We start from the raw sequence: 144,179 nt of genomic DNA on the forward strand, positions 1-144,179 counted from the left end.
CACACCTTTCTGAGTGAATTCAGCAATCTGCTTGTGGATACTTGTTTTAGTCCAAAACCTGTGGCTCAGGCAGTAGGCACAGACTTCTTGTTCATAGCAGTGGCAAGTGTTCCCAGGCCTATCTCCTAGGAGGATGACAAGGATCCAGGAGGAGTGCTGTGCCCTTCTTTCCACACAGGAATAGTGCACTCAGGACACTGCTAATTTTCAAAAGGCCATACATATGCAGCAACTGCTGCCCAGGTGACTGAGGTGTTGGAGAAGTAAAGTCCAAGGTTGAATGAAGGCTGACGTGCATCCAGACTTAAAGAAGAAAATATCTTTTTATGAGTGGGAGAAGGCAAACTTTCCAGGAGATGAGGTATTCTGGGACGTCCTTTGTAGGGAGGCCAGAAGGCTGACTGTGCCTGTGGGAAATGCCATTTTTTGAAAAATGAGGCACTGTTGGGTGGCACTTCTCATGGAGATATCAGTAAGATGTCTGTCCCCAGGGGGTATGCATCAGCCCCACTGTCGTGGTTTAACCCCAGCTGGCAACTAAGCACCACGCAGCCGCTCACTCACTCCCCCCCCATCCAGTGGGATGGGGGAGAAAATCGGGAAAAAGAAGCAAAACCCACAGGTTGAGATAAGAACAGTTTAATAGAACAGATAAGAAGAAACGAATAATGATAATGATAACACTAATAAAATGACAACAGCAATAATGAAAGGATTGGAATGTACAAATGATGCGCAGTGCAATCGCTCACCACCCGCTGACCGGCACCCAGCTAGTCCCCGAGCGGCGATTCCCCGCCCCCACTTCCCAGTTCCTATACTAGATGGGACGTCACACGGTATGGAATACCCTGTTGGCCAGTTCGGGTCAGGTGCCCTGGCTGTGTCCTGTGCCAACTTCTTGTGCCCCTCCAGCTTTCTCGCTGGCTGGGCATGAGAAGCTGAAAAATCCTTGACATTAGTCTAAACACTACTAGCAACAACTGAAAACATCAGTGTTATCAACATTCTTCACATACTGAACTCAAAACATAGCACTGTACCAGCTACTAGGAAGACAGTTAACTCTTCCAGCTGAAACTAGGACACCCACTTTGACAGGGACTAGGACCTCCCATTGTGTCTGCACCTGCAGTAGCACCCAAAAGACCATTCCCAGCCCTTCCTGTAGGTGCCAGATCTCCAGCACCAAGAAGAAACTAGGGCTTTTCTCAGTACCATGCCTCAAGTCCCCACATGGCTGGGTCTCATCAAGCCTTCCCCCCACTGGATATGGAGAAGAGCTATCATCCCAAGGAGACTCACTCCCAAACCTTGTTCCATACTTTCTCCACAAAATTTGTGCAGGGGCAGGGAATCAGTGGCAAACCAGCCCCCATGGACACCATTTCCACATGGTGTCTCCACCATGGTCAGTGTCTGTCTGATACAATCATTCCTTGACTTCTATCAGCTGTAGGGCAAAACTACCTGTCCGCTCTTCTACAGACAACAGTAATGAGTCCTTTCTAACAACTGCATGTAGCACGCACTTCCCCTCACCATACTTCTCCAAGCTGTGGGTCCACCTGGTGCCCTTAGTGGCTAAGACAGAAAACAGCCTGGTTTTGTCCCCTCTGTTTTGCTGGTAATATTATCCCCCAAGGTTCTATACCTATAAGGGCTGCTACGTGCATTTGGCTTGTATCCGTGAACTACTTCCCAGGTCAGTAATAAAGACCAGTCTCTCTTGATCTTTGTTCTTGAAGAAAAATTCCTCAACTGATCCTGCCCCTGAAGCAGGACGGTCTGTGCAACACCATGCTGTAGCTGGCAGCTCCGAGCCCCAGATGCCAGACCCAGCAAGATGTGCCAGCCTTGCCTTCATGCTCTCCTGCGCCTTGAGCGACATGCACTGCCTTGCTTGAGAAAACTGCCCTGCCGCTGCCACCCCGGGGGCAGCTGACACACCGCTGCAGGGGTATTACAGAAAACGCTGCTGCAGCATCTGCTAATGCTCTGCTTTCCACCCCGAACTGTACAGCAAGCTGTGTGATAAAAGGTGTTTATCACCTCTAGACCGGTACAGTCAATTTAGGACCCATCAACCCTGACTCACCCACCCCGGCTGCACCGCAGCCATCCTTGCCTGCAGGGACTCGCTATGTCGGCTGTGATGACAGCTGAAACTGGCCTCATCTTTTATGAAAACCTTCCTCCCCCTCCCAAAATGAAGTGGCACATGTCTCATAAACCTTCCTCTTTTGGCTCTGGTGGGAGATGTCTGTCAGGGCACAAAGACAAGAGGAACACATTCAGGCACAGATGTACACCAAAGCAGATACGACTGCAGGAAAAAAGGGGAAAAAAATGTTGGCTAGGGAACAAGTATTTTTAATAGTGTTCCCTTTAACAGAGCCTAAAGAGAAGTAACACTTCATTTTACCTTTTCTATTAAAGAAAAGAGCTCACCAGTGTCAGTTGTGTGCAGGTGCTATGCACAGTGGGAAACAAACCAAACCAGCATGTGTTCTTTGAAATATTTCTTTTAAACAGACACTAAGTATTTTCAGCTTTTGGAGAATGTGGCTCGAAATAACAAGTAGATGAAATATCACCATGCTGTGCAAGGGAGGATGTGTGCAGTTATCTTCTGTGATTTCATACTAATATTTAGCTATCATATAGCACTCTCTCTGCTGACCCCACTGTATAAACAATCAGTAATTAACCAGCACACTCCCTGCTATGCAACAGGTAGGTAATATTGCTCTTACCGTCCCCAGGCTATAGATAAGGAATTTAGACAGCAAGATGACAAAGCTTATCCAGACCAGCTCAGGAAACCTATGGCAAAGTGGAGAGCAGGATCAGCTCCTGCAAGACGTGTTCACTTTCCCCGGCTCTGCCTTTAATGTTACAGTCCGGAGACATGTAAGACTTCAGTGCAGCCCTGAGCAGAGAGGAGTCCACCTGCAAAAACTCCTAAAGCTGTTTCACACCACTGACAGTTTCTGGAGCAGACAAGGCTCAGAGGGGAGCCGCGGGAGTGCTGTAAATCAGGACCGAGGCGTATTGGCAGAGCTTTGTGGGAAAGCTTGCCTGGGGTCCTCCTGTTACTGCTTGTTTTTCTCAGCGCTTTTGGTGCTTCTTGTTCTTTACGGCAAAGCACTACCTCCAGTCACCCTATGCTCATCGTTTATTAACTGTCCAGTTTAATTATCATGTGTGGTTCGGTTATGGAGGGGGGGCGAAAACAAACAGAATATGAACATTGCGCTAATTTACTGCAGAGGGCAGCTGCAGATACAGTGCTGCAGGAATGGCTTGTGAGCTTTCTAGGGTCTGTTGTGCCCCAGCAGGGATGTTGTCCCTCGCCTGCACTTCACGAAGGAGCTGCCCATCTCTCTCATTTCATCCTGCATGCCTTTACTGCCATCAGAAGCAGCAAACGGAATAAGGCAGAATGGTTCTAAACAAAAAAAAAATCCAAACCCAACAATATTACGCGTGTAAGGATTAACTTCTCATATTTTGCACTTGATTTTGCTTTAAGCTTTGAGTGATGAGGAAGCAGAGGTCATGGACCACTGAGATTATTTTCACCACAGGAAATGATATGAAGCAAAAGGCAATCTTCATGAGGAAATCAGTCAAATCTTGTTAAAACTTCAATTCACTGTAAGGACTGCATTTTTTTCTGCAGTGATGTCAGCAAACTTGGGAAGGTACTAAAAAGTACTGTCCCACTCTTCCCATTTTTGTCCTGAAGGAATCAATAGATGCAACTGCAGGGACAGTCAGTCAAAAAACAGGCTTAGGAAAAGCAACAGCATTTTGCTGGCACAATATTCAGAAAGTTTTGGGTTGGCTATTGAAAGAGACTGCTAGTTTCTTCACTTTGTTGTATGAAAACTGTATATGGCCAATGTTTTTCATAGCCCAACATGTTCTTATTCCCTTGCATAAAAGACATCCACTTAAACTGCAGCAACATTGCCACCACTTCTAAAGCAGGCAGTGCAGTGCAGTCCTGACTATCAGAGCTCACATCTATTACAAAAATCAAACTGCATGTTTTTCCAGGTGCTACCATCTTGGAAACAAGGCACATGGGGACCAAAAAATGTGTTTCAGGACTTAACATGAGGCCTACAATTAGAATTTTTTACTGAATCTAGTTATTGCAAACTGCTTTCAACTGAAGTGTACATTTGTTTAAACACTTTCAAACCCATATTTGCTCTGGCTGTTGAAGTAATGTATATTCTCAGAGTCAGTAGAAGAAAATAGTGTAGTTTAACTGGCAGTATAATTTCTTTAATTGAAATGCTTTATTTAAATCAGTACCATTTTGCAGAGATGAGCATGTGAAGAGATACTGCAAATGTTTTAATCACGCAGGCTAAAGTTTCTCTGTGGAAGCATGCTGTGTTGTATACAAGCAATGCAACACACACATGCCAGCTCAAGTGCATACGGATACATATGCATGGTGTGATTCAGAGTTCCTGTGTAACTCAGGCAAATTACCACAGGCCTGTTTTCCAGAGTTACCTAGCACTTGTATCTTCAGCTGACTTCAGATGGAGTTAACTGAAAGCTAAAACATCTCTTCAGCTGGAATTTTAAAGGAGTCTGAAGAAACCACGCAGACCATATGCAAAACTCTGCTGGCTTCCTTGAAAATGAGCTTTTGGTTCCTAGTTTTCCCCTCCAAATGGGACCAATGATATCTCTTTTTTCCTAATGTTTGCCTGTCTGTTTTACTTGTTCATATAATGCTTGACTCAGCTTGTCCAGGTGTTATTCTGGTTTGAATAGGGTAATATATAGCAATCCAAACAGGACAATGCCAAGCTCCTAGCTGTTGTCTCATGGACCTCAGGGTTATAGAAGAACAGTCACTGACACTGCAGAACAACTCCTGAAACATCTGTCAGTGTCAGATCAGAGCCTCAGCATGTCACTGTGAGCTGGAAAAAGACTTTTGGCCTGTCCAAGGACGTTAGTGAGACTCAGTCCAGCCCAAATATTCATGTGGGGACTCCTTTTCCATTAGATCATGACAGTTTAAACATTAAGTGCAGAAAGAGAATTAGGTATTAGGAAATTCTGAATGCTGTCTAGTTCTGGGTTTGACCAGAGCATACAACACATATATGCACACACATATATTACATTAGTAATTTTCTGTATTACAACACTTCTCAGATTAACACCAGGAAAATCCTTAAAATAGCCCAGATTGGGACTCCTTAAAATGACCGTGTTGGGTCCTTATCAATTTTCTTGGATTTTTATCTTAATCACTCGGATTTTTCAACAGTCAAATCTTCACACATGAACTTCAATGTGTCCTTGACAGTGTCTACTTTTTTTTCAGTCCTTGTCATTTCTACTTACAGACTGGTTTGGAAATGCACAATGATATTAATATTAGAGATAAACCTTAGCAACGCAATGTGCATTTGATCTAAACCCTCTAGTTCTAGGCTGGAATGTGTGGAAAATTGCTAACTCAATACCTGTGTTGAAAGAACATGAAACTGTTGGTGTATTTACAGTTGTGTATACTGCACCTACCATTTTAGCAGTATATGTTATAAACGTAATAGTGACACATTAGGGAGTACAGTAAACAGTAGAAAGTCCATGTGAAAGGCAGCGTACAAAGGAAGGAAAAGATGACCTTCGCACACACCCCCCACACCAAGGCAGACTCCTAAAAAATGGCAGAAATGGAGAAAATGGGGAATGTGGGTTAGCAAAGAGAAGAGGCCACAGCCAAGGCTGCTGGGGCATGTTTTATTTCAGCATATCCTCAACACATCCCTCCATCCACCCTCATACTGACACCTGGCAGAGTACAAGGTAGATATTTCTGGTGTCTCCTTTCTCTTAGGTAGGATGGGTTAGATAAAAACTACCTTCCTCTGTGATACCTCCAAGGGTGTCATCATTTTCACAATTTACCAAATGATAAAGCTGATGGCATGTCCTCAGGCATCATTCCAGGAGACCTCACCACTAGGACATTTCTCTTTTTACTCCACCTGTCACTGATTTTCCAAAGGTTTCATTGTGATCCTAGGTAGCATCCGCTTGACTCTCTTGAGCAATGATAAAGGGCTCCATTCCTCCATGTGTTCAGCATGGGTCCAGGGCCAGTTCAAATATCGCTGCTAATCCTGTGGTTTTAGGAGATCCTAAGTAGCACTTGTGCAACATTTGCTATTTCCAACCCAGCCGCATGGGCTAGAGCACAAGCTTCATAACGATTTTGGCAGGAAGAATAAAAAGACACAGATTTTTTCTGTGATGGTGTCAGTGTGTCTGTATTTGTTACTCTCCTCCTGTTACAGTAAGGAATTTCCCACCCTTTATTCAAGGTTCTTGGCCAACACTGACCAGATTGATCAATGAGTAGAAATCCCATTCCAGTGTAAGCCAGGTATAAACTCGTGTAATGTCTTAAGTCCCCGTCTCTATTCCAGCCCTTTAAGCTGAATACTTCTGCAATCACTTTCACCATAAAGAAACAAAGCACGGGAGGTCAGGACAGGTATGAGAGGAGAGAGAAACATCCTAAGTATTGAGATTGGCAGTCAGGGTGAAAAAGTGAGTGACTTTGTAGTAAGGCCTGCAGTTGCTTAAAGTGGCTTCACATATCCTTCTCCGCCTCTCCCCCCCCTTCATCATGTAGTCTTTGCTTTGCTGAAACATATGTATTTAGTTCTCTGAATCTTTACAGTTTCTTTCTATATCCTCAACTATGTCTGTGGCTCATCAGTGAGGTAGGGACTTCACTCTCAAACCAAGGAGCCCAGAACTGTGCTGAGCATCTAATCCCAGAGGAAAGCCTCTTGCAGCACCTTGAGAGGGAAAATTACCTCCCTGAGAACTGACAAGATGCCTCTGTGGGCACAATTCACAAACACGACTGCATCTTTGCTGTGACTAGCTATTGCTAGGTCACATCTGATTTGTTACCTATTATCTTCCCCAAATCTTTATAATCTCAATGGCTTCCAAGTATTTCCCTCCTGCTGATTATGTGGTTAGGATGATTTTTCCTGAGATATATTAGTTTGTGTTGTTTTCTCAGTTGAATCTAATTGTGCTATTTCCTGCACATATTTCCAACCCTGAAAGTCCCTTCGGAGAAAGGATTTCTGAGTCCTCACCGGTGTACATGTGAGGAAGACTAAGAAATTGCCCAGGGCAGAAAAACAGGAAGGAGAAAAGTAATAAAGGTTCTCAGTTCCCAGGTTCCATTGATTTCATATGCACAGTGCAGCTTGCAGTGGGAAATCAGCACCACGCAGGCATGTGAAACACAACTGATCCCTGAGACAGAGGGACAGGAGAGCTGGTAACACAGTACCAACCTCCAGTAATTTAAGAATCATTTTGTTAACTACTTCAACATGCTGGGCTTTTATATATATAAAAAAAAATATTCCTTTTTATAGTGTAAATAAAGTCATTAAATAAAATCAGGATCAGTTATAATCCCTGTAGACTTCCCTCCAACTCAGTATATTGCTGTTTACTGTTAGCATTTGTTTCCAATCTTTTATTCAGTCTTCACTCCACACAATAAAGTTCATGTCCAAGTATACACTCCAAAGTCTAATAACAAAGAATTTACAGAGTGCTCTAATCAGTGGAATATTACAGTGAAACTATCCAGATATTGCAGTGATCTGCTTTAAAATTTCTATCACATACACACTCACACACACACACTTCTTTTTTTTTGCACAATTCATAGGTCACTTTGGTTGCTCTGAAATTGCGTTGTTGGCAAAGTAGTGATTTGCCATTAAAAATTAAAAAATTACTCTGCTGCTATACCCAATAGTAGTGATTCGAAGAGTATTTTCTCTGGTAGTCAGGATCAGTGCATCTTCTAATCTCCAAGAGAAATCTCAATAAAAAGTACATAATTCCTGTAATTTATCAAATTTTAAAAAATTTAATGGCATGTATCTGAGACAGTGAAAAAGAATTGCCCAAGTGTTCCTCATCACACAGGAGGTGTTTAGTGTGGGAGTTTTATTCAAGCAATGAGTAATTATTCCCTTTTTAGTTTGCCAAAACACTTCAGAAGACCATTGCTGAGAAACCCAGTTACCTTATGCAGTTAAGAAATTGTTTCAGGGAACCTTAAAACTAGTGCGCTTTAGGCCACAACTTTCGTTAAACATGCACAAAAATTTGGTCACAATGATCACGATGTTCTCCTGGACTCCAGAGGCTTTGAGAAAAGCCTGGGTTAATTTCTAGGTCTGCACCAACATATGTATGACATTTCCAGCTTGGGTCAGCTTCAGTTTGGAAAATGAGTGGAGTTCAAGAGCTCTGAATAAGTTTCGTTCTGTGATTTTTGCAGTATTCAGAAGTTTACTGGGTCGAAACCCACACAGATCAAAACCAAAGAAATAGTTCCCATGAACTCCTGTGAAGACTGAATTTTTGGCAGCTCTGCTGAAACCTAAAACAAGCGTGAGAGAGCTGCAATTGACAAAAATTATTCATCAACATTTTCACTATATATGGATCTGTTTTATTTATATGAATATTTTCTATGTGTTAGGATGTATGAGCTGTTTGCCTGTTATTCATCATCAAGGAATCTCTGGGCAAGCACCAGGATTTGAATGTCTGTCTTCTTGTGGCCCTATTGCAGAGGTGATGAGTTCCTACTGATCTCACTGAACTGAGAGCTGTAAGCACTCCCCACCACCAACTGTGAGACCACTGGTCATGAAAAATGTGGAAATATTGGCTTGTTTACTGTTTGTGTCAAAACCGCCAAATTTGTAGTTCTTTTAGAATTTCTTGAAAGAAATTGTCTGCTGATCTGTGTAATCTGAATTACAAAACCCTGAGATGATCCTAATGCGTCCATCCCAGCCCAAATCAAACCGAATTAGGTTATACTAAGCCACCTGAATTTAGTTTGATTATGAAATGGAGGAGAAATTCCCCAATAAAATAGCAATACAAGATGTTTTTCTTTAGAAAAATGGTTACAGAGGATCTTCATTCACAGCACAATGAGCAACAAGAAAGAAAGAGATTTAAAGTAATCTGGTAATCATAAATACATTTGCCCCCATTACACTGATCTCTATTTCCACCATTCTGTCAAGGTAAAAAAGTCTCACAATAGAAGCAAGCATGTGCCAAGGTGGCACGAAGGAGCTCAGCATGAGGGATGGGCAAACCTTTATTCATCTCAGTCCTCTTCGCCGTGTCTGCCTCCAAGCTTCCCTTCAGCTCCTCACATCTAAGTTTCTTCCCCCTCACCCAAAGATAGAAAAACGTGCAGATGGTATCATAACTCTGTGCAAATGGTGCCTTTGTGACTATTTGGAGTTCAGGAATGAGAAACAAAGCTGAATGTGTCCAGCTCCCAAAGTCCTCAAGAGGCACCTCTCTGACAGAGTTATAGTTGCCCCAAACGAACCTTCCAAAGGTTGTATTAATCAGAGGTTTCCATATTTTAACCAAGAGGGTAAAAGTAAAGGAACAGCAAAATCTCTTCAGAGCATTTTGCATGTAAGTGATGATCCTGTTAGCAAGCTGGAGAACTGTTCTCAGAGCTACCCCTGGAGCATTCCTGACCTGGAACGCAAACCAGGGTAATTGTTTGCAATAACAGTCAGGAGGAAAAAACAAGTGATTCCCGCAAGAGACCATCTATAGCCACAGGAAAACGATATAACATTGTGAGTAAATAACTAACTGGATGGGGTTGACAGTTTTGCTTTGTGTAACAGAAGGGGATGAACATTTAGATACGAATTGACAGCTGCTTCTGCGACGGAAGGGCTTTCATTCACAGTGCTGAGTATGATGGATCAGTACCAGCCTGAGAATTGCAAATCCATGTTTCCATGCACAAAGAGTTGCTTCTGGGAGGTTTTTAAAAATTCAAAAGAGAAGGAAAAATGTTGTCGTGTGGGCTGCCCTTCTGCAGTTTTCATGTGCACGGAAATTCTGAGAGTGTATGTCATCTGGCTTGTCGGTAAACTAAGAAGCCTGGAGAAAGGAAAGAGACTGCTACCATGTGAGGTACAGAAAAGCCTCTTAACTGTAGAGTGTCAAAGCAATATTATCTTGGATGTTTCCCTCTCTGTTCCATGTTTAGGTTTCTTATTCAACCCACAGCCTGTTTGCCCAGTGTTGTTCCAGTGCAACGCATAATGCAGAAATGTTTGAAATGAGGAGCAATTAGGGTTGCTGTAACAGTAAGGCTCAAGTATTTAGAAAGCAGGACTTTTTTTAAGTCAGGGTATGCTGAAACCAGCAGTTTCTATTTTTCAGTTTTAATGTCTCAGAGCTGGCTGACCACACTACTGGCACATGGCATGGTAATAACAGCTACAAGGAGTGGTATTGCCATCTGGGTCCAATGCAGCTAGGCTGATTTCCCCCACCTGAGAATGTGATCCATAATCTTTCACAGGTGGATTTGGCCAGAACTAGGAAGTAGCAAGATGAGCACAAATAAAAAGCAATGGTAGCAAGGTTACCACAGCCTCTTCTGCATGTAATGAAAAATTGCTTTCAGACTTTTGCAGTTTCTTTTCATCTCCTTTTATATTTTTTTCCTTTTTTTTTCCATTGTTACTATTTTTTACTCTGCTTGTCTTTGTTCATTGGGTACATTGTTCATTCCTGCTCGCATGGTATCAATGCAACATTTTTGTGAATGTTAAGCCTCCTGGTGGACCTGGGTCCCTGCTGCAGAGCCTGATCCTTGGGCCACTTTGCCCCTTATTCTGCTGAAGGAAAACCATTCCCTACAGTTATTTTCCCCACATATGAAGACCAGACGTGGTGCACTGCTACCCCCAGACTATCATGCTTAGCTAGTTGAAAGTGGGGGAATTTTCCAGCGGTCCAGCCAAGTGAATGCTTATGAGGACATAGAGCATACACAGCGCCTGGATGTATGCACAGAGGAGATGATCTAAAAGTTTCCTGTTACTGTAGTAGAGCTACTAAATGTAAATTGACAGAATGTGAAGAATATTATCATGGAAACATCAGCAAGTAGAGTAGCCTGTGGGAAAACATCACAAGAAAAGGAAAAAAGAATTCCCCTCCACATTTGGAAATTTGGATGAAGTGCTAAGCTGCAGGGGTTGGATCTTGAACTAAATGTCAGTGCTTCGGGGTCAGTGACCTTACCTCTACAGTACTTTATTGGTAGTGTGATAGATAATTTATAGCTTTAAAAAATGCTGGAAGGACATACTCTTTCACAGAACATATGGTTTGGATTTGTACTATGTCCATTATTCTTGTTTCTGACAATCTGTAATAAGTCTATATAAATTTGTTACTAAATTGCTATTCTCTAATAGATATACAATATTTCCATTATTTGATGATATTATTGTCACAGGGGTACATATGTCAAGTCCAAAAGCTCTTATGAAATGTATGAGTACGTGCCAGGATTTCACTTTGACATACAACCTTTAATTTTAAATACAATCATATAAGCAATAAAGCTTCAACATTTCAGCTTGAATTCCTTGTAATAATAGCCTTTTGTTTATTTCCTTCTTTTAAATAAAATTGACACTGACAGCTTATTGGCAAGGTTAAAACAATCCTGTTATTACAAGCATTTAATCACAATAAAAAGGAAATAATGTATTTTAAAAAAATAGTCCTTTGAAGCATTACTGCCTGATTACCTCATAATATCTTTATCTCTTAGCTATTCCCTGCCAAGCCTGTGTTTCATTCCTGTATCTGTGAAGAATGTAATTTTTTTTCCCCAAGTAGAAGCAGAATTTCTTTCAGTGGCTGCACAATTCTTTCCTATTTCTGATACTCTTGCAAGGATCTCCAACAGTGATTTATCATGGGACATGGGTTTTAATTATTACCATAATTTGCTTTGACATTAAAACAATTTGTAAGCTTGTGTTTGTTGTTTGGCCGAATGTGACTGTTTGCATAAGCAATAACTGGCCATTTCCTTCATGTTGGCAACACTGAGTTCCTGTGGCCTGGAGAAATTAGTGCCTCATCTGCTCCCATATAAGTCAACGGGGTTTTGCCATCAACTTGCATGGGAGAAGAAACAGGTTCCAGGTAAGAAATAGCTTAAAGGGCTGCTTTTGACACATTTTTCTTTACTGAAAGCTAATTCTTTCATGAGATTCAGGAAAAATCATGCAAAAGCTTTTGGTTTTTTCATTATACTGTCCTAGCAGCAAAGGGTCACTGCTGAAATGTTCTGTCTGCTAGAAACTGCCAAGGTTTGTCATTAAGCACGATTACTTGGGAATGTTCCAAACACTAATACTTTTATATTCGAGATAATGATATTTTCAGTCAAACGATATGCAATTTTTGCCAAACCCAAGCAATGCAAATACAACTTCTCTTTGGTCATATTGGCAGGACCTGTATCGCGTGGCAGGTGTCCTCCACAGCTTTGGTCCCCTGAGAGGTTGCTCTGGGGCCCTCCTGGAGCATTTTGAGGCTCCCTCTTGACTTTGAGCCTGGGTTTCCTCTGCAGAACTAGCCAGGATTGCCTGGAAATGGTGCACATCTGAGTCTCGTCCCAGCAGGAGAAACACTCCTGGATCCCACATCGCAGAGGAAGAATTTATCATTGCCTATTCCCATTATTCTGTCTCTCTGTTCATTTTATGACAAACCATAACAAAACAACTAGCAAATGTTCAGTCTTGCCATTGTTTGTAGTGTATCTTTCAAACATAATTTGTTATTTTCATTTTTCAGAAATCGAGGTCTGTGACAGGGCTGTTCTCATATTTCCAAGCCAAGCATTAACTCTAACTTTACCTGTGCAACAAACACATTGAAAACATAATCACTCATCCTATTGCCATCGGAGATCAGCAATTCCCCGTCAGCACAGAAGGAAAACAAGAATGGTCCGCTCCAATGTTTGACAGAACTGTATCTTCTATTAGTAATAAAAATACTTTGCACATATAAATTGCATTTCATACAAAGATCCCTGTGTGCATTACAAAGGTTGAATTATCATTATCCTTGTTTTACAAATGGCCTGCCAGTGTCACAATGAAAACCATTATATCATTGTTCCTTCAGCTAGATCTTTTTAATCACTAGTGGCCAGGGCTGAGCTCGAAATTCAACTCCCACGCAAGTATCAAACTAGTATTTAGCCCTCCTCGTTGTCCCCTGGTGACACTTTCATGGAAGTAATAGTGATGAGCTTGAACACGTTGCTGAGTGCTGCATATTTGTAAGAGAACAGTTCTAAGAGCATTGAACACTCCACTCTGCCATCAATTTGAGCTGTTCCTGGGGTAAAACATGACTTATCTAGTAGGGCACCTCTCAGGAAGTTGTAAAACCAAACAGGGAAGAAGTACATCTATCAAAATAATTTGGCATCAAGAGAGGACAGGTGGGTCCACGGCATTTATGATTACAGGTCAGACAACCCCTCCTTTAGGAAATAAAGTGTTGGGGGAGAACCTGTAAGTCTTTTCCTTCTGCATGTGCATTGAAAGCTTTTGTGATCCTTGCGAGGTCACAAGACCAAGCAGTTGGTAAGAAACTCACCCTTCCAGCCAGGTCACAGGAGGCTAATCCATGGCAAGAGAGCAAAGCAGTGCAATTTGCAACCTGGAAGGCAGTGGAGGGGTAGAAGAGGAGAGCAAGGGTAAGTCCAGAGCAGAGCAGGATGTCCTTGTTGCCTCCCCAGTCCTCCAGAAAGTGAGGGTGGGGTTAGCGCTGAAAAGGAAATAATGCCATGGCAGAGGTGCTGGCTCAGCCCGCTCCTTCTCTCCAGGGTACACCTGCATGTGGAGCCCCTTCTCCATGCCCACGGGGACCATCTAGCCCTATGTAACTCCCTGCTCCACACAGCCAACAGCAACACTGTATTCCACACCTTGGACTGTATTTTTCAGTGACTCTGACTTTACACTGGAGGGCAACTGAAATGTCTGACATAGATCTTACCGGAATTTTGGACCAAAAGAAATTATTAGATTGGCAAGTCTGACTTCTGCTTGTTCATAAGCTGTAGGATGTCACAAATACTCTTCTATTCTTTAGGATCAAAGACTGATTAAACTAGGTAATTTCAGTCTTCAGGTAGCTTAACAGGCAAAGCTACAAGCAAAGAACAGGAGAGGCTGAGATGCCCAGTATCTAGAAACCCAAGAGATGAGATAAGCCAAAAGAGCTCCAGCATGAGAAATTTGAGGCAACCTCTCACCCCCCCAGAGTACCTCTGCCAAGCTGAGGAGTGGGAATCCCATCCTTACCCCAATTTGTGCATCAGTATTAATCCAATGAGCAAGAAGTTAAGGTTCAGGCTGAGAAACTTCAATACCACCTTAAAGCACGTGTGCCCTTTCTGCCTTCCCACTGCTGGCTGCAGTTGATCTCTCGTGCTTCAGGGGAAGGCAAAACATCTCCATGAGCTCTGAAGAGCGTACATTTGCCAGTTAGGCTCTGAGAGCAAAAAATCTCCCTGTGTGCTTGCAGAGGTTGTGAGGTGTCTTACACTCAGCTAGGAGTGGTTTGAAAGAAATACAAGTAAGCCTGAGATGTCCCACAGCCAATGCAAAGAGAGGGTGAATGTGGTTTCACACACCCATAGCTGAAAAAAAGCCCCCGTGATTAGCCTGTCAGTCATAGGCTCACTAGTCTCCAAGAAGCTGTGACAAAACACATATTTTTCAAAGTCTATAGTCCTATGTTGATAGTGCAGCAATAACTTTGCCTGGACTCCTTGTTGGCAATGATGGTGATTTCTTAATGTTACAGGGACAGTCACATCAAAAGATAATGGGCACAACAAAGATAATGGGTTGCCTATTATAAAAACAATTATTCTCTAACTTTGCATCTTCCCACCTGGCTGCCTGTGCTTGCCTTGTCCCATGAAGCTCCTTGTGAAACAGAACAGGCCTCCTGCTCACTTCAGCAAAGACTTGGCAGTGTTAGTACCAGCTTTGTCAGAGCACACCAAAGCTCTGACAAAAAAAAAAAACCAAAACACCAACATGTGGATGTTTATGGTAATAGCAGTGGTATCGAGTACAAAAGAAAGTTGCAGAAAAGACAGAATTTTCTCTTCTGGACCTTGCTAAACTCTTTTGCCAACACCCTGGTTGGGCAAGTTGTCTGCTGTTTGTACATGCTGAGGTACTCCTTGGCACAGGTTATATGTTTTTTAACTTTTCCTAATGATGCTACAGGTCTCTGAATAGATGTGTTCTCAGTATTACCCGAGTTTTCCAGTTCACTAGGAATATAGAAGTAACCTCATAAAAAATGGGCAGACTCTTGCAGTACTGATAGAGACCATATTCCCCATCTTTCTTCCTCAAAATCCATAGGCATTTTTTCATATGCACTTATATTACAGCACTAAAAATACGACTTGGATATCAATACATTTCATCAGCATGCCTGGTGGATGCCTCCTGACTGGGGCAGTGCATGTAATAGTTTCGTCTCCTATGGAATTTGTTCACTTCAGCTGAGTTTGAGGACTCACACACACGAATTCTAATAGAAATATACAATATATGTTCCTAAAAATTTTAATCTCAGGAGAAGCAGCCAATAAGTAAACACTGGAAATAAAAAAATCCTGTATTTTCGAAATTCAACAAGATAAGAGGTATAAAGAACATGTATGAAAGTTGTCACCTTTGGCTGTAAAATATACATTGCAGTGTCTTGTGTGTGGTGATCATTTCAGGCTACATGGCCATTAGTCTGCTTTTTCACAGCTGTATGAAACTGTCTAATAGGAGGTTTATCCCCTTATAAACCCTGACTCCAATCATCTTAAATTGTAACACTTTATTTATTGTAGCTCAACCTAGCAGTTCACTGCTTTTGCCTCAGAGGAGTCAGAGAACAGCCCTCAGGGAAGGGTGCAAAACCCAAAACTAAATTCCTGCATCTGTATGCAGCCCATGTCATTTTGTTAACTAGCTGCCTTTGCAGTGGTAACCACCATCATTCTGTGGGCACCTCAGTACAGACCACTGCCGTAGTGACACCACGCTCATCTGTGGTATGGTCAGTCCTCAAAAGACTGAACTGCATCCAGATGCTGTAAGCCATACCCAGCGGCTGGCAGGTGGGAAGCACAGAGTCTCTACAGATGAGTGGAATAAATGCTGCGAAGTGAAAAAGAAGAAACTCTTTCCTTAAACTTAGACAGCAAGTGGCTGCTAGGGCAGGGAGCAGAGCTAGGTCTTCCCTTGGTCTGCCTTCCCACAAGCATCTCCCTGCAAGTGTGTGTGCATTTGTCACTGTGCAGAACTGATGTGTCTCTGCTTGATTTGCTAAAGCTTTTCAGCCTATTCCTCCTTTGAATTCACCTAGCATCAGCTTCCAGCCTTTATACTGCGCTATGTCTTCATCTGCAAGACATTCTGCTGCCAGCTTTACTGGCGTTCTCCTGGGAATTCTATATTTTCACCTCCTCTGGGTCCCCAGCAGCTGTTGGACAAGTGATAAAAGGGAAGTAAAATATTGGCCAACAATGTAAGTATATAAAAGAATAATCAAAACACCTTGGAAATCTGGGTGGAATTATTCATACACATAGAAGATCTTATTTTGGTATTTCTGTTTTAAACACATTTATTTTTTAAGCACACCTGTGATTTCCACATCTGGACTTTAGCAGGATGAGAGGTCTGAGTCCTTCTCTGCAAAATCAAGTGAAGTTGCAAAACAGATCCAGATACCAGTGGCTGCATGACTCAAGGACTGATTGCTAGGTGCATTGAATTTACATTGAAGTCCTTCCTTGAAGCCTGTTTCTGTCCAGAAATGAGCTAATGCTGTTATTGTCTGATGGCTCACAGGCATACTGTCTCTGGAGTGCAGGAAATAAACCCTGGTGATGTTTGTTCAGGTTTTGGAGAACTGCTCACAGTTGCTATCTGACACCTTTTCAATAACTTCATTGGAGAGAACTAGTATGGAATGAAAATGCTCTCATTCCTCCAGACCAGAGTTGATTATAGCACTAAGTCAGCACTAGGATAACTGTTCTGTGTTGCCTGGACAAAAAAATGTAGCGTAATATTTGTTTTCTCTTCATAGACAAGTTTGCTTAATTACTGACTACAACTGTAGATGTGGAACACGAGGATCAACCAGGTTCAGACCAATAGACTATGGCAAAGACAGTAGTCTGATTTACCTGCTACCTCAAATCAAATAACAAAATGCATCTCCCTGGGAATCCTTGTTCAGGTTAGGGTTATTAAGAGAATATGAATGGATACAGTTTCCATGGGAAAAATGAAGGTCTGTCAAAACTGGATGATTTCATGGAACTGTTTGACCTTTCTTAAAACCTTTGTTAGGAAATAGAGGAGGAAATTGTTCTAAGAATGCTGAAAGTGGCTGGTTTGATATTTTATGAGGGAATCCTTTCTGATTTTTCATTTTAAAATATTTTTTTCAAATTAAAAATAAAACAAAACTTTTAATTTTATTAAAAATAACATGTTTCAATTTCCCAGAAATTTCCTCTCCTCATAGATTTTTTCCATTTCAAAATGAAACCAAATTTCAAAATCCTAAGAAACTGGGAAAGGAGTTTATACTCTCTTCATAATTCCATCACATGTGGTTAAATTGCTTTATTTTGGTTACATTCACTCCTTTCTGTCTGTGTATTGCAGAAAGTGTAGTGCTCAAGTCTTAATAGAAAAATATTTTAGGAAACAAAAGTTCAAAGTCACATCACAAGTGTTTCTGGAGTGAACAACCCTGATGTGATGAATGACAAATAACAAACAAGGAATCTGATTTAACACTTGAATTCATGTTCAATCTATGGAGTAAAACAAACTATTTAAACAAATTAATGGGAAAAAATGAATTCACAAGAAGTACGAGGTAATGGAATTTCCTTTTCTGTGTTCTTTGAGTATGTTTTTCTTTGTGACTTATTTGCTTGGATCCATTCATGACATAATATTCCATACACAAATAAGTGGTGCGGTCTTTTTCTTACTTTTTCTAAGGCACTTAGTATATCTAACATCGCTTCATTGCAAAGATGCCAAGAATTTAACAGGATTAAAAGATGCAATCAGATAATTACACAGATATTAAGAACCTTTACAGTTGTGCTACATATATTTTTCTTAATCCTACCAGGTGTAGAAATCCTCACATTTGAAACCAGAAAATTACTTGAGGGGGGAAGCTCATATTTCACTGAATATTTAATACCATAACTAGTGACTTTTCAGTTGTCTGAAACATCTGTGGTGGTAGACTGGTCTATGCAAAGACTTAATTGAGGAATGGGACTGAATGAGATGCCATATTTATTCACCAGTTTTCTTCATTCATGTAACGTACTAAGCATCAGGTAACAGAGAAGAAATGCATCACGTTATTTTCCCCCAAAACAAATTTCTTTGAATTTAAGTAATAAGAGTAACTTGGTCTTAGCTTCTCACAGAAAGACCCAGACTGCCGAAGACACATGTGTAAGTTGGTACAACCTCTAGAAACCGAGCACCTATCCTGCCTCGATACCCCAGCCCCTTTCCAGCCCAGTCTAGGTAAGCAGATGACTCGCGCAGTTGGCAGAGGAAGCAGAAAGCTCTTCAAGAGCACCAAGAGCTGCAAAAAACATGGGGATGAGTCCAAGTTTCAGGATCCTGAGAAATGACTCCCTCTCTGAGAAAAGCCATGTGATGGCGGAGATATTTGAATAACTGAGCACAGTCAGTCATACATTCATGTCTCTGCAAATTACTTAGTACCTTGTAGTTTGTCACCTGTCAGTGCAATCCCATCACCCCACATACACCAGTGCTCTGACCCCCACAACTCGCTCTTCTTCTGCTTGCACATTTTACCAAAATTCTCCCTCCTTTCAAAGAGATCCAGAGTGCCAGCAAGCACCTTGGCAGTATCAGATAACCCAAAGCCAGGAGTCACTCAGTGTCCAACAGCTGTGTCACGTGTGGATACTAATTACCTTGACGCTGCTTTGCTGCTTCAACCAAAGCAGGTCAACATGTCAGGATGAGAGGAAACAACCTGAAGTTGCACCACGGGAAGTTTAGATTGGATATTAGGAAAAATTTCTTCACTGAAAGGGTTGTCAAGCACTGGAACAGGCTGCCCAGGGAAGTGGTTGAGTCATCATCCCTGGAGGTATTTAAAAGACATGCAGACATGGCATTTAGGGACATGGTTTAGTGGTGGACTTGGCATTATTAGGTTTATGGTTGGACTTGGCGATCACAAGGGTCTTTTCCAACCTAAATGACTCTATGATTCTGTGATTCTAATTACCTTGAAGCTGCTTTGTTGCTTCAACCAAAGCAGGTCAGCATGCCAGTTCACTGTTTCGGGTGAAGCTGATAAATGCATAGCAGAAGCACTCTTCCAAATGCCTGCAGGAGATCCTGGTTAGACAGTGCCCAGCTAGAGTGACAATGGCCACAAAACATTCCTACACAGCTCTGCCTGGCTGGGCTTCATATGCTGTCCTCAAACTCACCCTTTTCTTTTTGAGATGTTCCTATATCTATCTCTAAGGGAATCATTTGTGCAGGGGATTTCAAAACAGTGCGAACCATTCCAAGTTATACGTCTAAAACTTTGCATGCCATACCTGTGTTTTGAAAAATAGCCATTGATACTGCTCAGCTTGCTGTGTAGGTGCTGAGTTTCAGGTACCAAGGGTTCAGTTTGGAGACAAAGTGGTTTAACATATTTTCCACAGAGAGCATCCAGAATTGGAGGAGGTTGATAAAACTGATGCTGAGACCAAAGCTCTCCTAGACAGCGCTGGCCCATCAGCCTGCACAGGCACAGCTTCCCCAGCAAGCCTGAGTCCCAGCAGCACGCATGTGGCCTCTGCCAACAAAAGTGAGGTTTTGCTAAGCTGTGTGCTTCGATCTGCTGATCAACCAGGTGGGAGGAAAACCCAGCAGAGCCCAGAGGAAAGGGAGTAAGAATCGGCTGGGGCTGTTATGTCTTTGCTCATGCAGTTGGATCACGCAGAGTTTGCCTATGAAAGCCCTCAGCCATGCTGATTCCTGCCCAGGGAGACGGCCGGCCGCTGCCTGTGCCTGCCTGCCTGTGCATGAAGGGGGACAGGATACGTTCTGTCTGCGTAAGCAGCGTCCCCGCCAAGCCGTGGGTAGCTGTGTCCCTCCTTCTGTGGAGGCACACACAGTAGTCCCAACTGGGCCACAAGAGACGCAGCCAACCTGAGATACCCCAGGGCTTGACTCGGAGTCTGTGAAAGCCACAGGAGAAATCCTAGCAGGGTTTTCTGTCAGTCTCATCAAATGCATTCAATTGTGGAGGTGTCCTGAAAACATCCAAATAAATATTCAGTGCCTTTCTGCTTCTCTTCAGACTCAAAGCAGGAACAACAGCTTTTGCACTTTCTCAATTGTTTTCTTTTTTCCTTTCAGACTAAGGCTTGCTCGATACAGACAGAGGAGAGAGATGGAAAAGGCGGCACTCAGGCCCCACTCCTGTTATTAAACAAACCAGACTGGTGAGGTTTCTGTGTTTGATGGGCAAGCACCTGTGTGATCTTCCCTCACATCCATGTGGCTGGTCCGTCTCACCCCCTGAGCAGAACGGCCATGCCCAGAGCACCACTCAGCAGCGGTCGCTGGTGTGTGTTAGCCTTGAACCATGCCCCAGCGATGCCCAGGACAGGACTGGACAGAACAGGTCAAAAGCCACTCCAGGGTGCGTGTAAAGAATTAAATTATTCATGCAATTGTGAGTCTGTACCCTGGTCCTGCTTTATTTACTACAATAGATGTAGCTGCCTGCTCCTGCTGCACTGTGCTGTGCTTAAGCTGCCCTCACACCCTGAAGTAGGTCATTTAAAGTCATGAGGGTATCTCCACGGGTGCTGTGGCTCTGGTGCAGGATGCACAAGTGAGACCCAGAGACCACCCCACGGGCAGGACACCCTTTTCCACCCCCAGCCGTCTCCATGCCCCCTGCGGCAGACGGTAAAATCCAGCCCTCGCTGCGTGGGTCTCCACTGCATCCCATGCCCATCCATGCCATTCTCCTGCCGGGATTGCTAGTGGCATTATTTTACTTCTCTTAGCCTTTGTGGGCCTGTTGTGGAAAAAAAGTCAAGCTGAGACACCATCTGAAGGAATTTGGACTATTTTTGCCTTGTATTTGGGCACAGAGATTTTATTTGCCTGTAATAAGAAACATTACCTTCTCCTCCCCCCCAATAAAATGATTCCTCTAATATTTAAGTTTCAAGACCATACACTGTGTTTATAAGCCTCAGGCCCTGAAGTAAAATAAGATTGAGTTTCCCTCAGGTAAGTACTTCCAGACACTTTATCTGCTATATCATTACAACTATACTCTATTTGTTACTGTACTGTGTAACACAATACTTGCATTATATTCCACATGAAAAGCTGTTTCTGCAGCATCTTGTCATCATTTCACGAACGCGGCTTTGAAGCCGTTTTGAATTCTGAATTCAGTGCATAACAGCGAAGGCTCAAGTGCACAACACCGTATTATTTACTCAGATGGGGTTAATTGCTGAATAAAAGAATGGTTCCTTTCAGTTTACCTTTTTACAATCTCACTCACACTGGATATGGAAGACAGGAAAGTCTGTGATAGATATCAAACTTTCTAATCAGAAATGAGCCCAGTCGTATTTGAAATCTTGAACTTAATCCAGAATCAGGAAATGCAGCCACTTGTGTTACTGTTGCTGAAAGAAGAAAATGACCTTTTTATTGTAGCTTACATTCACTATTGTACTTGTGAACCATGGGGAATGGAGCAGGAGAAATGCAAGGGCTTAAGGAGACCTTCTTTTAACAAGAAAACTGAAATTGGGTGCAATAAAAGTATATAGCTGATATAAAGGCTCTTTCTCCAGGGGAAATCTGTGACTTTTTGACACAGATTCACTCCAAACAAATTATTCCTGCTTCCTAGCTACTGTTAATATTTGCTGTCAGGCACCTATTGCCTTAAATTTTACCAGCTTTTGCCTCAGCAGAGATCCATTTGAATGTAGAAAAATTAATAATCTACACCTTTAACAGAAATATAAAAAAGTGAAATGATACTATAAATTTTTTAGTGGAGATTGACTTTCAGCAAACACTTTTGTTTCCCACTGATGTTACAGGGTGAATGTCTGCAAGATTATTTCAATATAATGACTGTGCTGATGACTAATTTATAGCTGAACTGGAATCTTGGACCAACATCAGTAACAGAGTGCCATAACTCAACGATGCACTCTTGGACAGTACACAGTGGTAGGTAACATTGGACCAGAAGAGATTAGAATCATAAAATTATACACAATTTTTTTTGTGACATGGAACCTGGATAGAATGTATATCTCACCTAAACCAAGTTTTTTTATATGAGTAGTTTATTGTGGTACCCTCTGATGCTATGAAGAATCAGATGCAAAGGGTGTTAATAGCACAGCTGGAGCTAGATTTGCCAAGCAGTCATAATACTGCATGGACACTTAAATTAAGTGGACAGATTTTAAAATAGCTGGTTTTATTATTTTTTTTAAAGTTTTAGAAATACTGAGAGCCTTACACATTCCCTAGGGCTGATCTTTTTTGGGGAATCGGTTAACTTAATTATCTGGAGAAATCAGAGCCCAGCTATGAGTGAAAGTTTAAGTTGATGGGTCAGAGAGTGGAAAGTTGTGAGAGCTTTCTGTGCATTTTCACAAAGTCTTCAGTATCTTGTAAAAGAGAATCACCCGTGTTTTCTGATCCCTATATCTCATTTTTCACTCTCCCTGATTCTGAGGATAAGAATTTTTTTTCTTTTCACTGTTTATACTATAAAATTCTCCAGAAGACATTTAAAATGAGATCAAAACAAAATCACACATCAACAAAAAAGAAAAACTCATAGGAAGTTCCTTAAGCTTGCATGTTATTGAATGAGACACTGGTATTAACTGAAAGGATAAACTCATACTTTTCTGGAATAAGGCCTTACAGATTTTCCTCATCAGGTCACCAGCTGTTATAGGTCACTGTGAAAATTTTATCATGAGCTTCAGCTGGAACAAATTCAGGCCTTACCTAGGTGGTTCACTGGCTGTGATGTGCAAGGATCATCCAAGGCCAGCACCAGCCGTGCTAGTAGCAAAGGATAGGAGAGCTGGATAAATCCCACCAACAGCATCTGCCAGCAGTGCTGTGTGTGATTCCCCAGTGTCCCACCTCAGCAATGGTGGTTACGCGGTGCTCCCCAAGTAATTAAACTGTGTTCCCATATACCATTAACAGGTGGAGTTGAAGCACTCTGAGTCCAGCAGTAATTCTCAGGGTAGGAAGCAGTTTTATAGTCCCACTTTGCTGCTGTGGAGGTTTTAATTTTTTTCTATTCTTTCACAAGAAGAGGGAAAATAAGACCTTTTGAATTGAAAAGGGAGAGCAATGGAAAACAACAAAATACCTACAACTGCAGCAGCCAGTCCTGTAGTTAAGTCATTGACTTGAAATCTGGGAGAATAACCTCCATGTCACTGCTCTAAATGATTTAGAATAAGAGGGGACAGAAAGGGACATAACTGGTCAGAAAGGCTGCTATAATAAGCATCCACCACACACAATTATTTCTGTAAACTCATTAATCTGTGTATGTCCCTAGCCTGAGCACATAGCATTGATTGAAAAGCACATTTATTGAAATATAAAACTAGACCAGCCATCTGCCTGTTACTCTATTTGGATGTCTGTTCCAAAATACCCCTGTCACAGAGAAATTTCTTCTCACTTCCACCCAATATTTATATATGTGCAGTGTATTCCCCCTTGCTCTTGCTTAAACAGTGTCCTCCAACACAGTGTTTCCCTCTGATGTTCCTGTGATGTACTTCTACAGATTAGTTATATCCCTACTCAATCTTCATTCTGCTGAGCTAAGGAGGTTGAACTGCCCAAATCTCATCTCACACAACAAGCACTCTCTCCTCCAGCCATCCCAGCCCTTCTGGGTGGAGAGGACTCACACAAAGTCTTTGCAGGAAGCTTTGCCAGCAGCATTGACCCTTCTCTCCCACTACTGAAAATACCTGGCACCTCCTAAGGTTAAATAAACCTTTTTCATATGTATCACACTGACGGCTCACAGATACCCTATAGCAGACCAGTACCCCCGATCTTCCTTCTCTTCTGTCGTTTCATAGTAATGAAGTCCTAACACACAAGAAAAATCTTGTACTTTGTACATAAAAGCATGGCTTTGCCACAAGAACTTTGTTATTTTAATCTCTTGCTGTTATTGCAGAGCTCCTCTGAGCTGATGATGCTTCCCAGTTTGATATCAACGGCAAGTGCCATTAACATACTTATTTCTCTGTGTGTTAAAGCAATTCACGAAAACATTTTGTAAGATCAGTTGAAAAATATCCTTCATGTACTCTGTCAATAACCTCTTCCCAGCCAGCTTTAATACCACTGGCAATTACCTTCTCTGCTTAAAGAGTTTTTACAGTTTTAGCACAAATATTGTACACAACATGTTTGTACAAAAAAGAATCTCCATCCTAGTGGTTTTGGAGCAGATAACAAGCATATTGCATGCATTTTCCTTGCTCTAGATATGCATTATGTCACAGAAGAAGGTATCACTTAGGTCTGGTTTGATCCACTTTTGTTGTATCTATTTTGTACTTTATTCTACTTTTTGTTTACCCCCGTCTTTTCGTATTGTTCTTTTCAAGTTTTTCTCTAAAGCCTTGCACACTATTGAGACACACCTAAGAAACCTGGGTTTTCAAAATCTCTTTTCCCTCCTTTTTCAAACTTCTTTCATCTCCACGTGTTAGACCTTTGCTGCTGGACACCAGTCCCCCTAGAACTCCAGGATGAGGGTGTTCAACAACCTGGTTTAAATCAGGAAACTCCTAACCTCAGCCTCCATCTGAGCTTGGAGTGCTCAGGGATCATTTGTCCCTGCTTCACTGATGATGTTGAATTCACTGTCAATATAACTCTTCAGCAAACAAGCAGGGAAGACTGGGCATTAGCATGCTGGTGTGACGTTTGGAAACACAACATGCTGAATTTCTTTAGTCTATCTCCAGTTGTGCTTTAACAATTGCTTTGTGATGGCACAAGAAAGAGTTAACAGAACATAAAAACAAGTCCTGCTTCAAGTATTTTTATAACTTTCTTTATGCCACAGAGCTGTGGAGCAAAACAACATTTTAAGGGTTGCTCTTTTTTTCCATTAGGTTGTCTGCTTTTACAGGTGGTGAGTTGCTATGAGATCTGAAAATCTCCATACATGAAAATGAGGTGGCGAGATGGTCTGGAACTGAAACACTCAACCTGCCTGACCCACTGCTTCTGGGTTTATAACAGAGTCACTTGCTAAACTAACAGTAATAGTCTGGTGTATGAACACTTAATACTATGAAAGCCAGAGATACAGTTTTCTCCCTGGTAGCTGGTTCACCTTGTCCTGGAGCAGTGTATATAAACTCCCTTCCACAGCTCTTGGGAGAAGAGTCTAGTGGTCACAGTATCTACCCATCAATCAAGTGCTGAATTTCACTTGTAATCTCTGTAATAGAAGACAGATCCAACCAATTATTTCCTACCACTTTCTTTGTTTTTAAGATTTGCGAGACATCTTTAAAAGGGAATTATTTGTGTACCACTATTCTTCCAGAAAACTGGATCAAGATGAATAATTTGGAGTCAGGGTGAACAGAGCTGACATTTTTGGTGTTAGGTCTTCTCACAGCCAACTGACTCCACCAGATTGCCACCATGTTCATAGCATTATGGGATAATTCAGGTGTGAAGGGACCTCATGGGGTTTTTAACCCAGCCTGTTGCTCCAAGCATGGTCAGCTCTCAGGTCAGCCCAGGTTGCTCAGGGCTTTAGTCAGTCAGGTCATGAAAACCTCCAAAGATGAAGATTATACAACCTCTCTGAGCAACTTGTTCCACTGCCCCATTGTCCTCATGGGAAAAAGTTTCTTCTTATACCCCATTGGAAACTCATTTATTTCAATTTCATTGAAAACAAGATTGTCTGTTGTCTCATCCCTGCCAGGGTTTCCCAAGCTCTTTCCCTTCAGAGCTCCTCCCATGGGATCCCATCTGTCCATTTCCTGAATGAACCAAAGCCTGGTTGCCTGCAGCCCAAGGTCTGTACCCAGCTATTCTCCCTCCTCACTCCCCTCAGGATCTTCAACTCCACTATTTCATGGGTACTAAAATAGCAGTTGCCACTGATTGTCACATTCCCAATCACTTCTTCCTTGTTTATAATAGCAGATCTAAATTTGCATCATCCCTGGCTGGCCCATCAAGTACCTCTGCCAAGCAGCTATCCCTGATCCCGCCAGAAACCTCTTTGACTGTTTGCATCCCATATCATTGCTCTTCCAGAAAATGTCAGGAGGTTGAAATACCCCATAAAAAACAGGGTCTCTGATCCAAGGACTTTCTTGGGTTGTTTAAAGAAGGCTTCCGCCACTTCGTCACCCTGTTCAGGTGGTCTGTAACACAATCCTACCACAATGCCATCCTCACTGACACACAAACTCTCACCCAGCCCATCATCCATCCCATACAAGAGCTCCATACATTAAGACTGCTCCTTCACGTAGAGGACAAGCCACCCTCATCTTCCCTGTCTCTCCTGAAGAGCCTGTATCTATTGTAGCACTGCAGTCCTGCGAGCCTTTCCCACCACATCCGAGTTATTCCAATGATGCTGTAGCTTTGTAAATACATGCAGAGCTCTACGTCTTCCTGCTTGTTTCCCAGGCTCTGTGCTTTGGTGTACCTACACGTGAGGCAGGCTCCCCTTCACTCTCTTTTACCATTCCTGAGGCCTTTCTTGTTTTGATTACTCTGCACTATTTTCTTTCTACCTACAACCACTGTTTCCTCACTTAAATGTGTGTTGTAATCTCCTTCCCCCATGGTTCAAGTTTAAGTAACTTTCAATACTTGAAACACTGAATGTCTTTCAATACTCAATACTTTTCAATATTCAACACTTTTCAATTCTGAACACTTAACAACATTCAAAACTGCTTTTCATTCTCTCCACTGTGGGTGTTTTGTGGCTTTGAAACAAGGTAAATCTATTTTCAAAAAACTTTCCATGTTGTGTCACCATGACATGTTTCCTTAAAACACCGTGAGACGTTTCCTTGAAAGGTGGACAATGCGGAATTTCTACTGTCCTTAATGATCAAAAGTAACTGCCTGCTCTAGCTGAAATCGGTGGGAATCACCACACAGCAAGATACTTCATAGTGAAGATTCCAAGGGCAGTGACAGTAGGAGATTCTGGTGCCCTTATGTATCATTTGTTGTTTTTATGCAAAGACACCCCTTTCTAGGGAGTGCACAGAACTAATTGCGTTACTGTCTTAAAGTGCCTGCTACACAGAATAAGGGCATGTGCCACCACAGAGGAAGCACAAGGGAAAGGAAGGTGGACAAAGATAAATATAATCAACCCACATGATTCTGTGAAATATTAGTTCATTTCATTTTTTCTGATCTCAAAGAAGACGTGAATCTGTGAGGAGGAACCTGAATTACCTAGGGGGAAGAAGATAATATATGTCCTTCAAAGAACTAACAAAAATTGAGTCTGTTGCCTATTTTGTACCTACCAACGTGTTATTTCTGGTATTAGAATGTAGAACCTGTGCATATTTGTAATATGGCTGAAGCTGACCACAACATGAAGCAGCCACTGGAGGATGTCCACAGATGACCAAGGGGATTTTGGTAGTAGAGTGACTGATTTATATTGCCAGACAACACAACATGGTTAGGTCGATGGAATAAGACTTTCAACATTGTAAATATGTTTGAGGCATAAGTACAATTATTCCAAATCTCAAACCGGAAACTTTGGGTCAATTGGACCTGATTTCTTCTAATGGGTGGGATTGATCAGGTGTGACTTGTTCCTTTATCAGACTGCGCTATAAATTAGAAAAAAAGTTTATCTGTTTATTTGTCTTATTTTTCCTTATTGATGCTAAATCTTTCTGTACGAAGAAACACTAAGAAGTCAAAGGCCACTCAAGACTCTCTACGCTCTTTCTGAGACAGAGTCCTCAGACAGCCAGAACTGCTTTTCATGCAATTTATTGGCAGCGAAAAGGAATGGAAGAGAGGTGAAGAGATGGCCTATAAAAAAGGTTGTTCTAGGTTGGTGTCTGATCTGGAATTTCACATCTGGAAAGGTGGAAAGTCAAAAGGTTCAGTTTTGCCCTTTAGGTGTGGAAAAGTGAGCATGTTTTATAAATAACATGTCCTTTCACTTGAACAAAAAATAATAGCACGCTGTACCTGACATTCCTTCTCTGAATAGGTGAGAGTGAGATGGGGGCAGTAACATCTGAACTGAAGAGGGAGGTGAACTAAATTCTATCACTTCTTACCTATCACAAAAATTGCAACTAGAGAGGAACAAATCAATCTGGACATAATAACAGCCCTATTACAAAATGTAAGCATGTCCATACTAGTGAATTAAAGATGAAAAAAGGAACTTCTGTTCATTTCTTGTTTCTTTCCAATGTATTTCTAGGGTCTTAAGATTTTGGGTTAGTTTCGTTCAGATTTTTAAATAAATTCTTTTTACATTTTTTTTTAACATTAGATGTTCACTTTCCAACCAGGCTAGAAGATGCAGTGACTGTGGGATTAGTAAAGTAGTGTTGTCATTGCAGAGTTTCTGGCGAGACAAAATTTTTAAGCTAATTAAAATGGGTTTTATAGTGCTTTAACTCCCATTTAGCTTCAATATTAACATCTTGAAGAGAAGAAGACTTCACTGAAAACCTAAATGCCAAACCATTTTAATTATTACAAGTCACAGTAAACACTCCTTGCACTTTCCAGTGGTTCTCCAAAGAGCCAGACAGTGCCAGAGTTTTAATCATTAGAAGAACATGTAGAAGAAGAAAACCCCTTAACATACAACTTGCAGGTTGTTTTGCTGGATGAATTCAAAAAAGGGTAAACATAATTTTAAAAAGGCACGTAGCTTTAAAGTAAATAAGTTTCTAGCATGAAGTCCTCTGGAAAGTAATAGCGATGACTCCAGGCAAGTTCTATGTGAATGACTCTTAACCTCTAGGGTAGAAATCCAGACCATTTCAGTGGTTTATTGAATATGCCTACAAAATAAATTTTCTTTTCAATTTTTTGTTACTTACCAGATGCAGAAATTTGACCTGACTGTTTTATGCTTTTCAAAGGTGGTTTTGTTTTGTGTAAATTGCTTTTCTATATCAAGAAAATACATTCTGTTCTTCAGGGATTTCTGGTCCTACTATCTAAGTCAGAAAAGGCCTGTTGGTGGCCATCAGACAGAGTCTGGCATACCAGGAAGCTCTGCCCAGCCCGCTGTCTTTTTTGCTGACCCTTTCTGGGGCTGGCAGTAACAGAGAGTAAAATCAATGCACCACACAGATCCAAGAACAAAACAGCTCCTCACATACTTGCTACCACCTGGTATCTAAAGCACAGACTGCCATGAATGAAACCTGGCACCTAATGTCCCAGCCTTTGAAAGGTTGGACAGCCTTGTGGCAAACCCATTAGATTTTGAAGGTCTCCCATAGTGGCATATTTAATGAACGAAAATCTCAGATTTTCTTGAGTGTTCATCATTATTCTGTACTTTTTCCCAGCCTGAGAGAACAGCATAAGTAGATTTCCCGATGGTGTTATTGATGTGACAATCATAAGAATTAACTGATTGCATCTGGGATGACAACAATTAGCAATATTATTTATGGGTTATTTTTAGCTGTACATATTGTGTAGATAAATGAAATGCCCAATAAGGGACACTTCCTGCATCTTTCATAGCTCACATGGGAAAAAGGAAGGCACATCTTGTCTACTCTGGTTGTGTCAGACAAGCTGAGCTCTGATCTTAAGGATGATCATGCCTGGGAAAATGTGAGTGTTGATTTCTCATTGCACATGGCAGTTTGGCTACCTGCATGGATGTTTCAGCATCCATGGTGGTGCAGAACTAGAGAAATGACTCACCTGTGATTTCTGTGGCCTTTTTCCAGCAGATATTTACAGTATCTGATGCTGAGGCATATTTTAGCTATTCCTAATGGATATAAAAAGCCCAAGTTTGAGTCATTACATGTTCTTTTGGATGCATCAGCCTCAGATATGTCTTAGCCATTATGACAATTCAAAGTTTTGCAGGTTTTTAGAGTCTACAATGTAAAGAAGAATTGTACATTGATTTATTTAAGGCTCTTGCCTCAATCCACATGGGTAAGTCTCTGCATGTTGTGAATGCGTATCAGAGTGTCTGTTCAATAGGGTGAAAAAACGTGTGCATCTCAGAAGTGAGGAAGAATGGAGAAACTTCCTTACAGTTAGGATTTTTAAAGGATATTCTTTTAGATCCATATGAAGAAACTTTCTAAAATACCACCAGCAGCATATTTTCTGCCTTTTTATTTCTTACATGCAATACAGTGATGTAGGTGAGAGAAGAAATATTCATGTTTTCTTCTTGATTCTGTCTATTGAAATGAGGTCTTGCTAAGGCAACAACATGAGTTTTAACGATCCGAGGTTAAAATCCAGCCTCTTAAACCCTTATGCGTGTCCCCTTCTCTGGAGAGCAGGAGCTAAGAAATCTGCCAATGAGGAAGATGTGGAATTCATTAGGTTATCCTCAGAACTGGAAAAAAAAAAAAGTCCAAGACTAAGCTTGTTGCTTCCACAGTGACCGCTTCTCTCCTTCTCCAGGAGTGCAGAAGAGATTGCTGAGGACACCAGGACATCTTCCGACATGGCCTGCACAGCAAGGACACAGAGGTGCCTCGAGCACTGTGTGCTGCAGACCCAGAGAAGGTATTGCCATCTCTCTATCTGACAGACAAACAGATTTCAGCTCAGAATGTTACTTCAGGCTGGGCTAGTTTGGTCTCCAAACTCCACTGCTTAGAAACCTCCAGTTTGATGGGGAGCGTTGGCACAAAGCTGGGACTGCTCCTTTCCTATACTTATTGCCATGCAGGTCTGGGGCAGGCAGAGCACAAGGCAAGGAAGGATGATGGTGCTGAGCTCTTCAGGGGCTGTGCTGCCAAGCGGGGATCCTTACAATGTGCAGCTCTTCCTCAACAGCTTGCTGTGGCAGCTGTTATCAAGCATGACATACAAGAAATCAGGAATCACAGCTTTATCTCATGGAAGGTGGAGAGACACCATGGCACTGTGCTGCAAATGGGACAGGCATGGACTGACCACCAGGGAAAGGGATGATAGCCAGAGGGGTGAGTCTTGCTCTGCCCAGAAAGTCAGCTCCAAGACCTGCCTGCCAGCAGAGCAAGTATGCTGAGCAGCCCAAGCACTGCGCTGCAGATCATAGGTCTCACCTACCATGTAATTCTTGCACCTTAAAATTGAGGTTAAGGCTGTAGAAGGGCTAAGCAAACACCAAAGGAGCTCACTGTCAACTTCTGACCAGGGACCAGACTAAACTTTCCTTCCACCACTTTATGATCACAGCTCTATGCGGCACACATGGCAGGACCCAGAGCGGTCGTGGTCTCCTCCACGGAGCTGGCTTGGGTGGCGCTGAATTCCTCCACACAAGCCCCTCCACCTTGAACCACAGTCAGCTGCTGGCACCACACAGAAATCGGAGCCAGTTCGATATCTCTGCTCAGCAACTTATTGCAGGAATCTGAATTCTGGTGCCATCCCCGGGTTCCTATTCACACTGGGGCCGTCATTGCCCCCAGTGAGGGGGAAGGAGCGGGCTCTGCAGCTAAGCCCGCAGCCTCCACACAGCATGGGCTTGCATTCTTCCAGCACAGCTGTATCATGTTGCGTGGTGCTTCGCATTGCTTGAGGACAGTGCCACTGGCAGGCCTGAGCGCTCCTATTTGCTTCATCAGAAAAACAACATTTAGGGCCAGCTTCCCTCCCAAATTCGTAGTTCCTCCACCTGCACTAAGTTGCACAGGGGAAGCAGGGGTGTCTCAGGACAGGAACGCAGTCCCCGCAGTCAGCTCTACTGCTGAAGTAACGCTGTGAGATACAGCATAGCCTTGTCTGCAGGGGAACAAACCTGGAATTTGAATTAGCTTTAAACGGATTAGTTACACCCCATCAAACTCTTGTGGGCATGTTATTATTCAGAATTAAAGTGACCTGATTTCAGCATAGCTTAATTCCACTTGTAATGGAGTTAAGCTAAATCTGAAGATGAATGCTTTATTACAACTGGTAAATCCGCTTTGCACCTCTGGTTAATTTGGATTAACTTTCTCGAGGGACCCTCCGTGCTCGAGCCCTGCTGGCGGCCAACTCAGTTATAGCATCTGCCGCTGCCTCTCTTCTAACAGTGCTAGGAGAAAAACATGTGCCAAGGTGGAGTGCTCCCCACTGCAGGCTGAAGGAGCAGGAGAGGGTCAGCCGCTGGAGACTACTCCTGACGAAAGTCAACACTCAAAACACTTCTCTCCAGAGCTTTATCACCAGCTGCCTCCTTAGGCGGGTACCACAGCACCTCGGTGCCAGGGCAGCAACACAGGAGGAGACGCTGCCTCCCTGGGACAGGAGATCCTGTCACTGCCACTGCTGTGGAGAAACAAGAAGGTCCCCCCACCCCAAGGGGAGCAAAGCTGCCCCGGCAGCATCTGATTTTCTCAGCCGAGGGAGGAAGGGAAGGAGGTGCACCCAAGGGTCCTCCTCTTTAGCCTTTTTAAGGTGGATGGCTTCAAGGTGCTCTCTGCGCTGGGCTTCCCCACTCACACGGCTTCTTCTGCAGACTGCTACTTCCCAAATCCTTGCACAGGAGAGTCAGTATTTCCTAAAGACGGTGAGTCTGACAGTCGAGATGACAATGTAGTGTAGCCTGTGCTCAGCAGCTGCGGGGTCACTGCTAGCTCAGGAATAACATTGCAGGCTTCAATCCCAGAGATCTGCTCCAGCCACTGGGCTTTTCTGCCCCGCTGGTGTCCATGCATGGCTGTGCTCCCCAGCATGACCAGCAAGGCTCTGATTCCGCCTGAATCTGAACATTATTCACTTCATGAATATTTGTCTAAGTTGTCTGATTGTTAAGGCCAAATGAAGCCTTCACTTCCTCTACAAATATTTGTGCAATGACCTATAACTACCGGCCAACATGCCTGCCAGCACTCCATTAGATGACATCCCATTTTACAATTAACTATTATCATTTGATAACCTCTTGAGGTTAAGAATACAGATGTAAGATCTCCAAGATTCCTAATGGGAATACTTCATATCAGAAGTATGTTTCCCTTGAGGATGACATCACCACAGGGACACATATTTCAAATATTTTGGCCATCATATTTTGAAAGCTTCTTTAGAAATATGAAAATGCTTTTTGAGACCTGAAAGAACATTTCTGTCGGTCTCAAGTAAACATACTACCATTTAACTCTTTGGAAAGCCTTGCACAATAACAACAAAAAGTGTCATGGGAAACAAAGCAAAGAATTGCAATGTAGCCAAAGAAAGAAGCATGTTTGGTATATAGTGTTGGTATTACCTGAAAACAGTTCTTTGCTGAATGCTCTGTTAGCATTTTTGTGATGAAGAAGTTCAAGTAGAGCCTAAGCCAGAATTTCAGATCAGGACCCTGATTATTTGGGGAGTTGGACTCTAGGTTCAAATCTAACAAATGGTCTCTGTGCACAGTATGGCATTAGCTAAACTAAAACCCTAAGCCTGAATCCCTCTCACCTGTTAAGCTCTGGTAAAAGTTGGAAGTAGATGTAGTCTTACCTTTAATTATAGGCAGGACTTTCACCAGTGACTGGGTACTGAAGCTAAATCACTGGCTATTAACTTTAGTAGAAAAAGGTTAGATATATATGTGTGTGTATGCATATATGTATATACATACATACAAACATACGTGTGTGTGTATATATTACCGGGATATGCAGCTATATGAATAATTTATTAGTGTTTGTTTTCTTTTAATGACTCCTCCACTTCCATTTCTGCCCTTTTCTTTGTGTCTCAGATTATACAGTTTAGGAAAACAGACTGAAATGAGCAGCATTTACTATATTTTGAACTGCTGAAGGTTCCTTTCACTACATAAATATAAATGCAGAGTAACTTCAGTGGAATTAAAGATGTTATCCTACTGAGGAAGCAGTACAATGCGTGGAGACAATGCAGTCTAAATAGTCACCTTTCTTATTTGAGGGAATAAAATTTCTTTAAATTATGTACTTAGGGAGAGAAAAAGGGAAATTCAGATTCCTGCCCCTCCTTGTTGGCAGAAGAGGCAGGACCCAATTCAATTTGGGCCTTCTTACAGTGACTGTTGCAAGGGCCAACAATGTTCCACCACCAAGGCCATGACCTATGGGGTCTTCACTGTAGGACGGCACTTATTAAATGCACTTTAATTACCTCAGGTTTTTCTCGTAGCTGATGAACAGGACAATAACTGCTCTAAGGTGTTTTCTTACTTTCTGTTTTCATGCTAGATTAATTAGCAATAAAAGCTCATTAAACATTAGGCCATCATTCAAAAAGTAGTAATGAACTAATTAGTATTATCTTTAATAGTATCTTTAAAGATAATTAGTATTATATTTATAAAGCCTCATTTACTTATAACATTAATTTGATAATACAATATGCAAAATCATCTAAATGAGGTTTTAAATGTAGCTCAATGACAATATTCAAACTAAAAATAAATACTTAAATCTTCATTAAATAAGACCAGTTTAAGCGTCCAACCCCATTAAAGTTTTTTGAAGGCAGCATTCTAGAGTTGCTTCCATTCTCAAAGACTTCATAGAACTCCTAATAATTTAATAGACAATCCCTAAAGATTTGTTAAACAAGAATGGTGATAATAGCAAGTCATAATTTAAACAATTAATGATAACTGAAATCTTAGTGTAGAATTAACACTATGTACCTTAGTGTCATAGTTTGAAAGCGCATTGTTATATTTGAAACTGTGGATAATTTATCTGAAGCTTTAAGAAGGAAAATAAATTTAGTTCTGCTTTGAGTAAGCTGTATTAATACCTATGTATCTTGACATGTTTATTTATATTGCAAGACATTTTAATTAAATTAATTTTTAAAACAATGGTACTTTAAGGTAAGCTGCAGTTCACTTCCACCAGTTCAGAGAGCCAACAGTTTGGATGCTTTGATAATACAAGCAGCCAATGACTCCTGTTGGCAAGGGCACCCGCTCCTCTGTCCACACGTGTCCAGAATCACAGACTCTGCACAACTGGAAGGCAGACTCTGAAAAAACAAACTGCATCATGTTCACATGAAAACAAAATACCTGTTGTTTTAACAAATTACAGTGAGAAAGTATTAGACTACCACTGAAAAATGGTCCATCCGTTCCCAGATATTGGGAAATCTGGACATAGGCTTCAGCTTAGTCTTTTTAGAATGGGTACAAAAAAACAGATGTGCTTTCTGGACTGAAAAGCTGAGATAGATAGAGAAAAATATACATCTATTATATGGGATTTATGTTTTATATTACAGTAGAACTGTCCCCCTGGCTGTCTTTCTTGTCCTGCAAAAGATCATTTTCTGTAGGGGTGACAGCTTGCAACTCTGCTTTCAGCGAAACACCTCCCAAAATAAATTAAGCATATAGAGTGGGACAAACATTCCCACTGTTTTTCTTTCTCTCCCGCTCCAGTCTTGTTCTACTTAGGCTTTTATACCACACTTACCAATCACTTGAATTTTCCAGTACATCAGCCTGTTTGCAGAGTGGGACAAAGTAGAAGACAACCTGATCCTGTTAGGTAATATAGCTCTTGCCTGTACCTTTTTACCAAATTAAAAGTGATCACACCACCATTTTAGGATTTCACCAGATCTATTGCTCAGAAAAATACCAGTGCTACCCATAAACTAAACACACAAGCAATGTGATGCAGAAATATTGTAACATAAAATCTCCCTAATATGTAGAGACTGGATTAGCATGGCTACCACAAATCAATCTTTTTAATAAGAACACCAGTGTTAGAAAAGAAAAAGAGATTCAGAGGAATTGTGCTTTAAGTTGATATACACATGAAAGTGCATGAAGTATGCATTTGCTGGTCTAACAGCCCATAAGAGATTGTCACCCCAAGAAGAAATGAAGAAATATTTGGAAAGCACAATGAAGCTCACAGAGTGATACCGAATTAAACAGATTTCATTTTCAGTTTTTGACATCACTAGACAATAGACTTCACAAATCAGTAACACAGACTGATTCTAACATGACCTAAAACTACAGAAACATAGGAGAAGGAATAAAAAACCTTTCAAATTTAGTTAAAAAGTACAGATGTCTTTGTTTTTTCATTGGCAACTTCAACACTATTGCCTTTGGACATTTTATTTTTAAGAAACATCTGTCCAATTTGGATCTGTCATACTGCAACTGTGATTAGTTAGAGATGTTACAAAAAGCAAAATTACTTATGCAAGTCAAGTCTACAGAGTTCGTATATCATGAACACAAAGTAATAAACTTCCTGAGAACAACAATTTTAATTTCTCTGTTGTCTTTTACCCATGGACCCCAAACCACCTGAAAAGCATTATTTAATTACATATTGCACAACCTAGAGACAGGATGTATAACAAAAATTCAGTAAGTCTCCTCTGAGATGGAAAACAGCACAAATTCAGAAGTGCAATGCCACAGCTTAGGAGGACGTGAGGATAGAAGTCAGTGAAAATTCAAGAGCACATAAGTAGGGAGCCTGTAATTATTTATGTTGTGTTTGACTGAGGTATCACCTTTAACATCAAAGCTTTGGGGGTCCCTGCTCCATGATGCTTATGACCACAGATAGAATGCCATTTTTTACCCCCAAATATGGAAGTGGCAACTGTTCTGTTTTAAATCTCATTTATGAGAACTTTGAGATAAATTTTAGAGCTGGACAAAAATTTTTAGACAAATAGGTTACTCGCCAAAAAATGCAGGATGACTGAAGCTATTTGGGAGTTTGGATTTAATTCAGCAAATTGTTTCAGCCAAACAATGCGGGGGAGGAAAGTGGAATTCTGAAAATGTGAAACATTTTGTTCCGACATTATCAAAATTACAAAATTTCTCCTTTATTTTCTTCTTTTTAGTTAAAGCAGTAGAAAAAGTGGGCAGTACAATCACAGAGGAAGAAAAGAGAGTGACACACCACAAGAAAAACCTGGAGTGTGTCACACTTGGAAGCTTTTCAGTCTGACCATTCCCAGTTTGTGCAAGAAAGCCTCCAAACAAGAATGAGCTGTACCACAGAGGATAAGGATATGTGCACATTCCAGCTGAGAACATACTTCTCCTGTGAGTTAAAGCAAAGATGCACCAACTGAAAGCTGGAGAATGCTGTTATTAAAGTCTACTGGTTTGATCTATTTGCTTATCTTACATAATGTATCTGATGAAAAGCAATTTAGATGGCTTCTCATCTGCCTTGACTGAACTATTTTTGCATGGGTCATCTTCTGCCTTTTAGTGGTTGCAAATATCGATCAGATAAAACCATCAGTACTCCTGAATTGACCACTCATCTTAGCCAAATGCTTCTCTTCAGCAGACTACAGTCGCCTAGAGCTGACAAGCACAGAATAAAGTTAAAGCTGCCTTACCTGCTCACAGGAGGACTGTCTCACAGTAGAAGAGACACCATCTGGTGACCACGAAACCAACTTAAAGCAATTAATTTCCCACTTGTCGAAGGAGTGGGATACAGCTTCCTTGAACTCTGGAAAATCCCTTGAATATGGTAAACATTACTTAAAATGATGGCCCTATGGCACACGTTGGACTAGTATTCACTCAAACTTGTACAAAGAGCCACCAGCCAACCAGCTCAAGATCAAGGAATCCAAGAAGAATGAAGCAACCTTTGCATATTCTGTTGTCCTATGCTCCACTGCAAGATCTTCAGATGCAGCTAAAGGTCAAGACCAATGACTGTATCAGTTTCTGAACCCTACAGACAGAGCAAAAATACAGACATAAAGAAATAAAAGAAAGATTAAAAAACTTGTATCTAAATCTTCACGATAGAAAACAGTTCTAACCACGGTTCTCATCTAAGAGCAGTTAGAAAAGACCAGTTCTCATGGCACTGCTGCATGCACTCAGAGCATGTCTGACTGACATGGCACTCTGATAGGACCAAACTGCTGTTCAAGCAGACTGGGCTGCTCAGGTTGCCGGTTTGGAACTGGTTATTTAAATGGATTGGGAGGAACTGGAGTCCCTAAGACTCAAGCCCTAGTATGGAACTCCTGCTTGATAACAGGCAGGGGGAGAGTGCTTACTCATAAGCGTGAGTGATGCTCAAATGCCTGACACATCATTCCTTCCACTGTAGAAAGCTGGCAGAGATGCAAAAGATTAGAGGACCTACAAAGATGCATAACTCAGGGACATGTGGGAGGCTCTGACCCATTTCTTGCTGGATGTGTGAGCCTGCTCTCAGGAGTGCATTGACCAATCATCCACAATACAAACAGTCAAGCCCCAGCAATTCACCTTGGGCTTCAGAGTGTCTGGAGTCTGACCCCAACCTGTTGTTCCTCATGAAGTCTGGACAGATTGGGCAGCCTTCAACTAACTACAGCTTCCACTGCTGGCAGAAATCCCAGACTCAGCTGTACTGGGGCTCTGTGGCTTTGCTTACCCTTTAATAGCTCATTAAGCTCTCTTGCAAGGGAAGAACCTGGCATCCAGAGCTGCAGCTACCAAACTCCATTTACTGTCATCTGCATACAATTTGCTGTATGGAGCTGAGGCACCACGTTGCTGTGAAGGGAGAAAAGTGATGTGGGGGAGTGAAAAACACTCTCTCATACAGGATCCAAATCTTGTTTCTGTATTTTCACAGGTTTGTTCACTTTTGCATGAGCAGAAAATGGGAACAGAGAAACCTTTGAGTAATGCATATGGCAGAATCCCACCTGATACACCAGGCCATTGATGTGAATTTGGTTCAGGCTTGCGGTGACTATATATTGACTTGTGTCAGTAAGCAACTCGTCTCAGGTGTGTTTGTTTTGATGTTGATTTCTGATTAGGGGTATTCTCAGGGCCTAGAAGTTGTTTTCTACCATAAGTGTGTGGGGAAATGCAGTCCACTTCCATAGGGAAAACCTTCACCTACCAAGATAATAGAGAAGAGGAGATGAAATGACCAAGAACGCTACGCTGCTAACCAGCTAGAGCCAGAACATGATATGAAATAGATTAACTTGTTCTGGTCTTGCCTTTGGCAGTTTTGGATGTAAATGATCTCTTGCCTACAGACTACGACTGCCCATTTTCTTGCCCGCTTCTGCAGAAGCTACCCAATCACCACTTGTTTCAGTGTGCTTTTCTTTCCCCAGTTCCCATTTGTTAAAAAGAAAATCAACAAAATCTATAGCAGAATCTGCGGCGGGGTGTAAAAGGATTCCCATCTACTCTCCCTTGTCCCACTTAGGTTTGCCAGCTGATCTACTCACAAGAGCACTGCCTCTTCTGAATTATGCAGGTTAGAAAACACTACTCCTTAAAGTATTTTAGGTAGTCTGGCTGATTTGGACTGACACAGGTTAGAAAACACACCAAAGCAGCCCCACCAGCAAACCCAATGGGGCTGCAATAGCTGTAGGAAGGCGGCAGTGAGAAGGCAGAGTTGGAAAGGGAAGAGAGCAGGAGGTGGCAGTCCTTTCTGCCCACCCAGCTGAGTTTCACTGGTAGAGTCCATCCTCAGGAACAGTAAAACATCTCAGACCAGGAAAGGTTTAGGGCTGCGAGTAGGAACAGTGCAATCTGAGCTTGGTGGCAGGGACAAAGCTCTGTAGGGAAGCAGCTCTGCACCCAAGTTTAAAAAGCCTACTTTGGGCGAATGTCACTGAACACAATATTAACAACTCATTTCTTCCTCACCTGTGAACAGCATTCCTCCACCTTAGAGAAGAAGGATACATCAGCCTATGATAGTTGTATACTCTGGTCTTCACAGCTTTCCATGGAGCTTCACAGAGATGAATGAAACAAATATCAGTTGAGTAGTCCAAGTCCGGTACTCTGCGCAGCCTTTGTACAAAGGGAATTGAAGCATGGGAAGTTTAAATGACTTGTCACAGCCCACAAAGCTGGGCAGAATGTGTACCTTATTTCCATGTTGGTCTAAATGTCAGATTAATCCATCCTCTGACATTTAAAAGCAGCAGAGAAAGGTAAAACTGTTGGTCCTTTCTTTGTTTTCAGAGTAGGTCCTCCTTTTCTATATAACTAAAAGAGAGAAGAATATGGGGAGAAGGAATAAAAAAGAATCAGAAGTGAAAAAGCAATAGCTGAGCTATGAATTTCACCATTTTTTTATTCAAAGTCAAAAAAGCAGGCCTGCTGTTTGCTAAGGGAAAGTGTGTTTTTCCTTGATCTTTCGTGGAGATAGTAATTAGAGCAAGAAATAAAAGAGAGAATTCATTGTCTTTGCCATTTCCAGAGCCCTGTTCTAACTCAATCGTTAAGTCACAGCAGTAGTGTAATCACATCTAAACATGATCAGTTATCTTTCCTCTTTCTCTCTTCACATATGTTTGATTTTATAAAGTGCTGAGGAAAAGGAAATTGAGATTACACTACTTACAGATGTCCCGAGAATGCTGGAAATCGTTGATGGAATAAACTATGCTGAGAGATCACCTTTCCTTCATTTCAAAGCATGTGTTTTCTAATTTGGCTGATGCTGAGAGATGTTTTCTTCATGGGGCCTTCTGTCTCTTCCACTTTGGCAAGCAATGGAAGAAGATGATATAAGAGAAACTGGTCCAAATTCAAGCACATACAACCTTGACTTTAATTCATGTTTGGAAGAAGTTGTTTCTACTATATAAATAAAGCACACCCTTTACAAAATCTTTTCTATGGCTCTCTGACAGTAATACCCAATGAAAAATGATACTTTTATCATGCATAACCTGTGAAAACTGTCCCTTTGTCACGAGGAAGGATTAAGGCTATGTTATTTTCTTTCCTGGCACATTTCCTTAACTGAAGTATAATGGCTTCATTTCCTTTTCTTTTCAATGTGAATTTAGTGCTGATGAAAAGTACCAGCTTAGCAGCTCAGGAAACTGAAGCATGTTATTCATCCAGAGAGTGAGAACACCACAGGTAATTGTAGTGTAGAGTACCACCAAAGCCAATCAAATTTGATGTGGATGGGAAACTATTTCAGGCAAATAACTTGTTCCTCCCCACAAGAGATGTACAATTCTTAGTCTTCCCTAAGGACTTTGTCAACATTGTGCCTACTAGTGTTCCTGAAAAATGGTTGCCTAAAAAATTAAGATCTTTTCCATCAAAATATTTAACTCAAAATGTGAACAAAGCAAATGTGACCATAGCTATTTTGCTGACAATTTCGATGGCAAAGCTTTCCAAGTAGCTTTTTTTTAATGTCAAATATCCCCAAAAGAGGTTATTCTTAAGATGTTGTCCAGCCTTCTTTTTTCAGACATTACTCTCATGCTGCCACAGTTATGCTCTGCAAAATGGCCATTCAAAGCTGGCTCAGGTACAGCTTATGAGCATCTAGTATGCTTCACACTTCTGATTTCAATGTAAGTGTGCCTCCGTGCTAGAGTCAGACAGCAAAGTCACCATAGAGGATCCGTGTTCAGGCTCACCAGCCTTGCTTCTGAATTGACAAAAAGAACATTTCCTTTCTGGTGGTGAATTTATTTCTAGGTTTGGGTGCCCCTTAAATCTGAACAACTGAAAAATGCAGAACTTCCCAATGTGCTAACCTACATGTTTGGTAAGTCAATGAGACAGGTCCTGCAGTGACATTACATGCTGGAAAAGACCAGCCTTGGTACGTGCTAGCTACAATGCAAGTGTTTGAAACTGGATATGCCATTTCTCAAATAAAGTGCAAGCGCAGCCTTTGCAGGATGCTTCCTTCAAATGTTAACATCAGCAAACAGCTCTAACTTTTGCAGTAAAACTTTAATACCAAAGCCGTTGTTATTTCAAAGTTATAAAGAGCAGTTTCTGTCATCCATGCTGTAAAGCCTCTGTCTGTCAAGAGGTACATAGACCCAAACTCTTCTCTCCATTCACAACAATGTTATTGCACAACTGTGAAGACAGAGCAAATATGACTCAGTGTATATGATAATAGTCATTAGGTGATTTAAATCAAAATATCCAAGGTGCCTCAAAGTTTAGTCACTGTTGGATAGGAACTGAGATATATTCTTGATGACATATGCTAAGTTTTTAGCTGTAAATGTGCTCTTCAACAGACCTCTCTTTTCTTCTGAAGTAGTAAATAGCTGTCTTCAGGATATCAATAGCATATAAGTTGATAATTAAATTTATGATAATACCATCGATAATGAGAAAAGTATTGATAATTACATTGTTGATAATGAGATGCATGTTAACATACATCCATTAGTATGGCACGCATAATTGCTTGATCTTTGACTAAGCTGTGGGCCCATGTGTAACCCATGCCCATCCTGGCTCGGATGGTGGGAGGGCATCACACGTTGAACTTTCCTCTGCAGCTCTGGATCGGCTGGGGTCTTTGGTGCTTGTCAGCACAGGACCGGGGTCCCAAAAATACATCAGAAAGCTCCCCTGCTCCATATTTTAAACATAAACTTAGAATACTTTTAGAAGTATCTTAAGTTAATATCTTAGGCCAGCTAATAATATTCACTCACCAGTGGTCAGGAGCAACTGAGCCAGGAGGCAAAGAAGACGGGAAGCCCAGCGTTAACTAATTTAAGACTTCCTTAAATTCCTTACACACAGCTTTGGATGGCCAGGTTCAGAGCCCATGTAAAAAGCTGGGGGATTTATACTGTGGGTGGTGGATGTGAGCCTGAGTGCATCTCAGTGAACATAAATGAAAACTAATTCTGAGGGAAGCTAGGTCAGTGTAATGCACTCCTGGGATGAGGGGAGGCGGAAGAAGGTGTAAAATACACCAACTCAGACTCCCTCCAGAATTGGAGAACTCAGATTCACATCTGAATTTGGCTCCCATCGCCTGACTCAGAAAAGCGAACTCTTTCCAAGTCTGGAGACACCGGTACATTCTGTGCAAAACCCGTAACAGGGATACTGTTAAGCTTGTCTAGCCCACAAATTAACTTAGCTTGACATATCTTAGGGTGTAGTCTGGAGGCACAGGCTGCGTTCAAAGAACTTCTGCACAGCAGAAATGAGGAAAATAGAACGTGCTACTCTGCAACCTGCCACCGCATGCCAAGGATGGTGTGTGGGCAGCACCCCTGCATGGTGCCACGGGTATTTATGCTGGGGCTGCATGGACCTTCTCCTTTTTTAGAAGGAAGAAAAGGAAAGATAATAGTCTGTTGTAGGGCAAATACATTGCAGAGAAGCCTCTGGGTTCCTTACAGCAAGACGTACTGTGAAAAGTACATGACAATGTAGGGTCTGCTTGGCTTTTAGATGTGTTGCAGCTATATAAGCTGCAAGGAGAAAACATCTATGGGTCAGGATTTGTCAAGTGAAAGACAACACAGAAGTATTAGTGCTGGCAGCTGGCATGGAATTTTAAACCCAGGCTCAGATTTAAGAGAAGATGTTTTGTAGCAAAGCCTACTGACTCCACAGAACGTTTAATAGTGTCCAGCCTCCATGAAGGACACCGCCACTTAGTGACTTAGACTGGGGACAAGCAGGGTGGCACACACAAGCCTTGGCTGAAGGAAACCTGCCACCTCTCTCTTGAGCTGCCCTGGAAAGCAGTGGAGACCTTCACAGACTGCCATCTCCTTCTCTTCTATAAGCTCTGTGGAAAGCAGTAGCATAAAATTGTGTTTGGTGTAATTCACATGCAAATATAGAGTGGTGACTAACCCTCACTGCTTGGGGAGGATCACAAGCCACAGTTTGGTCAAAAGGGTGTTATTGTGGCTGTTCAGGACTAAATTCCAGGTATTTACATGTCTGAAGAATCTGGGGAAAACACTGTAATCTCTCTTCTACCACCAAAATTTGGCTTTATGATGGAAAAGTTACAAAAGTAAAAGAAGATAAAATTGGGGACTTACAAATTTTAAAAAAATTGGCAAGAACTTTTGGTTACGCTAATGTAAACCCCCAGACCAAGGAAACTTAGGACTCATTTCATTTTAATTCCCTTCTATCCCCAGTTCTGAGTGCAGAGTCAATGTCTGTAGTGCCATACCTTTCCCTCATCATCCCCTTCTTTCTCCCGCAGTGGAAAATAGGTAGAATCTGGAAGGGTATTTATTTCTCAAAGAATTACTGGGTTTTACTATAGCAGTAAACATTTTTATGTTGGGGGTTTGGGTGTTTTTAAAAACAATCTAATCTAGAACTGCCAGCACTGGGAATAAATTGCTGAAATTCTGGCTTATTTCTAGTCATAACCATCAGATCTTTCTTTTAGCTGGATTACCAGATAAAAATTAATTCTATTAGAAAAGGAGTGCCTCAGAAATTGGACACGTGAAACCAGAACGCTGATCTCCCTCATATATTAGCACTGTCAAAGAAAGACCTGAGACCCTAGAAGTATTAGTCAGGCACACAATGCTGCTTTGAACTCCACCATCTGCTTTATAAGAAGCAACCTCCAGGATCTCCCCAGATGGAAGCCACATATGACACAGCAGAAAGAATGACCGTCGGCAGCCACCTGCACATGGGGCACAAGGGTGGCTGGGCGCAGGAGCCCAGCAATCCATGCTGATGATGCCGAAGAAGGGCAGGGAGAAAAGCAGAGCAATAACTGTGTTTTGGCCCAGCGAGGGAAGGCAAGGTGGAAACACAGAGAGGAGGGAGCAGCGTCAGCAGCCTGAGGCTGCATGAAGTGTCTGTGAGAGAGAGCAGCAGCCCCAGCACAGCTGTGTCCCAGAGACCGAATTTGTAATGACTCGGCATAGCACATGCCAGAAAGCCTGCCTACCCCCGCAGCCATAGAAGTTGTGAGTGGATGCTTTGGGCCAAATTAATCCCTGGTGGAAGCTCAGGAAAAGCCAGGGGAGCTAGAGGCACAAAAAAATGTGGCCCTTTATTAGCATCATAGCTTGGAAGCCAATTTTTGTACATCAAGAAGTGATAAGCAACCAAAATAATGTCGAAGAAGAAGAGGACTTCTCTTTCTAAGAACTTCTGACTCCAGTGTTACTCATCCTTGTTTCCTGTTGTCCCGTCCATTCACTCAAATGGTTGGTGTGAATCCAAAGCCTATTAATTATCCCTCACTAAAGAAACAGAATAAATACCTCTCTGAGAAAGGGCTCCGCAATTTGGTCGGCTTCGTGGACATGGGCCGAGAGATTAGCACTAGATCGTGAGAGCAAAGGATCAGCCTGCTGCAAGCCCACACTTTGTGCATGGAAAAGTTTTCCAGACGCAGGAATTACACCTGAAAACTCTGCACTGTAACATGATAGAGCAGGTAACATCTGCCAGGTTTTGAGAGATGTTAAATACACAAACATATGTTTGGGCAACCTCATGCAGACTTTTGTAGCTCATAAAGAAGACACCTAAGGGGGTACGCTTTCAAGAGCTGAGGTTGGTATTTTTTGTTGGGGTGATTAATATTGGTTGGAAAGTGAGTAGTAATGGTGGTGAAAACTGGGAAAAATAAACTTCAATAAAAGTCTCTGCAAAAAGCAGACGTTCCCAGAAAACGTTTAGACCAAAGCCAATTTTCCTTCAAGAAAAAGCACTAAAAGAAAGCCATCAGCCCAAGCACTGACTAACTCATTTTTCTGCTTGGTGCCAGGCACTTTGAGGTGCAAATACAGAGGTTTCCAGCTAGAACAAGACTGCAGGTGCAGATCTGATGGCAATTCAGCAAGAGTAATATGCAAAGCAAGTATCAGTGTGCAAACTGAAACCACATAAAGACAATTGTTCATGCACTTTTCAAATGTTATACACAACTCAGTTTAAACTATGTCATGCCTGACCACATAGAGTTAAACCAAAACAGGCTGTTAGGGGAAACAAAGAGGAAATGAAACAATGGCAAAGATAAGTTCTGGCTGAAAATACCAAGTGGTCTTTGAGGAAACAATAGGGATGCTATTAATTGTAAAATACCCTGTAGGCTCCAAGCAGGTTGGCAGCATTCACTTTTCCAAGCCTGGGGCCAGAATCAAAAAGGACACTAAATCATCAAAGCATCTAGGGCCTAGAAAAGCAGAAGAGCTGAATGTGTTGCTGAGGGTTATGAAGAGAGTGTCAGTGAGTGCTGCCAGCTACACAAGACATACAGACCTAGACCTGCAGACCATGCTGCAGCTCAGCAGTCTGCTCCTGAGCCCGGTGATGGAGGTAACGGGGCTGAAGAAGAGCTCATGCTTGCAGAAGAAGATTAAATTCCTGCCTCACATTACCCCAGATCAGGGAGAGCTGATGGTACTGATAGTTGCTCAGTATTAGACCTATTATCTGTGATTTACTAGGTAAAACCCAATATGGATTTCAATGGGAAAGCTTTGGTCTCCATGAAGAATGCATTTACCCAACCAGGCTGAAATTGCTCCAAATATTGCTCAGCACAAGATGATGTCTCCTTATGAATAACATGCACGGGAAACAGGAGCGTGGCATAAGGAAAGGAGGAAGAGCCAGGGCACATCATCATCCTGTGTCAGAGCGTGGTTCTGGTGTGGCAGCCCTGGTGCTGACCCAGCCCAGCACGCCAGGCAGTGCCATTCAAGCCCTGTTACCATCAGGTCACTCCTGGGTGCCTCAGCCCCAGTGCTTGCAAAGCATCACCTTAAACACCTCTGCAGCGGGTGTCTGTCCCAGGTGACTTTGTGTTGTCCCCCAGGAACCTGCTCCTGGGACAGGACTCAGCTTCTGCAAAGCACACAGGCAGCCCTGAGTGGGGCCATGGTCCAGGAGCATCCCCACACTTGGCACAAGGTAGATCCTGCCCCTAATTTGGGACTGGTGCAGTGATCTTGGGAAAAGCCTCACCCTCCCCACTGCTCAGAGAGTGCTGACAACTGACTCCACAGCATTTTTAGATGTTGCAAAACCTAAGCTGGGGGCAAAGAGGGCTTCAGGGTCTTGTCTTAGGTAAGGATTCAGGTACTTGTATGCAATGGGCTTGGTGTGTGCTCCTTCATTGACTAGGGTTCTTTCAGCCACTTGGGTCTAAGTGCAGAATATCATCATTTGGGGCTATAACAAATAATTACATAGCTAGATATAATAGCTACTATTAACTCTTAAATGATTACTGCTAGAAGTAGCCAATTTAAAATAACAACTATAACTCAGTTGTGTGTAGTTTTCCATTCTTATTTGGTGATTGACAACAATATATAAAAATATCTGTATAGAGGTATTTAGACAAGAAGAGTACAAAAGAGAAACAAAATGAAGGAAGTTAATGTTTAAATCAATGCCTATTCACATTCTAGTCAGTCTTGCATAAAGTATTCAAGGTTACTTTTTAAAAAACTATAACAAATGTTTTAGATCAAACCTACTTGAAAACAAATTCTGTTCTAACATGAATTGTTTTGACTGCACTTCAGTTTTGAATACATTTTGAAATAAAAGAAAACAAAACAGCAAAATATTGCACTCGGAATGATTAACAGAACCCTTGACTTTTTTAGCTAAAACATTTTATCAAATCTAAATGCAATATGTTATGTTTTGGTGAAACTTTCATTGGCTTAAAAATAAGCCAAATTCTTGGTCTCACCAAGAGACTGAGCGACAAAATACTTAGGAAATCAAGGAAAACTTCTAGGACATAATGTCATAAAATAAGGATGAAAAAGCATCACAAGGCAGTCCCTAAGAAAGTTCCCCTAGCTATAAATATGTACAAGGGCTAATGTAAGAGTTGAATATGCTCATTGCCCAGATTGTCTATGTCCTATATTGTCCCTGGTGCCACTATGCAGACCTGATGGTACCTACTGCCTAACTCTTTGATGACCCCCCCTGGGTTTCATCAGGGAGGCCTACTGGGAACAGCCAACAGAGCCAGGAGCACCCAGCCCTCTCCGAGGTCACCGCAACCCCAAAGTCCCAGGCAGTGCTGCGGTCAGTGGTGGTCACCCCATGCGGCATCCCTCTGTGGGTCAGACAAGGCACTGCCGTGGCAGGCACCCGCAGAAACCCTTCACCCACCTCCACCCTGCCCTCGCTCCAGCACTGCCAACCCAGTATCACTCCCAGCCAGGGAACAAAACTCTGCCCAGCATCTACTCACGGATGCGTCTGGGAGGCTGATCAGTGCCAGCACCCGCTAGCCTGCAGCCGGTCTGCAAATGCTGGCCTGCCTCCTTTGGCAGCTACTGTGTAAGGTCCCTGCAACAGCCTGTTTGATCCTGTTTCCTTCTTCCCCCTACCCCAAACCACCAGCCCAGCCTGCTTCACGTTACTGAACAGGCAACGGTGCAGACCCAGGCAACACACAGCCTCATGGGGCAAGCAAGAACGGACGGAAGTGGCCTTTTTTTGCGTGCAAAATATCCCCTCTGTGCCACCAGCTCCTGCCTCAGGACGCCTGTCCCCCTCCACAGGCCTTTGCGCTCTGCTCTGCGGTGTTGCAGGCCAACACGGTGAAGAGCAGAGTTGAGTGTTCACTTAGCAGAGCTGGCCAGCCCTCCAAGAGCGTGCAGCAGAAGCATGCTCAGGGCGATCTGGGCTGCCCTGGATTGCCTCCACCCTCAGGGAGGACAGGATGCCACTTACATGAACATCTTTCTTACTATCCTCTTTCTCCTCCTGCCACCACATACCCACTTCTTGCCCTTGCTGCCTCCCTCTTTCTGTAAGGTGGCTAGATAGTGCCAGATCTGACTTCTGATTTAGTCCTTTCAAATTACGTTTCTATAAGTAGATTAAATCATTCCTACTAACTTGTCACTGTTTTGAGGGACAGCAAATTTACTAGCATGGACTCGGGTCATATCCATTCCAGCTGGCCTCGGTAGTAGAGAACATGCCGTGGTATGTTTACTTTTCCAGTATAGATGTGGCCATGAGGACCAGGAAATATCATGCAGAATTAAATAAATACATAGAAGAGAATATTTTCCAATATCTACAAGGAAATTTTGGAGGGGATGACTGATGCCAAATATTCTTTTACACTTGATGTGTCAGCAGGGTTCTGGCAGGTGCCCTTAGTAAAAAACAAGCACATATTTGTGCACATTCAACACCCTCTTTGGGAGATGCTGTTTCCTCAAACTGCCATATGGGTTGTATTCAGTATCCAAGGTGTTTTACAGGAAAATAAAACAATTTTTTATCATATACAGAGTGCTTAAGCCTAAACAGATGAGGAAAAATAGTAAAATAGCATGACAAAAGGCTCCAAGCAGCTTTGGAAATAACTAGATCTGCTACGAAGATGTTAAACAAACAGTAACACTAATCTAAAAGCTATATAATGAAAATAACACACCTGGAGGAGAAGTTTCAACAGTACAGCATACAGACAGATTTCAGTATATGTGGACTATCACTAACATGCCTGCCGCGACTAGCAGAGGATAGACAGGTTTCTCATAATGGTGAACTCTGGAAAGAAATGTATCACTTAAAAACCTTATCAAGCAGCCTGGAAAACTGATATTGTTAAAGGGGACTCAGTTCTGAGACAGCCTCGCACCAAATGCCCAGCAGACTTACCAGTGCCTCTAAACGTGGTGCCAGCACAGTGCCCTCAGGGCAGGTGGGTCCAAACTGGAGAGCAGTCAGCTCTGCCTAGTAACCACCATAAAAAACTGCCATCGGATGTCCGAGGGCCATCGTCCCTCCTCCAAAGCTCTGGGGTGTCAGATAGTTGCTTGAGGAAGTGCAGCGCTAATATTTAAAGCCAAGCAAGAACAATATACTGCTGTTACAAATCATGCCCTGCCAAGCCCTTCACCAAGAACATACAAAGCTTGGGTTCCTTCAGCTTCCAAGCACAGTTTTGCAGTTGAACACAAACCCAGTGAGCCTGGGAATAGTCTGGAGCATGTGACAAAAATGTGAAGATCCTCAGTCTGAAACAGCTTATGTATAATCCAACTGGATGAGTCAATGCCTTGTCTGGTTTCAGAGGGACCGTGACGGCCAGAACTGCTGGGTGGGAGAAATACAGCAGAAGGCAGCCCTGGTTACTGGTACACAGGGGTGAAAGGGCACGTCCTGGGCCCTGCTGTTGGTATCAGCATGATCTTGCTTCTCTGGCAGATAGCACTGATCACAGACAACAATCCTATCCTCGGATACCTGAAATTCAGGAGCAGGTGAGATCTTCTGAGAAAGAAGAGCTGCAATTGAGGTACAGGGAACAGAGTCAGCAGTCTCACCTGAGAAAGTCTTTTAGGTGTAATAGCAAAATTGAATTGAGACAGCTGTGTCCCGTGACACAGCACAGTGCTCTCCATCCGAAAGCACAGTCACCAAGGTTAGCTACATTGTGCCACTGGGTAGGCTCCCTGACATTTTGTGTTATCTACATTTTTCTCATTGTTATTTTTACAGTAGCTGGAGAAAGCAAATGTCTACCTTTATCTACCTTTATTAATCTCTTGCAGAAGTCAACTGGAACCAATTTTCATCTCGGGCAGGAGCTCATGTCACACAGTGCTATCAGTTAGCACCAAGGCTCTTCATGAAGGGAGTGACCCGCTGGACTTCTCAACCTGGAATGATTTCCAACCAAGACACTATATGTCTGGCCACGGACATCTGCACCCAGACATGCCTCAGACACCAACTAGCCCCTGAGTCCTCTCCGTATGCCAAACAGGACAAGGGTCACTTGTCAAGCACAGTGGCATAACAAGTATAGAGGTTCTTACAGTGGAAAAAAGGTGAGGTTCATTTTGATAGAGAAAAGGCCAAAGCAAAAGGAGTTGACTGGTTAAAATATGAGATAATCACAATGACCCACTGTTTAAATCAAGACTGGTAATGCAGAGGGAGAAGAAATTAATCAAATAGTGACCCAACTATTCCATTTTAAAGTCAGACATTTCCTTTTATAAATAACTGGTATAAAACAATAGATGGTGGAGTGAAGGGACTGGAGAATATATTGTTTTCATCAAACAATGTTGTATTTGGGGATTAGAGGAACCAGTAATTATGATATTTTAGCAAAGCCTGGTTTTGGCAGCTTTTTCAGCATCCACATGCCGAATGAAATGTCACTTCCAAATACCAAATTAACAGTAAATCTAGTCCTCTCTTTTCTCCTGAGCTTCATTCCATTGACTTTCAAATCACTGAGTGATTTAGAATACCAGGGTGTTTCAGAAATGAAATATACTTGGTGGCATTTCAAGTCTAACATTTTGCTCAGATGTGCATTGTACAATTCAGCAGATTGTTTAAGAGAAAGCAGGTACAGGGGTCAACAAACCTGACTCAGCTATGAAGTTACTGGAAAAATCCAAGTTGGTAGATTTAAAAAAACTCTAAAATAAACCACACGATTGGGTTTCAAGCTTTAAATTAATTTAACAAAGTGATCTGATAAAAAAACAGTATCAGGAGGAAAGGTAGCAGAGGAATCAAAATCCCTTGGTAGTAACTTCAGTACTTGTCTGATTGTGGGGATAAATTAGAGTGTCAATACTGTCAGTGAAATTCCTCCAATTTCCTATGGAAAGCATACTGCTTTAAAGAGACTCTAATCGAGAGATCCCTTGATCATTAAAACTCTCCATAATCAAAATAGGGTCAAAAGGCAAACAAATGAAATAAAATCCAGTGATTACAAAAATAAACAACTGAGCAGTAGATGGTAATTTCATGAAGCATATGCAGTAGTTCATATCACAACAGTGGGAGGACTGGGAAAAAATACTGTATTTGAAAATAAAAGATATTTGTCTAAAAATGATCGCTTAATTTTTTGGCTACTCTTTCATCCACCACAATTGTGTGGTCTATTTTTCAGTGAAAGAAGAAGCCAACTGAACTTCCTTTGGCCAGAGTTATATTGTCTCGGGAGTGGAGTCAGGTTTCTCTTAAATAACTGAAGGCAAGATTGTTGTCTTATATTATGTGTGTTGTTACCAAAGCTATTGTGGATGAAGACCATACCCAAACCATTGCAGACTATACCAAGTCCAGAGAAATATGTTGTTTCCTTCAGAAGAAGAAAAAAATGTTTTCCATTGTACAACTGAGAAAACATCTGTTGCTAATCCATAGAGTTTTAGAAGACTGACTAGTAGCTGTGTCCCTCTGGAGATGGATTGACTTAGCAAGCAATAGATCAGTTTTAAGAAAAGAAATCTTCACCCGTGCCTCAGTGCCCTCTCTGCACCCTGAACATAGGAAACCCAGGAGAGAGGGCGTACCAGACTCCAGAAGAAGATGACTCAAGATGAGCTGGAGGCATCCCTAATTGTCCAAGAACACAACCTTGAGTTTACCTGCAAGGCTTTGGGTTTCTTTCTTATTTTCTCATGCTATTTTAAACATTCCAAATGCAAAATGCACATACAAGCTGTTGGTAAGAAAATTAAATTCAAGGATGTCTGAGGACTATCCATAGACCATGAGCACAGGGGAACACACAAAGTGTGCAGCCCTCAGATCTCAAACCTGTGATGACTGCCAGCTCTCTCCACATTGCCTAAGAAGCTGTTGTCTTTGGCATTTGAGCACCACTTCGGAGATCCTGTGTGTTTTCAGCTCGGTGTCTGCCTCCAGGAGAGCACAGGATGAATTCTACAAGGGGAAGCAGGGGCAGGAGCAGTGTGTGTTGAGGCAGCCAGACCTCTGCACTCCTGGACCAGGAGTCTATTCACACAGTATTTTGTAGAGAGAAACAAAATGGCAGGTAATGCTTTTTGCTGTTATCTAATGGGTAGCTGGGAATGTATCTCTCCACGACATTTGATTTGAATCTTACACCAGATCATTACTGGGTTTTGCTGTCTCCCCCATCCTGTTTTCCTTATGTCCACATCTACGTCTCTCTTTTGCTGTCTTCCACAACAGCATTGCACTCTGCAGTATCAAAATACTTTATTTCCTGGAATAGTATTGCTATCTGCATTTCTCTCATTTCTCTGGGTTTTTTTCCCCTTTTCAATTCCACCATTTTATTCCAGCAGTCCCATAGTGCAGCATGGGATGAGGCATCTCCCCTTCCCATTACATCACAGCCTTGATACCACATTTGGCGTATATTCTCAGTCTCTCTGCCATATATGATACACAACAACAATCTTTATTTCAGGTTTTCAAGAGGAGGCATCAGTAAGCTCTGATGTTCCTTATACAAAGGTTAAACTGTCTTTCCTTCCCCCTCCCATAAGACAGCACCACCCATATTAGCTTTTACAAGTAAATGCCTGGTTAAGAAGGTAAGACAACAGTGCCTCAGCTCTTCATTGCCCTCCAGTGCAGTATTTCATACCCAGATACCTGTAAAGAATGGTAGGGTGTCAGATTAAGTAAAGCTGTGTATGCTGGGATCTGAAGAACTGTGGTAGGTAAACTGAAGGCAAATCAGTTAGTCCTGAATGCTTGCTTTCACTCAGGACTTAAATGAAATAATGTATCCTGTAGGTCTTTGAACAAGGAAGCTCAGAAACTACAGTAAATTAAATGAAACATCATAAGTGCCATTTTAAGTTGTTCCCTATGAAGGTCAGTGCTCAAATCAAAAACATCCTGGAAGAGACGTGATAGGAGGTCACCATCTGTCTAAAGAGGTGGGGGGTGCCTTTTTTTACTCCTACAGAAAGCTGGTGCTCAAGAGATGTGGATTTTGGTCTTGAAAATGGAAAGGCTTTATTTTTTCCACTTGAGTAATTTTTTTATCTGTGAAAAGTGAATGATAGCAGTTCTACATCTTGGGCACCTTGTAGAGTTTAGGTTGTGATGGAGAGATGGAGATTCAAGACCTTGGAAAGTCACTCTAAGGTGTAAAATACTTGTTTCAGTTTCAGGTTCGCCCTGTCTCAGCACGTATGTTATGGGGGTGTTTGGAACTGGTGAGTGTTTCTGAGCAGGTGCAGATTTGGGACAGAAGGAGCTGACAGAAAGATGACAGTGCAATAAACAGTGAGGCTTGAGAGAAAGGTAAAGAGAGAATTTAATTAATGGCTTACATGACTTCAAGAGGAGTGGGAGAGCAGAAGCTGGGATAGAAAGGGAGTCTTGCTTCACTGTTGACTCTGAAGTCTCCCAAATTTTAATTCTAAAAGGAAAGTGTAAGAATTTACCCCTTTACATGCTACTTCCTCTTGGACCTCCATTAATTCTTTAATAATTTTCTGTGGTACCTCAGTCAACAGCACACCACTCTTTAACCTTGTAAATGCAGAAGAAAGGAAGCAGAGTTGTTTCGGGGGGGCACTATGTGTACTTGCTCTGAGTCTGTTGCTAGTGTCTACTCCTCTAGTAATTTTAGAAGAATTGTTGGCAAATACTATCTAAGACACTCCCCATTGTATTCTTATGAGATTTGCTGTCCTGTTGTCCAGAAAAAGAAAGAGCTCTTGACATTGTTGAGTGGAGCATCATATTGGCAGCACCACTACAGAAAGACAACCCTGTTGTTTTATACACATGACTCCTAGCTAATGAAGGTAATTTCAGCACATGCTTCCTCAAGCATTGTACTGCATGTTGAAGACAGTAGGCTGAAAAATGTGAATGGCAATATCTCACTTTCTTTAAGCTTGAATTTGGAAAGGTTTTTTTGCAAAATATATGAACATATTTTAAAATCAAAGTATCTGATTCCTCTTCTAATACCTGTGGCTTAAGGAAATTCATTTTGGATAGAATTCACTGTGTGCAAGGACCAGAAGGAGGTTTGTACACTATTTCAACTCCAGCTCTAGTCAGCCCTTCACACCTCCAGACTATTACCAAACAGAGCTGGAAAAAACCTTGTATGAAACTTGAATTACCCAAAATTTCTCATGCCAAGGCAGATGATTCCTTACTTACACTTTCTTCAGAAAAATGGTACTGTGTAGAAAGCTTAGTTTACTCCATGGCCACAATAAAAATAAGAAAACTTGATGGGATAGTGATGTGCTGGAGTTTAGCTGAAATGTCAAGGGGCAGGATAATTACAGTTCCAAAACAGAAATAGAACATTGCTAGAAATTTCTTTCAGATTCCATCACAATAAAATAAAAATCTGGTTTTCAGTAAAAATCGCCCGCTTCTATTGCTTTTTGTTTGTTATTTTTATTTATGTTTATTTATTATTGTTACTTCTTCTGATATTAATTTATTATTATTAAGAATTAATACTAAATATTATTAATAATAGAATTATTATCATCATTATTAAAAAAGGTTTAAGTGATATTAGTACTTTCCCTGTAATTTCATTATCTGGGAAAGGAAAACTCAGATAAATGCAAACATTTAAGTATGGCTTTATTTAAGCATGCAGATAGTTTCAGAGAAGTCTGTTATTTAGGGTATTGCTAAGTCCTGCCTTATCTTTTATATCAAGTGTTGTTTAATGGTAACTTTAGGCTGACCATTTACTCAGAACAAGGAAAACACTATTCCATGATCTTCTACAGAACAGTATCTTCTACAAAAAGTTCTCTTCAGGTTTCATAGGAGCCTGAGAAATTCACTACAGAAGTTGTTAAAAATTCTTTTGCCTGAAATATTGTAAAAAAAACAATTACAGTCAATGCTTCAGAGGAGACGAACCTGCTCATTCCATCTGCTTTTGCACGTTAACCCGGGAATGCACTTTGACCAATAGTCATCAGCATGCTACCTTACATGACTATTTCTTTTATTTGGCAATGGAAGTGTCACAGAAAATTTTTGTTTGTGGTCCTGCTTTTTCATGGTTAAACATGGTTAAAACAGAGGGGTTTGTTCACCCTTACAGGAATGTAAAAACTGCATCCAAGAGGTGAACTTTTGCTGCTAGCAATATCAGTGGGAGTTTTGCTATCGACTTCCATGGAAACAGGATTCAGACTTAATGACTTTCCTGGAAAGTGCTGTGGTCTGGTGGATTACATATGAGCCTACTATATCGTCTGCTGTATAATCCAAGGCAACCTGTTTTTAAGTAGGGATGGTTATTCTGATTCTGTCTAAATTATCTTTAAAAGGATTTTTATGTCATGAAACACTTCAGTTCTCCATCAGTGAAACTAAAAAAAAAAAAAAAAAATAGCCATTTTAAACTGCTTCAGCATTTCTAGTGCATTCTGGTCTATTGAACTGACCAAACTGACTTTTTTTTTTTGAGTCAGCCCAGCTTTATTCTGCTTTCCCAGAAGCAGCACTTGCCATTATGAAAGTTTTTAACTCAGGTGGCCCATGCTCTCTTCCCTCCAAACTACAGGTCTCCCTTGGCCAGACGACATTCCCTGCAATGGGAAAGTTCCCCTTATAAGCAGGTCTTGTGGTGACCCACAGGAGCCAATGGACCCCAGAGCCAAGCACAATGGACCACAAGGAAACTTGGTCAGGTACCCATAAGCACAGTGGTGAACATCGGCCTGCAACACCCACACTACAGTGGTCTCCACATCATCCAGAGATGTCCATGAATGTTAACTGAGATGGTTTGGGCACTTCAACAAAGCAGAATGTTTTCATTTGGGAACAGGAAAAGTGAAATGTGCTGACTGAAAACATCAAAATGAAGCATTTTCTTGTTTCAAGCAATACATCTGTATAAGCCATGAACTTTCAATGTCATGAAGGACTGTCCACATGAATGGAGGATGCAGTTTCCAGCCCTGCACCCTTGGTCCTATCTTGGATGGTGTTTATAGGATGAATTGCTCTTCTGCCCAATATTCTGGTCCCTCAGAGGGCACCTCATCTCTCCCTGAGAGGAAGGCTCCAATTTTCCTGGCCTTAGACTAGATCCTGGATTGCAGTAACCTGTGCACTTGTCAGCCTGATCCTGCAAGTTCCTTTTAGGCTCAATAGTTACTTCTCTGGAAGCTTTTATGGGGTGGCCACAACACAGCTTAATCCTTTAGAAAAAAAAAAGATTAAAAGGGTTTGAAAGCAGCAGGTTTAATACACCTATTTTACCTAGAATTTTGTCACCCTTCATCAGAGAATTTCAGTGGTATTTCTTCGTTAGTTTTCTCTGCAAGTCTGTTTCTTTTAATCCTGTTCCTTGCCTCCTTCAGAAGTTGTTTAACTCAGTGTCCTGTAGTTTTGGTTCTCATCTGCATCCTGCTTTGGACACATTGTCCCCAGGTGGGCAGAGTTTGGTCAGCTGCAGGGAGGTACGACATCAAAGCAGATGGCATTTGCAGCATGTTCTAAATGCAATTATATTCCTCCTTGCCCATGGACAGTCAGCACCTCCTAGGACCAAACACATTTTCATACTGTAAATCCCTCACGGCATTTAAAGACACTTATAAACATATGGAATTCATAAATTACTCGAGAGCAGCCCAACATCCTTCAAGTTTTTTCCTGAAGCTAAATATTCTACAGAAATGCAAGCTATTATTATTATCATGTCATGTGGCCAATAGCAGCTGGGAGTAGTGAAGAGATCACTGCCACTTTCTCTTTGCATTGTACTAGCCTAAAGTGTGTTTAAAGTTTGCTGGACATCTACAATTTAAAATAACCCATTGTGTAACAACATTTTTCTGTGAGCAAAGAGATGGAATTCAAAACATATTGAGCAGAAGTACAAAAGCCCAGTGTTAATAATCTTAAAATTACTGAGCTAATTAACTTAGGACAAGCAAATCACATTCTCTAGATTTCCATTAGATTTAAAATAAAGGGAGTTCGAAGAAAATGGATTCAGCTGTTACTGACTTATATATGCATACAATTTTCCATTGGAATGTCTGGGGCAAATTGTACTGATAGAAGCACAGGAACAGCTGGATGTATTTTGATGAAGCAATAAAAAAAAGGCAGTTTCAGAGGGCAGTTTGATATAAAAAGGAATTTGTCTGAGATAGTTATGGTGCATTAGATTAATGCCTGACTGAAAGACAGTTGAAGCCAAAGACTCCCTCCCAGCTTTGATGGGCCTTGGATGAAACCATACAGGAGGTCATAATACAAACTGCACTCCATCCTTAGCTGTTGCAGGTGTTTCTGTTCCGGCTAAAAATTGCTGACAAATAACAAACACTGAGGGACCTTAAGTATTTCTACCAGATGATGCTGGTCTGGTCATCAAAGGCTCCATGCTTCTGATTAATGAGCATTCGGTGAGTTTTCAATACATTGTGATTACCCTGACCTGCAGCTTTCTGCAACCACTGAATGTTTGTTCTACTGCTGTACTTGGACCATTGGGTCAAAGGTCTCTCTCATGGTGAAATCTGTAATATTAGAGGGGGTTTCTATCTGGGCTTTCTGCATAAGCCTGTACACTAACCCACTCTTTGTTGCACAGGTTAAGGGCCTGAAGAACAGTATGCTGAAAACATGTGAGAGAAGAGGTGAAGTAGGAACAGCAGAGGCTGGTGGAGCAGAGTGCATGTTTCTGCAAGATGCAGAGCTCTTCCAGCACTCTCCGTTCCAGAAGGTGGAGTGGTCCCAAGGTAGCATAACGTTGGCTTTTCTCCTTTCCCTCTCTCAGCAGCCACTTCCTCCACAGACCTTGTCCAGCCAGAGTAGAGAATAAGAACATTGTTTTGATCGAGGATAATCTTATCTTCTTTCTGGAATGTTGTTTCAGCTAGAGACTGACTTACAAATGGGAGTAGTTGAGGGAGTCCAGGGATTCCTATTTAGGTGAAAGATGAGATGTTGATCTATTCCAGCCAACTAGAAACACTGTGGAACAGAAGCTTTTTTTTTTTTTTTTTTTTTTTTTTTTTACTTCTTATCAACAAGCTCCTTTGAATAACAATTATAATAACTCACCCAACACTGTCTGGCAGCATGGAATTTCAACCCACCTTTACTTTGCAAGGCACTGATTAAATGCAATTAGACACAGCCTGCAAACAACCTTGGATTTTCATCATTAGCATCATTAGCAGTGCTGGCCACTCCAAAGTGGGCAAGGAGATCATGGCCCCAATGCCAGAAAAGTCAGTAGAGCTGGTCTGCTTCATGCAACACATGGTAGCACTCAGTTTCTGTCCGGGCATCATGCTTCCAGCAGCTCTCTCATTCCCTAAAAGGCTGATGCATATCCCAGATGACAGTACCTAAGCTGCGTGGATGAAGAACTTGGTCTATACGTGGTTCTGAACATACCATCAAGACCAATTATTATCAATACCATAATATTGCTGCCATTGTATCATGGCGGCCCTTTCCTCTTTATTCTGTGGGATTGCTCTCAAAAGGTACTAGCATAAGATAGATCAGCCAATTTGTAGACACTGTGGCTCCCTAGGACACCCCCAAACTGTTCCAGTCACATCTAGACCAAAACTAAATTATTTTCTGTGGACTCAGCATTATTCCTGAGTGATTGCTGCCACCCCAAAAGGTCCATTTGTACATTCAGCCTGCCCCACTCATCTGCATCATGCAGAGCACTATCCCAGTGCCTGCCACAAGGAGCTTGACTGAACTCATGCCATCAGCATCTCTCAGGGTAAAGCAGGTAGGTATTAGTCAGGGGTGCTACTGATGCAGAGTCTGGATAGGGATTTCTGGCTTTCAACCTTTCTTATCGGTTCAAGTTTAGCCCAAAAGCTCACCAACCCTCTGGAGTCCTTGCAAAGCCCAATGTGTAGGGAAGAAAAGGTCCCTTCCTTGGCTTGTGTGTATACTTTGAGTGAATTTGGGAAGAAAAAGTATTCCCTGGGGCAACAAGTTCACAAGGCTTTTCATAAGATACCATATGCTTCATTCTTGACTGTTGTCCAATACAAAATTCCTTATGTCTTTCCACTACCATATGCCATGGGCTTGAAGGGGAGAGGACAGATCCTGTGGGTCAATAACTGGTTACACAGCCGGTGTTGACAAGAGGGATTTTTTTACAACCATGGGACAATCAAGGAACCCTAGAATCGCACATGGGTTCTGACAAAGCTTAATCAAAAAAACAGGGCTGAAGGGAAGCCACCTCAATAAATATACCACCAGCCACATAAATTAGAAAGTGCCTTCAGGACAGCATTATGGGGAAAGTTCTCACTTCTCTTCTGGGGAATCAGCATGACTGGCTGCCCCTCTGAAGCGCACTAATTCATTGCACTAATGCAAGCAGCATAGGGAACAAACAGGAGGAATTAGAGGTCTGCGTGCAGTTGCAGGGCTACAATCTCATTGGGGTTACAGAGCCATGGTAGAATAGCTCCCACCAGTGCTGCACTGCTGTGGATGGGTACAGGCTCTCTAGGAAGGGCAGGCTGGGAAGAAAAGGAGGGGAAGTTGCCCTTTGTGTGAGAACAGCGGGATATCCTGGAGCTCTGCCTGGGGCTGGACGATGAGCCAGCTGGGAGCTTGTGTGTCACGATTACAAGGCAGACCAACACAGGCTACATTGTAGTGGGTGTCTGCTACAGATTTCCCGATCAGGAAGAAGTAGATAAAGCCTTCTTCAGGTAACTGGAATAAACCTTGCATTTGCATGTCTTGGTCCTCATGGGGTACTTCAACCACTCCAATATCTGCTGCAGGGACAATACATCAAGGCACAAGCAGTCCGGGTTTCTGGAGTACACAGATGACAACTTCCTGACACAGGTGATCAAGGAATCCATGAGAGAGATGCTCTGCTGGACATAATACTTACAAGCAAGGCAGAACTGATCAGGGATGTGAAGGTCAGGCACAGCCTTGGAGCTCCATGAAATGGTGGAGTTCAGGATCCCAAGAGGAGAGAGCAAGGCAAACAGAAGAATCAAAGCCCTGGATTTCAGCAGACTTAGAGTCTTCAGGGATCTGCTTGGAAGAATCCCAAGGAAGACAGTCTTGGAGAGAAGAGGGGTCCAGGAGAGCTGTTCATTTTAGAATCATAGAATCATAGAATTGTTTAGGTTGGAAAAGACCTTTAAGATCACCGAGTCCAACTGTCAACCGAACACCACCATGCCCACTAAACCATGTCCTAAAGTGCCTTGTCTACGTGGTTTTTGAATACCTCCAGGGATGGTGACACCACCACTTCCCTGGGCAACCTGTTCTGATGCCTGACAACCCTTTTGGTAAAGAAATTTTTCCTAATATCCAATCTAAACCTCCCCTGGCAAAACTTGAGGCCATTTCCTCTCATCCTATCACTTGTTACCTGGGAGAAGAGACTGACACTCACCTCACTACAACCCCCTTTCAGGTAGTTGTAGAGAGCGATAAGGTCTCCCCTCAGCCTCCTTTTCTCCAGACTAAACAACCCCAGTTCCCTCAGCCGCTCCTTATAAGACTTGTGCTCCAGGCCCCTCACCAGCTTTGTTGCCCTTCTCAGCAAGGATCTTTTAAAGGATCGCCTCCTCTAAGCTCCAAAATGGTCCATCCTGAGGCTCAGGAAATTAAGCAAAGGCAGCAGGAGGCCTTCATGGATGAGCAAGGAGCTCCTGGCAAAACAGAAATATAAAAGGGAAGCAAAGGTGGAAGCAAAGACAGGTGACCCAAAGGGAATATAGATACACTGTTCATGTGTGCAGAGGAGGGGTTAGTAAAGCCCAAGTCCATCTAGTCCACCTACAACAAGAAGGACTTCTACAGGTACATCAGCAGCAAAAGGAAGACTAGGGAAAATGTGGCCCTACTTCTGAGTGGGGCAGGGGATCTGGTGACAAAGGACATGCAAAAGACTGAGGTATTTCATGTCATCTTTGCCTCAGTCTTTACTGGTAAGACCAGCCTTCAGGAATCTGAGGCCCCTGAGACCCATGGGAAAGTCTGGAGTAGAGAATTACCCTTGGCAGAGAAAGATCATGTTAGGGAACATTTAAACAATTTGGATATACACATGTTCATGAGACCTAGTGGGATGCATCCATGGGTGCTGAGGGAGTTGGCTGGTGTTACGGCAAGTCCACTCTCAATTATCTCTGAAAGATCATGGGGATCAGGGGAGGTTCCCGAAGACTAGAAGAGAGTAAATGTAACTCCTTTCATCAGGAGGACATCATCTTCAACGTCACCTTGGAACTACAGGACGGTCAACCTCACTTCAATCCCTTAGCAGGTGGTAGAGCCAATAGTCCTAGAAACCATTTCTAAACATACAAAAGACAAGAAGGTGGTTGAGAACCATCAACATGGATTTACGAAGAGGAAATCATGCCTGACCAACCTGACAGCCTTTTGTGACGGCATGACTGGCTCAGTGGATGACAGAAGAGCAATGGTTGTTGTCTTGATTTCAGCAAGACTTTCAACGCAGTCTCCCATAACATCCTCACAGACAAACTGATTAAATAGAGGTTAGAAAAATGGCCAGTGAGGTGACTGAAAACTGGCTGAACTGCAGCCAAAGGGGTTATGATTTGTGGCATGAAGTCCAGCTGGAGGCAAGTCACTAGTGGCACACCCCAGAGGCTGATACTGGATCCAGGTACATTTAACATCTTCATTAATGACGTGGGTGGTGGGGCAGAGTGAACTCTCAGCAAATTTGCAGAATATACAAAACTGGGAGGAGTGGCTGCTAAACCAGATGGGTTGCTGTTCAAGGGGACCTTGAAAGGCAGGATAAATGGGCCAACAGGCATCTCATCAAGCTCAAGGAAGGGAAGTGCAAAGTCCTGCACCTGGGAAGCAATAAACCCCATGCACCAGGACACACCAGGGGCTAATCCTCTGGAAAGTAGCTTTGCAGAAAAGGTCTTTGGGGCTGCTGGTGGACAAGCTGAACATGAGCCAGCAATGTGCCCTTGTGACAAAGAAGGCCAACAGCCTCGTGGGCTGCATTAGGAAGCACGTTTCCCACAGGTCAAGAGAGGTGACTCTTCCCCTCTGCTCAGTATTCATGAGACATGTCTGGATGCTGTACCCAGGTCTGAGCTCCCCAGTACAAGAGAGACACAGATATATGGGAGGAACTCAAGCAAAGGGCTACAAAGATGATTAAGGGACTGGAGCATCTGACATACAAGGAGAGGCTGAGAGAGCTGGGACTGTTCAGCCCGGAGAAGAAAAGGCTCAGGGGGATCTTATCCATGTGTATGAACACCTGGTGGGGTATGTAAACAAGATTGAATCAGATTTTTCTTAGTAGTTCCCCCTGACACAACAAGAGACAACAGGCACAAAATGAAATACAGGAAATTCTGTTTAAACTTCAGAAAAATTTACCATGAGCGTAGCTGAACACTGGCTCAGGTTGCCCTGGGAGGTTATGGAGTCTCCAGTCTTGGAGATATTCAAACCTGACTGGACACCACCCTGAGCAACCTGCTGCAGCTGACCCTGCTCGGAGCACAGGGTTAGACCAGAGGTTGGTGCCTACCAGTCTCAGCAATTTTGTCATACTGTGATTCATCATACAGCCAAACTAAGAGGTATCACGAAAGCCTTTGCTTCCTACACAGAAGAGTGCAGTCCAGGCTACAGCCTCATCTTTCAGGATCTTGCCCCTCATGGCTGAGACACTGGTAGAAAAGGGATTCAAATACAGAGGAATCTTTCTGCTCTCTTCATGCTTGTGGGCTTCAAGTCAGCACCACTGAGGGCTGTGATCTGATTTGATATTAAAGGCCACTGTTTGATTTGTAATGGAGAGATGGCAGACAGCAGGAAGGGGAGGCATTGTCAGAGGTTCAATTTTTCTGTGAAATATGCCTACAAACCAGGGCTGAAAATCTGGGTAAGGTGGAGGCGGGGAGGAATCCACAGCTGGAAGGAGGAAGGGATAAGGAGACGATGAGTTTTATTTTAAACATATGTACTAATCATGGCACAGAAGAGAAACAAGGGTGGGAAACTGCAGCTGGGAGGGGGAGGGCAGACAGAGGCGCTGACGATTATTGTAGATATATTTATTAAATCATTGCTCCAAGCAGGGAACCAGGGTGGGAATATGCAGCTGGAAGGTGGAGGGCAAGGGGAAAGCAGCGATTTTATATTCAATGTTTGCACTGAGCATGGCTCGGGATGGGGACCAGGGGTACAGCCTTGCAGCTGGAGGTGGGAGTGCCACAGGAGAACGCTGGTTCCTAGACCTGTCACATTAAAATATGCACATCTTGCCTCCAAGAAGCCCTGGTGCAAAGGCTTTGCAAAGCTTGCGGAACGGGAGAGCTTTTATTTTAAAGGAGTGAGAGGGAAGCTTGTTCACCTGCTGGGTTTTTGCTAATCTCTTGCAGCTCTATTACAAAATTACTCCATAAACTTTTACAGCTGGCCCCATGCCAGCAAAATGTCATTATTAATACTGCTACAGAAAGTGCCAACAGAAGTGAAATGCTCATGGGGAGACACTGCAAAAGACATACAAAACCCCAGACCTCCAGAGAATCAGAAGAAGGTAAGGGGGAAGCGGAGGGGGGGAAACTGCCATATGGACCTCGTATGAACTAATGGAGCTTATACCAGAACAGAGGTCAGTCATCAAGACTGGCCAGTGCCAGCAGGTTTCCAGCTTGGCAGATGTAAGTGCATCAGCTCTGGTCAACAGAAGTAACATGGGGATGTGTTTACGGCAGGGAAAGGGATTATTGTGTGTTTTAGATGGTCCACGGTGATAAGAATGAAAATGCAACAAGCAGGCCATGGAGGGGACATGATCCTATCTAGTGCTGAACGCTTTCGTCCTCCAAAGCAGTCACTGGGAGCAGCAGGTACTCAAAAACTTGTGGGGCCTGACTCTCAGCTGTGTCATCTTCTTCTGCCTTGGCCATAGTCTTACCCTATAGACCTGTGTCATGAGGTCTTTCAATCTGTAGCACAATCCGCTGGAAAGGTAACTGTGAAGAACTGCTTTGAACTGGTTAGAAGGGGAATTCCTCCCACACCTGCGACAACATGGCTGAAAGTTTCAGAACTGCAAAGAAAAAAATTGATAAGGTCTTTCGTAAAAATTATATAGATGTATGTATAGATCCATACACAGGTTCTGGAGTTACAAACAATCATGACACCACAGGAGTGTGTGTTGTCATCCAGCTCTTGATTTTGTACTGGTAAGGGCCAACACAAAGTAAGAGGCTCTGCCATCACATGTTATGTGGACATTGATTTTTTGTCTCAGGGAAGGCCACAAACTGGAGATTTAGAACTGGATGAGGAGAAATAATTGCCAAGCTTGGAATAATCTGACCTGAAGTTAGTCTGAGACTTGGAGCAGTTTATAGGTAATGGAAAAATCAGATCTCCTAAAAGCTTGTACATCCATTCAGGCCCCCAGTTAACCTGGTTTCAATTCCTCCCTGGATAATCTGAGGGAGGCTGAACGTCAGTCAAAGAAGTGACATTAAAGCATACGTTTTTAGATCTTTTTAGTACTGAAAATTTGTCGTGTTCTCATCCTCAGGTTGTTGGGATATTCTCTGGCTTAACCGCTTTCCTGAACAGGATTGCTTTATTGAATCAGGGCCACAGAAAACATCTGTCTCTGCAGCACAGGGGATGCTCTTCACAGTGCTCATCATCAAGAAGTCCTTCATGAATAAAGCGTTAAAGCAACATTATCTCAATCCTTTTTTTTTTTCTATTAATTAGAGAAAAAGCACCATGAAATAAAATGGGGCCTGTATCATCATCTTGTAACTAATCATGACTGCTGTCTTTTGTCCCCTTTGGATGGCAGAACTGCTTAAAATAATAGAATTAGTCATTAGAAAAGAAAAAGTCATCTTGCCCTTTTCCTGCCAATGAAAGATTGTTTCCTGTACTTTCTAATGTCTCGTCTAGATTAACTTTAAAAGTCTCAGGGATTCAGCAATTCTGTTTTTCCTGGGGAAAAAAACTCCAAAGAGCTCAAAGTTAGAAAATATTTCTGAAGCTTAGTTTAAATTTCCTCCTTCCTAGCTCTATTTACATTTAGGCTTATTCCTGTACAGTGGCTTGAAGCAATGCTCTTATGACCTGATAATATATCAATTCACCCTTTTAATATCTGAAACTAAGACTTATAAATAAAAAAAAAAAAAAGAAAAAATATGACTTTATGAAAACCTGTGAACTGCTGCTATTGGTGGTCTCTGGATGCTGACACTAGGAACACCACAACTTTGGGTTGATTCTGGTCTATTCTTGTCTTTCTAGCAATGATTACGTTAGAATGAGTGCACCTGTATTAAAAAAAATATTAATCTAGAAGTTAACAAATTAATATACACCATTTTTGTAGAAAAACAAACTCCATCATGCATGATTTTAATAAACTTTTTTCATACATTCAGAAATTGCTTATGTTGTGTTATGTTGTGTTATAAGCTTTTACTGGAATTTTATAACCCTTACAATTTGATTTCATAGTAAATAATTCTAATAAAGTATGAATAACTTTTTATCTATGATTCCACCCATGATCCATTCTATAGATATGAAGACTGGAGAAACCCTCAACTACTTGCCTCAGATTAGGTAGTTATGACCACATTGTATACTCTCAGAACGACTAGGTCTCTCATACTGGTTTCCCAGATGAAGACAACATCCATGTGGCGCAGGCAAATGGGCTGGATGTGGTTGTGGTGTTGATGTATGGAGCCTTCCCCCATGTGTGCTAAAACCATGCCTGGAGGAGAGTGAATCATGCAGCCTGTGCCTTGGCTTGACCCTGAACCAGCCAAAACTAATGAAAAAGTCTCCATGGACCTCTACAGCACAGGTCTCAGGTCTTCTGAATTTTACATTTTAATTGTACACCCAGACTTGGTTACATTACAGTTTATTTGTCTGCATATTTAGATGGACTTAAGATAAACCTGAGAAAAGGACCTGATTCAGATGTCCTATGGAGTATCATAAAGCCCAAGTAACAAGACTGACTAATTCTGACTTATTTGACACTTACCATGGTGGGAGATCAGAATTTAAGTTCCCAGTGAGCTCAGTCAGTGGGTCTGACCTAACGCATGTGGTACCAGCCTGTTATTTCAATCTTTTGAGTGAATATTTTGTTAAAACTGTAACTATACTAAAATTCAAAGCCTATTTTTTCAGTGATGCAATGATATAGGTAGCAATTCTTAATCTTACAACTTTTCTAAAATCATGTTTAAAAAAATCTAGCCCACAGCAGTAAAAGTTTTTTGTGTAGGTTTCTTTTTTTTTTGGGGGGGGGGGTAGATGCATCAGGAAAAGATTACTCTTACCTTTGTAAGACAACAGACAGAGTACATCTCCAATTTACACTATACGTATAATAGTCTAAGAATAACAACATCAGTGAAATCTCTCTTGATTTGCCAGGTGGAAGTAAAAGGAGAATCAGATCATTTTTTATTTCTTTTTTGCAGTTTTTCTATCCAGCCAGACAGGTGTGCTGGCCACATTATGTTACCATATGTCAGGAGAAATGGTTTTTAAAACAGTTAATACTATACTTGGGAAAATTCCATGTAGCATATGCCATTTAATATATACACATTTTGTCCATACAATTATACAATTGGGTAAAATATACAAAATCAAGTTGTATTTAAGATGATTTTTGGTTATAAGCCAATGCAAATATTATTCTCCCAAGATTCCAGGAAGAGATTAAGTGTAGAGCAGTGACTTGTGCAGTGTCTGCCAACTGCTGACTAATTGCATGCCCATCATTATTGCATCCACATATACAAAGCAGGTGAAAATTCAGAGGACAACCACACTGCACAATATACTTGGAATAGCAATGGTCATTTTGAGGCAAATAATTATATATTTTTCAAGTGTTAATTTCACTCAGTTGTTTTAGGGTCCTTGGGGACTTAGAGCATCATAGCTCTGAAAACAAAGTACTGGACATGTGTCAAGTAGAAATGAAAAGGCAGAGACAAATATATGTACACAGACCGTACAACTTTTTCAAACTTCTTTTTCAACTAAGTATAAAATCAGGAGAAAACTACACTACACTACTCTTTATGTATCCTGTCTATCAGCAAATGTTTTATAAGACAGGACCCTGGGAATGTTGTATATTATCACTGGGGAAAATAATTAGAGCAACCACAATGTATATATAGACAGAGAGACATCTTGGAAAAACATTTCCTATAATTGCACTGTGACAAAATGTGCAGTTAAATATTATACACATGGTGAAAATTACACCACAATTAATGGCATGCCTCTAACATAATTCATTCTTAATGGTTTTTAGTAGTTTAGAAAAAGAGACCTATCACTGAAAGCTTCATGTTATAATATTGTTAGACAAGAATTCTCAACAAATTTCATAAGCCAGGCAGTGTTGGTGCTGGCAAAAAACTTCTCCCTACATTCAAGGTGTTTCATAGAGTTATGTTGAAGATACCTCTCCCTGACCCCAGTTTAAGTTGTGTGCTAAACCTGAGATATTAAGACAACAGATTAAGAACATTCTCCAGTTTAATTGACTCATTTTGCTGAAAAGTGTGTCTGTATTTAGGGAAATGGAGCTTGATTTCCCCTCTTTGCTATATTTGGTATCCTGTCGTGTGAAAACTGTGTCATTCTGTGTTTCTTTAATACTAACAAGTGGATTATTTTGATAGTAGTTTGTGCTTTCAAAGCTATCTCTACAAAAAGAACAATTTCTATTGCTAAATGAAAGACAAGCTGTGTTATTTTCTGGGTCTTCCACATCTGGGAGACAGCCAGGGACAGTCAGACATAAGCAGTTTTCACCTAAGTGAATGCTAAACCAGTATCTCAATACTGTATGAATATGTGCTGTTCAAAAGGACATATCCCTTGAACTTAAGTGAATATTAGTATATGAATATCCCAATAACTTATAATCTCCTCCACCACTTAAAGACCTACTGATATTCACAGCCATTAAATGCCTCTTCCATGTCCCGACCACACACAGCAAGGCTAATTACTCTCGGGGAACTTAAATTCCCACTTCAATTTCAACAGGACTGCACTTAATTTCTGTTCAAATCTCTTATACAGCAACAGTATTTGCTGCAGAGGATATCAGAACACAGGGCTCTAAGGAACTTTCTGGGCCATTAAGTCAATTCCCCTGTTACCACAAGCAAACACATTGTATAATTTCTTTCATACACTCTTCAAGCTCTGACATAAAAGTTGTTGGGTTTTAGCCTCTGTTACCCAACTGGAGAATATTCCAAAATGCACTTGCTCTAACAATGAGGAGCTGCCATTTCCAGTTTAAACTTGTTTCTTCTCAGTTTACACCCACTGTGCATGTGAAAATATTTTAATTTAGCTTAAACGACTCTTTTCTCCCTGCTGCTTTCCCCTGTGCCCCCCCCCCCCATCTTCATTTTGCCAGACTGCAAGACAAGCTCTTTTATCATCCTCTTATGAGGACAAAGGTACTTCTTTTGAACCTGCTTTAGTCCTTGCCTGCATCTGCTAGGCTTTCAAATAGCCTTTCTTGAGCCAGTAGTTAAGAAGATGTCTAGCCGGAGCCTTGCATGGTGATGCTAGTATTTTTTGTCCCCACTGGCAATAATTTCACTGACAAATTCTGCGACTGCATTTGCCTTTTCATGGTTATATCACATTGATGGCTCTCAGTCAATCTTTGATCAACAAGTAAAAGAGGCTGTTTCTCAACTTTTTTATGAATGGATGAGCTCTGAGCTTCTAGCAGAATTATTTATGAATTTTATTATTATATTTTATGCCATTCTCATTTGGGCTTTTAGACTCTGCTCTCTCCAAAAGATGTGTATTGTCAATGCCTCCAAACCCTGCATATCAGTACATTTTGTCGGGACCCTATTCATATTTGTGTCAAGTCACAGAGAAGGTATTAAACAAAATCAGTATTGGTAACCAGTCTGGTTTGATCCCTTCCCTTTCCGCAGACCCTGCTGCTGTCCACCTTCATGTCTCCTGTTACCTACTTTACAATTCCTCTCCTGACTCTTCTCATTATGACAAATAAAGGTTGCCCATTTGTTTCCAGAGCATGTTTTCCTGAAATCTTGATAGATGATATTTTCCACATTATTTTTGTCCAGAAAATCAGTAACTAAACAGAAATAACAGTTTGGTATGTTCTACCTTTGCTAAACTATTATTTGTATTTTACTATTTTTAATTTATTTCCTAGTGCTCCTGCAGGATCTCTTTCAAAGCCTGCTGTAGGGCCTTTAATACAGTTTAGTTCAGACTTATATGTCCATGGCTGTCTAGACACCTTTTCCTACATTTAAATATAGACATTTTCCTTGCTGCTCTCCTGGCCTGCAGTGCCAATGCTACCTCCACCCAAACATGCTATGAAGCTTGCAGTTCTCAACAGCACACCTTTCAGTCTCTTGGGATGGAGACAGGCAATACGTCCCACTCAAGATGAACTTTCAAGTTGAAATTTGCACTTCAATGCCATATTCCCACTGATCCCTTCCCATTTGTCCTCCTGGCCAATATTGTCATCCTTGCTGAACACTGGGGTGAAGGATTTATCACACTTTGTTTCCAGATTGACAATACCTTTCATCTCTATCCCATTCTCAATGCACAGAAGTCCCACTTCTCTTTAGCTGCAGTGGACAACCTGGGGTTTCTTCTGATATTCCCTGCTAGGCCAAACTCAGCCTGGCATCAATCTGTTCTCACTTTATTCCCACTCTTTTTGACTTTTACATCAAGGATTTCCTTGTAGAGCAGTCCTTTCTTCAGCTCCTGCAGGCTCCCTGCTTATTCCCAACATTCTTCCTGAGGTATTAATTCCCTTTGCCAGGTCTGAAACATGTTCTTCCATAGTTTTCCCCATTGTTTGTGATACTTTGATATATTCCTCAGCATCTTTGACCTGAAGCTATTCCAAACCTTCACAAATACACTTTGAAGACCCTGAGCAACTCAGCCCCAGCTGTCTTTCCTAACCAGTCCTCTCAATTTATCAAAGTTTGCTCCACTGAAATCTGAAATCTTAATTAGAGAACTATTTTTTTGTTTATCCTTCCATTTAAATTGAGTCAGCTCAAGACCACTCATGTTAAACAACTGCCAAGTCCCATCCAAAAAATGACTGAACTTTATTAGTGGATGAAGTGATTGCTGCATGCAGTATATAGAGCCAAATCCTGACACCTTTCCTCTGTCCTCTTTATTCTGGCATAAGTTTGCTGAAACCAATGGGAGTTTTGTTTATATAAGAACTAAAGGATTGGGCCTACAGTTTGTAGTTCTCTTTGAAATCCATTAATATGAAAGGCGCTACACAAATACATTATTATTTTACTTGCTTTTTATAAAGCACAAAATATTATTGGCCATTGAAAGTTTATGGAAACTTGATGCAATTGCAGTTGGCATTGACCTTTTCCCCAGCATAGGAGTCCCTAGGATAACACAGATGTCATGTGCAATGAAATTAATGTTATGGGCACAGCTGTTTAGTAAAATAAAGTAAGATAAAAAGAAACAATTACCTAATTTGATATGGGATCTTTTTAAATTTTTTTCTTTACCTTATGCTACAGTTAGCAACTTATTGACTCATCCAGTGCCAGACAGATTTTTTCCGTTCTGTAAAACCAGTTTTCACTTACATATACTGCTGGGAAGCATTATTCGAAATGATGAAGTGTAGGAAGTAGAGCCGACAAGAACATTTTACATAGCTAGCATATACACCCTGACTTCTCTTTTGCAATTTACTTATAGTCTTAACTTGATTGTTCTCAGGCTAATATGCACAATTTGGAAAATTGAAATAGCCTTCTATAATGTTCAAACACAATCCCATAAACTGAATCAGTTGTTAAAGTAAGCTTTACCTCAAGACCCCACAATGAGGTATCTATTACCAGGAGCTCTAAGCAAATGTTCTTTTAATTAGCTACATTTATCTTTAATCCCTGTTTTGACAGAAACTCTAACATAAACATACATTACAAATACAGAAAATCCAGCCCAAAGTATGGTTAATTTTTATGCTTGACAGAGCCATTTGGAAAAAATAACTGTGACCTTTTTGGAGCCTGGAAAAAAAAATCTTAATGTGATGTCATTATAACACAGTTTCAGAAACTAAGAAGAAACAGTGGCATCTGTAGCTAAAGTACAATAACAATTCTTAAACTATTCCTTAAAAGTGGCAATAAAACCCTAAAAAGACCTTTGGGCATTATGCTGAGGCAGCTGCAATATCATGTTAAATAATTTTTGTAAGGACAACAGTAATTACAAAGTTGATTAAAGTTTACCTACATTTCATTCCTAGAGTGTCTGAAATGAGGACTGTGAAACCAGATGGTTACAGAGCACACGTGATGGATATATTCCATCAAGCATGTCCGTTGCCATGGAAACAACAGGAATAACATTATCTTTAGTGTCTATTTCTTCACAAAACTGTTCATTTAAGTGTTGCTGCCAATCTAAGCAAAATCCATACGAATACTTAACTATCAGCTCAAAAAAACAGGTCTGCTTCTCCCCACCCTGCAGTAAGCGTGTTGGACGTTGTTGAGTGTTGCAGGAATCATAGCAGCATGTGTCCTCTCCACGGTCCATGCCGTATTCAGCTGCTTCTCTACCGCCTTTCTTTGTTCGGGTTTGGGGGGTTTTTTTTGGAGGCAATTTGATTTGGGTTGCAATTTTGAGCTATCATATTCAGACAATTCAATTGTTATTTGAATGAAAAAACAAACCAGGCAATAAAAATTTCTTCCTTTCCCACTTTCTGTATCGATAAAAGGAAGCAGAGGCAGAATAGAAGAGACAGAGTTTGAAAAGGACATGAGACAGTACAGACGTGTTTTATGGGAAGTCATAACCCTGCAAGTAAGCATGTGGATTAGAAAGTAAATCTGAAGTGGAATGAGCAAATGTATACGCATAGATATGATAGACAGCATTGACACCGTACTAACCTGAGATGCTCTATCTTCATCCTCTCTGTTATGGATATTTCATTTTCAAGAAGATAAATGCTCCATCCTGTCTCCTAACTTTTTCCTCTCGTCCCATTCCACAAAAATAAACAGGAGACAGTGCTATATGTAACAAGCTATACCCAGCCCTCCAACAGCCACAAAACTGCATTCTTTCTGGTTTGCACTCATCTCAGAAAAGTATGGGACACATCAATGATCTGAAATGACTTTATGAATCCAGTGATTGCAGAAGATAGTGGTAGTTCAAAAGAATCTCCGATATTTGATCTGCTCATTCAAATCTGTCCAATAAAAGGATTCATGAGGCAAAGGCTCAACTTTCTCCTAGCAAAGTACATGGCAAAAATCCTATCAGTACCACTGGAGAGTGGTTAATCTAATTCCCTCTCCCCCACAAAGTACACCTAGCAGGTCCATCCCATGGCACGTATATGCAGGTTAAAGCATTTCAGCCACAAGATTGTCTCACCATGTGTTCCCACAGCCAACAAGCTCAATGATGTGTTATGCCACACAGCCACTAGATCAAGATTCCTAGCCAAAACTTGTGAAAACATTCCTGGAACCATGAGAATCTGATCTGTGTCTTTGTTCCATGCAATATACACATTGATGAAAAAAAACGCCTCTAACAAAAAATTGGGGATTTGAAGATGTCATACCAAGTAAGACTGGCTGCTTAAGAATTTCACACCTCGGGAAGCCAGTGTGGAATATGCATCACGGTCCTTGTGGCTTGTAGAGGGAACACGAGGGAGGGCTGCAATGCAGAGACCCGTACCAACACAAGTTGGGAGTAAAACAGCCAGGACTGTCTGTGTTGCAGCTTGTATTGCCATAAGAGCATGCCCAAATCACGTGTGCCTTGTTGGCATCAGCATATCAGAAACACACTTTATACAGGCAATAGCTGGGGCTGCTCCCTCAAGTTCATCTGCTCACACAGGGGTTCCAAATCCGTGACAGGGGCACAACAGCCACAGACGGCTGAAATTTCTGCTGAGCTGCAGATATTCTCATCTGAGGGATATCACATTACTTCAGCGCTTTCCAATTTCACGTTCAAAGCTCTGCATACCTGTGCCCTGACCCCTACTTTAGGTCTGGTGTCTTAGCATATTCCCTCTCCATCCTCCACTGAGGCCAGTGTTTTTAAACTAATTCCCTTGCACTCTGCACTTCACGGAGAGCATTTTATTGTTACGGGTCAATATTTGGGTCCCCTGGTTTTACAACGAGGACGTTTTTCCTGGTATGAAAGTTGGCTGGTGTTATTAAAACAAAGTGCAGCATATTGTGCAAAGTGCAGTGTGTTGTTCTTGTCATTACTGCACAAATTAAAATATAACACATTTTCCCAGGCACTGTATGGTGACTAAACGCCCTAGAGCTGGCCGGAGACTCCCACAACACACACCTTTGTTTTGCTGCTCCAAAAGAAGTTGTCAGAATGCCCATTTGTCTCAGTATTTGCAACTGGCATATGGGACAACCAAACCTATGCTTTTTGGTTTTTTTCCAGGACAGGATCTTCTTTGTTTCCCCTTCATTCCCTCTCACCCAGGAGCGGCAAAGGCAAGTGTCATGGGTTTCTGCATTGCAAAGGGTGCATCCCCATCAAGTAACCCTACAAAAGAATAACACCTCCTCTCTGTATAACTGTCTGTAGGGGACATGCCCACAGCCCCTCATTTTACTTTAAAAAATTACCCATGAAGGTGTCCCTGCTTGTGTCATGTTACTATTATTTCTGTGTTGCTGAATAAGCAGGGTTGTTCACCTGCTCCCTCATACGTAAAAATTGTCTTCCTATGCCTGGGTGAGAGAAACTCCAGAACAACTTTTGATATTACACATGCACTCCCTCAATGACTGGCTTTGTTTTCTGAAACATCTGTAACCTGGGGCCCGATCGCCTTATACAGGACAGGAACAACTACTGCTGGAGTCAAACCCAGTTCAGCCACTGCCTGACTTTACCTTTGACATCTCTGACTTGCCCCTCGCTGTCTTGCTTTTCCTTTGACATGAATTCATCATCGGTTGGTGTTCTCACTCTTTAGCTGCCCCTGGAGTCATCCTGAGCCTTGCAGAGGTGCACAGCCATTTCAGGAAAGCGGTACATGCACATCACATATGGTTCTTTACCTCTTCCCCTCTTCGTCTCCCCAGAAAGCAGAAACCCAGTGAATTTGCTTTGCAATGTACTTATGTAGTTTTTAATTTAGTATTTGCTGTGCTTTCTGCTCTTATTAGAAAAACAATTCAAAGAAATGAGCCTTTCGTTGGGCCAGAAAGTTGTGCTACAAATGACTAGGGAAAATTTTGGTCCCGATAAATATGTCCTGCAGCTATTAAGGGTAAGTAAATAGACCAGACAGAAAAGGACTGGAAACAACAGAGTGGAGCAGCTGCATGCATTGCATTAAAACATGTTTATCATCTGGCCTACTTGGAGTTGTATTTTACATTGTGACTTTATTATATTTTGGCTTAATAAATGTGAATTCTCACATTCTTCCAAAATTATAAGTAAGTCCAGATATTTCCAGATATGCTTCCACACATTTCTTCATGATCTCAGGTTGTGTTTTTTAACCTACTACCTCAATGATTAATTTCAAAATATATAAACAAATTAGGCCTTGTCAGGTGCATTTATCATATCAGATTACCTTTGCTGAGATGAGATGTACAGACTTCTAAACATGAAAATAAACTTCGTTCTCACCAGAGAATACTGAATGCCACAAAACATAACCACAAATGAAATGAACAGAAGATAGATGTAGAAAGTTATGTTATTATAGAATTTGAGAAAAAATATCTAAAATTACTTTAAAATATACTGACACATACACAGTGAACAGAAAAACCCAGCATTTCCCAATGCCTTTGGGATATGCCTGTACTATTACAGGTGAGACTTTTCTTTCCTCTCCCAGGCAGCAGTATCTCATGCTACGGGATAGGAATGGACAGGAGACATCCCCCCTCCCCATCCATCCCCCAGATTCAGAGGTTTTACCCTTTCACAGCGCTTTGCCAACTTTTGCTTACCAAAGGGCTCCGTACTGTCGTGAATCCGTCTATGGATTCCTCATACAAATCTTGTAGGTCAACAACAATGTGGGTTGTGTGCCTGCAAGGGAAAGAGGAGGGGAGCTCACCCCCATGCTTCCTCTGCCCCAAAGCCCCCCTACCCCTGGTCAGGCTGATTCTGCTCCCAAACATGACCTTTCCAAGAGAGGGAGCGTGCCAGGGAGATCCCAGAGCCTCTGTAACATGTCTTGGCAGCGAGGAGGGAAGGGAGGAAGGAGGGAAGGAGAAGGAATACAAGGTGCCCCTTCCCCAGCAACTACTGCAAAACTGTGCTGAATCCCTGTCATCTTTATCCATAGCATCCACATGGATTGTAAGTATTTAGAGGAGAAGGTCAGGCTCTAATGGCTGGCTGTGGGTGGGGAGACTAAGCACACTAGAACTCAACTTTGCCTGGTTCTTTTTTTGATGCTATGATAAAAACAGTTAATGATAATATTATTTTTCTAAAGGCAAAATCCTGCTCAGCAGAGCAGAAATATTTATGAAACTCCTTGTATAATAGTTAACAGAAATTATTTTTAAAGTTAGACATAAATTTTTCTACAAGACCAAGTATGTTTGAAATTACCTTGAAGCTGTTTAACATAATTAGCTTTCAGATATTATTTCTATGTCTTAAAAATGTACTATGAAGAGGTAGAAACCTGAGAACACATTGAAGTGCAGAGTAGGCTTGAAGAATTAAATGAATGTAGTCAGAGAGGATTATGTATTACCAAAAGGAAAGGTTCCCAGATCTGGGAACCAGTTTACTGATTCTTGTCAACTGAAATGAGATCTATTTTCTTTTTTTTTCTTTTTTTTTTTTTTTTTAACTCTGTAGGAAAGGAATTCTGATTCTGAACTATTTGTAGAAGAAGGTAATACAGTGAAAGAAGATGAAGTGGGTGTCTCAAAATCTGTGTCATTTTATAAATAAAACCACTAGAATTCTCCAAGGAGAAAAAAAAACATTATAGAATCACTAAAATGCAGAATCACCCATGTTAAGACATGAGAAAGCCCTTTCTAAAACCTGATCTGACTAGCCAGGTTGTTTGCCAAGGGTCAACTTACAACTGCCACACAAGGATCATTTTAATTACATTGTCCAGACCAGCCTCAAAAGTCCTACTTTCCCATTCGTTTATCTGAGAGAGTGTCAGATAAATTGGCTGATCACTGTTTTCCTCGGCCATTTCCAATGAACCCATGGGGAAGAAAGGGGAAAACTGTCAATGCCTCACTCCTGAAAAGAAAAAAAGACAGACGTGGAGGCATGAAGTTAGCTGGATGCCCCTTGAAGAGTAGAAGACAGAAAAGGGGAGAAATGAGGCTGAGACTGATGTGCTGCTCCAGGGTGGCAGAAGGAGAATGGGGAGGACAATGGGCACCTCCATCTTACTCCAGCTGGACCAGCTGCTCTTCTGCTTTCTCCTCCAGTTACAGGAGGGACTGGGGGCTGGGAGAGGGCTCATGGGGAGCCAGGCTTGTGTGCTGCCTTGAGAGCAGCTCTCAGGACTGATTGTGCTAGCATGATTACTGCTCTGCTCCTTCATTCCCTTGGTACTCCAAACTATATGCAGAGATGATTTTTCACATGTTTTGTGCCTTGTGTTTTGAATTCATAAGAACAACTCAGATATCTGGTATGCAGCACATTTCTGTTACCCCTTGGTGAGGGCTGGAGGGTTTGCATGGGGCCACGTGATGTTAGCCCTTCCTGGCTCTGGCCACGTTCTTGCCCAGCCTTTAGACCTTGGAGCCCTGTGACTCTGCACTACAGAGCACAATCCCACTTGGAAAAGAGACAGATGTTAACACTGATTTATTTTTGTAGAGGTAGGAGCACATGGTTGGCAACTGCAGGAGAACAAGAGGAGCTTTCTGGAGTGGCTCAAGTCTCCCATCTCAAGGGTTTTGCTTTCTTTAAGTCCATCTGTTTAAACTGGTGATTGCAACTGGGGAAGGACCAATTGCAATCACCTTGGAAGGTGGACCTTGGAAGGCCAAGCAATTTAGGGGGTTTTCCCCATATTTGTAGGTGGGATGTCAAGCCAGGCCTGAGGCAAGGTCTCATAAATGCCCAGATGAGATGCTTATGCTCCTCCTTGCTCGCCCTTGGCAGACAAGCCAAGCAGCATCTCTCTTCCCAGGGCCAAAGCACCAGCATTTAGAGGTTACACAGCCCATGGGAATCTGCATCAGCCACAGCTCGATAAGTGCCCGCTGTGCCCCCCTCAGACCTATTCAACAGCAGCTCACTTGCTGAGCTGACCCGGGCAGCACATCCAGCAAAGGCAATCCTTTTCTTCAAGCCTGTGTCTGTTCCACAGCACCAGCTCACAGCCCAGTGTTACATGTAGGGTGGGAAGCAGCCAGGGTTGCATACAGGGCTGAAACCTCGGGCTGCATCCTTAGAGGGCTGCTCCTACCCTCCTCTTGCAGAAGTGCTGGCGAGCCATGGCCAGGACAGCTTGCTCGCGTTGGGGAAAGCCGACCTCTTCCCCCAGCCCTCGTTTGCAAGCTGGGTTGGGAAGCGGGTCAGGCTGGGTGGGAGGGCGGCCAGCTCTGGCAGCAGAGCACCGGGTGGGTGAGGAGAGGGATGGGGGCACAGCAGGATCCTGCCCTGGCATGGCAGCATGGTCCTAACCACGACGCTGCTCCTTCCACCTGCCCGCGGGTCGGGGCTGAGTGTGCTGCACGTTTCTGTGCGGCACGCGGAGGCCGCCCAGCTCTGCTGAGGCAAATGAGAGGAAGCAGGTTTTCCAGCAGGGTGATCTAATTTACGTGCAGCTTATGCTGCATTATACAGGAATATGTTTGACTCTCTGATTTCCTGATTGTAAATTTTACTCCTGCTGACAGAAAGAGTAATTGCTGTGACCAGAATCAAACTGATTGCTTAAAATGTTGAAGCTGACTTTTTTGTTCCACTTATATGATATAAACATTCCTGAAGACTGAGGTTTAGAAGGATAGATATGGTAATGGTGTTTACCAGAAGTATCTTTGAAATGCTTTGTAGTGCCAAAGTATATAGAAGCCTCATTTACTGTGTTGGAAGAGTAAATGCAACAGGGGTGTTTCTGCAGAAATAAAATATATGTATGTTTTAATTTCCTATTCTCTTACATAATCTTGTTATTAGTTTGAAACTGTCCAGGCATTCTGTAGGTGATAAAGAGAGAAGAAAAGTTGTTTCTAGAAAGCTGAGCAGTTCTAATTTCTTCTGGTTTTAAACCAAACATGCCAGCTTAAGCAGAAAGGTGTAACCGCACTCCACTTCGGGGACAGGATAGCAGTCTGGCCAACAAATGAAAATAAATGTCAAAGCAATTTCCATAAGGAGATGCAGCCCAAGGCCACCGATCCATTCACAGAGACACCCGCCACACAGGATCAGAAAGGATAGCAAGGAGGTCTGATGTTGTAAGGGGAAAAGCAGTCCCCAGAAGAAATCAGATGAGGGGCTGTTCCTCAGCTTGCACCGTGCCTTGCACGCCTCTCCTGCGAGTTTAATCACACCCCTCCAAATCTGCTTGCTCCCACACAAAGTCATATGGGAGTAGGAGAGCAGTCCCATGCTTTCAGCTGTTCCCTATCGGTCCGGTGCTGGACTTGGGGCAGCCACCTGCATGGTTTGCTCCCAGCCCTTCCCCATGCCTCCATCTAGTGATACTGCTATTAATGTATACTCTGGTGTAAATCAGCACTGCATACTCCACACATATTATTTGAATTTCCTTAAACTCACTGAAAGATGGAGCCTTTGGGGGTTAATCAACAGCTCAAGTGAAAAAGGGTTATTTTGATTAAGGTTTGGTAGGCTAAGTTCAGATGAATATTGCTGTAGATACAGAAAAATGGGATAATAATCCCCTGAGCATTCAAATACTTCATTTTCCTAGGTCCGCCCCTTGTCTAGCTGGCCATCCTTCTCCACACTGCACGTGTTGCACAGATACATCACCACTATAGACGATAAGGGGGAAGACAGTCACGCAGCGGTTTCTTCTTCTAGCCTCTTTCCCAGAAACAGTGTCAGCTGAATAAACATTCCTCTCTGCTCAAGAAATGAGGAATGAACTCACAACAGGGTTGATAAGGGTGGAATCCTTCTCCCCAACCCAAACACGCCCGCAGGTGGGGGCAGACCCGCACCCCTGCAGTCCTTCAGCCTTCTATCCCTCCTCATGCTCATCTATAGTCATACAGCAGGAAGAGCCACCGGCAAGCTGCTTTCATATCCTCAGCCTTGTATCACCTGGCCCTGGCATCACTTAAAGTGCCTGGAGAGCAGCTGTGATGTATAGCAATAACCTAACCTTACTCAAGCACCTTTACTCCATAGTTATCCTATACAATATAATTATTATTAAATCACTGTAATTTTTACAGTGTGTTGGATTTATGTCCTTAAGAACTTTAGGAAGGAGTAGGAAGAAATTTAGGCCAGTACTAAGGACTTTTGAAAATCCTAAATTTTTTTCAAAGCAACCCCCCAAAAAATCTAAGTCTAATAATATTTGGGGAGTTTCTTATGGAAAAATGTGGAAGTTTCTGAATAATTTTATATTTAAAATGATCCTCTGAAATCTTCAAAAATAGCCCACTCCGTGCACTAAATCTAAATGGCATTACACAGCTTTGTAAAAACAGATAGAGCATCACTTCATGGGAATGTATAAACAGAGAACTAATTTCTCTCTTTCTGTAGGGAAAAATGGCAAAAGGGAAAGCCATTGTAAAATATCTGTGTGGCTGAGGAAACTGTGGCGTTACCATGAGGACTGAGATTAATGGACATGAGCAAGGGGACAGCATGGATAAGCAGGGAGGTGCAGAGATAGGAGATCTCTACACAGCCACAGCTGCTCCAGCCTGGGCAGTCCAGGGGGACAGAAGATTCAAAGAGCCTGGGTCTTGCTTAGGAAATAGCCACTGCATCATCCCCTGTATGAGACTAAGCACCAGCCTGCATGCATGTATCATAGACACACATACATGTCTCGATGCCATTCCCTCCTCCCTGTTTTCCAGCCCCTTGGAGCAGCCATCTGTGGCGACTGCTTGTTGAGTTGCAATTCTTACTTCCACAAATGCCATACCCTTTATATAGTCTTCATATAACTAATATTCTGCTGTATTACTCTGTGTTGCTCATGGTGTCAAAGCCTGTGAGAGAAGTGTGCAGAGCTGCTCCACCTGCAGAGGTTGGAAAAGCTGGGGCAAAACACAGCTACCTTTATTCTGAAATGGTCATCTATCGTGCATTTAAGCCACCTCTGTACTGTTCTCCATTTGGTTTCACAAGTACACCACTGAAGTCTAGTTCAATTGAAGTACTACGCAGAACTGTTTTAACAGGCTTTAACTCTGAAGTCCCCAGGCCTAGTTTAGTAATCCTCCAGAGACTTATATTGGTGCCACTCAAGGGAACCTGGCCCATAAGAGAAAGGTATGTTAATCTTTTTATTGTTATATAAAGAAATTAAAATACATGGATTATTACACTTGCCTCATAACTGTGCATGGCTACATGCAAAAAATGACAATAAAAATGAAGTCATGCTTTTTATAATGTGACTACTAGAATAATTTTATGTGAGTAACTACTATTTGGGATATATTTAAAATACTAGGAAATTCTTAGATAGCTGTTTCAGCATACTGTATTAATCAACTCAGGCGTAATTGTATGATGGCCCAAAAGTCAAACTTTTCCTTAAGTTTCCTGACCTTGACCTGAAGAAAATGTTATAACAAAATTTCAGATTGGGTTTCTTCAAGGCAATAGTTCCTCTTACCTAAACATACCTTTGAAATGGAGAGAAAGAGCTTGCTGATAAATGTTTCAACACCATACTTTATTAAAACAAGTTATTTCTGTTGTTTACTATGTGGTTAGGCCATGATGAAAAGCAGATCTTCACCAATACATTTTTGTGCAAATTCCTTACCTTTCTGTTTACAAAAGAAAGTGAAGTACCTTTCAGTGGTATTTGTCACAGAGCACTAGCAGCCAACAATGCACACTGTCAACTGCTTAAGGTTTCACTTCCTAATTAACTTTCCTAGAAGCAAAAGAACTGTCTAAAAACACAAAGCTCTCATATTTACCCTACTGCCACTCCATCCTATTCAACCCCGGCCCCACGGCTGTGGCCACTGAGAGCAACAAAGTCCTGAAGGAGGGTCCCCACAGCCCAAAACATCAAGGGCGTAACCTGAGCAGCCTGACTACATAGCAAATTAGTTATCTACTTTAGGGGGGGCTTTCTTAAAAGATTACGACTCAAATGCAATTCCACCACAAACCCCCCGATGCTAATGCTTTTCTAAAACAACACAATTCTCTCTTCTCTTTTTGCCTTATATAGATAACATCCCATTCAAATTCCATGGTTTCTTTCTAGGCTTGTTGAGTGAATGCACTCTCCTCAGGTACAAATCATCTTTTGTTCTACCAAATAGCAAAAATACTAAACATAGCTGAAATTATTATAGAGGGTGTTAAGATCTACTTGAATGTGATCAACAGAAAAAAACAGTATTCCATGGACCAGCTCACAAGTATTGTTAAGCTTTTCAATAACAAAGCAGTTTTAATTTGAATAGTTCAAAATGCAGATCAGTACAAAAGTAGGCACGAATCCTGCCTATTTCAAACATACTCCCCTATTTCCTCTCATCATTAATCATGGATCCACTTTTAAGTATCAGGTATGTCTTTTAGAGCACGGTTGGTTTACCTGCAGCAAACTTCTGCAATAATTATCAAAGCATGAACCAGCTGAAAAGTGCTGAACACAGACGTTGAGCAAAATATGATTTCACCAAGTTTCCACAAACAAGCATTGGCTAAATGTCCTCTGAACAATGTGCCCCATCTTCTGCTGTTTGCTGACCCTTGGGCTGGACCGGGCTTTTGTCACCCTTACCATGATTTAAAAACAACTTCAGCATGAGTCTCAAAGGCACAGAAAACCAACATGTTTTGATTTTTCTACTATAAGTTTCTTTCTTGTCAGGATGATTGTAAAATATTTATTGCATTATACTTTGAATGTCTCCACATGATTGCAAACTGTGAAGCTCTTCTAAATACAGGCATGCAAGCTGATTGACCCAGCACACATTCTGGTAGCTAAATTGCAAAATGACAGATTCATCAACTGAATGAGCTGCTATCAGATAATATTAGCTGGCAGATGTCTCAAAAGAAATAGTCAACATCTGCAGAGCTCTGGCAATTAACTGTTTACATGTCCAACACCTGCCCTTGTGATAGTATTTATTTCACAAATCATTTTAATGGCCATTTTCTCCAGCACGCAAAATACTTAGCCTCGAAGGTAAAAAGTTCAGCACCAGCCACCTCTCCTCTGCAGCGTACAAAGCAGAAAGAGAAGAAAGGGAGACAAAGCGCTACAGAGCCGGGTGTTGAGTGATTTCCCTGCCTCCCGCTGCCACCCAGGTGAGTCGGGACACGGCAAGCTGGGCCGATGGTGGCCCACCCAGCCCCAACGCTGCGGCCGAGGGCCGGCGGCCAGGACCTGCCACCAAGCCCCTCGCCTGCAAAGGGGCTCCTGGATGTTTACTAACAAAGAGTGGGGCTTTTTCGCACACAGGGGAGCGAAGGCCAGCAATGGCACGAGACTCCACCGGGAGCCAGGCAGCCCTGACGACTCCGAGGGGTGAGCTGTGCCGGGGCGATGCCTGCTCGGCCGCTCGTAACACAGCCACTGCCTTTACAGTAGAAGAGGCAATGACACTAATAACCACTAATCCTCCCAAAGGCTTTCTGGTCCCTTGCCAGGTCAGCTTTAATTGACTGTGACTGTAAAAAAGTAAAACTTTTGAGGACTGGGTTACATTACACAGTGAACCTTACAAATGCATCAAATCCAGTCCCCTAAAACCAGGCAGAATAGCTGCTTCAGTAGCCATCTGCTCACGTAGAGCTCTGAGGATCTACTTAGGAAATTACATGACTAGCAAGTAATTGTGCAAGTAACAATCTGATTTCCAATACGTTTGTTTCACTAAACAGCCATGTTTCAAGTCAGTGAACCCACAGTACCATATTTCAACGGTAAGCCGGAGACATTTAGATTCCCAGTGATGTCAAATATGAGGTTGAGTATTGTGCTCTAAGCTCCATTTCTCCTGCAGACTCGTGAACATATAAATGGCTGTAAGCCACTCAAAGCCAATGCATCGATGCCACTTAACAGCAACTTCTGGGCTTAGGTACCTCAAATGTTTGGAAATGACCTTGTTTTCCTTGTCTGAATCAACAGTCCAGACACACAGTGAAGATTAATAACATGATTCCTTTCTATAATAAAACAATATTTATATAAGGAAATACAATAAATGTATTAACAGCGGGAAATCCCATTTTCACTAGGACAAGTCCAGATGTTGCTTCCTAACTGCAAACTATAAAATGCAAAGTGCAGTGGGTACCACTGAAATTGAACTATCTAAATGAAGCTGATGGAGGCATTTCCTATTCTGTTATTTCAGAAACAAGACATCTGTTAGGATAAACAGGAAAAACTACAGAAGTGAAAAGCTTACCAGGTAGCGCACTGAACAAACATTTTACACTTTCTGTACAGGAATTTCCTTCCTTCAATTTTTAAACAAGGCACTTAAAAATTACCATACCTGTAGGGTCATATTTTTGAGAGCACATGAGTTATCCAAGAACACAAGAAGTAAGGTATGCCTCCTGTCATGGTAAATAATGTGATAAACATAAGCCCCATCTCAGCCATTGTGCTTAATCTTCTTGGCAAATTCATGGGGTTTTTTCTTTTTTACTAGACTGATTGTCAAGGAGGTACTGCTCGCATTTGTTCCCATAGCAGCTGCATGCAGATGATGTCCATGCCATGTAAGCGCTCTCCCTCATAGGCAGCAGATAACACTTCACTGCAACGCCAGGTTAGAGACACGTAACACCATGCTATGATTTCACAAGGAAAAATTTGGTGTAACAAAGCTGTGCCTGGCAAGCCAGCATACACAGATTATTACTGATTTGTAACAGCTCACTGGACACTACACTACATACAGAAAAAGATTATCCTTGCTCATATGAGCTTATACTTTGAACAGGCATCCTGGAAGAGGAAGGCTGCTTTGTGTCCTAAAACACCTTGCTTTCCCTCCCTCACCTCTGCCTGCCACTCATATTTTGCAGACCTGTAACTAAACCTGGTTGGTACAGATATCCCTTTGAAAAATTCCAGGTGTTCAGAAAAAAGATGCAAAGAGCATATTTTTATTGGCTGACACACAAAATGTTCAGATTAGGAAATACACCTCTATTTGTACAGAAGAGCTCTGCAGAGATGGAGCCTCACGCCCATTTCCTCCTCTGAAGATCAGGCTACACTGCTCTTGTGCATCTCCTCAAAGGCCCCTTCTTCCAGGCTGCAGCTAGACAAAGAGAGGGAATTTCCATTTTGTGGGACATTGAGTTCCAGCTGAAATATGAAATGCAAATCTGGAATTTCCAACATTTTTTCAGCAAGGGAAAAATTAAAACATTTCCATCTGAAATGAAACAGAGCAGCTGACTGCGCCAGTCCTGGACCATCTGAGGAGCACCACAGCCTCAGCATGCCTCAGGATCAGGGTCAAGCTGGGGACCTGAGTAGATCCCAGGTCACCAAAGGACGGGCACCCTTGGCAAGTGTCTCGGCAATCCCTGGCACTGCTACCCCATCCTGCCAAAGGCAGACAGGCAGGAACATCATGGTGCTCCCCCCAGCTGCATTCTGGCTGCTGCTGGGCGTTAGTGCTCTCTTGCTTTCTTCCTGTTACATATTGTGGCTTTTGAGATATTTTAGGTTTTCAGGCTAACATTCTTGTATTTCCTAGAGGGTGCTGGGGACACAGAGGGAGGGAGAGTATATCCAGATGCTCATATGGGCTTTTCAAGATGAAGCCTTTAGAGCTTGGGTTTTGCACTGGGGGGAGGAAGGGAAACCAAACCCAAATATTCTGTTACTGTCATAAACTCCTTGAATTCTCCCACTTTCAATACTTCTAAAATTAGGGCCATGCACCATTGCCTCACTATATCCTTTTCACTCTGCTCTTTATAGATATTCTATATGAGGCTAGTCTACAGTTTCTGTCATCATTAGAGGATTTCATGACAAATGGGCTATAAGCCTGAACCTTTAATCCTTCCTATTCATGCAAGCGTAGAGACCCCAGGGAGTACCCGCATTGTATTCTCGCAGACGAGATTCTCTCAGTATGAATCCCTTTCCCTTGAAGACAGTCAACCTCCACCTCACCAGTGGCAGCTTTCTGAAGGGAGGTCCCTATAACTCCTCCATGTGAATCTTCACACTAATGAAGTAGTTATGGATAACAAATGCTTCATTACGTGGCGCAAAATCCCTGGACACAAGGAAGTCAAATAGCAAAACTCCTGTTGCCATTAGGCCATGCTGAGCAGAACATATAGTCCAAAAGCTACACATGGAAACACCATCAGTGCATCCCTGTTTAAAAATATGTTATCCATTGGGTTTATCATTCTTATTATTTCCTGGTCCATAACGAGATCCAAGAAATCCTAAATTTCGTCTTTCCTAGAAAGCATTTTAATAAGCCTAATGCTCCTCCCATCATATTCCTTGAGAGCAGAAAGATTAGGCTGGATTCTCAGATAAAACACTCATTTGCTTGAGAAAAATTAAAAATATCAACCATGAATTTCATAGGTAAAAAAACTAAGAAGAAAACAGAGTTAAGATTATATCAGAAAAAAAAAAGTCAAATTCATTCAGGTAAGAAAGGCATGGTCAAGATCCTTAAGCAGTCTACATAATCAGGTGTAATAATGTGACAAAATAACTATGTGGTTATGATGGAGTGATTTTAATGGCCTGGTTCCAGATTAGATTAAAATTATTTTTAAAGGCATTTCATGCATTTTTCACCTCCTGCTGCTTCTAAAGATAGAGTTAGTGTTCTGTGGATGCTTTAACTGTAAAAATTCTCATTTAAAACCTTTTTTGCTTAATTTCCTTCTTACAAGCAGGTTTACTACTTCATTAAAGGCATGCAAAACTTCCAGACTTGACCAAAAAGTTGATGTAGCTTTGAATTAGATTGGTTGCACCTGAAGAGTGTAAAGTGGCTGGAGCTTGCTGGTAATTCTCACCTTTATTATTGTCTATGGAGTGTGTGATAGGCTGAAGAGCCCTAAATCTCAGTGTCTAAACTTTTGACTGTGCTCCTGCATCATTTCTCTGAGCACAGTGGGATCTGGGATCGTATGGTCCAAGCAAGAGAAACCTCTAGCAGTGTCCCTCCCAAAAGTACTATATACACATTATCTGCAGATTAAAGGCTGTCAATGGCAGAGTCACCTCTAAGACCCTAAGGATTTTGTAGCTTAAGTCATCATTCCACGCACACTGCTCCACTGGCAACAGAATTAATGAGTCTGGTTTTCTACAGCCTTGTGTCCTTTGTCCCCTATTTACCCTTCCTCCCCACCAAAACAATCTCAGCCTCCCTCTCTGCTGGAGGGGACAGCCCAGAGAGCAAGAAACAGCAAGGGCTGACTATCTGGGCAGGCTGCATGTGCCGTTCAGGCAGCCCAGGTCTTCTAGACTTTCCTGCAGCAGGAGCGTCAATCTGAGCTATTCATCTCAAATGAAATGCCTTCACAAAACTTGTAGGAAGCTGCTATTTCTCCCAAATCTGGTTAATTTGGCTAAAAATAAACTAAAATAGTGAAGCATTCAACAGTCAGGAAACATCGAAATTAAGTTTGCCTGCATAACTAACATTTAACTGGCATTTTACTGCTTTTTATTAGATATGGGTATTTTTACCACAGGATCCCTGTCCTGTTCAATTCATAGGGCAAACAAATTTTAGAATCCAAAGTACGAAAGGAAGGCTGTTATCTGTAGGACTTCTCCTTCCTTCCTTGAAGACGTTAAAAAATGAATGAGGCAGGAAACTACAGAAGGAGAAAGGAGAAGTTCAAAGCAAGACATTTCACATGTGGTCACTAATTACAAAGACTTCATATGCTGAATGCCTGGCAGAAGATCTTGGCACTTGACTCCTAAGCATTCCCAGATACAAGTCCCCAGGAGCTAAGTCCAAACTTTATGTACTCTGCAGAACCTTGCCTTCTCAGAGAGGGTGATCAATATAAACAAACACTTCTGGTCTCAGTTCCTAAATATTTTATCAGCCCACTTCTACAGCTGGGTTAATATCCCCTTCATATCACAAAATCCACTGTTTCAATGATGCAGTGATTAATATGAAGAAATACTTCTATATCACACCCATTACCATCCCTAGAAAACAAACCTACATTAACAAATCTGCCTGTCATCAGAGCGGGGGTTGAATGGGGCGCAGTAAATCAGGTATGGGACACACTCACTGAGCATCAAAGGGATGCAGCAGTGTTAACAGCTGCTCAGTAATGAAGAGTTTACACTTAACTGTATGCGCAGAAAGAAGCGTTGGCTCTGTGGAAAATGGATCATTTCAGCAAGTAATTTGGGCCTGTATGTGGAAGAAAAGGGGGCCAAATGAAGGCTATGTGACCTTAATATTTGCATTTAATACTGGCTATTCAGTGCTTCATTCTGCACTCTTGATGGTGTTGCTTGAAGAACAAATTGTTTCAAACCTATGAAACTAGAAGTGAAAAACCTCATGGAAAAAACCCCAGTCTTGGGATCTTTGCCTCTATTTTGTCTCTCATAGGAGGATTTTAGCTGGTGTAGACTTTTCTGTCCTTCAGCTCCAAGCTTATCTTGTCCTTCTCTGCTCCCTCAGACCTGTTCTGGCCTACTCCTGTCTCTCCTCCACCCTTGACTCTTCATCCCTTTTCCCAACAATTATCCCAAGCGCTCTCTTTTTGGTTTCTCCTGCCATCCCCAGTGCCCCATCCACGCTCTACCACCACTTCCCACTGTCCCTCTGCCCCAAGCTCTCCCTGCACTGCTCAGGGCTCCTCTCCCCTTGTCCTGACAACCTCAGGTCCTGCTGCCCAGCTCTTCATCCAGACTCCCTGTCCAACTTCCACCTGCCCCAGCCTCCTGTGTGCCCTGCCCTGGGCAGGGCAGCTGAAACTAGGCAAATCAAGGTACATCCAGTCAAAAGTTATTTTTTAGCTCCTTATGACAAAGAAGTCTCTGCTAAGCATATACAAACCTGGGCTTTTTTTCAAAACTTTGTAATATAACCAAATTTTATGTCATGAAGATAACCAGGAATATAGTCATGAAACAAAGGCTGTATTTTCAGTCCTGATACCAAAGTCTGGTGGGACTCTGAATTAAGGTGGTTTTTTCCAAAATGTCAAAAATGTGAACAAGCAAACATTTCAATGAACTGATTTCTTAAAGTAGAAGAAGTTTGGTAAGAACTTTCCCAAAACAACCCTCCCCCTGCATTATGCACGTAATCTTAATTTGTGTGGAAAACCCCCATGAAAACGTAGTCAAAGAAGTTTAGCAAAATTTTCTGAGAACAAAATTGAAAATATGTAGCATCAGCAAAACTGCTTGTAATAGCAGTTTAATACAACAGTGCATAAAAAATTAATCATAAATTATTTCTTCAAATGTATCCTGTGCAAAATATCGTCTTGCACAATGCATTACAGCTGAACTATAAAGGAAGTGTCTTTTTTAAGAAAAAGCATTTAACAGACATAAATGCTAAACTTGTCCAAGGACCACATCTTTAACTATGAGTCCAACTTACATCTAATTTTAGCTTAGAAACTGGTTGGAAGAGTTACTTGAAAATGCCAGAAAACTTATCCAATGTGCAGTGTTGTAAATTCCTAAGGACTGGTTGCACCTTTCATATAAACCCAGAGATTTAATCCCTTCAGAGCAAATCTTAGCCTTAAAAATGTTATCATGCTTGGACCTTCCAGCACACTTTATCATTTACTATTATTTGTTGATTCTTACATATACAAACTCAGCTAGCAGAAAGGGATCCTCAGTACCATAAACTAGATGACTATAGAAAGAGGCAGACTGACTAATTCCCAAGGTTACCAGCTAATTGTATTTCTATTTGAAACCATTACATGTGGACATTTTTTTCACTACTGCTAATTAGTGCTTCCCTAATCAAATTCACTTGCTTTAAAGCTTCTTGATTATTAAATGGTGCTTGCTAGTTCAAACTAATCCCAAATAAGAAAAAAAAAATATGTTTAGTTGTGAAGCAGAGATTAAAGGGCTTCAATATGCTCACTGTTAACAGGAAGTAAAGAAAATGCATTTCTTCTTCAAATCATTTTCACATAGTCTCATATATTTCATCAAAAATGGCCATTAGTGTTATTTCAAAGACATGCCTGTGGTTTCTGCTAACTACTTATTACACAACCATCATTTTATAATATAAACCAATGACTTGGTGATAAAGTACACCAGTTGGAAACATAAACAGATGCATTATGGATAACTTAAGTACTGCTTTCTCTTCTACAGATTGATTCTATGTCACTTAAAAGGAAAAATCAAAGGAACCTTATGTTTAATAATATTTAGATATTCAGGATATGCCTAAACTTAGCAAATTAAAGCAGTTCCAATATTCTACGTTGCAGAATACTGAATTCCAGGTTCAAAAATTAAATGAGATGGAAAATGCTTATGATCCCTTGATAAGCATAGCTAGGAATGAATTGGCATATGGAGGAGAAAGAAAAGCCAAAAACAGCACGAGTTGTGCTGTGCAGGGCTTTTGTAATGACTTTGTGGCCCTATTTCCCAGATTATGTTTCCAGTTTTTGAAAATCAGACAGGCAAAGAAGTACATGAAAACCATTTTGAAAAATAAAATTCTTCTGCAGAACTATCTACATGTTTTTATAACTATGCTGTGGTAATGCAGAGCCAATCCTAAAATGCATACACAAGCATGTAACCTCACCTGCAGGATAATGCCCTTGTCTCTAGCAGTGCCTTCAAGGAAAGTAATGCTCCAGCTGCACAGCAGAGTTTGCTGCTTGCTGCTATGGACAATCTCATATTCAGGTTACCTTAAATAGAGTTCAGGCCTTTACTACTGCATACTTTAAAAGAAACCTCAAAAATTTTATCATCCTTCATCTTGTAGCAAGAGATGAGTTGACTGAACTGCTCTCAGAAGGGAATTTCAACACACCATCTCATTTTTTAAAAGGAAAAACCCTAGAAACCAGCAGAATAATTTCGATTTCTCTGGGCAGTCTCCATTAGCTGTCTTACAAATTGTCCCTTTAAATGTAGCCCCAAGAACAGCACCCTTCTCATGAGTCATTTCCCAGTTGAGGAAAGGCTTCCTTTAGCAACACTTTCAACATGGCCTCCTACAGCATCCTTATGTCCAATGTGAGTCTTTACAGTCCTGATGGCTGCACTACGAGATGGAGGAAAAAACTGGCTGGACTGTTCATTTCAAAGGGCAGTGGTTACCAGGTAGTACCCTACGTAGTGACTGGGGAGAAGAGGAGTTCGTCAAGGGTCTATCCTGGGACATATCGGGAAGACTAGAGACAACAGGTATAAATTGGAAAGCGAGGGGTTCAACCTGGATATACAGAAAAAAATTCACCCTCGGATAATTTAGTATTGTAATAGATTGCCCAGAGAGGCTGTACAGTCTCCATCCTTGGAGGTTTTCAAGCCCAACTGGATAAAGACCTGAGCAACGTGGTCTGGCCCCACAGGGGACCCCACATTGAGCAGGATGTTGGACTAGGGACCTCCTGAGATCCCTCCCAACTTCAGTTATTTTACAGTTCTGCAAAGAAGAACAGTGGTGTCAACCAGAGTGATAAAGTGATAAGCCTTTATTCCCCCTTCAACAAATAAGACCCAAAGTTTTGGTGCTGCACAACCACCTACGAGCTTGGGAGCTGTGACCGACTCACAACTTGCCCAAACCCCATCAGAGGATCCTGGGAAAACCTGTTTTCCAGAGACATCCGTAATTCCTGCAATCCTTTCCAAGTGCTTGCAACTACCTAGTAATACCATTTGTGTCCTAACTGATCTGGGTCCCTCTTCGGCCAGGCACTGAGAAAGCAAAACCTATTATGGCTGGCTAAGACCATGCAGTGCTGCATCAAGAGCTACAAAGCACCTCACGGATCTTGGCACCAGCCTTATACACAGGTCGGGGAAGTGAAATGGAAAAATACAATCCCAGAAGTTATCCAGGCCTCAAGCGAACAAGAAATTAAATTAACCAGCAAAGTTCATAAGGATCACTGTCGGAGGAAGAGGGGAACTGCTAAAATAAGGACTCATACACCTTTGATTGAACCAACAGTAAAATAAGTAATACTTTTTAGCCTTCTGAGATGTCCCAAACTTGTACAACAGTTAACACAAGCACAAGTGAACAAGAATCTTTCTGCTAATCTGATGTTCACAGTTTACTCAATTTCTACTTTTTATTTTTTCCTTTAACCTATTAGGAATTTTATGTTATAAACGGTTTATATTGTCTGTGTGTGATGCTCTGCACAATGATCTAGGGCCACTTTGTATCAACACAACTCCAAGACAAGTCCCAAATTTGTTTTGCATGGAATTCTGATATTTCTTTCAGCATTTTTTACAGAAACAAACCAAAAAGATCCAGTATTTTAAAAAATGCAATCTTTATTTTTATCAAAACCTGTAAATTTTGCTATTGCTTTTTCTGCGTCAGGTTTTTGGGAAGATTTCTTCTTTCAAGAAAACTGAAAAATGTCATCATGTTTCGTTCAGAATATTTCAAGTAGTAGATAAATAAACAATAATCGCAAAACTGGCGCGGCCAATTGACTTTCAACCTCACATAACTCAGTCACTGTATTTCTTCTACCACATCCTGGTTGAAAGCACCAGAGGAAAAATATCAAGAGTGAGGACTCTAGTTGTTGCCAGTGCTGCCCTGCCTCCCTTTCTCTAACACCTTAACCCAAAAGAGCAAGTTAAAATGCAGAGTGCTAATTAACCATAAAACAATCATAAGGCAGTTTCTTGCACCACATCTGCAGACCCATTGCTGTAAAGGAAACTATCTGACTCCACGTAGTGTGGCAAAGCAGTAAGGAAAGGAGGGATGCTCCAAGGCAATATTTGGTACCAAACACTGAAAGAATATGAGAGTATGTATCAGCATAATACACCTGGTTAATTTATAAATCAAAGAAGGAAAAAAGGCAAAAATGGCTAAATTTAAGCTTTTTATATTAATAGCTTAATGAAGAGTGACAAGAGGCTATGTAATACGGTCATTTTATATTAAGAACAAACAGTGCCCTCTGTGGTTTAACAGAAAATGTGGTGTTGGTTTCTTCTGCATTGTATTTTTAAACACAGAAGCTAAGAGCACCCAAAATTGCCCTATTTAGTATAATCACTTAGCTCAATGAAAATCCTCAGTCATTTTAGCATGCTTGCCTCAGGAATGCAGATTACAAGTAGCAAACAGAAAGTAATCCACAAATAGCTTTAGAATCCTGTTTGAAAAATTGGCCTGTGAGCTATGTAGGTCTAAAAGCCAAGTGAGTACATTATGATCCAAAAAAGTGAACAATTTTTTTAAATGATTTATGTAAACTAGGAAAGAAAAACTCACTTTAAAACAAACTCGAGTGTGTGTTGTTGATACGATCACATTTTAGAATACACTAAGTGTTCCAAATGGCCCTCAGATCAATTTTGGGAAGTAAACAAAGCTCAGCTTTCAATGAGATTTAGGTTTTAAAACACAAGAAATTAGGTATAGTTTAATTCAAACATTCATTAAATCCAGACTGCCATGAGTTATATTCCATGGTCTAAGGTGATGACTAACGCAGATAAGAGTCATGCTTATGCAATCTGTTACAGATAATATGTTAAGTAAAATAGTTTGCACAAACTCTAAAATAAAGGATTTTTCCAGTTAACAAAAGGGTCAAAATTAAAACATAATTTAAAACATGCATTTTGTTCTATATTTGAAATCAGAGAGTGTGTCCACATTTTATACATACACATAGGCGCGCGCGCGCGCGCACACACACACATACACATTATTTTAATAGATACCAGATGGGAAATGTACTTGACATCCAGTTTACTTTCAGTGATGCAAATGCAGCAGCCTCACCGTCGTGCCCACATGGTACAGAGCAGACTGTAGTGCCTGCTGCGGATCACAGCCCCGGTGGCGGCCAGTCGCACCGTGGCCCCAGAACCTGGGGTGACACACTTTGTCACAGAGGAGCAGTGCCAGCTGGGACACAACCTGGGGGCACCTGTGGACCTCAGGAGGAGGAAGCAGCCAAAATCAGTTCCCGTCCCCTGCGAGCAGACACTTCTGCAGGTGGGAGAAGGACACCGCCCAGGGAACTGCACTCAGAGGCAGATCTCAGCCTCCACTTTCAGAAGGGAGCCTTTGGGAAATTGAAGGGTTGCTGTACATTTCCCACCCTGCTTGCTTCTCCCCCACTCCAGCTGACCTTTGTCTCCCCTGTCTGTGGTTTGGACAACAGGAGTGAGGGACACCTCTGCAGACCGAAGGCAGGGGTGATGGTGAACAGCTGAGCCCCAAAGTGGGGTCCAAACTGTGCAGGTGTCTCACGCTGTGTAAGGCACTATGATTTTTGCCACTATTAGCATCTGAAAAAGTCTTCCTTGATGGCAATTTATAGTAACTCTTGTTTACACTCCTACAAGCTCCGAGCTGTGCACCAAGACCACCTTGCACACTCTTTTCTGGCCAAGCTGAAAGATGCTGGCTGGCACTGAAAGACCTTATAGTCCAAGCACAGGTGAGAGTACGTGGAGGAGGGGGCCCTTGGGTATGTGGCATCTCACCATGTTGAGCCCCCATCTGCTAGCAGAGCCTTTCCAAAATTTTAGTATAGAACCATAGAATCATAGAATGGTTTGGGTTGGAAGGGACCTTAAAGATCATCCAGTTCCATGGGCAGGGACACCTTCAACTAGACCAGATTGCTCAAAGCCCCATCCAACCTGGCCTTGAACACTTCCAGGGATGGGCCAGCACAACTTCTCTGGGCAGCCTGTTCCACTGTCTCACCATCCTCACAATAAAGAATTTCTTCCTAATGCCTTACCTAAATCTGCCCTCTTTCAGTTTAAAACCATTATCCCTCGTCCTATCAATACAGTCCTTGTTAAAGAGTTCCTCCCCATCTTTTCTGTAGGCACCCTTTACGTACTGGAAGGCTACTATAAGGTCTCCCCGGAGCCTTCTCTTCTCCAGGTTAAACAACCCCTACTCTCTATCTCTGTCCTCATAGAGGAGGTGCTCCAGCCCCCTGATCATCTTCATGGCCCTCCCCTGGACCTGCTCGAGCAGGTCCCTGTCTTTCTTATGTTGGGGCCCCCAGAGGTGAACAGAGTACTCCAGGTGGGGTGTCATCAGAGTGGACTAGGGAGGGAGAATCACCTCCCTCGACCTGCTGGCCACACTGCTTTTGATGCAGCCCAGAGTGTGACTGGCCTTCTGGGCTGTGAGCGCACATTGCTGGCCCATATTCAGTTTTTCATCCACTAATACCCCCAAGTCCTTCTCCACAGGGTTGCTCTCAACCCACTCATCACCCAGCTTGTATTTGTGCTTGGGATTGCCCTGACCCATGTGCAGGACCTTTGTTTTGGGTTTGTGTGGTGCAGGTTTTTTTGGTAGCAGGGGAGGGGCTTCAGGGGCAGCTCCTGTGAGAAGCTGCTGGAAGCTTCCCCGACTCCAAGTCAGACCTGCCTCTGGCCCAGGCCAAGCCCATCAGCGGCGGTGGTAGCGCCTCTGGGAGAACAGAGTTAAGAAAGGGAAACTACAGTGGGGCAGGAGATTGGAACGTGAGAGGAACCCCTCTGCAGACACCGAGGTCGGTGAGGAAGGAGGGGAGGAGGTGCGCCGCAGGAGGGGATGCCCCTGCAGCCCATGGTGAGACGGCAGGCTGTCCCCCCCCAGCCCGTGGAGGGCAGCGGGGGAGCAGAGGCCCCCCAAGATGGCCGGGACTCCATGGGAAAGCCCGCGACGGAGCAGCCTGTGCGTGAAGATCGGCCCGCGGAAAGGACCTGCGCCAGGGAAGTTCAGGAAGAACTGCAGCCCGTGGAAAGGACTCACGTTGGAGAAGTTTGTGAAGGACTGTCTCCCGCGGGAGGGACCCCACGGTGGAGCAGGGGACGGCTGAGGAGTCCTCCTCCCCCTGAGGAGGAAGGAGCAGCAGAGACAATGTGTGGCGAGCTGACCCCAACCCCATTCCCCGTCCCCCTGCACCGCCGGGGGGAGGAGGTGGAGAGAGAACCGGGAGTGGGGTTGAGCCGGGAAGGAGGGAGGGGTGGGGGGAAGGTGTTCTAAGGTTTGGGTTTACTTCCTAATATCCTTGTTTTGTTTTGATTTGTAGTAAATTAAATTGATTTTGTTTCTTCCCCAAGTTCAGCCTGTCTTTTGCCCATGAGCATAAGTGGTGAGTGATCCCTCCCTGTCCTTATCTCGACCCACGAGCCTGCCTTTATATTTTCTCCTCATCCCAACGTGAGTGAGCATCTGCATGGTGCTTTGTTACCGGCTGGGCTTAAACCACAACAACCTTGCACTTGGCCTTTTTGAACTTCATGAGGTTCACACAGGCCCATCTCTCAAGCCTGTCAAGGTCCCTCTGGATGGCATCCCTTCCTTCCAGTGTGTCAACCGCACCACACAGCTTGGTGTCATTGACAAAGTTGCTGAGGGTGCACTCAATCCCACTGTCCATGTTGCCGACAAAGATGTTAAACTGCACTGGTCCCAACACTGACCCCTGAGAAACACCACTTGTCACTGGTCTCCATTTGGACATTGAGCCATTGACCGCAACTCTTTGAGTGAGACCATCCAGCCAATTCCTTATCCATCTATCCATCAAATCCGTGTCTCTCCAATTTAGAGGCAAGGATGCCATGCAGGACAGCATCAAACACTTTGCACAAGTCCAGGTAGATGATGTCAGTTGCTCTCCCCTTATTCAGCAGCACTGTAACCCCATCGTAGAACGCCACCAAATTTGTCAGGCACAATTTGCCCTTAGTGAAGCCATGTTGACTGTCACCAATCACCTCCTTATTTTCCATGTGTCTGAGCATAATTTCCAGAAGGATCTGCTCCATGATCTTGCCAGGCACAGAGGTGAGACTGACTGGCCTGTAGGTCTCCAGGTCTTACTTTTTTCCCTTTTTAAAAATGGGAGTTATGCTTCCCCTTTTCCAGTCAGTGGGAACTTCTCCGGACTGCCATGACTTCTCAAATATGATGGATAGTGGCTTAGCCACTTCACCCACCAGTTCCCTCAGGACCTTCGGATCCACCTCATCAGGTCCCATGGACTTGTGCACCTTCAGGTTCCTTAGATGGTCTCAAACCTGATCTTCTCCTACAGTGAAGATCACTGTACATATGCAATGTCTAACCTACCTTTGGGGGAGATACAGGAAAAACCATAACTCTCCACAGCCCAGTGTCAGTTGTTAGTTATCTGAAGCATCAGTGTGTTGTTCTCACAGGCCCCAGGATGAGACCTGCTGAAGCAGCTGGAGAAATAGCAAAGCAGGTTTACAATACAATAAAGTTATTACCATACTTCATTCACGGCTGTTTGTAAAAGGCTCTGAAGATGTAAAGAGTAATATAAGCACTGAGTGATATTATTAGTGTTTCAAAAGCTATTTAGGTTTGATACATTTACAGCATGCAAAAAGCCATCTCCCAATACTCTGTCCTGTAGGTGGAAAGCCATCAGAGGGCAGAGAGTGAAAAATGAACTCACAAGTATATATCAAAACACTTAATTTAGAATACTCGTATTTGTAAAGTATTATAGTGTAAAGTATTAATAGAGTTAGCTGGATGTCTGAGATGGATATGGGAAGACAAAGAAATTAAATATTTATTTTACTACCCTGGGTATCACTTTTGTTATGATATCTGGGTGTAGAGTGCTTTTCTGGCTGGGCCCTTCTATAAACTCAGCGTCGCAGGGCACAGCACAGACCTGTGTAAATAATCTCCAAAGGCAGTTTCACTTTGCTGATTATTGTTGATATAGGTGCACGTATATGGAACCTCCTGCTGTATTGTCCAAGCACCTTTTTATCCCCTGGCATGAAACTTCGGCACCTCAATGTTGTGGCACCTGGGAGCATTTCCCAGTTCCTAAGAAATAGTTGATTTGCCTGAAAAGCCCAGGGAAAACATTTCTAAGTTACTATTCTGGGCGTGTAGCTTTGTAACAAGGAGCTGGTTCTGCAGTCAGGTCTTTTCAGCGTTCCTTTCCCTTTCGTCAATAGGCAACTGATTTCGGTGGCAAGTCTGGGGGTTGTGACTAAATTAACATTTACAGAAAAGGGGCATTTTGATCATAAAAGAAAGCATTAGAAAAAGAGGTCAGGCAAGTGGACACTCCATCAAAACAAAAAAATCAAGAAGTATATAAATCACAATACATATATAAAAAAACCACTTTGAGCTGTTGTAACAGGGTCTCACGGGAGCAGTGGGCAAATCGTTTCCTGTCTCCACTTTCATCCACGGCTGCATTTCTTGGCAAGATCTCATCTCCTGGGGTGCCAGAATGACTCCCAGGATACACTGTCGTATCCTTACTGTGAATAAGATCCACTGATAATATCTGTGAAAGATATATGGGAGGAAAACAATTCTTAATAGGAGAAAACCAAAAGATACTTAAATTATTGTTCCATGTTTGTGTGGTGACCAAAGTAAAAAACAGAAAAATCACAAAACAGCTAAGATACAGAAATACATAATCAACCTATTTAGAATGGCTTGGATAATAATTTGGGTACTATATCACAGAAGGAAGGAAGGAGACATAAGTAACAAATCTATTATTTATGGGATTAGATTATCATCTTGTTGAAGCCTCAGGCATCTTAGTGAAAAGCCATCCTGTAGGCTAACTGGCAGTATAAAAGCACCTTAATTCTTAAAGACAGCCTGAGGCATCTATTTTTCTCATTAATATCTAAATATATGTCCCTACCAGCGTATTTCCAATTTTCTCATGAGCCGCTGCTGTGGTTTAACCCCAGCCGGCAGCTCAGGCCCACACAGCCGCTTGCTCAATTCCTCCTGCAGCGGGATGGGGTAGAGAATCAGAAGGGTAAAAGTGAGAAAACTCATGGACTGAGATAAAGACAGTTTAACAGGTAAAGCAAAAGCCATGCACGCAAGCAAAGCAAAACAAGGCATTCATTCACCACTTCCCATGGGCAGGCAGGTGTTCAGCCATCTCCAGGAAAGCAGGGCTCCGTCACCCGTAACGGTTACTTGGGAAGACAAACGCCATCACTCCAAACGTTCCCCCTTCCTTCTTCTTCCCCCAGCTGTATATGCTGGGCATGATGCCATATGGTCTGGAATGTCCCTGTGGTCAGCTGGGGTCAGCTGTCCCAGCTGTGTCCCCTCCCAAATCCTTGGCCCCCCCAGCCTCCTTGCTGGTGGGTTGGGGTGAGAAGCAGAAAAGGCCTTGGCTCTGTGTAAGCACTGCTCAGCAGTAACGAAAACATCCCTGTGTTATCAACACTGTTTTCAGCACAAATCCAAACCACAGCCCCGTACTAGTTACTGTGAAGAAAACTAACTCTATCCCAGCCAAAACCAGCACAGCCAGATGTTCAAAGTGTTGCAGGTAGCATGGTTGGTTTCCCATGGACACCAAGACCTGCATCAGGGTAAACTGAAGTGCTCTTTGTAAGGCATTTAAAGAACAATGCAATCATCAGGCACAGTCAACATGGATTCACAAAGGGAAAGTCCCGTTTAACTAATTTGATATCTGTCTATGATAAGGTCACCCACTTTGTGGATTAAGGGAAGGTGGTGGATGTAGTTGTTCTGGATTTTAGTAAGGCTTTTGATACTGTCCCTCACAGCATCCTTTTGGACAAGTTGTCCAGCTGTGGGATGAGCAGGTTCACTGTGCGCTGGGCGAAGAACTGGCTGATGGGCAGAGCTCAAAGGGTAGTAGTGAATGAGGCTACATCTGGCTGGTGACCTGTCACCAGTAGTGTTCCTCAGGGCTCAATTGCAGGGCCAGTTCTGTTCAATATATTTATCCATGATCTGGATGTAGGAGTTGAATGCAACATTAGCAGGTTTGCTGATGATACCAAACTGGGAGGTGCTGCTGACTCTCTTGAGGGACAAGAGGCCTTGCAGAAGGATCTAGATAGATGGAGCATTGGACAATGATTACTGAGTTGAAATTTAACAAGTCAAAATGCTGGATTCTGCACCCAGGACAGAGTAACGCCAAGCACAAGTATAAATTGGGAGAGGAGTGGCCAAAGATCAGCCCTGCAGAGAGGGATCTGGGGGTGCTGGTCGACAGCAGGCTCAGTTTGAGTCAGCAGTGTGCCCTGGCAGCCAAGAGGGCAAACCGCATCCTGGGGTGCATCAAACACAGCATGACCAGCCGGTCAAAAGAGGTGATTATCCCACTGGACACAGTGTTGGTGCGGCCTCACCTTGAGTAGTGTGTGCATGTCTGGGCCCCACAATTTAAGAAGGATGTGAAGGTCCTTGAATGTGTCCAGAGGAGGCCAACAAAGCTGTGAAAGGGCTGGAAAGCATGTCCTATGAGGTGCAGCTAAGGACTTTGGGTTTGTCTAGTTTGGAGATAAGGAGGCTGAGGGGTGGCATCATTGCTCTCCACAGCTTCCTGAGGAGGTGAAGCAGAGGGAGGTGCTGATCTCTTCTCCCTGGTACCCACTGATAGGACATGTGGGAATGGTTCAAAGCTGTGCCAGGGGAGGTTCAGACTTGACATTAGGATGCATTTCTTTACCAGGAGGGTGGTCAAACACTGGAAGAGGCTTCCTAGAGAGGTGGTTGATGCCCCAACACTGTCAGTGTTTAAGAGGCATTTGGACAGTGCCCTTAATAACATGCTTGAACTTTTGGTCAGCCGTGAAGTGGTCAGGCGGTTGAACTAGATGATTGTTGTAGGTCTGTTCCAATTGGAACTAAACTATTCTGTTCTATTCTATTTCCATTTCTATTATCCAGTTCTCTTCATATACAAGCATATGCCCATCCGCACATGAGGAGAGCCCCTTCATGTCACCAAAAAGAGAAAAAAAAAAAGTAAAAAAATCAAATCACAGCACATAGAAAGGCCTATTAATTCACCTGCTATATCTTGCTGACAGCACAGTATGCTCCTACAACAGAGCTTCTTTAGCACTACCTGGTTGGCTGTCAAAGCAGTCTCAAGCAGCAGTCTTCAACCAAGTGACATCAACTGTTTCCCTAAAGATGCAACTCTGTAGCATAACTTATTTCATAGATATCTGCATGATGCTTAGCTGAAAATCACTCTATTAACCTCTTGCTGAATGCTAGTGTAGATTACAAACTGCCATCCACCAGAAGTCCACTGAAGTGACGTGAGGATTGCAAAAGACTTAAGTTGGGATGTCTCCTGCCGCAAAGGCAAAGGGATAAAGCACCTCTTCAGAGCAGCATGCAGCTGCCCTGATCACAGGACCATCCTTTCTCTTCCTACAGTCAGCTGTAGCGTTTACTCCAGTTTACTAACTTCTGCAGCCAGAGAAGTGGGTATCTTACAGACAAGAGACCCCTCCCTTGCAATACCCCGATCCACCTCTTGGGCATGACTATACTGTGCCCTGTACTGCTCCATGGGAAATGACAAATGAATATAGGTCACCTCATTTCACATAGACTCAAGGAAGCCAAATTATTCCCAGATTTCCAAGATTTTGAGCAATTGATTTTTCAGCTTTTGATGCAGTTCTTTCAATAAAAATTATGTGAGTGATTAGGATGGGGGAAAGGTTGACTGATTGTTTGCTAGCTTGGATTTTTGAGAAAGAAAAAGATAAGTAACACGGTAGCAGTAGCCCTGATAGCTACTGTTTGTGGGAATGAAGGCTTCAGAGTCAGCGCTCTGCCTCATGACATGAGGGAAGAAGACACCAGAGCAAGAATGAGATGTACCTGTTCCACCGGGATTGCACCAAGACAGGATCAGACATGCACTGGACTAGCATACTTTGCAGATTTTCTCTGGACAAGGGAGGACTAGCAAAATGTGGGAAGCATGGGCCCATTCAAAGCTTCACAGCATACTCTGGTGGTCACTGACACTCAGCATAACCTCAGGTGACCCAAAACCTTTCATACAGTCTCCAGCTCAGAACATATATATTCTCTTTGCCTCTGCAGATTCCTTAGCTTTTTATCCCTTTCCCCAGATTCTTCCCTATCAGTCCCAGCTTCCCAGACAGCATTATATTTATCCAGTAGATTAACATATTTATTACATCAGTGCAGTTTATGTTCTTCTGCTTTGATCTTCTCTATAAAAATAATACATGAAATTTCCCTACAATAATTATTTGAATGAGACCACATCTTCTTTTAAAAATTCTGAGCTTAAAGTGTTCATTGAAGGAAATGTGCCATGTACATGTAATATAGCTCAAATAGTTAACATCACTCCCTGAAAATATTTGAGCCCTATTTCTACTCCAAAACTGTCAAGCTGCAGCTCACAGTCCTTAATTTGCATCACATTTGTTTCATCCCATACCGTACCAGAGCTCTTAGCATTGGTTAACTGGAGCCTTCATGCAACATAACCACCAATTCCAAGTAGCAAGAGTACCTTAAGGCTTTACCTTAAATTCTAACTTCTCTTTTTATTAAAATAATCAGATTTAATCCCACGAGTCTTTTACCCCAGGATCTAATCTTTCATGCCTTCTGATCTCCCTGTACCTATCTATGATACCCTCTCTGTACACTGAAGGATTTGATCAGCTTAATTTAGGAGATTACCTTGCCTGACAACATCCTTTGAAGAGTTACTTCTGACAAGTCAGAGCTACCTATCTCATAAGCAATGCTCATTTTCCGTTTTCCCAGAAGTATGACATTACCTTTACCAGTGTGCTTGATTCAGAAGACCCGCCTTTTTTAGTAGCCACCTGTCTTTGTTACTTACCCCTCCCCAATCTCCATATTGGTTGCAAACATTCTTCTCTGCAATGATTTCCTTTCAGATCTTCAGTTAGAAAAAATGAAGAAGACAGGACCCAGAATTACAAGATGCAACTAAAAATAGACATATTCAGCAGTTGTGATCCATTTATTACGGCATAATATGGCATATTATGGCATCTAATCCAGCTAGTACACTACAGGGAGTAAATTATTCTTGATTAAAATGTTATACAATACTAAATCAAACATTTTACAAGACTTGCTTTTCAACCAGCTTGTAAGTATATAAAAACCCAAACAAACCTGAAAAATTATGGGTTTCAGATTAATTATATTAACTTCCTCTATTCCTTATTAATTGAGACTTTCATCAACAATTCTGGTTTGTTTTTTTTTTTTTTTTACATGATCATTGTAAAAGTCAAAGGCTTAAAATTACCTGGGCTGCAACTTTACCCCTTTTAATGTGGTATAACTTTAATTTTTGCTCTGTCCTCTAAAACTTTGCACTGTTCCAAGACTTACTGAAAAGTGCCATTAATCATCCAAAGACCTCTCCAGCAAGCTCTTATAAAACTCTCAGATGCAAATTATCTAGGCGTCCTGATTTTAAAATGTCTAGCTTTAGTAGCTGTCATTTAACATCCTCTGAGAAACTGTTGGACTGGAAAGTGTTTTGGTATCAGGATCAGCATGTAATGTGACTAATTCACGTGGCTTTTCCCCAAATACATAACAGAAGTATTTGCTTAACACTTCTGTTATTGCTCCATTATAATTGACACTTCTTCCATTTCTCCTCTCAATGGCCAATATTCTTTTTGTTCCTAAGCTTCCAAACCTCTTTCCCATTGTCTTTGGCTGCTGTGGACATCAATTTGTTCCTGTGATTTTTTATTTCTATTACCAGGCTTTTGGACTTCTTATTTAAAATTAAGCCTGTTAGTAAACTACAGAATACGTGTTTTAGTTTATTCTATCCCCACATAGTAATCTGGTTATAACCTATTTATGGTCTAATTATGGCATGTAGTTCTGTGATTATCCACTAAGATTAAATCTCATATACTATTCAATTCTGCTAAATTGTTTAAAATTCAGTATGACTTGAAAAGTCTACAGTATTTTGATATTGACAGAGTGGGAGACCCAGCATGTCATTCAAACTGAAACTTCCAGCACCTTATGGGTTTTTGCATTCCAGCACACAGTACAGGGAGGAATTAGAAAAACCCACTACCGTGATATTGTGATTTCTGTTGAAAACTAATTAGAAGCATATCCTGTTTCCTCATAGAAAAGCATTTGGTGTCATTTTCATGACCTCATGTGAACCACACCAGGAACACAGGACTGCAAGAGACATATCCAGACTGTTTCCTGTGCTCAGCCACATCACATACCTTGCAGGCTCAGATTTTAGTTTTTGTTGCTATAAGACATTTCCTTACAACACTCGAATGGTTTGAGTGGATTTTTTCTCTGTTATCTCCAGGCTCCAGCAGCCCCTTGTAAGAGATGAGCATCAGAGCTGGAATGCTGTATCCCCATCAAAGCCACTCTTCCACATAGGCATGTACAATAACAAGCAATACCACAAACTCTTTTCTCAAAGTTTCATCAGACACTAAGGATAAAACCACCGCCCATCCATCCCTTCTCCTCTGTGCAGAAACGCTGAGTCCAGCCCCAGGCAGCTGTGTCAGCCAGGAGCTCCCATCTGCTGGGACAATTTTCTATCCGATGCCAGTACCTGGACGAAGGACATTTCATGCCGTACAGCCACAGGCATGCATGCTCCAGGGAAACCCGCCAGCTGCTGGGACCAAAGCAGCCAGTTGTGCTGTCATGCTCTGCTTTCCCCCTTGTTTTCTCCTGGCATCACGTTCTCCGACCACAACTCCCCCGAAACCAGAGTCCAAACTGTGCAGGGGGGGAGCAGGGGAGAAGAAGAGGGGAAGGGAGAGGATGTCCAGTGACTCAGAGAGAGATAACAGGCTGGTTTATGTAGCCTGCCGTTCCCTTTCCCCTCTTGACTCTTCCTAAATAGGTTACATTCAGGGACTTTTGCATTCCAGGCATGTGAGTCCTACAGGCAGCATCCAGTGATGGCAACACAGCCAGATTTATTACCAGGTTCGGAGCACTGGTGTATAGACAATTAAATACTCTTTTTCCTCACATCCCTTTGTGCCCCAGTTAATTTTAGCTTGATATCTTGATTGGATGGAAAACGAGCGCTCATTTGTTCCCACTTCTACATTGGTTATCAGGCGAATCTAGTCATCCCGTTCCTTACAAGGCTGGGAGGAGGCCCCTTCTCCTTGGGGCTGAAGCCAGCATCCACTCCCAGTGCCAGCCCCATCTCCAGCCAGCATCTCTCTTTGCCCCCAGCCCCCCAGCCGTGCCCAGACCTCTGCCCGTGCTCCATCCTGCCACGTGCCCTGCTCATGTGCTGGCTGAGGATGGCAGTCCACAGGAAAAAAGGCTCATTAAAATCACCCTATAATCTTTCTGTGCATGCATATAAAATAAAAAGGTTGTTGGGACCTTGTGGAAAGAAGTCCACTTTATTTCTAACCTGCCTGTTCCCCCACCTCACACAGAAAGGACTGAGAGATGTTTGATGTGGCCCCAAAACCCCAAGCTGGTATGGCTCTGGCTTGGCTGTTTTGCTTGTGGGTCCAGCCATCGTTTGAATGACTCCTAAATTTTTGAAAACATAGCAAATGATGGGAAAACAGACATTTTCTGCTTGTCATGGGCAATTTAAGGGGACAAATTAAAGGCCATGTTCTATCTAGGTGACCCTTTTCCCATTGAATTTCTAAGGCCTGCTGACATGCTTCTCAAAACTGCACTGAGAAAAGAATAATAACCAACAGTGTCAGGAAATGTTAATAGTCAGGGTCCCATCCAACTCTGCATGTTGCATATTTATACTGACGCACAGCACACTGTTATTCTTCATCTGTACTTCTAGGCACAAACAAGAGGGGTTAATAAGAAATGCTCCTTCACTTAATCACAGTACCTTAAGGGTTCCTGTCAGGAAACACAGCTACCAATACCATGAAGTAATTTTCAAGGGATAAATAAATAAATAAATAAATGCATAGCCCAGGGATGATTTTCACTTTGGCTCCAATTTTAATCAGGATAATAACACCCAAGAGCAGCATGGCAGTGCTTTTCCTTTCATTTTGTGCCACGTTCAAGTGATGTTGTTTCACAGCTTTAATAGTCCTGTCAGCATTCATCAGCAAATCAAGACAGCCTCCAGAATACTGCCATAAAAACACAGTGGATTTTTAATTAGAACAGGGCAGCCCTTAGCACACCAAATACATGTTAAATCGATATTTCTCACTACAAGCTCAAGATTACCCAGTTTCAGCTGCTTCCAAATGAAGCAAATCAAGCTTAATGTGGGCTCAGCTGAACAAATGTATTTTCTTAGGTTTACGGCAGCTTTTAACTTTTAATGCCATGTCTTTTTTTTTTCCTTTTTTTAAGATGATGTTATGGTAGGAAAATGTTACACTTGCCTATGTGAGATTTACAGATGACCTTTTTACTGGACAAAAGTTCTGTGGGACATGGGACAGAATATAAATCCCAGACTCTGCTCCATCAAAAGCTGATAAATAAGTGAGGAAGATTAAGAGTGTAGTTTAATGAGCCAGTATGTTTTCCATTACAGATGTAATTATTTGCCAAAAATTGTCCTTTCCACATTCATTTTGTTTTGAAAAACAATGTCTCCTTCATAAAACCGTCTAGTAGGTTTTCTGGATGCACTATTTTTTAGGAGATCAGTGGTTTGTGGTCTTGTTGATGTGGATCAGAAGAAGTCAAAGTCATTTGTTGCTTTTCCTGAAAACTTAAGTACCACAAGCTGCTGGATCATTTCTTATTAGTATCTGGGAATTATTAAAGTGTACTCAGGATTCCCATCCAGTCCCATTTTACGGTAACAAAAACCATAGGAAAAATGTGACTTTTGTTATTTCTGTGCTAATTTCCCATAAATTATGTGGAGCATATTCCCCTGTCATTTTTCTATTTAGCAAGTTTGTACTCAGGTGTGACCTCAGGAAAAAAGAAACACTTTCAAAGATTAGCTCAAATTGGTGGAAGATGGGAAGTTATTTCGGTGATAGTACCCACCTCCTCCTGATCTAAATGGCTACTGCAGCAGCCAGTTGGACTCCCTGAAATCAGACAACATGCACTTCACTTGTTCCTTGCCCTAAAGAGCAAGAGGAAGGACTGGTGGGGACTGTAGGCTGTCCCCAGGGGAAATGACTTCAGGCACTTCTAACACAGCAGTCTTGCCTCCAGTGCACAGGGGCCCACCAGAAGCAGCATAAGGAAATTAGGAATCAGGCACATGACTCCCCTCCCCGTCTTAACAGATACTCACTAGAGAAGTTTCGCTGGTGGACACAGCCATATTTCCCATAATAATTCATGAGTGATATGTGTCAACGCACTTACGGAGATGCTTATTGTTGGAATATATGCTTTAGCCTAGCAAGAGGCAGAAGCACAACAGTAGGAAGGAAAACCCATAGTTAGACACCTAGCTTGGCTGAGAATTGTATTCTGGTGTCCATCTAGGTGCCGCAACTTTTCCATCCATTTTGAGCTTGACCTGAGGGTCTACAGATCTTAAAAATATTATAAGGGAGTTGAGTCCCTTGGAAAGGGATTGACATTAGCCAATGTGCTGAGCAGGGATACCGCTACACTGCCCAGTGGAAAACTGGTGGCAATGAAGAGGCTATGCTGCTCTTGATGCCTTGCTCCTGTGGTGGGCTGCAAGCGCGAGAGCTGCACCCATCAGGGGATGCACCATCACTTGCCTTACAGCAACCTCTTCACATCTCTGCACCCTGCCTTGCTGAAGAGGTCTGGAGGACAGCAGGGGGCTGTACCAAGGTCAGCCCAGCAAACCTCATGTGCTGCTGCACCAGAGCTTTATCCCCCTTCGTGTGAAGCTCCTCTCACAAGGAAAACCTGTTATTAAGAGCTCTCTGGTGCCAATCCTTCTAGAAGCAAATTGCTCTGTACATGTTTTGCCTCAGTCTCTCAGGAAACCTGCAAGACTTTCCGGCTGTTCAACCAGCTTACCCCATATGCAGAATGATGCACTCCAGCATGATGACGGAACAAAAATCTCCCTCCAAACTTATCTCACATGTCTTGTTGTTGGGTTTGGGTTTAGTTCTAAACACCTTTTTTTTTTTTTTTTTAAATAAGCTCAACCCAAAAGACCCAGAAAGAGAAATACCTTTAAGTCAATCATCAAAGCCAAATTAAACAAGCACAAACCTTCACTTAACTTTTAAATGGCAATGAAGCTTTGAAAAAGGGTCCTGTACCTGAAATTTCATGTGTAAATTATGACTTCACTTTCAAAATTTATCTTGGCCGAATTTCTGGAGTAAATCCATCAAATGCAATCTTCTGTGGGAAGCTTACTTCCGAGAAACAATTTCCTACATTGAGAAGCAGAGAACAAGTAGAATGACAAATGCATCCCTTTGCATATGACTGTTTTAGAGAAATACGCAGACATCATGATAATGCAAAACTCAGAAGGACTGAGACAATGTCTGCATTTTACCATTTAGCATCTGTTTCAGCTCCATGCTAAGGCTCAGACCTGAAAGGTGCTGAGTATCCCCAGCACCAGGATACTGGGTGAGTATCCCCAGTTCAGCAAACACTGAAGGGCACAATTTACTTCAAGCCTACAAAGGGGCCTTCAAAATAAATGGGAAATCAAACAGACCAAAAGGAGTGGAGCGAAGCAAGCACACTCCATCATAATACAAGGGAACAAATTAATCACACATAAAGTGACCTCAGCTGTGCTGGGCTCCCTGTTAGAGAAGGTGAAAGTCCATCTCCATCCACATGAGTTTCCCCAGCCCCATTTAGCAAACTGTTTCTTCACAAGTCCTTGCTTTTATCTGTGCATGACTTCCCTTGGGGTGAGACGTCAGCCTTCTGGGAAGCATCGTGTCGTTGAGCTGGGGTTTGATGGAAAACATGACAGCAGACAATGACAAAGTCATCCTCTTTCCAAGAGCAGGTAACTTCAGCGGTTTCCAGGTGGCACTTGAGATGTTGGCTTTGACCTCTGGGACCTGTCTGACTCTATGCTCACAGAGGTGGAAATAATACAAACTAGAGCTCCTATAGAGAGACCTACTGGACTCGTATCCTGCTCAAAGCACCTTATATACGTTATGAATGGGGGAAAAGAGCATTTCAGGTACAAAAAAAAAACATGGTGAAAATAAGGGGCTTGGTTCTGCTTGTGCTGGTGCTCCCCTTTAACACTTGATATCAGTAGTTGCATGTTCAGTGAAATACTGAATTTGGTCCATGAGGGAGACAGCAGCACTCAGCAACTAGAAATAATTTACATAAATAAGGGTGCAGACAACACATGGCAAAGCACTCACAAAAGGCTGGTAGAGAGGTATGACAAGCAGCCTCTTCCCTTCTATTTGGCACTTGGCAGACTAAGCCCCACCTAGTATGTGTCAGTCAGGTTCAATTACCTCAGCTAGCTGAAGGAACTTATGCCTCAATTTTCTTTCCCCTGGAAAACCCTCATGCTTCTTGCTGGGAGGATCAGCTGAGAGGCAAGAGATGTCACTTAAAGCTCCCAGGTCCCCCATGCCCCCATGCTCAAATCATGGTAATTTTAAGTTAAAATGGTCAGCACCTTCTTTTCTAACAGATTCGTAAAGATTTCCCAGTGGGAATGCCTCAGACCCTCTCACAAAGAGAAATAGTTAAGAAGAAACATGTGAGAAACAGTACTGGAAATCCATTAGTGAAAGAAGGGATTTGTTTTCAAAGTTCAAATCATTCAACTAAAGAAGTACTAGCTAGCAGAGAGGAGCTCACATAAACATTTCACAAGTGGGTAGCAGGGAGCAAAGAACCAGAAAGGAGTAAATAAATTACTCCTCTCTGCCAAATAAATCATGTGAATTGTAAGCTTTCTGGGGCAGATACTTTAAATACTTTATTTTCTCTACATGTTGGTACAGCATGCAGCAACACAGATGCCCAAATTCTTTAATGGGGTCTCTAGACACTGGAGGAATATAAACAGAAAATTGCATGGAAATAAGTCAATAATAAGGTAGATGCAGCCCTGGACAGGGCCATGTAGCTATGACCACACCACTTAACAGCATGCATCATTGAGCAGTCGTGCCTTCCTGCACCAAGGATGCTGCATCAGTCCTCAAAGCTGCAGACACTTGAAGGCTGCACCGAGCCCCAGCTGCCTGTGCACCATAGCGATTTATAATCTCATGCTGCATTTTCTTCCCATGTGTCTCCGCTTAGGGAATAAATCAGGAAACAGTACCTAAAGAAAAAAGGCCCAAGCGAAAATCACATGGTGATTTCTAGACAGGGTTTTACTGAGCATATGCAGCATTTGTGTTACATTTGTAATTGGGTAGACACATCTCAACGCAGCTTCAAAGAAGTGGCAAAGAGCGGCTTAAGGCAGGGAGGAGGAAATGTTCCCAACGGAAACCCTAGATTGATTATTTTGTACGTATGCCCCCAAAAAATTACACTGGGTAATCCATGTGTGCTTAACCTTTGGGCTCTCAACTAATTAATTAAAGTTGCTCATAGTACACACAGTGTTAGTGAGGTAATATTTCATCATGTTTCAAGTAGGAAAGGTTTTGGCACAGTGCAGTCTTTTCTTAGTCCAGATTGGAATAACAGGAGTTATATAAATGCAAATTACACAATTTGACCGCTGTGTAACATCAGCATATTATGACTTAAAGAGCTAAATCCCAAGACCCCTCACTGACTGGTGAAATCAGGCTCCCATTGAATTTTGCCGGTGTAGGGGCCGGCAGAAGACAACCCTGGGGCAGAGCCCCCACTGCCGTACCTTCTCGCCCTCCCCACCAGCAGCCCACCTCATCACCCTGCTCTGGTCACTCGTGGGCTTTCTGTGTGTGCTTCTCCTTCTTTACCCACTGCCAGCTGTTCAAGAGCTTCTTCCTTCTCACACCCATCACGCTTCTTTCTTCACTGTCTGGCTTTAACTTAACTGGCCTTTCTTCTGCCTTCGTCCATCTCGCTATCTTTCTTTCTAACCTTCCTTTATTTACTTCTTCTACATGCTTCTTCCCACTCTTGTCAGAATAGCTTCATGCTATTTTAATTGTTTATTGTAATTCTGCAGCTTTTTGAGCATTTATGGTCTCTTCTCCCGTTGTCATTGTCCTTCCAGCCCATTGCATTTCTCCTTTTCCCCTATTTCTCTTTACTGGCTCTTTCTTTGCCTTCTTGCCCACCCTGCACTGCCTGGCCACCTCCCTCTCGCTCTGCTTTGCCTTAGTGCCCGCGCAGTGCCATGGATGCTGGTGTGGGGCCGTCTGGCAGGCTCCAGCATGTGCCCCGCACACGGAGAGCTTGTTGGATGGAGAAGGAGGGACTCATGGGACAAAGAGGTCCAAAACTGCATCCAATTTCATGGTCAGGTGGCCAGGCAATGCAAGAGGTTGAGGTCCCCCATAACAACAGTGACTGCACCACCCACTGATGCTTCTGCTCTGGAAAAAAAACAAAATCAAGCTGTTCCTAGTTACCTCATGCACTTCCTAAACATTCTTCACTAGGCTGGAACAGAAAACATTACTGATGTTGAAAGGACAAATCAAGACAATTGTATGCCTACAGAAAAGGAAGAAAAGTGCATCTGTTCACAAGACCCCCATCTCAGTAAGGATTCAACCATCAATTCATCATCGCTTTCTGGCCAATACCTTGCTTAAAGTAGGAATCAGCTTGGTTTGGCCTGGACTATCCAAAAATTGGTCATCTGCAGGTGACACATCACCACCACCTTGTTCTCCTCACTGCAGCTTTTCCTGCTTTTCTGGTGTGCCTCTTGTCCCAGTGACCGACATACCCTGAAGGCGCTGCAGCACACACCTAACCTGGCTCCTCTGCAACTCCTACAGCCAAGCCAAGCCATCAGAGTTGTTTCTGTTGTTATTGGCTCCAACCACATCTCAGAAGAATCTGCTTCTTAGACCTGGCAAAAACAAGGACTTCCCAAGTTTTTGTCCAAGAAACAAGGCATCTATAGCATTAGCTTATTTGCAATCTTGTTTGCTGTCCTCTTTCTGCTGTGTCCAGAGCCTAACCTAAGCGTACAAGACTGGAATTTGTCTTTCCCCCAGGACACATTTAATATAATCCTTTTGTCACTAACCCTTCAAAAATTGGGTTTTTTTAAATTCATAAACTTAAACAAATGTTAATGAAAACTATTGAAACATTTATAGTTGGTAACAACATGCAAATGAAGTATGACATAGTATTTTCCATCAGATATCAACAGATTCTCTCTAAACCTGTATCATTCAGTACCCTCTACTCTAGGATTTACACATATTTAAACCCACTGGAAGAAACCCAAGGGCTTGCCAGCTTTGGCGGAAACAGGCTTGAAGTGACACATGTAATTTTCACCTGCATTACAATAATGGTCTAAAAAACAGCAGGGGTCAGAACCTTGATGCAGGAGGCATTGCACAGACACAGAATTAAAAAGCAGTCCTTCCTCCAAGGAGCTCACAGCCAAGGCACCAGGTAAGGGACAGAAGAGAGTAGGAAAAGCCCAGGAAAATACAGGTGCTCAGCCTTGCAGACGATGGGCGTAGCATCAGAGTAACCTGGTCATCGCAGGGTGTGGTTGTGTTTCACAGAAAGGACAGGTCCAGAGATAGTCTAGACCTACATACATATATATATGGATATCTATACTGCTCTCCTAGTGCTCCCCTGAGGGCCAGCCCAGTGCTGGCTTCTGTCTGTATCCAAACTCCTGGTCCTTAGTGTGTGCCTGCTCTGGATGCACACCGTCATGCACACCAAGAACACAGTTTTAACACAAAACAGTTTCCATCCCTTTTCTCTGTTGCACCCCTGTAAGGAGCTCTCCCAGCTCCATCCCCTTCATCGAGGCATGTCCCAGGCCAGTGGTGCAGAGGGGGAGCAGGCAGGTTCTGGGGCATGTCCAAGAGGACAATTCACAGAGGACATCGTCTCACAAGTCCTGCTCCAGAAGCATCGTCAGCCAAGGCTGTGTCTTACACCTTGGTTCATGACAAAAGTTTTGTCCTACATCCTGCTCAGCATTATGCCCTGAGCACAGGAAGGGGTATAGAGAGGAGGGAGGAGTGACAGTTCTTCATATGAAACATAGAATGAACAGGATCGCTCGGGATGTGGGAGGAATCAAGGATGGTGAAGTTCTGCCAAAAGCTAAGGATCATCTGACTTTACCATTGAAAACATCCCCGAGGATGCTTTCCAAAGTAAATAAACTACGTAAATACTCTTTTCTTCCTGGAGCTTTCTAAGAAAGAAAACCCTGCTGACCCTGGTGTTGGTGCATTTTATATCACAGTATCTAGAAGTAATTTATAAAAATTGATACATTTCTTCCTTTGTAGCAGACAGCAACTACCCCCATTTGCAGATGAGGAACAGAAGTTAGGTGAGTTGCTCGAGGTCACAAAGAGCTAGAACTGAACACTGATCTTTTAACTTCCAGGACTGTGGCTTAAAACATAATCCTTCCTTTTTTTCCACTAGCATTGCAGCTTCCACCGCACTCAAGACTCAGCATAGTGGTTATCACAATTTTACACTAATTTTGACTAATTTTCTGCATCACTGCTCTGCATTTAATTACTTCAAAATGTATCTCTGAATCATTTAATATACTGTAACTGCTTTTGTGTGTTAGAATAGAAGCATCAAGTGGTCTGGCAAAGCTCAGCACTAAATAAATAGACCTTCAGGGAAAAATCTGAGGGAGATGGGGAGATATTTCTTTTCCCAAAAAAGCTGTGGCTAGCCTTATCCATGTTTCCCAAGTCTGTTAGAAAGTTCCACAGAGTGGAACTGAGAAAATAATTGCAAAAACCAATTTGATTGATGAAGCCTCCTTTTCAGCCTCAATAACATCCAATAGGAGATTTCTGATTTTTTTTAATGTGCTAATTATTTATACTTATTCAACCATGAAAAACAGCAGGCTGATTAGGAAGGGCAGGGAAAGCAACAAATAAAAAGAAAGAAGTTGCTGGTAATAAGCATTTAACTTACTAAAATGCTCGTTACAAAGCAAAAAAAATTGACAGGATGAACTCGGGGTCTCAATAGAAAATCGGCAAGCAGCATCTCTGGTAATAGTAGAGTGCAGAAGAACACAGCCAAGGCACAGACTGACCTCTGCTCTTTACAGGAGATACAGTTGGTTCAGGAGTGTGGTCCGCTGGGGAGGATGAAACCACAGATCCCCAGAGGCACTGAAACTGTAGTGATTAATGAGGCCTGAAAATAAATATTTTATTCCCATTTTCTTAACAGGAAATTCTACATCTTTTCCTGTGTTTTTTTTTAAATTAAAAAAAAGTGGAAAAGTCATACAGAAAATGCTGAAATGTTTGATAAACACTTCTCCAAATTTGAGAAAAACAATTCTTGAAAATCATATTTTATAGTGGTAATATGTAGATGGTATGTAGACTGACGTGAAATGCTGGCAGCATTTTCTAATCTCTAGGACAGAATTAACTGGCAATTTACACATTGGCTGAAACATCTGAAGACAGTCATACTTTAAAGTAATGAAGAAATTGCAGAAGATGAGCACAAGGTTATCCCAACCTGGCAGTGGACATCTGGGTGCTGCTGGGCTTGGGCTGGCTTTTGGCAGGTACATCTCAATGCACAAGCTCATTCTGGGAAGGGGTCCTGTCCACTGGGAGACCCTCAGCGATCAGAAGGATATCAGGGATGGGTTGGGCTGCCCTGGGGTGTCCCATGAGCATTGCAGGAAAAGCCCATCAGAAAGCCCTTGAGAGCACTTGGAAGATGAGGACAGTCAAGAAGTTCAGCCTTGACAGCACTGCGGAGCCCATCCAGGAAAAAAATTTCTTTCATGAATGAGGACTTTAATTTGGCACCAGCATAGCAAAACCTAGTGCATGCAAGCCAAAAGAAGAAAACTGGAGACTAAAATAAACCACACGTTTTTAACAGCAAGGATATCTCCATCCCAGGTCATGCTGCCCATTCTGAGGCTCTGCACTAGTTTCAGTATTGGGAACCCACTTCCTCTGATTTTAAGCTGGTGAGTTGGTTGCTTGGTCCCAGCTGCTTGTCTGGGCTTGGACAGTGGAAGGCAGAGACCATCTCCAGAAAGAAATTCATCACATTGATGTTAGAAATGTATTTTAGGAGGGAACAAACCACCTTGTAGATACATCAGGTTAGAAAGCCAAGGCTAAATGATAGCTAAATGAAGAAAACACCAGAAGGCAGAACTCTCATGGGCAGACCCACGCCTCCCCTTGCTGCTGGGACACAAGGCCGTTCTCCAGCCCTCCCATTCCCGCCCCTCTGATTGCCATCCACTCCCTGCCTGCCTCTTGGCCACCGCACAGGGGACCTCCGAGACCAAACCACTGTGGCATCTCCCCGAGTTTCTTTGGGGGGAAAAAAAGTAAGGCATGCCCTATTCTCCAAAGGCACACAACAGGAAAAGTGGATTTAACGGTACAGATGGCTGATTGTGCCCAAGATGCCAACGGGAAGTGGAGACCACGGCACAGAAAGGACCCATCATTTGCTGGGCTGGGAAACAATTTGAAGTGCATTAGCACCAATGACCATAGGACATGTCCCTGCAAACATACAAGTTTGCAAACTGGATGCAATACCACAGCATGCATGTGTGCTCTGGCACGCTTGAGAAAGGTCACAGCAGGTGACGATCAACCAGCTCTGCAGCGCAGAAGTACACTGAGTCACATTTTTCTGAGATACTTTGAGCCCCACGTTCCCAGGGTTGCTCCTGGGATGCAGTGTAGTTTATACAACAGTCCTTCTGCTGGACTGAGCCAAAACCTACAATCTAGTCCCTTTTTTTAAAATAATATTATTGAACCAGTTCCACCAAACCCCCACACCTTCTCTGGGCATTACTTATATGGCACAGATGGGAAATTTTTAAATCACATATTGTATACAGAATATACTTTAATTACCTCCTGAAGTCTGTGATTTTGGTAGAACATATCTCTAGTGGCATGCAAATCTGGATTTCATTATTATAAACTGAGGTGTGATTGAATCTGATTTGTAAATGAATTCATTTCTGAAAATATGAAGTCATACAAAATTGCCTGCTATTAGTTCAATATTTTTATCTGGCACAATAAATAACTCCCAGTTCTCCTCAGTGGTGAACACAGAGAAAAGTACTGCACTGTGAAAAACATTTTTTGCAAAAAACTGTTCAGTAATTGTTACTGCCTTTACCTTCTTTGCTTTTAAGTAATTTACAAATAAAAAAGACAATGAAACTCTAAGTAAAACATTATTGAAGTTATATTCTGCACATTTTTTTTAAAAGTTGTTTTTCTGTGTGGTAGTGTGAAAAGTTAAAGATAAAATACTCTGCTTTATACTTATACTCAGTTTGTATGCTACATTATTAGAAGAATGCTACAAACACAACCGTATTTCTATTGCTCCAGACTTTAGGAGCTCAGAGAGAAGGTTGCTTCCATTTATGTTATTATTTCCCAGTGCTCTTTGCAGGCAAAATTTGATCTTCTATTTTCTCCTCATTCAAAGTGGAAAATAATAGCCACTGACTTGCATTTTACAATGTCTTTTGGCAAAAATATTTTTCATCCTATTTTATTATCAGATACCCAGAAAAGAAGGAAGTGCTGCCAGCAGGATTTGGAGACTGCCACATTCAGGAGCTGAAGGACTAAGATTTGGAAGGCAACTCCAAATTCACAACAATTCCAATTCAGGGCTTCCTGGCAAGGAACACCTTGCTGAAACCCACTCTTTTTTAAGTTAAAACAGATCGGTATGGGTATCACTGCAGAGCGGCTGACTCAGTTCGTGATCTGCAGGGACCTGTGCTTCTGGCGGGGACATCCATCGGTGGGATGGAGCCAGGCAGGAGGTGAGCAGATCAGGAGGTGATTGAAGCTGCACATCGGGACCAAGTGGTAGGTGCAATGCCATCAGTGTCCCTCTACATACAGGCACAAATCCATGCACAGAAAACCTCTGTGGATATGCGATAACTGATAGGGCCCTAAGGGCAACAACAGCTTCTCCTGGGACCTCCCCACATGCTCCTCACCCAAATGCCTGGGGCTGCCCCCCAGCTGCCCCCCCAGCTGCCCTGCTCCTGGCTGGGGTGGTGGGATGGGCCCTGGCTGTGAGGTCCTGCCCTGCCATACCTGTGCCCTGACCATAACTACGTATGCCCTGGAAAGTTAACTGAATTTGAAATTGTGCCTACCATTAACTGAATGCTGAAAATTAAAACAGTATTAATTTTAAGGGCAAAATTACTTCCACAGAGCAAACTATTAGCAGTAACCATACTCTTACTGCATATTCTGCTTTGCATCCAGGTATCTCATCAGTGGGAAGCATGTGCCACTGGGAACAGCAGTGAGGATAAGAGATTCATAATACAGCTCAGCAAATACATGTTTGCCTGCAATTTCCCTAGTATCTTAAAGGTGGGCATTTTGGGTGCATTTAAAACTGTTAGAGGTATTGTGGAAGGTTCTTTGGCTAGAGATGAAAAATGCGTCTTCTGAGACAATAGGAGTGAGGTCATACTTTAGAAGGAAGGAGAGGGAAAGATATTTTTCCAAAGGTGGTCACCTACTGCCATATACTTACTGCAGCCCCAAACCTGGCCAAAACAGCATGAAGGACCTGACTGTCACCTGGACTACATTATGGATTGAATTAGTCCTGCCCCACTGCTTTCCTCCATCCAACTGTTTTCCATGATGTTATGTTGAGAAAGCTTTGGTGCAGTGCATTTCCAAGTCTTGCTTTGTGGGCAGATGCAAGTGCTCAACCACGGTTTGTGCTGGCTTCCATGAAAAACACAACTGCAAAGTAAGTAGACAGAGTTTGCAATTCATCTGGTCTCACAGATCTAAAAACTACAGCATTTCTGTGTCAGTATCAGTTCAATTAATAATGAACAACTACAAGAAACTGCTAAGGATGCTTTAAAAGGTAATCAAAACCAAAAAAAGCAAATTTTTCAGTAATACCAGTTTAAGAAAACACGAGACAACTGACTGCTTTGTTGTAATAAAATTATACATACATGTCAGTTTCTGTAAAGTTTTACTTTCTTTTTCCATTAGATCTGAGAGAATCACAGAGAGTTTCCCCAATGAATGTAACTGACTGAATGATTTCACTTCTTCCTTCTTTGGATTGGATTAGGTTGCTGCCATCTGCTTAGTGTCCTGAGTACTTTTGAGGAAAAGTCTTTTCACTTATATAGTTATGTAATGGTATGTAGTCTCTTGCCATCCTTGAATGCAGTCACTGAAAAGATAGAGCTAAAAATAGGAAAAAATGGTTATGATCACCGTCAATTGCTGCCTGTGCTCCATCTCCTTTTAAGCCTGCCCTGCAGCAGGCTGTTAACTCCCTTTCAAACTCATCTTCCTTTCTACTCCTATTCCTTCCTTCCAGAAGTGTAACACAGACCACATAATTCCATTCACCCACTTTTGTATTGAGTTCCACAATTTTTTTTACTTATATGCATTCCCCAAAAAGTCTTGGTACGAGGTTTTCAGGAGATGTAGAACTCAGTGTTTCCCTTGGTAGCTCAATTATTTTTCTAGCATTGCTTAAATATTTGTCTCATTTCTCTGCTTTATCTGTTTGGTGCTAAACTGCATCCAGGGTTTTGCTCTGCCTTTGTTCTTGAGGTTAGAGTCCTTTACTACTACACATTTTCACTGAGTGAAAGATCTTAGGCTTTCATTAAATAGTCACACAAGCATTTAGATCAAGCTTTTTACATCTTCACATGTTAACAGCCCATCTCTACGCTCTTGTATTCCAGTACAAGAGTGCAATGTTCCAGCCCTATAAACAATATGTGGAGAGGAGAAATCATCTCCCTATATTGACTTGATACACACCAACTTCTTTTTTCATGGTATGGCACTGAAAGCTAATCCTCAGCTCTGTGTCTGCTATGACTCCTAAATCCTCATGTATTTTCAAGCAGCAGGCAAACTAATGTTGTGTTATTTTACCTCGATACGGTATATAGCATTCTGAAAGATACATAAGAACTTAAATATTAAAATGAAGAGAAGGCACCATGGAATATGAGTCTGTGCCAATGTATGTATAATTTCATTGCACCCCTATCATCATAATTCTTGAGTGCTTGCCAGTAGAACATTAAGCAATGGGATCGCTATCTGTGTTGGATGTTTCAGTCACTTCTTCACCTGCTTCCTGAGGGTGGAGAGCTGACTGTGCACTATGGGGTTTTCCTTTTGCTGGGATTCTCATTCAGATTTATTTTTCATAAATGTTTCATCTGCTCTACGTGTACTCAGGGAGGACAAAGCTGGGCGACATGCCTCTTACATATGGTGTGGAAAGCACTGAGGCTTAGGATGCTCACTATTCCCATAGGAGTCGGCTCCACAGTCTCCGACTGGCTGCCCAGAAACTTCTGGCTCTACTACAAGGCCAGAGCTTGTCTGTAAAGCTGTCTGAAGACTACTGCTAGCTGGATGTTCACTGGATGCTAGCATCTGTTTAAGAGTATTGAGCAACACCATGCAACAGTTGGGGTGAAAATGTCAAGTTACATTCATAGACACTTCAGCAGGAGAGCAAAATGTTAAGTACTCCAATTGCAATGTGAGAAAAAGGCTAATATTGCTCTGATTCCCTTGTAAAGTACCTTTAACAATCACCTGAAGTTCAGTGTTTTAGCTCCACATAATCTGCAAAAATGAATGTCTCATTTAGCAAAGTAGCTGCAACCCTCCATGCTAAATCACATGAAGAATCCCAACCGCTGAATCGAAAGTACTGCTCACAACCACCTGTTCACTCAAAGTGCTGTGAAACTGAATAAAGAACCTGGGGAAATGATTGTAGATGAGAAAAAAGACTCAGAGAAAAAATAAAAATAAACCAGAGATGAACTAAAGTTGCTTCTCATTTCTCAGTGGCTTTCAAGGAAAATTAAAGTGTTTACTACTGCAAGAGACATTGCTATTCCAATAAACTCACAAGTGGAGCTTTTCTAGCTGATGCCTATAAATGACACCCCACTATCATCCATCATCCTTCTTTCTCCATTAATCTCCCTTTCTGTTCACTATTCCAGTCTGTGGAAGTCCCAATAGACCAATATAGTGTAGCCAATTTTTAAAAGCCCCAAGTCCCTTTTAAAAAAAACACTTTCCCTAGCTGAAGAGTAACACCAGAAACTTTTATTTTACCCCAGGTCTCACTCTATGTGACACCTATAAACAATAAATCAAAGCACCAGCATCGCCCTTTTAACCTCCACCACTACTCATTTCTGGGTAATTAAAAAGGCTCTTTTTAATGTTCTTGAATAAATATGAAATGAGGGCCCAAGAATATGATGGGCTGGCATAGGCTGCATTTGGTATCATTGTAAAATGAAGTTCATAAGGTTAATCAAGTTACCAACATTTTAGGAACTGGGAAACTTTCTGTCCCAGATGGCTTAACAGGTGACTCCTATAAATTACACAGTACATTACAGCGGCATCCTCCAGTCTTGTTAGAGTAAGGAGTCAGTCAGCGTTTCCATTATAAACCCCTATTTTCAGAGTTTATTAGATAGCCATAAAAACATTCTCCAACCTGAATCTTGGCACACAGTGGGTTTTCACCTCATGAACAAACTTTCTGTCTTACAGAAAGGAAGATAATCATCTGCAAGTCACATTTCAAATTAGATCAAAATTTTCAAAGCTGATTAAAAACAAAACCTCTGAAATTTTTAGAACTCCTCTTACCCTTCCTGCTTTGTTACTGAGGTTATTAAGTTTAACAAGGTTTTGTTCCTTTATGGCCTATAATTTCTTGCTAACTGATCCTGAAGGCAGGTTATTGAATTTGCAACATGATAATTCCTTTCACAACAATGCACCAGAACATCATAAAGGGAATCTTACACCACCTTCTAACAGAAAGACATCGTGAGCTATGGTAAAAAAAAACAGAATAAATGCAAATATAATCTTTAAAAAAAACTTTAAGTTTGTCTGCAGCCTGATTCCCGCTGGTTAGGTGCAATAATAGAGGTGAAATAATTATAGTTAAACAATACCTGAACATATAAGGTGGAAATGAAAGGAAAATTCTAAGCACCTCCACATTTCATATATTTCTAATTTCAGTCTACACATACTGACTTCTAAACATTCCTACAGCAGCCTTGACCCCAAATAGCCCAGAAATAGTAGCTCAGGCACAAAACCAGGATTTTGAAGGACACACGGTGCTTGTTTCAGTATGTAAAATATTAAAGCAACTTCACTAAGTATGTCTTTCTGAAACTTGAGGAAGACAACACACTTCAATGTGAATTCTGTGCAATTTAAAGCATGCTTGTTTGATGCTGCTTTGCTTAATGCAAGAAGCTCAATTTTCATAGGTCATTAGCTCAGACATTTGTCCCCCTACACTTCAGACAGTGCTGTCTGCCTGTGTTGCAGAGATATCATCATGCTGGAGGTGAGCAAGAGGTAAATAAGGGGCCTCAGGGACCGTGGCCCCTACAGACCTTGGCTCTGACAGACCCATGCCAGCCACATCGTGCGTGTTGAGTTCAGTGCTGTTACCAGTCCCATGGGAGAGCTGTCAGTGTCAGACAGGTTTCAGAAGATCTTCTGGGCAGACTACAGCAGGACAGCTGCTGCCTGTCCACACGCCTGCCTCGATCTCTCAGATGAAGCAAGAAGACAGAGCTACAGCCTTGTCTTATATTTTTGGGGGGAGATGACTGCAGCAACCAGGATGGCAGGACTGCACGAAGCCCCACTCAGCTGTGGATCAGTTCAGAAGTTTGCTCTCACCCTACATCTCCTCTTCTCCACCTGCTCAATCTCCCTGATGCAGGGAGCTGGGCAAGGCAAGCATGCAGGGTCAGGCTCTTTATTAAAAATTCCTCCAGAAGCCCTCAGTTTTGTCTTTTGAGATGTGCTTCTTGCTGTGCATGCTAGCAAAAACCATAGTTGCATCTTCCCATGATACATCTTGTACCGTGCTACGTGACTAACACCTGTGGCTGCTGTTTTGGCTCAGTCCTTCAAACACATATTTGCTCTGAACAAATAAAACGTCTCTGCTATTTCTAAAGGACAGTTCACGTGCAGACAGGCTGGCTCAGGTACAAGTGTTGGCAAGGTCAGGGCTATTTCCACGCTGTCAGTCAGGCAGCAAGTATCCTATTTCTTCCTCTAACCAAACTGCAAAGTCAGCTGAAGCCTATGGAGGGGCCCTTTGTTTTACGCCTTGAGTTCACCTCACTCTCACGCAGGGAGGTGTGGAGATTCAGAGCTTTGCATCCGCTTTATACTGCTGTAATTGCTTACAGAAGGAGTACAAGGCAGGTCGGTGGCAATTTGAGCTGGTCAGGCAGTAACAGGCAAGACCCCAGACTGTTCCACTCAACAGGATGCATTAATTTGTTGTAAGATCAAATAAAACAGAATAACAAAATAATAAACCTGAAGTGCAGATGAGAAATGTCTTGTTGATAGCCTCCCTGGCCAGGCTTCCAGCCACAAGACAAGAGAAACTCCTTTAACTTACTCAGTGCTTCATCAGCTCCCACCTTGCCAGTGCTCAACCACTCTTTTTACTGGGCTTTTGCTCCAAATTACAACATTATTAACATCCAATTTACTGTATTTAAGTATCCTTGGAAGAATATAAGTGAAACTGGTTTCTGTTTACATTTTGGCTTCTTATCTGAGAAATCCCACATTGGTGATGCCTTCTCTTCTTCGCTGCAGCCTTCCTTGAGCCTTTGCTTTATGTTGCCTCACACCTACTCATGTGCGGTACCCCACACACAGACTGAATTTATCTCTCTCCACAGCAATGCAGGAGCAATGAGAAAGAAAAAGAGGGAATGCAGTACATGACCATCTACAGAGAGCAGACGTCCTCAGAATGGTTTTATTTTGGTTATGTTCTGGTAAAATCACTGTGTTTCAGCCATGTTCCGATATAACAAAATCACTATCTTCTTACGAATTTTGGGAAAGGCACAATCAAGGTCAAGCCTAACCAAGGAAACATTTCACATTTTTGCTGGTCCAGAAAGCTTCCCTCAGTCAGTGAGATCCAGAGACAAAAGAAACTCTTTCCCACGTGACTTCCAAGTTTCTGTTTGCCTTTTTGCGTTCTTCACATAAGTACAGAAACAAGAGATGATATGCAAACTTTACAGTGAGAAGAGCTTTTACTCAACAGGCAGAAGAATGTTTGCTTAATATCTTTCACATTTAGAGAGAACTATATTCCTCTTGAGATTACTCCTCTGCTTTGTTTTTATCTAAGGGATGTGAGAAGGGTAATTAAAAGGACATACTTGTCTGCAGCAACTCCCTAAACCCTAGCTACAAGATCTATATGTGTCACCCCTTGATCCACACTATTTTTCATTGCTACTTTTGTTCACACTATCTAGGTAGTGCTAAGTCCTCCAGCTCTGCTGATTTCCTGCGGAAGACAAGATACTGGTTTAAACCGACTACATGACTGATGTAGTTTGGATTTCACACTCTGCAGCTTTTCTGCGCAGGCTCTTCCCCTTAAATTTTGTAGGGCCGTTGCATTAACTGCACCCCCATTCTTTCCAGCTACCAAATGTTCCTGGCTCCTAAGTTTTCCCATCCCTGTTTCCAGAGGAGGTGGAACAGCCTTATAACTGGTTTTTTATATTAAATTATTTTATTTCCATCTTTTTACTACAGATGTGGAAAAAGTAAAAGTCCTATTACAATTATGCACCTATAAACACAGTGTATATGGGATTGAGTCCATTTAGCAGCCACCTCATAGACCCCATAACGGGTTTGGGACTTTGTGCCTGACCATTGTAATGGGGTTGACGAAGGTTAAGTTTTGCACTTTCATTATCTTAAGGGTAGTGCGCTGGTCCCCAAAGGTTTCAGAACAGAAATGGTGAATTTATTAAGGCATGATGTGGTTTTGCAGCCTAAGATATGTGGCTTAGCTCAGAAGGAAAATTTTGCCCCAGGTGATTTTGGATCAGCAAGACATTCATCCTCAGATCATTTTAGCAGGTGTTGGGGGGCCATAAAGATTTCTGAACTTGATCAGGCTTCCTTGTTTTGCAAAATTTAAACAGTGCTGTGTTTCCTGGTGAAAAGGAATACCACCTTTGCTCTCAAAACCTTAATAACCTAAGAATACAACAGCAAAAAGAAGTATTATTAAAGAACTGTAACCACCAACAGCCAATGGCTGTTATACAGCTCATTTAGACTAAAATCTGAGACCAAAAATTCTCACTTGTTTCTGAAATGCTTTCTGCACAGGTAACACCTTGCTAATTAATAAAGCTCAAAACAGATTCATTAAAGGAAGAAATTTGCCAGGTTGTGGACATCAGACTGGAATGTAATTCATTAGACAGTAATAAAACTCTAACCCAACTGCAGCATCCTCTGATGAAAAAAAAAAAAAAAAAAAAGAGGGGGGGGGGGGCTTCCAGGTGAATTTTTTTTCCATTTTTAAGAAGCCTTAAATCTGTAGGATCTTAGTTGGGTAATTGATGGCAGTGCCTTATTGCACATGTTTAAATATTTATTCACGGTTTTCATCCAGAACTGAAGAAATTCCTGTTTATCAACTAGAATCCTTTTTTTTTGTTTGTTTTTAATGAGGAAAGGAACCAAAAAGATATCTCTTTTTTCTAATTAAAACTGGTAATTTCTGTGGTCTCTAGAAGTGTAGGGGCTTATTTAAAACACTGGAGCCACTGGAACATAACATGAATGGTTTTGTGATGGAGGCCTTGAATACATATGAAGGTCTTTATCTGCCTGGTCCTTTATGCAATGACTATGTAGCAAACTGCAGTACTCCTGAGAGACTTAAAGAAAGACAGGTTGCCTAGATTTTTATTTTAACATAAGTGAGTAATGCAGAACATAAAGTTTCTCCAAGCTTTGGCAAGAGCTCACAGGTAGAGCACAAGTAAGGCAGGACATCCAGAGCCTCTGACCTATGAGTCATCTCTGTTAGTAGGCTCAGCTCTTGGCAAATATAAGTGGCTTAGTTTCACTCCACAGAAGAAACCACCGGTATGCCATATTATCGTCTGCTTGTCCCACGGTACGTGAACCTGAGGCTCAGTGACTTGCCATGCCACTGCCACGTACAGCCCCTCACTTGCCAGACATCCACACTGGCACCCCCAAACAGGCATTAAGGCATCAGCATATACCTTTGCTTAAACTCATCACTTAAGCCCGTGTTTTCTACTTTATCTGCTTGCACACTCAACTTTTATCCAGTCTGACAGAACAAGCCTCTTTAAAAACTTTAAACTTTAAAAAAACATAAAGTTTTTAATAACTAACAGCAGTGATCACCCTTGGGTTTTGGATACCTTTGTCTCTCTGTCTGTGCACATATGTATACACACACATATGCATATGGTTGAGTGGATGTAACTCGTATGCCTTCATACATATGCTGTGAGCAAAATATGTTAAGTAAAGTACCAAACAAAGAGAGAAGAACATCTAACTCCTGTCAAAGTTGAATAAAGTCAGTTAAAGGATAGCACAGAACCAAAGTAATTAAACTAATACCTTGCAAATATTTCCCTCATTACTCACTTGTTTACTGTGATTCTTAGCCTAGTGTTCCACAACTGTGTTTACCCTGTCTGTCCTATCTGTCCATCAGTTTACCCTAATTGCATTTGGCAGACAGTAGACATTTTAGAGGACATTCACACATATTTGCTGAAAATCAGAAAAGTCTGATGGAAACACAAGGAGAATTCAGCTGTTGTTCAATCTGTTTGGCAGCAGCTGGCCAGTCCATAGCCATGTGCTCTCTAGAAAACGAGTATGTATGTCTCTCTGCATCATCACACACAGTGTCTTGCCCAACAGCAAAAAACCATGAGGGAGCTTAGAGTACTGTGGAAGGGGAATAGGACCAGACGGAGAATTGACTGTGCTGTTGCAGGGGAGGCTGGCAGCGTGGACAGTGCTCAGGAGGGCAGGAATAGAGGTTACTGCATTGAGCTAAGGAATATGAGATGCAGGACAACAAGCCTCGAGGAAATTGCTAATTCTGCTGCTCAGGGAGCTTCTATCTTAGCAGAAAAATACCAAATCCCTTCCCCCAGATCAGGCTTCCTCCAGTGCTCAGACTCCTCATCCTCTCACCATGGAAGGCCACAGCTTCCACACCTGCTTCCCCAGGAAAAATAGTTTGAGAACTGCCAGAAGACTAGGATGCTGCTTGCACTTGGCAGCCTCTCGCTCGGCTCAGATATCTCAGACTGTGATATGTCTGGGTTACACCAGCTCCTGGGACTAAATCCTCAAAGTCACTCCCACACTTGAGTTTCTTCCACGGCAGTGGAGTGCATCGCCTCCAAGCCACTGGCCTGGCCTCTCCAAAATATCCCTTCTTTTAATTGGTCTTGGCTAAGGAATGAGTGCAAATAAATCCATTGATATTGCAACTTAATGCACAGCATCTTCCTTAATGCGTCAAATCTTTATATGACTAAACTTAAACTCTCAGGGATACAATGTAAAGCTAGTCAGCATCCATAAATCCAGCACTTGTAATGAAAATAATGTAGTAGAGAAAGACATTTAACCACATACAGAATAGCTGAAATTAATTCATGCTGTCTGCCCAACTACCTGCCAGAGAGGTTGTAATTCAGCTGATAGTGTTCTCAACAGATGTTGTCTGACTGTCAAAAAAATAAAATGTCTGGGTTCATTTCCAATATAGAAATGGAATGGAAACAAATATGAAATATTTTGCCATCTGTTACATTGCTGACTCACTGGAGAATATCATCCCCAAATGTGCATACTTGTAGATTAATTGGTCTATAGCTGTCTGGCAGCTAGAATAAAAAAAAAATTCTCCGAGGCACTGATTCCACCACGTTACAGAAGACATATGGAGACTGCTGTAAGGAGGAATACTAAACCCAATCACTAGAAGAAGGCTACATGAAACCCTTGAAAATATTGGGTTTTATTAATTAATAATCAGATTTTTCCAATGAGCCTCCTGAGAGTCTGTGAATACTGTGCCTTCCACCAAGTCACTTATTGCCTGGACTTGGTGCACAGCCCTGCTTGCAGGGAGCTCCGTGTGCTGCACAGCAGGGTGAGCTCAGGGGTGGAGAAGGGAGAAGGAGGGATTTCTCCCCAAGGAGAAAGAGGGATTTCTTGGGGTGAGGCTTTGCATTTATGTGCTGTTTGAATGCAAGCCCTTAGTGGGAGCAGCATGAGGCTTCAGGCAGTATGATGTCTCCAGAAGCTACAGGTTATGCCAGGATAATTCATCTACTTCAAGTGGCTGTGATGGTACCCAGAGGAGCACTGAGCCTCCTCATCTTTGTGTCCTTTTGTTCCAGGGTGTTAGTCACTCCTTGTCTCACCTGAACACACGTGCCTGGCACTCTTTGAGGGGCCCTCAGGTGTCCAAGATCTCAAAATGGAGTTGGCAGATATGACTCATGGTCAGAGGCCAAGCAGGATACTGCAGACCATGGCAAGTAGCAGCAAGTACCTCTGTTTACACAACTGAAGCCTGCCTACAGCACCTCTCAGATCACAAATACATCAACTTATGGTTCACATGGATGTACCAACAGGACTGAATTTTGTATAGCCAGTTCTATTCATTTTTCTGCCTTCAAGGCTGACCCATGGGCTTGGGCGTAAAGCTGAATTCACAGACGTGGCAGCTTTCTGGTGCCATAGAGAGGTGCCTTTCAAGGACCCATCCAGACTTGCTAATGTGGAACTCACTCCCATTCATTCCCATCCCACAGCACCACAAGAGCTAACGTGAGATCCGTCTGCACACAGCATGCTTACATGTAGCACCATGAAAGTGCTATTAGGGTACTACTGGGAGGATAGTTTTCCCCCTTTTCACTTGCTATACACTTAGATCCAAAAGACATGAAAACCAGCAACATGCTGTAAGAATCCCCTCAGCAGAGTCCAAAGAAATACCGGGATCAGCACCTCAACCTGAGCCAAGTCAACACTGATGTTCAGAATCAGAGAGGATATGCAGCAAGATTTGAGGATGGTACCAGATGGTGAGTTTAAACCTATCTCAGCTTCTCACCCTCCTCTGAAGAGTGGATGAAAGAGAAGAAAGCAGAGAAGCTGCAGAAAAACCAAGTCTTCTAGCCCTGCATAAAACACAAGAAATTGGCTTCATCTTCTACATGAGGGGAAGAGGAACAGGTCACTTGGGCAGAAAAGGATGATCTTGGCAGGAATTAGTTTTTATTTTTCACCAAAAATAGGGATAGTTTGCATATTATGTCTTTCACAGCAACCTACCCATCTCAGGGAGCAAAGGTCATGAGGAAGACTGTGTTTTGCAGAACGTCTTCATAAGAATGGGCTTCTTCACCTCCATCTCTAAGCCACTTCCCCATGAGCAGCAACTCACCCCCAGCGAGGCTCCCTGCCATCCCCTACAGATCCTCACCAACACTGGACAAGATGGACTGGTGAAGCAGAGCTGGTAACACAAGATGAGGAACTCTCAAATACATGGAAAAGCCAAAGGATTTAGTGAGATGTCCAGGTAAGCAGCAGTGTGTTACCTTCCAAAAGTAACCACTGTTATGATGGAAACTATGACTCCTGTCCAAATGATCACCTATACAGGTCTTCTAGATTATTTCCAAACAGGGAAGCAGGAGTTCAACTTTTGGGTTTGCACTTGGGCAACATGTGTTTTAAACTGTTTATGGAGGAACTGACCTTATTGAAACCATTTGGGGACACAGAAATATAGCCTACAGAGACAATATATAGAAAATACAGTGAAGCGGAAAAAAGTTCATTTTTCAGAAGTAACATCAGTCCTTAAGGCTGTATGATTCAGAAAAGCAGGAGGAGTTATTTCCCCAAAATGCTTCCTCTCTTAACAGTTAGATGAAGAACAGTGTGAGTGGAGGAGTAAAACTTCTCCGACTTTCGCTTACTCCCGACTGGGGATGTTCTCAGTACGGAAAAGCCCATGGTAGGCATTCCATGATGGTGAAGTCAACTGTGCATGGACTGTGTTACCGTCCCTGCGGAGCAGTGGCTCTGGCAGCCCAGGAGGGCTGGGATGGCCAGGCAGGCTCCGCCATGTGCCCTGCCTGTGCGAGGCTGGAGGCGGCTCCACTGCTTCTCTGCTGGTTGGTAATTCCCACTCACTGGGGAAGGCTTTGCCTGCTGGACATCTGCAGCCAAAGTACCTAGTTTCTGAAGCACTCAGGTGGCACAAAAGGGTCAGGATCAGCTGCTCAGGGGTTGATGCAGCTTCTCAGAGCACAGCAAAACTCCCTGAATTTTTTCAGGAGAGATAATGGCCCTTTTAGACACTGGCTTAGCATAAAAGAAATCGCAGCACCAGGAGATCAGTCCCCTGGCAACTCACACAACACAAGTCATGAAGTATTTGGCCATATTCTGCTTCAATACATGGGGGCACTTCTTTCAAGTCTGTGGCATTAGGCCAAGGTTACCGTTGTGCTACTGAGATTGAAATCAATGCCTTCAGTCAAGTCTACCACAGAGCGTGTCCACTATTTACCTATTTGTGCTTTACCCCATTCAAACGAAGAAGTGTTTGGGAGAGAAAAGCAACCTGATGGTGCAGCAGAACTGACTTTCTAGAAACCCTCTCCCTGCTTCGTAACATTATTTCAAGACAATCATTTTTTATTGCTAATTGCTAAATGGTACCCATCATCCATTGCAGGAAAAGACAGAGAGACCAAGTGAGCTGGAACTACTGACTCACACCTAGACAGCCTCAGGGAGTGAAGGCATTTACATCCAAGTGAGAGGGACACATCCCCACTTATCCCTGTGAGAGCAATTAACTATCAGCCAGGATGTACCAGAAATACTGCACAAGAACTCACTCCTCCAAGACTCTGAGCAGCTTTGGCTTACTTTGAAATCAAAGGGAAATGTGAATGCCAAATAAGTCTCTCATCTGAGCTCATACCTGTACTTTAGATAATGTCTATAAAGACTACACTTATGGAACCAAAAAGTTAAAAACACTCCATTTTTCTGAAATCCAGCAATGTGAAGGGTGGTTGAGGACTTAAAATAATTCCAACCCATCTTACACACTTTTTGTAGTAATGTCACATTTAATGCCATAAAACCAAGGTTTGAAAAACAGCCTTTTTTCAATGATGACATTTTATGAGTTATGTCTGGATGAAGTGAACTCACCGAAAGAAAAAAAAAATGGATTTGTAGACTGAGGTTGTTCAGCTCTAATATTGCTTAACACTGGAGAATAATTTAAAATGTCCTTACTGTTCATTTTGCAAATGAGGCACATACAGGCACCTGTTCAGTTACCAGTAACTTAAAGTATTCACGGTGGTGACAGAGTCTTGAGACCAGGCACTGCAAGAAGTAAATATAGAGAACTTGGCCTATTCTGTTTACTTGAAGCACATGATCCCACTGAATTCAACAGAAAGAACAGACAAAAGGCAGAAGACAGAAAAAAAGATGCGGCCAAAAACAAGCCACACAGGTTACACCAGGAATTAATAACATTAAACAGCAGTAAAGGACATTACGCCAAGGGAGAGGGGGTGAGATGGGGGAGAAGAACAACAAGTCTTCACGAACAAACTCAGGAAATCAGACCAACTCCCCAGAAAGTAATAAGAGAGCTCAGAGAAATTTTCCAAGGTGTCTGTAGACAAATGCAACAACAAAGAGAAAGAAATTAAAGGAAGTAGAGACAGCAGCAGGGGGCGGGGGGTGGAAGAAAAAGAAGCAAAGGCCACAACAGAAAAGCAGAGATCTGTAAAGATTAAATAGGAAGGATGGTGTCAGAGAATAGCCCATATTCACTGGGAATTTGGAAGAGAAGGCTCACTCAGTTTAGGTCAAGTACTCCATGTGAGCATCATCTCCCCGAAGCTCATGATTTGTATGTTTGATACTTCTTGGAATTGAAGCAAACGTTTATGTCCCCTGGTCATGACCATGCTGTTTAGCAGCAGGAACTCTACTCATCACATCTGTCTGACCTGGCAGACCAGGTATGCCTTTTGGCACAGGACTAATGTTGTGGCTTTCATGCCCACCTTTCCTTGCATTCTGAAGCAAAAATAGATCAAGATTCTCAGTTTTATTAAGGTGCATGTGATTGCTATTTCTGCATAGTATCTTCACATAGCAGGTTTGCTTATATTACCTCATCCAACTGCAAAGAAAGATTCTTCAAGGGTCTGGTTCCTCCCTCTCCTCCATGAAGGGGGAACCTCTTCTGCATCTTTGAGTTCCATGTGGTCATCACCTCTCCCAGGATGTCCAAGCAATTTTCAACCTTCATGGCTGTCCCCTCTTCCAGCTCTTTCTGTCAAGACAAGGCTGCGCTTAGACCCACTCCCCCTGCCCCCCATCGAGTTTTACCCACTTTGGTATCAGGGAGCTATCTAAAATAGAGCTTTACATATTTTTTTTTCCCTTAAATTACAGAGGTCTAAGGCAGGATCTCTGTTCCTGAGTAGCAAACATTGTCTTTTCCTACCAACTAACTCCCCAGGACACTCCAGGGAAGCTTCCCCGGCAGATTGCAAGGTGTCCTGTGGGAAACTCCTCGCACCTCTGTGTCCACAGTTGAAAGGTCCAGGATGAGTCACCTCACTCAGAGGATATCTCATTGGATAACTCATTGAATGGGCTTTGCAAAGATAAGCGAGAGCTCTGGAGGGTTGGGGGGGGGGGGTGGGGAGGGCAGTTTGCAGATAATAATATTGGTTATCATATCTCTCCACTCCTTTCCTTTTTTCTCCTTTTTCAAACCTTTTCTTCATGGGATTTCATCTGCAGCACACATGCGTGCATACAACTCATTTGTCTTCAGGGCAGTCTTAAGTATTTCTGTTTGTGATATTGGTGATGATTTTTTTTCCTATCTTATAGAAAGGGAAACATTGGAATTCCTTTTCTAAACCTGACCACTATATGTACACTCTCTTTTTATACTCTCCCCAAAGCATCCACTGCAGCCATCGCTGGATATTGGCCCTGTGGTCCAGCCCAGCATGACTGTTCTTATATTCCTGCCTCCTCATACCAAATATTCTTCTGCGAGTGGACATGGCAGCTTTCCAAATGTTCCCAGCATGTGCCTGTGTGGTGTTTCTGCCTGTTAGAAAGGGTCAGCCTGACTCTCACTGGTCTGGATATGTACAGGCCAACAGGATTAGCTAGAATAACACCTTAAAAAATGCAGTGACATTTTATTCACTGCAAGAGGGAGATGCAGCACCATAACAGGTACCCAGCAATGTGCTGGAATTGGAGGTTTTTAAAATTCATCTAGACAATGCTATGTCTGACCTGACCTAGGAATGGCGACAGTCCTGTTTTCACCAGGCAGTTCCCACCAACATCCCTCTCAGTGGTGTTCCCATAATTTCAAACAGGACATTTGAAAAAAAAGGACAGCCCTGAAGTGGCTTTGAATCACTCACATGGATCCCATCAAATACATTCAAACTCTCCAGTTGAGTTTATCCCCTTTGTTAACTCCTGTAGCTTGCAACAAAGGCACAGTGTGTCCAGCTCATTTACACTGGAGCTACTGGGGAGAGGTTCTTAGCAGACCCCTTAATGTCAGTGCTTGAGTATCTTACGGGCTTCTCACATTGGGCAAGATCAAGTTTGGGGTTTTTTTAAATAAAGAATATAGGAAAAAAAACAACGGAACCTGAACTGTCAGACAGTATGCAAGCTGGCAAACACAGAACAATGCACCAATTCATAGATTCTCACACAATGCACGGGTTGGTACAAAATAAACATGTAAAAACCAGGTAAAATGCTTAAAAAAAAAATAAGGCTGCAATCCACATCGCCATTTTAAATGTATTCCCCTAGGAAAGTCAGTACTCTCAGTAATTTAGAATGCTTGTTTAATATTGGATTTTTTTCCTCCAAGAATAGTGAATGTTTTTATTAACTGAGTAAGCAAAGGTGCACTTGGAAACAGGCTAAGATAGAAGGCGGCTTATTTACCTACTAATGCCATGATGAAAGCTTTCCACTCTGACATATGTCAATGAAATCTCCACATGCTTGATTTCTAGGCCTTCTTTGACAAATATGGCCAGCAGAAAAGAGGGAGAGAAAAAAGAGGAGGAAGAGCTTAAGGGAAGAAAAAAAGGTAGAGTAAGTCTGTGCAGCTTGTTTTACTTCCCTGGTGAAATAACCATTTGTTTCCAAATAGCCCCGTAGCTCCCAATAGCCCTGACTGGCTATTACTCCACTGTTCTGGCAAGTTGCTAATGGCTTTGCATTTTCTCTTATTGTCAGCAAGAGCAGCTGGAATTCATTAAAAATTATATGAATAGCCTCCATGCTTTCAAACTAGATTTGGGAATACACTCAGAAGTGATCAGTGATTTTAGACTTCTGTTAATTCTGTGGTAGCCCATCATAATTATTGAAGGATTGAATAAATAAAAAAAACACTTGGTAAGTTGTGAAAAGCTGTATGTGTGTGTAATAAAGTGCCATATAAATGTAATAGAGATATCAGTTTCAAGAGTTATTATTTTGTAACTGTTGTATTTAAAAGTTCTATTAAGAGCAAAAATAAACTAAAAAGATAACATTTGCAATAGCTATAAACTAAAAAAAAAAAAACGTTCCCTGAAATTAAAATCAAATACTTGCACCCATTCACATATTTTTAACTGACCATAAAGATGTAACGCTGGCAACATTCATTTATAAGAGCTTCTAGAGGAACAAGACAACCACCAGACTCAATCCTTTTTCTGAAGTGGAAAGAATGCATGCTGAAAACCCAGAGGACGGCTCAGGGGGCTGCTCGCAGAGAGATTAGATACCACATAAACACATTACATTGACTCAAACACAGGGCTAGAAGTAGAAAATGTGGCCATTTAGGTTTTATTTTTTCTTCTATTACTTCTCAGCATGTAATAGGTTTTTAAAGAGACAGGAATGTACTGAAACATTTATTTCAGACTCTCATAGAATTTGAAGTCTTCACATGCAGCAGTCTTGACACCTTCCATGCATTTTTTCCTTACTAGTGTGTATTACTTATAACCAGATATTGAACTAGATACTCCTACTCCAAATACATGAAAAGCTAATTGAAATGAGGATGGATCCCAGGGAGGACTACTAGACTATGGAATAATCTCCCAAAGGAGGTGATGCAGGCTAAATTGCTTCAGAAACTGAAAAATAGACCAGACAAGGTACTAGGAAATATAGTGAAGAAAACAACCTCCCACGGCAGAGACAGCATCTGGCCAACCTGTGATAGCTGATGTGGTATTCTGTGACTTGCAATCCTTGGCCATCCCCAGGAAAGCACCTGAAAAACATTAGACCTACTCACCTGGTCAAACACACTGTATGGGCTGACCTACTGACAGGCTCTGGTCTTCTATGGCTGATGCAATTCACTTAATTGATCACTTTTCTTTCACCTGAGCCTGGCAGAGAACAGTGTGTACATCACAGTAACAATTGAAGTGTGAGTCAGTGAAAGCCAACATCGCAGAAAAAGAAAACTTGTGCAAGAGCTCGTGGTGGTGCGATGCTTCTCCCGCTGTCGGTCCAGCCATCTGCCACTGTCTCCTCACCCCAAAAGCCAGATCCCGCTCCTTGCCTTTGCACCCTTCCGTAGTCCCATACCCTCCACTGCTATTGCACAGGATGGGGAGAGGGGACTAGGCCCCGCAACCTTCTACAAGGAAATTTCCCTGGAGTTACTAGAGAAGGCAGTGGTCTTGAAACACTGGTGAGCGGCACTGGGCACGTTGCAGGATTGGGTCCCAAGAGAGAAAAATGTCTGTTGATCTGAATGCGATCAGATGATACCAGGGGCTTAAGCTGTGACTGACTGAACTGAACAAAGCCTGGGAGGTGAGGACATGGCCATTACTACAATAAGTCTACGCATTTTGATCTATACTATAAGGATGAGCATTATCAGCTGTAGCGATCAGGGCACATACATTCCCCTGGAGATTAATCACTGTTTGGAAAGAGCTGAGGGACAGAGGGCCTTAGGGCATTAACCCCAAATGGCCATTAATCCCCCAAAATGCCATCTACCCAGGCCTTTATTACTATTAAAAGATAAAAAAACTTTGAAAGGGAAAGGGACAGCCTAAAAAACAGTATTTTCTTCTTCCTTCCTGTGGAACAGTTCAGATCTGTATAACAAGTCACATCAATCAACTGTTTTGAAATATTGAACTTTACTGGGACAGAAACAATTCTCCTTTTTCCTCCTTCTGTCTCAATTAAGAATAAAAATAAATCCAGTGCCTAAAAGAAAATGAGGGGGAGAGAGGGACTGAGACACAGCGCTTGGGCTTTAAGCTGGCGTGTTTTATCCGTTAAAAGGCCACGTCGATCTGACCACCGTGTTCAGTTTTAGAAATTCAAAATAGAAAAAATGATCTTCGTACTAGGTGCAACTGACTCCCAAGATATCTGTATACACATAAAGTGAAATAATTAGACCTTGGATGAAAAATCTTGACAGTACAAAGAAAGACCATGATCTAATATCAGAACAAAGTTAACAGATGTCATTAAGTGAGACGATTAGCCGATGACGGAAGGTCGCACCCAGTTTACTTTTCACAGTTGACAGATCAAAGTTATTCGTTCAGTTTGAGCAAAGACTGAATACAGTTACCCTAGGAAAATCCTTTCACATAACATTAAGTCTCTCTCTGTCTTGTGTTTCTTAGACATGAATTGTCAGGAAAAATACTAGTGAAACTGTACAGAGCAAGGGCAACCAGCTCGCATAGTACTGAATGGAAATTCCCTTAGTGGTAGGTAAAAATAAATGTGTAATTGTATCCAGCAGCCTTTACACTCATGTGAATCACATGCCTGAGATATTAAGAACCTGACTCCAGCACGAGTTACACAGCTGTGAATCAGGAGAAGCCATTACCCAGGTCCTGAGCCGGATTCAGCCCCCCAGGTGTCCTCTGATGCCAATTCTCGCAGGCCACCGAGGGTCTCCCCTCGCCGGCGTCCCTCTCCCTGCCCCAACCCCTGCCCTGCTATCAATGAAACACGATTATCCAGCACACGGGTGTGAGGCCAGGGAGGATCATCCCCACTGCAAGTGGGCGCGGGCTGGGCAGCGCTGGGGGCCTTAGGTGATGGGGGAACAGGAGACGGGCAGCGCAGGGAGAAGCACACCTGCCTTTCCCCCTGGCAAGCCCCCAGCCCAGCACCCATGGACCATCCTGCACTCTGGCAGCCTGAATGGGTCCCCTCAACTCGGTCTCCATCAGCATCAGCAGAGCATCACTGCCGGCGGTGGGGACACGCCACTGCTCAGCCAGGCGTCATGCCCCTCTTGCCCAGGTGGGCATCCAGCATGGCTAGTGCATGTTGCAGATAGCAAGCAAGGCTGTCACAATTTCTTTTTTAATATTAAATTTTTATATAGCATCTCTCCAGGTTTTGGATAGTTGCTGTTAGTGTTGGGTTTTGCTCCTGGTTTTTCTTGTTTGCTTTCCAGAACTGGGAGGAAAGGGAATATTTAAAATTCAGATTTTAAACATGACCTCCTTCATACCTTTTCTATTATAAAGTGTAATTAATTTTGTGTTGGATTTCACTTAGGAAGGGACTGAATTTATGCACGTGCAGTCTTGAAATCTGCAGGGAAAAAACACACAGGAAACATCCTCAACTTCAGTAAATTCACTTTAGTCCAACTGTGCATCCAACATTTGTCCATTTATTTATTTACACCATCTTATAATATCCAATATAGACCAACAATTCTTTTCTTCTGTCCTTTCAGTCCACAGGCTAGATTAGGTTGATTTAAAAACTACAAGCCTTCATCTCAATGCTGCCCACTTTGTATTCAAGCTTCCAACAATGCATGTGTCCCATCTAGGGAAAAATGAAACTGCAACCTCCAAATAAGCCACAGAACAAGTATTAAAAATATGCTTGTACCATATGAAATAAAAGGAAAAATAACACATTTATACTGTAATAAAAATATTCACAAATGCAGTGGGGTAAAGTTTCAATAGGCTGCAGTTCAAATATTCTACAAAACTCTATGTCAGCTAAAGTTACCATTTGAATGCAGAGAGCCCAACATTAAAGAATGTTTTAAAATGCAGAAAGATTATGCTGGCCACTGCCCTTTGCAAGCTGGGGAATTTGTTCCCTGCCAAACCTGCTGCGGGATGAGAATCAAGACATTCAGACCCTGCCGGGGAAGAATGATTGCTTCATTGTGTGAAGGTATTTCTGTTACATGCAGCACAATAGCAGGGTTCTTCATCAGAGAAGCGCAGGGTGGATTATAAAAACTCTTAACTCTGTGGTCATCAGGAATTTTAGCAGTATCAAAGTAAGAGGACCAAAGAAAGTGGTGCCTAACAGAGAAAAGAAAGGGAGGGCTTAACCTTTGTCCTGAGGGTGATAAAATAGCATCACATGGCTGAAAATCAGTCTAGTTTCAGCCATGTGATGCAGTTGACACAGTCACTTTTGTGGAAGTTACAGGATGGCATCAGTAGTTAAAAGGTCATATTTGAAAGGACTTTCTAATTATACCATCAAAATAGTGACTGGAAGACTCTGTGAGGTTTTATAATGTAGCTACAAGTCTCGGTATATATGTTCCTCTTTGCATTAAAAGCCATTGTAACATTCACAAGAGCAGCGGGCAGACCACAGGAACAACAGTGTGCAATTGAGACATTTACATGTGGTACAGGTAACATACCAAATCTTACCTCTCATTGCACAGAGCCTACTTCCACCTGTCTCAGCATTTTTATGGTGCCAATTACAGTGGTATTTAGGTGGAATTATGAGTGGATTTAATTGGCAGAAGACAATTTCTAGAGGGATCACTGAAGACATGGACTGAATTCTCTGCTCTACGTGTGGCTGTTGTTGAGAGAGCGTAAAAATGTGTTTGTGTGCTTCAGTTTTCTTTTGAGAGAAGACATGTTTCTCAAAGCATCAGGAGCAATTTTTCACCACTGTGGGTGGACTTTTATACAGATCTGTTTCAACTTACAGATCTGTTTCAATTGCTTTACCTGTAGTCAGTAATTGTTCTCTATTTCCTCTTTCCAAGACTGTTCTGCTTTCGTTCTCCTTGACACAGCCCACCATGTGCTGTCCTCCTCCTGCGGGTTTCATGACCATGCCTTCTTCTGGATCTCCTCCCACCCAACTAGCCAATCCATCCATGCCTTTCTTGGTAAACCCAGCTCCTTTGTTAGCACTCATAGGTGAGCTCCATGCCACTCACCCCTGAATGCTAACAAAGGTCCTCTTCTATGCCTTCTCTTGCAGTAACCTCATCTACTTGTAGACATGTGCCTTACTCCTGAGAACTCTCTCTCTAAAGACTTTCTATCTGCCCCTGTATAACTCCCTGAATCCCTCTGGCTCAGACATTTTAGCCTGCTTGGCCTTCTGCTGAGATCCGTGTGACCAGAACTCATTTCCTAAACTTTCCTTCTGAAATTCTCCTGCTCTGCCACCATCACTGGCAACACCAAGATGTTTTTCACAACATACAGCACACCTTTAGAGCCACCAACTCTTAAGAAATAGATGATAAAGCTGTCTTTCACCTCTTACAAATAAATATTAAGCTTCTTTTTAAACTGACCTCTCATGTTTATCACAGTAACTTGGACAGATCTGAAAATTTTCTCCATGGTTTTGTGATCATGTTCCTCCACGCTGAGTGATATAATACCAGATGAGAGTTCAACATCCAGGAGCATAAACTGCCATAAGAATCTCTAAACCAGCACAACATAAATTTCTCACACATCTTTTAGTGTCTCTAAAGGGGAACAGGCAGACATCCCAAGATGAACAGCCATAAGCACAGATTTTGCAAACGAGTAGTTTGCCAGTCTGGGAAGAGTATTGAACTTCAGCATCCCCCTTATCCTACAGTAACCTTCTGGAAAGCAGATGAGTGATTCCAGTAAAAACTTTCCCAACTTGCCTGTACAAGTAGGAAGAAAAGACTGTGAGATAGGTCCAGATTGGTTTATTCTGCAAAATACCCTGAAAAAGCCCAGAAGCATACAGAGGACAGGAACTCCCTTGTTTTGTTTTGCAATTATCCCTTGGTTCGCCAGAAATCTCAGATCTAATCAGTCACCTTGTTAAGAATGAAAGAAGCCAAATTTACAGTCAGCCTTCTCCTGCCTACTTAAAAAAGAGGTACAAAGTTGGGAGAGCAGTACAACCTTCCCGTGCCTGTGACCAGAGCTGGGGAAAGGATCCCATGCACAGTTAACAGTGCAGTTCATTGCTTGCCCTGCCGATGGCTGCTCCGTGGTGGCTATAAGTAATTCCAGTGATGACAAGCAGCTCCTAAGCTACAGATGCTTTTCTGGACACACTGCTTGCTGGGGAGCGACCGTCAGCTATTAAACGGTTGTGCCACAGGCCACCCAGGCCTTGCTGGGTGGTAACCATTTTCTGTCACTGCTGGCTCATCTCTTTGTCCTAGATGATTTAGTTTTTAGCTGTGCATCAAGAGCAGCTGCCCCAGCCCTGCGCCCCTGCCCCAGGCACAGCACTTGGTGTCTGCCGCCCAACCAGCCATGGCTCTCACCATCACAGCATGCACTGTCGTGTTTTTGATACCTGAGCCATCCCATTCACCTCTTGTCGTGGCTTAACCCCAGCCAGCAACTAAGCACCATGCAGCCGCTCGCTCGCTTCCTCCCCACCCAGTGGGATGGGGGAGACAATTGGGAAAAAAAAAGTAAAACTCATGGGTTGAGATAAGAACAGTTTAATAGGACAGAAAGGAAGAAAATAATAATAATAATAATAATAATAATAAATTACAATAATAATAATAATAATAAAAGAATTGGAATATACAAAACAAGTGGTGCACAATGTAATTGCTCACCACTTGCTGACCGAGTTCCCAAGCAGCGATCTGCCCCCCTGGCCAACTACCCCCAGTTTATATACTGGGCATGACATCACATGGTATGGAATACCCCTCTGGCCAGTTTGGGTCAGCTGCCCTGGCTGTGTCCCCTCCCAGCTTCTTGTGCCCCTCCAGCCTTCCTGCTGGCTGGGCATGAGAAGCTGAAAAATCCTTGACTTAGTATAAACACTACTTAGCAACAACTGAAAACATCAGTGTGTTATCAACATTCTTCTCATACTAAATCCAAAACATAACACTATACCAGCTACTAGAAAGAAAATTAACTCTATCCCAGCCAAAACCAGGACACCTCTGAAGCCAGTACATTTTACCACATCAATATCCCTTCAGTCTATTTATAAAGCGCATACTGGTAACATCGCTCAACGTTCTTTCCATCACGAGATTTTATGACAGGAACAGGAGGCCAACCCCAAATCATTATTTCCAAACAAACATCATCTCTCCCCTGTTTTATTGTGGTCTGTTGTTTTCTGATGTTATTTTTAAGAGGAAGAGCATGCAACGCATCCCAGAACACATTGCTGTGTTCAAAAGAAAGAGGGAGTTACTAACCACAGCAGCGATTCAAAACTAATAAACACATAATCATACCCAACATTTACAGAAAGGCTTCCTGTTGGAGGGAAAATCAATGGCCAGTTCAACACATACTCTTCTTTTCTTTTTTTAAGGAAAAATTATATTCTCTTGGGTATTGAAAAACACTGTTTATAGGCAGGTTCTAAATTCCTGAAACCTAAGATGTATTATGGGAACTTTTAATATTAGCTATATTTAGTGGGCATTTTATTGTCCATACAGGCAACATTATAAAAAAAATATTTCTTTCCTAAGCTATATATGTGTGTGTGTGCTCTTGAAGAAATTCATATGGTCAGCAAAAAGGCTTTGGGTTTTACTTTTAAATGAATAGAAATGCTCACAAGATCTTACATTAAATGCAAAATAAAACAGAAATGGACAAAGCATTTGTGAGTGCATGCAGCCAAAACAGTTTGCCATCTGAGTATCAGCAGAATCGGTCATATACATTATCACAAATTTATTGTTAGTTTTTGCCCACACACCAAGAAAATGTTTCAAAGGTCTGTGTCTCTTCAGACTTCTAACTCAGGAAATAGTTAAGGGGTTTTTTCCATACAAAAGAGCAAGCAGATATGTCCCTCATTTTAAATGAGGGAAACAAAAGCACAAGAACAAAAGCAACGTTTCTGCATGAGCACGTGTTTCCCTCTGTGACAGTCTGCACTGAACAAAATAACAGCCTGGGTCTGCAGGCACCAGAGGGTTGGGAAATGTAAAAGTGCAGCCTGCAGAAAGCCCAGATGACAGCTGCCCAGCAAAACCGCACACGAGGAGGTGAAGGGGGTATCTCCAGCCACCTCCTCCAACACGGACGCTGAAATGTCTACTCAAAATGCCTAGTCAAAATACTAGGACTTGAGCTGTTCTTTCCTTTTTTTCCTCTTCTACCAGTAACCTGCAAGGTTAGCTACACAAGAGTAGCTCTCACAGCCATTTCATGCATGTTCAATAGCAGCATGAAAGGAACATGGAAAGAACAAACCCCACAGTAGGCTACAAACCTTTCAACAAAGCCCTTGCTACAAAAGTGGTCGACATGGATATATCCCATTTATGGTGCACTCAGCATCAGCTGCTGGGGAGCAAAGAAATGTTTGCCAATAATTATTGCTTTCAACCAGTAGTCTTCCTAGTACAGAGAGAGGTCTTACAAGTTGGAAACTGCAGATCTGGCATCACACTCAATGTCAAAAGAGAATACAAATATTGAGTCTTTTTGGTTTATTTTTTTCTGAGCCTGAAATGTAGGTGTTATCTCTTTAAAGGAGGAGAGGGACAAGCTATATCTCTAGTAAACTTTCCTACTTTGTGTAAACCCTCATGTTGTCTTATCTTACCAGGGGATCTGTTGCACAACCACCACTCACAAAAGAGATCACAAGGTCATGTAAATCTTGTGATCTCTCTGTGGTGAAATTTCAACCAGCATACAATGAAAGTCTCTTTGGTGCGATCACACTGACCTGATTTCTTACAGAGGTTTCAGCAAAGCTCCATTCTGAAGGGACAGAAAAACATGCCTGATACTGCCACCATCTTATAGACCTACTTAGGTTGATCTGGTGAGCTCTCCTCATCTGATCAGCCAACCACACAACCCAGTGTCTTACAGGTTGTACCACGTAGGAGGAGAAGCTGGTGCTGGGCTCGGTGACTTCTGTACAACAAGGAAAAGCTGATTGCCAGGGGCAGGTCAGGGTGCATCAGAGACCGAGCTCTTCTTACAGGTCTTCAAGTTCTTTTACTTATCAGCTCATCCTGGAAGTCCTCTCTCTTCTGCCATGACCAGTTCAGGTGCAGTTCAGGCTATGTTCATTTTTTCTTCTCCATGGTATGATACTGTTTCTTACCTGTCTTTGGTATGCACCCAAAGAGCAGCCTGCTGCAGCTCTTCTGCCATGGTCATTCAAACTGATGACTCTTGCAGTTGCCTCTGCCCTGGGGAAAAAAGCCTGTCCTGCAGCTAACAGGAATGGAAGGCCAAAGTTAAATCTGTCTTTCATAACAACATTTAATCCAATTTATAGCTGGACTTAATGTGAAACTGAAGATGTGTTATGGCTTAGAAGGAGTATCAGCAGCATCTCAGACAGAACAGTCCTTAAGTATAAAGGTAAGTCTCCCAAGGGTGAGGTGTTTGATTCAGATGGACAAGCAGAGCTGGGTTTATTATCCAAACTTCTTGAGTTTGCACCACTAGGCTGGAAATCTCATGAAAACATGATTTATTGGAAGATTTCTAATACTTCCTGCTTCTGCTGGGGCTGGAAGTACCACAAGAACTACATTTCTGTGGTATTTTGGTATTTCCAGTTGTGGTCCCAGCTGGAACTGAGAAGGGAAGAGGCACACACACTTGGAAATGATATTTTTTTGGTCATCTGCATTTTTTTGGAATCATGGGAAAGGTTTCTTCTAGGTCCACTTTGAGGCAACGTGTTTTGGGGAGGTATTCTAATTCTAGCAGAGTTCTAAATGCTATATAAAGTCATGACTTTTCAGTTACATAAAATTTGCACTTTAGGCTGGAATTTTATGAAAAATGCCTCTCTGGCTTACTGTTTTATATTAACTCTACATAGTTCTGTAACATAAGAATTTCACGATGTCAGTCATGCATAATAATAATATAACAATCTAAAATAATAATGTAATAAATCCACTCACTAGTCATCATGGGCCAAACTCTGGCAACCCTTTGTGAAAATGTGCTGCAAACACATGTACAAAAAGTCTCTTAGCTCAGTCCCAGCTGGCTTCAAGCCAAGAAGTTATCTAACAGCAAATCAACAGACAAGTGTCACCAAAAATGTCTAATAGCTAAACAGCTCTGCTGTGAGCATAAGTTATTCCATTTTAGACGTGGAAAGGTTTAATTGGGTTCTATGCAATTAACAAACCTTAATTATGAGTAGTTTGTTAGTCATGCTTACTTTTGGCTAAGCCTTGCTTTTTTCCTTCTCTCAGCTTTCCCTCTAGAAACACCTGCAAGTAGATTTGCAGAGGGAACTAAGCAGGGGGGTTTCTGGCCAGAACTCTGATAAAATGTCTCGTTGGTACAGATTTTAATCGTTTTTATGAAAGCAGCTGCTCTCCTTAGAGAATGTGCCCGTGGGCAAAGCCGTTTTCACTTCTAACAAGGGCCTGAGGAGCTGCACTGGCAAAAATCACCTGCTGGAAACAGTGAATCAGTACGTCTCCAACCCAGCACAGTGCTGCTCTCCGTCTCATTAACCTGGTCGCCCCTGTGTCTGT

This window comes from Aquila chrysaetos, chromosome 4, assembly GCF_900496995.4.
Source record: "Aquila chrysaetos chrysaetos chromosome 4, bAquChr1.4, whole genome shotgun sequence".
NCBI classification, from domain to species: domain Eukaryota; kingdom Metazoa; phylum Chordata; class Aves; order Accipitriformes; family Accipitridae; genus Aquila; species Aquila chrysaetos.